The sequence below is a fragment of the Eptesicus fuscus genome, chromosome 2, assembly GCF_027574615.1.
Source record: "Eptesicus fuscus isolate TK198812 chromosome 2, DD_ASM_mEF_20220401, whole genome shotgun sequence".
NCBI classification, from domain to species: Eukaryota; Metazoa; Chordata; class Mammalia; order Chiroptera; family Vespertilionidae; genus Eptesicus; species Eptesicus fuscus.
Window position 1 is genome coordinate 47215888 of NC_072474.1, and position 144179 is coordinate 47360066.

Genomic DNA, 144179 nt, shown 5'->3' on the forward strand with positions numbered 1-144179 from the left:
AGGAAGGGCCGGCTTGGGCAGTGCTGGCTCAGTGAGTTTGCCACCACGCCACAGATTTCGCTTCCTTTTTCTCCTCTGGGTTTAAGAAGTGAGACAAAAAAGTAATTCCTGCTAGTGTCGGAGACAATGCAAGGGGCTCCAGACTCTATTCCAGGAAGCTGGTTTCAAGGTAACAAAGAGACCGCGGAGAGCAGAAAGCAAGCCTGGCAACACCGACACGGAGGTGTCATTAAGGTAACCTCGGGCGGGGAGACGGGGGAGCCGGCCGGGCCGAGGCTGGGGACCCGCAGAGCCCGAGGCCAGACCAGGGGCGCGGCGCCCTCGCGTGGTCGCGCGCGGGAGTTCGCCCCGGGGGGAGTGTGCCACCACGTGCTGCAGAGGCGGGGACAGGGTCATCCGCCTCTTATCTGAAAGGGTGCAGGGCGCGACAGCAACAAACAGGCGGTCAGGCGAGGCGAGAGGTTAGCAGGTTAACCCGGTCCTTCCTTAGCAGCTTGCCAAGGGCAGAGATCTGGGAGAGGGAGGGTCCCGCGTAGACGCTCAAACCCCGGGACGCCGAAAGGGACTGCGCGTCCCGTCCCTTTTGAGCTTGCTCCGAGGGACTTGGGCCGAAAGCCAGGAAGAGGAGGTGGGGTTCCCCAGCGAGTGCGGTTTTAGTTCTCCTTCAGAGCTGTCGGCGGTGTGGGCTTGGTCTGCGGGAGGAGCCTGAGTCCCCGCACTGTAAGCAAATCCCGGGACGTCTGCAAACCTGGCTACGGGGCAGCTGGCCCCGTGCCCGGCCGGGCGTCCGAGGGCTCCAGCCACACAGTCCTCCCGGGGCCGGCCGGCGGGTGGCCGGGGGCCTTTATCTCTGTTCCCCCTTTGTCCTCTTTATCTCAGGCTCTCCAGGAGGCCCGGGGCCCGCTCTGCCTATCGCTCCCCACCCCCCCCCCCCCCCGCCGCACCGCCGCTCGCCGCACCGCCACTTCAATGCCCCGCAGGTCGCCGGCTGCTCTTCTTCCGAAGGCGGCGGAGGACGAGGGGCGCCCCGTGCCACCGCTGACTCGGACCGGCGCCGACGCCTGACCCGCACGCCCTTGGGCATCGATGCCGGTGCGCCCCGCGAGTCCCCGTGCGCCCCCGCCCGCTTCGGGTCTGCGAGGAGCAGGGCCGTCCAGGATGGCCCCAGGCCGGGCGGTGGCCGGGCTCCTGCTCCTGGCCGCAGCGGGCCTCGGAGGGGCGGCGGCGGCGGCGGGGCCCGGGCTCGCCTTCAGCGAGGATGTGCTGAGCGTGTTCGGCGCGAACGGGAGTCTGTCGGCGGCGCAGCTCGGGCGGCTGCTGCAGCGGCTGGGAGCCGGCCCGGCGGAGGGCGCCCCGCAGCCCGCGCCGCTGCACTTCAACCAGGTAGGGCGCCGCCCGGCTCTCCGCGCGGTCCCTGGGCGTCCCCGGCCCCCCAGCCGTGCGGGTGGGAAAGTGCGGGAGGACGAGTTGCGGGACCTGTTTCACGTGGGAAGCGGCGACTGGTGGTACTTGATTTCCACCAGACCGGGCTCCTTAGCCAGGGTTCAAGGGCTGGCGGGGTGGAGGAGGGAGCCAGAAATTGCAGTCGATGAGCTGAGTAATCAGACGCTTGTGAATATAAAATTTTATAGAAAAGTTTATAAAGTAGTTTCAGGCGGGAAGCCCCTTAACAGATGCCTTTTCTTTCTTTCTATTTTTTTTTTTTAAAGCACAGAAACGGCGTATTTAAATCCTCCCAGCAAAAATAGGGGCTCACATGCCGCCCTCCTTAACCGTTGCTTGGCAGGTAACCACTGCCAACGGGACATAACGCAGTTCTGCTTTTTCTGTGTAGGTTTACACGGGGCGTTCAGTTTACCTGAGGAGACTCACTGTACAGAGAGCAATGAAGATGATGGCTGTGAATCAGTTTCAACACGATGATAGTATAGATTGTTAGTTATTTACAGAATGCATGTTCTGTGATTATTTCTTAACATTGTGAAGTAATAAGCACAGTGCGGTTTCTGCATCCTCCCCACTTTTTAAAAGTGTTAACTCTGTGCCTTTTTTTTTTTTTTCCTTCTCCGTCTGCTCTTGTTCCTGGGAGAATGGATGAGGAACAGTATAGTATGCAGTCTTTTCCATATTATTTCTCACTTCTAGCTCATGTGTGTGCTGCAAAAACGGTTGTGGTTCAAGATGTTTGGGGAATGCTGCACGCTATACTCCACTCTTGGAAATTTAACATTTCCTAATGTACCTGACCTTAGATCACCGTTAGGGAAACTTTAATCAGATGAGCTCCTTGCTAAGAACATTATAGATAGGAAGACGTTCTTTTTTTTTTTTTTTTTGGTTGGAAATACCTTGCTCCAATTAAAACACACGCTGCCCAAGAAGAACCTTGTGATGCCATGTGTACCAGAGGGTGACCTCCCTTTGAACTAGAAGGGTTTTGTGGTTCACTTATGCATGTTCTCCAATAAACTATAGTTCTGGCTCCGGCATGGTTTAATTAAACGTTTGCTTTAATGTCTAAGACATATGTTAGCAAAACTGAAATTCCCACATATTATATTAATATTTGGAAAAGAAAACAAAGCAAGCAACTTCCTAAGTATTTTCTGCCTCGTTGCAGTCTCTTCAAGTAGGGCAGACAACTGAGCTGACTAAAGGGTTTCTGGGTAGCAGTAAGGAGGGGTCATATGCTTGGAAAGAAGCTGGGGGACTTGCAACTGCCTATCTGTAGCCCACACATTGTTTTGACTTAAATTATCTCCTTATCTCGCAGTGTGTGGAGGTGTTGATGAATTTTAAAGAGACAAAAGAGCTCTGAGCCACCTCTTGGCAAAGACTGGAAAATATGTCTAATTTATTTTTAAAAATTGGTTAAGTTTATTAGTAGTATGATTTCCAGTTTGCGAGTTAGTAGGATTCCTCAATAGATACGTTATAAGCATGCTGACACCTTGTTTCTCCTTCTCACATTTGCACCTTTACCATCATTATGGCCTCTGAGGGCACCAACAAGGAACAGGAAGAAGCCTGTGATTTGGAAACAAAGGGAAGCCAAAGAAAATTTATCACTTACTCAGGCCTAACAAATAACAATGTGAAGTTCTAGAAAGGCCTGATGAAAACAACAATCATCAAACAAAATGCTGACAAATGAAATAGTTTCCAGAAGAATCTATTAATTTGTTCACATTCATATTTGTTCCCGCAGGAAACCATCCAATTTGGAGCAAAATTTAGACTCATTAGTACCTGCATACCTGAACTAATGCAACTCAAGTCTCCTCACCTGTAACAACGTAAAATAGATAATGTATGGGCCTATTGTGAGAAGCTTGATTTCCTGACTTTGAAAAAAGGTTGAAAAATTAGAATTTATTTCTATGGGTCAGGGATTTATTGACTCTTCTATGGGATCTGTTCACAAATGACCTTGTTCCTTCAGATGAGGGCTGTGATATTTCTTAGGTGAGCTTAACTCAGATTATAGACTCTTGTACTCTGGAGATTTGTTAGACATTTTGGAAGGGTTTCTAATATTTTTTTCAGTATTCCTAAGCACTATTAAAGTGACTTGTTGCTTTGGGACATCAAAGTGATTTAAGTTCAAACTGGTGACAATAGAACTATTGAGTTTATTGTTTTGCTTCATGGCCACTGAGGGTCCAAAGATCAGGTAGAAGAGAGGGCCCCAACAGTGAGAGGAGATAACTCTTAGTTCAGTGGGAGGGGATGGGGCATAAATCATCTAAGTCAGGGATTTCCTAGAATACACAGAGAAGCCCCAACTGAATGCATTCTTTGGGTGATGAATTTAGGGAATTAAAATGGCCCCACGGCTTGATTATGCAGATGTTCCTCTCACTCTCCAACTGTTCTTTTCTCTTCATTTCCTCTTCCAAACACCTCACCTCCAAGTTCTTGCTATAGACACTGATTAAATAGACTGATAAAAACGAAGATCCTCATTCTCCAAATTATCACACTAAACTGATTTTAATAAATCAGTCTCCCAGCGAGGGTTATTGGGGTGCTGGAGAAGTGGGACTGGGTGTGGTAGGTTGGCCTGTGAGGCAAACTGTTTCACACCTTCACTCAACCTCATCCTTCGCTTCTCTCTCTTAACTTTCTTTTTTCTTTTGATACATAATTTACAGCATATCTCCTGCATCTGTTCCCCCTTTTGACATTCCTGTCACCTGCTTGTCTGAACATTGTTTGTAAAAACTTCTTTCAATTCACGTTCCATCCTCCTAAGGCAATACTTGGAGTACGCCTATCTTCTTTCATCCTGAGCCTGGCATTCAAGGCCCTGCACCTCAAGGTTGACCCTGAAAAGTCTACCTGCCTCTCCAGACCCAGACCTCGCTAAAAACTATTCACTCTTCTGTGAGTTCACTTTATATTTTGCTCAACCACTTTCTAGCTTATTCTCTTCCTTATACCCTTTCTGTTTCCAGAGTATTAAAACCTTCCCAGGGTATAATAGCCAGCACTGATAGGCTGTTTTCTCTCTCTTTTTGAATAACTGAAATGTTTTTTATTATGATAATGACACTTAATTAGTCATGTGTTCAACAAATATTTTGAATGACTACTGTACTGTAATTAGAGTGGTCATTTTAAAGTACAAATCTGATCATATCACTCATCTTAATAAAACAATTACATTCCTTCAAGATAAACTTCAAACACTTTAATGTCGCTTAAGCCCTGATATGATCTAGTCTCTGCATCTTCCTCAAGCCTTATCCTTTGCCAGTACTGCAGTCTTAGTGGACTGCCTATAGCTCCTGGTTTCCCATATACATCTGCTTCTGCTTCAGGTATTGGTTTATACATTACTTTTTCTGAGAGGCCTTTCCTGGTCTAGTCAAGGGTTTAGCTGCAATTATATTATAGATATGTAAATAATTTAGTAAGTATTATAATTTTCTGTTTATATGTCTACACCCTTCCAAATTCCTTACCACCCCACAGTTTTAAACAAGTCGAACGGAATGACCTAACTTTTCTGTCTAGAGCAGTGATGGCGAACCTATGACACGCGTGTCAGCACTGACACACGTAGCCATTTCTGATGACACGTGGCCGCTGAGGCGGCCGCATGCCGAGGATGAAACAGTTGCTGCTCCTGAGGATGAAACATTTGCGAAATAATGTTTTTTTCCTCAAAGTGACACACTACCCGAGTTATGCTCATTTTTTTGGCGAAGTTTGACACACCAACCTCAAAAGGTTGCCCATCACTGGTCTAGAGGTTAGTGTAGTCCCTGGTACATAACATGTATTCATTATGTATTTTGTGAATGAACACGTGAAGATTGCTTAATATGAGTAAGATTATTTGGGCCCTCACATGACTTGACAGTTCACTGGGGGAGGTATGCTGTATGCACACTTAACTATAATGCATGATGGGATGATGTAATTAAAGAATTACAAAAGAAAGTGGAATGGGATCAGACTTGTGTTTTCAGAAGATTCATTTGCATGAGCGAGTGGAAAGTGCTGGAGTGGGTCAGGATGGGACTAAGGAGGAAACTGCAGTGGTTTGCATGAGATGCAATGATTGTTTGAACCTGGAGACAGCCAGTAGGAAGCATAAAGGCTCTGCCTTTTTCTGGAAGAGCCGGCATGGCTGAAGAGTAGGCAAAAGAGCCCCAAGATAAATACTTTCTGCTTCAGTCTTTTGCCTGCAATGGTCATTTAACTATTATTAGATCTTTTTCTTCATTAGCTTCTGGCTTGAGGACTTCAAGGGGGAGAGGCAGCGTTTCTTCCTTCTTGGTTCCTTCCTTCCTTCCTTCCTTCCTTCCTTCCTTCCTTCCTTCCTTCCTTCCTTCCTTTCTTCCTTTCTCTCTCTCTCTCTCTCTCTCTCTCTCTCTTCTTTTTCTTCTTTTTTTAATGATTTATTTATCAATGATTCAAAAGCTATTTTTGTATCTGTTAACATAATATTACAACTAACATAGTCTGGAAGCGAGAGTTTTAAATGTCATACAAATCATAGTGGCCTCAAACTATTTGAGGCTACTTTTTAAAGGCCTGCTATACACCTTTGGAGGAGTTCATCATTAAGGCTAGAGGTTGTAAAACCATACTTCAAGTGCTCTTCTTAATCACTGTTGCCTTTTTTGTTCATCTTTAAGCCAGCTGTGATTAGCTTATGGTGGCTTTTACCTTGTAATGTGGCTGATGAAGGGCTTGTGCTAGGTATGGGAGAAATGCAAGATGAGATATGTAGAGGGAACAGAAAGGAAGGGCATTTAGCTCTGCTGAGAGGGGTGGGGTAAGGGAAGGCTTTCTTTGAGAAGTGATGTATTCGAGGCAGAGGGAACAGCCTGGATCAGCATGAGCCATGATCCAGAGGCTTTAAACAGTAGGTAGCTTCAGAGAACTATTTGTTCAGTGTTGCTGAACGTAAAGATGGCAAAAATGGTCTTAAGAGCTTTTTTTAAAAGTGTGTGTGGGGAGGTGGCTGTTGAGTTGTTAAGGAAACAAACAAGCTAACCTGAGTTATGAGGCTCCTGTCCAGAAGAACACCTGTTCTTACACATGGATGTAGTAATCTTGGTCTCAGATCCTTGCTTTCCCTTCTGGCCGGTAGAGTTTCTGATGAGAAATCAGGTGTCAGCCTTATGGGAACTCTTTTGTAGGTAACAGTTTTCTTTTCTCTTGCTGCCTTTAAGATTCTCTCTTTGTCTTTAATTTTTGGCATTTAAATTATGATGTGTCTGGGTGTGGGCCTGTTTGGGTTCTTTTTGCTTGGGGTTCTCTGTGCCTCCTGAACTTGTATGACTTTTTCCTTTACCAGGTTAGGGAAGTTTTTTGCCATTATTTCTTCAAACTCATTCTCTATTCCTTTCTTTCTTTGTGCTTCTTCTGGCACACCTGCTAATCTAATATTGTTATGTTTCACCTTGTTCCACAGCTCCCTTAAGCTGTCCTCCTGTTTTTTAATTGCTGTTTCTTTTTGGTTCTTTGATTGAGTGATATTTTCAACTCTGTCTTCTGATTCACTGATTCGATCCTCAGCTTCCCCTAATCTGCTATGTATTCCTTCCAATGTGTTCTTTATTTGTGCTATGTCATTCTTTATCTCAGACTGTTCTTTTTTCATAGTTACTATGTCTTTTTTCATGCTGTTGAGCATCTTTACCATCATTACTCTGAACTCTGTTTCAGATAAATTTCTTATCTCTGCTTATTTATCTCTTCTTCTGGAGAATTCTCTAGTTCTTTCATTTGGGGGTTGTTTCTTTGTCTCCTCATTTTGACTGTCTGTTTGGGTTTGTGACTATGTATTAGGTAGATCCTCTACACCTCTTAATCTGTAGTGCAGGACAGTGGTAAAGGCTATTTATGACTAATTAGACCAGGCAAAGACTCAAAGCCTCCAGAGACCACCTCTGCCTACAGACTGATAGGCTTGCTTACAGACCCCAGGCAATCATCCTTAGGTGTGGCCAGAGTTTTTTTCAACAGGGTGGGACAGTTGCTTCTCCCTGGAGGCTAATTGTTATTTTTATTCTCTTAAGTGGCTTCAGGGCAAGGTGTTTTCCAATAGTATGTGCCAACTGTCTTCCCCCCAGGCAAGGCAGATGTCTATGTGGGAAAGATATCCTCTACTGCCTGAGGAAATGACTGAGCTTAGGAAACTTGGGATGTCTGCCTTCTGAGCTCTATCCCCTGGATCCCCAGTCCTGGCTTCTGCTCTCACAGCTCCAGTCCACTTCACTTTTACTCTGCCAGAGCACAAGGTGGGTGACTCCACAGGGAATTTTGTGCATTGGCCCTTTAAGAGGGTGCCTGAATTTTCAGTGGTCACTCCCTGGCAGATAGCACCCCACTGCTTTTCACAGCCAGATGTTATGTGGGTACCCTTCTCAGTTATGGAGCTCTCTGCTGGGGAGCCCAGCCTGGGGATTAGATCCCAGAGTTCTCAGTGGCAATTCCCCACAGCTGAGATATCTCTCTGAGACTTCAGTTGCCATCTGTGGGTGCCCAGCCAGCCCTTTCTCACCTCTGCTTCTCCTACCAGTCTCTAGGCAGTCTCCACTTTTGGTCCTTGGGTACCAGGGTTCTTTCCTGTGAGTTTTCTGTTGATTATTCAGGAAGCCTTTCTGTATTTTAGTTGTAATTTCATTTTGTTCCTGGGAGCATGTCCGTGCAGCATCCACTTACTCTGCTACCATTTTTAATCCTCCACTCTTGGTTTATTTCAATGGATGGCCAGGCTAATGGCATGTAGCAAACAGAGGTTGCCATCTACTGTGGATTTTCCTGGGGTGGGGTAATGGTGGGTTAGATGAAGGGGCTTCTGGGAAGCACTGACCATGGACAAAGCAGAGAAAGAGCATCTGGTCTTTTGTAGTCTGTATTCTGAGAAATGGTGGGGGTAAACCTTTTAGGGATGCCTTCCAGACCACTTGTTCAGATGAGGACCTGGAAGGGTGGGACAGAAAGGTGGGGCATGAGGGCAAGGTTACACTTGGGTCTCTGGCCATTTTTTCTTCAAGACAATGGACCTATTCTGATCTGTTAAATCCTGTCATTGAAATTGACTGTATATAGTGTAATCGTTGTTTTCAAGAGGTTTTGGGAAAATGAGGGATATTCATAAATCATTTGTCTATGATGCTGTCTGGTGGCAGGGCAAAGGTGTAATGGCCAATTGTAAGGAGACAGAATCTTTGGACCAAAAAAAAAAAAAAAATGAAGCAGGCATACTTGATAGAATCTAACAGAATTTATTAGACAGCAGTTTACTTAGGGGAAGATTGGGTTAGAATGGAAAAGATGACCCAACAGTCTGCACAGATTATTCTTCACCTACAGACCCCTGCTATAGTACTTTAGTTTTTATAGTATAACTCAGGTTCTAATGATTGACAAGATAAAGGGACAAAGAATGCTGTAGCTCCAGGGGGCATACCTCCTGGGGGGTCTTATGATAGATGATTTCATATAATCGATACTGTTACTGACTTGATACTTATCTCAGTTGTCATGCCAGTCCAGTTATACTAACAAAAATATTTATAGTTACATTTTAAGGAACATACAACATCAACTAGAAATCTTTGATGTACTTGCTAAGGATGGTGAGGTTGGTCAAAGGTCACAGCATGGAACTTAAAAATGAAATAAAATCGGGGACCCAGAGATGGAGCTGGTTTTGTTTCAGTCTACATCCATACAGATGTCAGGAGCTCAGTTTGCCTCCAGGTCAGGTATGATTGGAATCTGTATGGGAAAATGTCCTTCATTCTTTCCATACCTAACTCCCAAGCTTGCACCTTTGCCTAATACCGAGGAGTCCCATTGACTCTTCCTACATAACATAGCAAGGAATTACCAATCTTTTTCTATGTGACATAACCTTTTTAACCAGTTTATTTGTATTATTATATTTCATACTTACTGTATAACAATCTTATGACAAATGTACCATTATTATCTTCATTTTATACATGAGAAAAATGAGGTATAGAGAGGTTCAGTAACTGGACCAATGTTATACAACAAGTGGTAGAACCTCAGGCAATCCTAAACATGTGCTGTAGTGGATTTTTTGAATTATAGGCTAGACAATTACACCCTTTGTAGCTGGGACAACTGTGACCTCAGATTTTGAACTACGGGTAGAAGTTACTAATCATCAACCGCTTATCTAACTTGACTGCTCAGTCACATTAAGAGAACAGTGCTGACTACAGAAACGCCACTAATGATGATGGATCCTTGTGCTCAGAGAGCTTATTACTTAATTGAGAAATAAGATAGAAACTTGAAAAAAAGTATACCAGGCGAAACTGCAGTAGGTAAGTGGTGATCACTGAAACACATCAATGGATGGCCAGGCTGTATGGGATTTTAGTTTAGAAGGACAAGGGATCCTTTTGGGAGATGTCTCACGGAAGAGTTACAAATCAGTCAGTTTTCCTTTGGAGAATTCTGCTTATCTGGTTTGATTTGTAATATATTCATTTATTGAATATCCGCCTGTACCAAATATATTTCTACTATTAATCACAAGATGGATTTTCCTGCGAGTTACATGAACTCTTTTTTATAGAATGACATTTTCTTTTATTCTTTCTTATATGAGGAATTTTTTTTTTTCAGAGAAAATATATTGGCAGCAATAGTTTTCCTAATTCTGAGTTCCTCAAGTTTTCCTAGATAAAGCCATATTAACTAGATTTCATCTATGGATAGACTTCAGATATGAGAGAAACACTTATGTCTAGTGTTAAAGCATTCAGTCCTGCCCGCCGGTGTGGTTTAGCAGTGGAGTGTCGACCCAGGAACCAAGTGGTCACCGGTTTGATTCCCAGTCAGGACACATGCAGGGGTTGTGGGCTCGATCCCCAATGGGGGGCTTGCAGGAGGCAGCTGATAGATGATGTTCCTCTCTCATTGATGTTTCTATCTCTCTCCCTTCTTCTTTCTCTAAAAATCAATAAAACCATATTTTTAAAACAAAAAGCAAAGAAAAAAATGATTCAGTCCTGTTCTCACTCTTATTCTAGAAGGATTCTGCCAGTGAATTCACTCTCTCTTCTGCAGCATAGAGTGTAAAGCCTCCTTTATCATGTTGAGAAGCAACTGCATCGCTGACGGGGTAACACTGGAGAAAGTGGCCTGTGCCTGGGTGACAGGGAATGAGTGGTAGCAGTGAGGGAAGAGTAGGTGAGCAGAGGACTCTAATGGAGTTACTAACTAGCTGTAGGCAAGTCATTGCTGCTAGTCTGAGCTCTCTCACAATTACTGTAAAGGAAGAGGTAATTTTTTCTCCTTAATTGGGTTAGTTAGGTCTTTGTGTCTCTCTAGGGATGTTCAAAGTAGAGTAGCTGGGTGGGAGACTTGCAGTTTTTTTGCTTTCCACTGTTTACCCCCCTACTCCTATTTCCTGATGACACCCATTGGGAGATGGTGAGGGGCTGGGGCTTCATTCCCCTGTCCTAAAACCCATTACTCTTCAACTTTGCTGTAGTTTAAGGTATTTTTTTCTTTAAATTTAATGTACATTTAAATCCCCTGTTACCAATTTCTTATCAATATCAGTAGGAGTTGGGGGAGAAAAAACAGGGATATAGATGGGAACAGAAAATAAGGCTTGAAGTTGAGAAGGCCTGACATTCCTCAGGGAAAGGAACAGAAAAGCAGCCCCTAATGAAGGCAGCTTGATGTTGTTGGGAGTAAGAGTTTGTGAGTTACTTGTATACAAAGTGGCATTACCTCAAGGGACTGTCCATATTTCTTACTAAGTGCAAACAGTTAATATTAGGATCGTTTACAATGCAACTTATTAAAAAAAGAGAATGTTACTAAACTCTAGACAACCTCAGAAACTATGTTGTTTTCAGAGTTTTCCCATTTTAAATTCCAGATAATGGTAGAATCTTGTTTGTAATTGAAACTAATTTATTCTCAAACTATTCCCAGTTGTCTGTTTCTGGGAGCCAAATGGGTTCATTGATCTTGACATTTATTTCATCAAGAGATGAAACTATCATTGAATTACTTTTGTGATGATGGGATTTAGAAGCATAGAAAATCTTCAGAATGGAGCCTTGTGGAATTGGTTTCTGTCTCCTTCCAAAGATCCTCTGTTGTCTTTTTTTGGTCTGAAGTTTAAGGAGAACAAAAACAAAAATTTGTGAATCCAGATCAATGGTGTTAACCTAAAAAGTAGCATTATGTCTTCCAAGTCCAAATATTTAACATCTTGACTTCTTCATAACTGACTGAATAAAAGAAAACAACAAAAACACACATACAGTGAGCCCTAAGGGTTTAGTTCTATGAATCTAATTAAAAAACAACTTAGTTATCATCAATTTATTTGGTGAACTTTTTAGATCTCTAACTATAGAGAATACACCATAATGGTTAGCAAATTGGCTTCTGGAATCAAAGAGATCTGGGTAGAAATTCCAATCCTGTCACTTATAGCTGGGAAATCACAGGCAAGTGACAACCCCCTTGATCCTTAATTTTTACATCTGTGAATTGAAAAAATGAACCTTACTCATAGGATAGTTGCTTAAATTAAAAGTGAGAACAATAATAACATGCACTGAGTATTCACTATATTTTAGGCACTTATAAATTTAGTGCATTACATATAGTAACTCAAGCAAATAAGATATATATTTTTTCATTAACCATATTAATTCAAGTAATAAATTATAAATAAGAAAGACAATATATGTAAAGTACTTAGCTTCATGCCTGGCTCACGTTAGCATTTTCATTATCATTATAATACTGTGTTCCTTGATATAGCTATACTACCCTTAACAAAATTGTCTAAGATTTGAGCACTTTAGGGTCAGTCAACTTATAGAGGAAGCACTGCTATAGAAAGACAGCTGAGGTTAATGAAATAAAAAGTTCAGTGAGAAATATATCAGTTCAGTGACTTTGTTTTCAGTGTTAGTTTCCATGACGATTCTCACCTTGAGAAAGGTTTTTACGATTTGCCTCTACTTCCCTTTCATCAAATAATAATAATGAATTTTTGAAAATGTAAACCTCAGATTAGCAACCAATGAAATAATTTGAGTATTTCAATATGTGCTGAAATTATAAACATTCTCTCTCTTCCAACAGGACTTCGGAAGCTGCGTTTAGGAATTGGCTCCAAAGTTTATATCACTATTGAAATGTGAATGGCTGAGAGTCCATATTATAGTTCTAGAAATCGGTATCATTGTGGTTTTGAATTTAGATTTACACTAGGACCTCTGTATGGGTTTTGCAAGCTGAAAGAATCCAGAGCACTCCATGTTCAGCTGACCTTGTGAGTTGGTAAAGCAGATAAGAGAACAGGAGCCACTTTGGTCTCCCTGGGAGCAGTGAGATGCGTCTCCTCAGGGAAAGAGAAAATTAGCCCGTGTGTTAGATGAAAGGGGGCGGTAAAGTCAATAGGCCGATTCTGGGTGACAGATCCTGCCATATGTGTATATTGAACACATGTGCTAGAAAACACACAGATCTATTTGTGAATGGGTGCCTGTAAAGGATACCAGGCAACTGAGTTTGTATATCAAATCATGTTGCATTGCAGTTTTCTTTAGGAGTAGGCATCTCAGAATCTAGGTATATGCTACACCTATACATATTCATGAGAAAAGCTAGACACTGACTCTTTCTAATCTTGGGATGAATGGCATTTAAGTAAGTGTCTGGGTAGGGCCTTCAGGCTAGCAGAGGAAGCAGGTCCTGCCCTAACAGGTATGAATTCCGATTCCATTTCCTCACCTTCCAGTCACGCTTGAACATATTATGGTGTGGCTGTCCCCAACACTTCCTTGAAATTCTTCTACAGGACTTCCCTCTAAACCTTCTTATTGCTAAATTTCGATAGTGTTGAACACGCCTACTTGAAACACACCCTTTTCTTGTCTGTAACTGTGTCTACCTCATTTTTCTTACCTTTGCCCATCATTCAGATATTGGTGTGTTTTAGGGTTCTATCTCAAACCCTCTTGTACACTCTCTCTGAACAACCCTGGTCACCCCTGTGCCTACAGTTATCACCTCTCTGTAGATGTTTTCTAAATATGTTGGCTTGTTCAGATTTCTCTCATGAGGTTCACTTCGCACATCCTATTGACTATTGATGTCTAACGTTCTCTTTTCCCCAACTCAATGAGTCTAAACCTGCCCCAAATGGAACTCATCAGCTCCATGCTTTTTCCATCAAAACCTTCTGGTACTCTTGTCTGAGGCTTTGTTAAAGGTTCAGGAAGAAATAAAAAATGAATATGTCTATCCTCTCTAGATGTTCATGATCTTACCATTTTTATGAGCAGATGATAATGCATGAAAGCATAGAATAAGTGCTAAACAAATAAATATGTTGGTGTAGGAGTCTGGAGAGGGAGGGGTGAGCATAGCAATAGGAAGGAGAGGAGATGTGGGCCCATGTAGGGCAGATAGCAGCTGGAAACTTTGAGAGGAGGCATATCAGAACTCTAGGTGGGGGACATGGGCCGTGCAAAGTCACAATGACTGTAAAATACAAGACTTATTGGAACTGTTTGGTTAAGGTAGAGTTCAAGTATGCTTTGGAGGACAGTAAAGGGAGTGAAAGACTCAAGACAGATAGTTAAGGTTCTTCAGTGTTAAGACCTTATACTCTTGGTAGAAAGAAAGCTCTCTCTCTCTCTCTCTCTCTCTCTCTCTCTCTCTCTCTCTCTCTCTGTGTGTGTGTGTGTTGGGGATGCAATGTGAGAGAAGAGTGACAAAGGCAATGTTTCTGTAGAAACAATCTTGTAGGCATGTAGACTAAACTGGATGAGACGCGTATTAGATAAGATTGACTGGAAGCTCCTGACTCGCCAGTTAGGTGGTATATAAGGGGCTGTTTGTGTGTCATTCTTATGTGTCTTACCAAACCTTTGGGATTCAGGACGCTTGTGTACTTTTAAAAATTATTGAGGACACCAAACAACTTTATTATATGTGGTTTATATTTACTGATATTTACAATTATGGAAATTAATGTTGAGAAAATTTAAAAATATTTATTTATTAGAAATAGCATTAATAAACCCATACCATGTTAACATTTTATGAAAAATAAGTATTTTCCATGACATAATAATTAGTGAGAAGAATGGCATTGCTTTACATTTTTGCAAATCTCTAATATCTGGCTTAGTAGAAAACAGTCTCATATATGCTTCTGCATTCAATCTATTGTGACATATGTCATGTGGCCTTTGGAAAAAGGAAAATGCAATCTTAGTATTATTTTGAAAACAATTTTGACCTTGCATATTTTCTAGGGAACACACTTTGAGAACCACTGTGTTAAAGGATTGTTACATAGTTGGGCCTGTGATGGACAAGGCCTTTCCTTGCAGAGATGAGATGGCTCTAGAGGATGAGCTCACTCCTTGTGGCATCCGCCCCAGCCCTGAGTTGAAGAGGCATTCCTTCCACACCTTATCCCCAGAGGCACTGAGTGGGAGGCCCTTGGTGAGCGGCTAGGCCAGAAAGGCCTCTGGTGCATTACATATAGAATGCCTGTGGAGCTATATCACAGCTGACACTAAGTAGGGTGGCCCTTGCCCCGTGAGGCAGGGCAGGGGCAGGAAGTCAAGAATGCAGACTGAGGATCTGTGCTCTGACGCTAGGCCATGCTTTATGGTGAGGGGCCCTTGAGAAACTGACTGTGGAATGGAATAAGGCTGAGGAACTTGTCAATAGCTGTGGTAAACTCAGAAAACTTTGCAAACCTTTTTAAAAAGTGTGTAACAGCTTTTACAATTTTGTTTTCTTTGTAAAATTAAAAAATAATCCTAGCCTGTCTTAATTGTGTTTGGAGGAACACGATAAGAGTTTTAACCCTCCTCCCTCCATGCTTTAACTTAATTTTTCTAATTGAAATAAGGACACATGCATATTGTCTAAAACTTTGGCAAATCCAGAGGAGCAGAAAGGAAAAAATAAAAATCACCCATAGTTTCACCACCCAGAGATAAAACTGTTAACATTTTGAAGAATGTATCTCTAGATTTTAGTTAACCTTGTTTATAGTATGGTGTCATTCTATACATATTGTTTCAGAATAATTCTTTTTCCCTTAACAATGAATCCTAAAACACAACATCTTTCTCTTTTGAATAGTATATTTAGGAAAGGTACTTTTTGCTTCCTCATAAGGAAGAGTTTTGAGAGTGAATGTGAGTGTGCAAATGTGTGTGCATGTGTGTATATACTGTGGGTAAGAATGCACCCACACTATAGTGGCTTCAGTAAGCAGTGTTAGAAACCTGAAGGAAAAATGGAAAAATGCATCTTGGGAAACAGAGGTGGGATCCCTTGATTAAGAGGGAAAAAGTTCAAGAGAAGTTTGGTAGATGGTAATTCAGTTCGTAGATATGCTGAGCAATATCAAGGCGATTTGGGAGTGGTACTCTAGTTCCCTGTTACTGAGGTCAGGTGGTTTCATTTTGTATCAGCAACAAACCTAGAAGTGATGTCCTCAGTCACTCCTGCTTTGAGTACTCCTGTTGCCAGTGACTCAGAGAGGAAGGGAGAGTGAGAGAGAGATAGAAACATCAATGATGAGAGAGAATCATTGATCTCCTACCTCTTGCATACTCCCTACTGGAGATTGAGCCCACAACCTGGGGCATGTGCCCTTGACCAAAATCGAACCTGGGACCCTTCAGTCCACAGGCCAGCCCTCTATCTGCTGAGCCAAACCAGCTAGGGTCCAGTGGGAAGCATTTAAATCACCAGTTTCATGACATTATTCACTCACCTCTGAAGAGATAAAGGGACTGCTCACTTGTTTCAAGGTCAGAAGTGGCCTCCCAGTTGTTAAACTCAAATTGCCAGTTTAAAATGGGAATATTTAAATTGTTCTGTTGTGATCTTTGTCCAGTTCCATATTTAAATCACTCTTATGTGTAAGTAATTCACTTTTTGCGCTTAACTTCTTTGGCTTTTTCCTGGTTTTGTTTAAGTTACTACTATGAACTTAAACTGGTTTTGCAATTGATTTTGAAAAATACTTTCAAGACAAGTGAGGGATTCACTCATGCATTTACTCCTTCATTCATTTAACAAGTATTTACTGAGTTACTGTGTGCCAGGCACATGGTATTATTAGTATGAGCATTAGTAAATTCTTAGGTAGGTATGATCTCCAGGATTCTAGAGGTTTCTTCCACATTAAATAATTATTTTGGATCTTTACCTTTTTGTTCTCTTAATACATTCCTAGCAATCTATGGCTAGTCGTCGTACTGGTCTCATAGTCGTATGGTTATGTGATGGCTGCTCAGGTGAATGAATCAACAATCTGACTTTTCTGCTTAAGCAAAAATACTGGGTTTAAAACAGTAATAGGGAAGCAAAACATTCAAGATATGTCACACACCCTGACATTCTAGGTTTGATGATCCTGTTACAGGGGTACCTCACAGCAGTGTCAGCAGCCTTGGGCATGTGGCAGAGGGTGTTGTGCAAGGTTGTGCCAGGCTGTCTGCTGCTTGACTGTGGATATTGTGTCTGCCCAATATTCTGTTTGGGTGATGGACAGAAAGGCTTATTGGGGCAAAAAAATCAGAACCATCTTTCATTTCTTTAATTCTCACCATGATGAGAAAACTTGGCTGATAATTTGAATTGTTTGAGTTGCTGATTGATTGTTTTTGCAGTTTCTCTTTGGGTGGGATGCTAAATATGGTCTAAGAGTAATTTAACTGTATGACTCAAGTCACTATCAGGGGCAACAAATACATTCCTTGCCAGGGTCTAAATGGTTCTCTCTTTCACTATTTGTGTTCTTCTCATTGTTCAACCCATCAACATATGAGAGTACAGCAGCAAGAGTATTATTGGCTTAGAAGTCAGATGACATGTGAAGATACTGATTTGAATTCTGTCTTGAATAAGTTGTTGAATCTTTGAACAATTTATCTTTCTAACACATGATTTCTTCATCCCAGGTATTTCCTAAAATCTATTTTGGTAGTTGATATAGGGATTAAAAGGTATTTTATATGTTTAGCATATAATTTTTATGTGCTTCCCAGACTCTTACAATAACTATTGTTTCTTTTTTTAAAAAAAAAATCTATCTTATTGATTTTTTACAGAGAGGAAGGGAGAGGGATAGAGAGTTAGAAACATCGATGAGAGAGAAACATCGATCAGCTGTCTCCTGCACACTCCCTACTGGGGATGTCCCCGCAACCAAGGTACATGCCCTTGACCGGAATCGAACCTGGGACCCTTGAGTCCACAGGCTGACGCTCTATCCACTGAGCCAAACCGGTTAAGGCAATAACTATTGTTTCTAAACTTCATTTGTCAACTAATCGTATACTTATTGCATTACTGATTTCTGCCTTAGGTTTTTGTGGTTCATGTCTTCTCTCTCCAGCCATCAGAAGCACTGAACTAACATTTAAACTCAGCACACATATCTCCTCTCCCGGAAGCCTACCCTGACCTTTCCCTCTCACAGCACTTTGCACATCTTTTTACTATTTTACTTATCGTGTTGTATTATAGTGATCTGTTTTATGTCTTTATGTTTTATCTACTGACTGATGAGCCAATTGAAGATGGAACCATATCTTAGTCTCAGTACCTACCAGAGACTAATACCTCTCCCAGAGATTATGTGAGCAATCTGTGTTTGATGAATGAATAGATGAATGTGAGGGAGATACAAACTGGCTTCTATAACAGCAAAATAGATGAATATATTGGATGAATTATTCTTCAAAGAATGGAAGGCCCATCATTCATTGGGGTATGGAGAAGGATGACAAATTCCAGAAGGCAAGTTCCAGAAAGCAACAGCTGTGACAGAGCCAGGTAGAGAATTCAGTAAAGAAAAGAGGGTAGGTAGATGGGGCTCTTTCAGACTTGGATTCTAACACCATTTCTGCCTCTGGCTAGAAGCTTTGTAATACAATTTAAAGTGTGTGGTTCTGTTACTTTACAATCTAGAAAGCTGACTGGAGTTGGTGTTTTATTCCAATTTTGATTGCCTTATGATGTACATTCTCTTCTCACCTTTACCCCCACAAAGGAAAGCATAGCCACACCAGCAGGGTCCTTATTGGCAGAAGCACAGTACATGGCAAAACAAAATCGGAAACCACCTCTGGGGTGACTTTTGAATGGGGTGATATTTCATTTATGGTGTGAAGGAGTTGACATAATGGGCTCAGGATCAGAGAGCCCTATGGGTTTGTATTATTTAATGGGTGCTATTTGACAAGACAGCCAAGTAGAGAAAACAACCCATGTGTTGAGAAAAGGAAGACAAATGGAGAAGGTTTAAACATTAGAAAAACTTACCTTTTTGTTTTTCCATAGGTTCTGGATGTTGTATTCATCTGTTAGTTTTTAAACGTCTTTTAGCCCAGCCGGCATGGCTCAGTGGTTGAGCGTAGACCTATAAACCAGGAGGTTCCTGGTCAGGGCACATGCCAGGGTGGCGAGCTCAATCCCCAGTGTAGGGCGTGCAGGAGGCAGCCAACCAATGATTCTCTCTTATCATTTATGTTTCCATCTCTTTCTCCCTCTCCCTTCCTCTCTGAAATCATTAAAAAAATTTTTAAAGTACTTTAAATAATTACTTTATATATCATTCAGGACTCTTTCATTTGAATGTGAAACAACCTTAATTAGCGTGTCAAAAAGGGAATTCATTGTTTCAATAACTAACAGAAGACTTAAGGGCAGAATCAGCTTTAAGCACAACTGAATCCGGAGGATGAGTGATGGTATCGGAAACCTGTCTTTCCTGTACTTACAGTTCACCTTCTTTCACATGGTAGAAAAAAGTGGACTAAGGAGACCCCGGACTCATAGCAATCCTAGTGGAAAAAGGCTTCTTCACTAGCTCTACCAGAATAGATAGATCTGGGTCATTTGTTCCCTGGTCTGCCCCACTTAGATCACACAGGAGGCCCCACCCTACATATGTATTCCTAATGCTTCTCTCTTCTTTCTCTCTTGATGGCATCCTTCACTCCTACTCAGCTGTTGTCTGCTCACATCCTTATGTCTGGCCTCTACCTTTCTCAGAGAAAGCTCACTCATCATTTCCATCTGGTGTACCACTGGTATTGCAACTTAAAATGTCTAAAACCAAACTGACCACCATCCTTCATGTTTCTCTGACTGGGCTCCTTAAGCACACCAGTAACAACATCCTCTTGCCATTTCCTCAAGTTTTAACCTCAGAGTAGTTTTTGACTGTTTCCTCTGCGTGTTATTTCTTCTTTTTATGAGCCCTCATAGTTCTTTACCATTAGGCTTCTTGTGAATTTATCACCTTCTCTCCAGTTTTATAGTTATTGTTGTATATGATTTATTTCTGCCACAATTATTTAGGTTTCTTGATGACAAGTGTTATGACTCAATTACCTTTGTACTGTAGTAGTCCCCACCTTATCCACAGTGTCAGTTACCCATGGGCAACTACGGTCCAAAAATATTAAGTGGAAAAATCCAGAAATAAACAATTTGTAAGTTTTATATTGTGTACCATCTTGAGTAACATGGTGAAATCTCTGTCCCATCCAGGAAATGAATCATCCCATTTGTGAGGACTAAAATAAGTGCTTTTACTTCCACCTTCTAAGCTTGTCTTGCTGGGCTAATTCAAACAACATTAGCAGATTAACAGAAGAAAATAAATTTTTAATACATACACACGGGGAATTCATATAGCATAAAATTGCAAAGATAGTGAGGAAAAATTGAGTATATGTCATTTTGGACAAAAAGAAAAGTGAAAGTTATTGATTGACAGGTAATTGAGGAAGAATAGAACACACATGGTAGGCAAATTCCTGCCAGGCAACCCAGAAACAGTGGATACAGGGGCTGATCTGGCCATCAGGCCCTTACCCGAAGCCCTCCCAAGCTCCATACTCAACTCAAGTTAGGCTAAGGTGAACATCCTAAGATTTTCTTACCGGAGCAGGCCTTTCTATCTAAATCTCTTTGGTAGGAAAAGGGGAAGGTCAAAGATTCTTTCTAAGTCTTTTGTTTCTTAATAACCAGCTTAAAATCAATGTGCCAAAAGGCACAGTTTTTGGGGTGACAAACTTTGGTTTCCTTCATTTTGTCCGGCATATCTATGCTGTATATGCTCCTTGTCCAGTAGTTACCTAGAAGCCTTCTCAGTCATCAGATCAACTGCCCTGGTGTCAAAGTGCCTGTATTCACGGAACTTCTATTTTATTTAATGCCCCAGAAGTGCAAGAGTTGTGATGCTGGCAGGACAGATATGCTAAGAGAAGCTGCAAAGTGATTTGTTTAAATGAAAAAGTAAAAGTTTTCGACTTAGATAAGAACTGTATGCTGAGGTTGCTAACAAGTCTGGTAAGAATGAATCTTCTGTCTGTGAAATTGTGAAGAAGGAAAAAGAAATTGTGCTAGTTTGCTGAGAGAGACCACATTCTCATAACTTTTATTGCAGTGTACTGTTATAAATTATCCTATTTTATTATCAGCTGTTGTTAATCTCTTACTGTGCCTAATTTATAAATTAAGCTTTATCATAGGTGTGTATGTATGGAAAAATCATAGTATATCTGTAAGGTTCGTCAGTAACTGAGGTTCCAGGCATCCACTGGGGTCTTGGAATGTATCCCCTATGGAAAAGGGAGGGCCACTGTATTTCTTTCTTGGGGTCATCCTCCAGCTCCCCCCACTTCCCACTTCTCCCATCAATATTCTACCCGGACTTTCATGATTCAATAAATACTTGTTGAGAGAAGGGAAGAATTTATGTGATATGTAATATAATTACATGGTTATTATACTTGGTATTGTTGAGGAAAACCAGAGCCTAACAGTAGTGAGGGCCATAAAAACAAATTTTAAGAACTATTGCAGTAAGGGGAAAGGGGCCTCAGTATAGAGCTGCACTCAATTCTGAATACAACACAAAGCAGGGTGGGGGAGTGCATGGAACACTCCTGAGACAGGGCACCAGAGGTGGGGGAATTTGGTTAAACAGACCCAACAGGATATTTGCTGAAGGCAGGCCTGATCAGATATGAGAGATGGGGGATGCTCTCTAAACTGACTTAGCAGGATTCTTGCTAAAATTGGGCAATGCAGGCCCCACAGGGACAGACACGAGGTTGAAGCTTAGAAAGCCTGATTAAAGTTTAGTTAAGTAGAGAGTCTGTGTCATTATCTAAGCTATGTAATTTTAAATCTTGCCTAACGCCTTGGCATTTATTATGATAAGCAGATTTAAACTGTGTAAAAATGTTGAGTGAGGAACTTGCTGTAATCATTCAACTATCACCTTTCCCTCCCCTCCTTGTACCAGCCTCCTTCATTCCCACTAAAATATGTCTGGAAAGAAGAAAAACAAACAAAACCCCAACCCCCCAAACTGTTGACCAGTTAGAACCGGTGAGGAAGAAGGAGCAGGGAAAGCAGCAGAAGAAAGGTGTGGAGCTATTTGGGGAAATGATTTTGAATATAATTTGAGATCTCATTTATGATAGGCTTCTACTACTTTCCTTTGGTTTGTTGTTTATATAAGGCCCATTTGAGATCACCTTACTGTGACAAGAGACTAATGAATGTCTTTAGGAAAAAGTCAACCCACTGAACATTAGGGCATCAAGGGAGTTTGCCTCTGATAGCACAAAATTCAAGAGGCTGGAGCAAACATCAAGCACACTCTTGAGAATAGCAGTGTTGTAAAAACACACAGAAGAAAAGCTCAGTATGTAAATTGGAAGATGTTGAAAGCTTATGAAGTTTCTTTTAAGGCACATACTATTCTGGCTAATCACCCTGAGTTGTTTCCTGAGTATTGTGAATCCCACTAGTTTAAAAATATATTCATTGTTTGTTTTGGAGGTGAATGGGGTGTGTTTGAGAGGATGTTTGAACTTCCTTAGTAGTTATACTGGTTTTATTGCTCTCACAACTCTGGCTGTCATCCTGTTTGTACCTGCTCTGGGGAACACTGCCCCCATTTTTTTTTTTTTAAGTGAGAGAATGGAGGGGAAGGAGAAGGTGGGGAGAGAGAGAGATATATGGATTGATTACTTCCTGTTCACACCCTGACCGGGGCTGGGGGAGAAGCTTGCACCTGAAGTATGTACTCTTTTTTTTTTTTTTTTTTTAAATTTCTTTATTGATTAAGGTGTCACATATTTGTCCTCATCCCCCCATTCCCATCCCACCCCTCTCCCCACGCATGCCCCAATCCCCTGTTGAACTTAACCGTTGGATAGGCTTATATGCATGCATACAGGTCCTTTGGTTGAACTCTCCCCCTCCCCCCCACCCTCCCCCTACCCTCCCCTATCCTCCCTCTGAGGCCCGATAGTCCGATCGATGCCTCCTTGCTTCTGGTTCTGTTCTTGTTCCTCAGTCTATGTTGTTCATCATTTCCCCTAGATGAGCGAGATCATATGTCACTAGATATATACTAATAAGCACTGAATGTGAGACGAGCAATAATAGTTATGCTGACAGGCAAATGAATCAGTCTGTAGCGAGCTTCCCCCTGGACCAACAGTTCTTTTGAGACTCAATTTCAATGTCCAGTAGTTCCTTATGTGTACATGTCAGCACTGACCCCCCAGCTCTGGATGGTGGACAAATGGCGGTAACGGAGGTCCGACTCCCTCTGGTTTGGTCTCGGCCGAACCCAGGGGCACGGCGTCACCCGGACTAAGGGGCACGTGGCCTCACCCATACCCAAGGGGCGCGTGGTCTCACCCGGGCCTGGGACCCAGCCTCACCCGGATGGATCCAGGGGCACACGGCCTCACCCGGACCCAGGCTCTGGCTTCACCCGGACCCAGGGACACTTGGCCTCTCCCAGACCCAGGGCCACTTGGGCTCACCCGGGCCTAGGTGCACGAGGCCTCATCTGGATCCAGGGACACATGGTCGCACCCGGACCCAGGGACGCTTGGCCTCTCCCAGACCCAGGGCCACTTGGGCTCACCCGGACCTAGGTGCACGAGGCCTCATCTGGATCCAGGGACACATGGTCGCACCCGGACCCAGGGACACTTGGCCTCTCCCAGACCCAGGGCCACTTGGGCTCACCCGGACCTAGGTGCACGAGGCCTCACCCGGATCCAGGGACACATGGTCTCACCCGGACACAGGGACGCTTGGCCTCTCCCAGACCCAGGGCCACTTGGGCTCACCCGGGCCTAGGTGCACGAGGCCTCATCCGGATCCAGCGACACATGGTCGCACCCGGACCCATGGACGCTTGGCCTCTCCCAGACCCAGGGCCACTTGGGCTCACCCGGGCCTAGGTGCACGAGGCCTCATCTGGATCCAGGAACACATGGTCTCACCCGGACCCAGGGACGCTTGGCCTCTCCCAGACCCAGGGCCACTTGGGCTCACCCGGACCTAGGTGCACGAGGCCTCATCTGGATCCAGGGACACATGGTCGCACCCGGACCCAGGGACGCTTGGCCTCTCCCAGACCCAGGGCCACTTGGGCTCACCCGGACCTAGGTGCACGAGGCCTCATCTGGATCCAGGGACACATGGTCGCACCCGGACCCAGGGACGCTTGGCCTCTCCCAGACCCAGGGCCACTTGGGCTCACCCGGGCCTAGGTGCACGAGGCCTCACCCGGATCCAGGGACACATGGTCTCACTCGGACACAGGGACGCTTGGCCTCTCCCAGACCCAGGGCCACTTGGGCTCACCCGGACCTAGGTGCACGAGGCCTCATCTGGATCCAGGGACACATGGTCGCACCCGGACCCAGGGACGCTTGGCCTCTCCCAGACCCAGGGCCACTTGGGCTCACCCGGACCTAGGTGCACGAGGCCTCATCTGGATCCAGGGACACATGGTCGCACCCGGACCCAGGGACGCTTGGCCTCTCCCAGACCCAGGGCCACTTGGGCTCACCCGGACCTAGGTGCACGAGGCCTCATCCGGATCCAGGGACACATGGTCGCACCCGGACCCAGGGACGCTTGGCCTCTCCCAGACCCAGGGCCACTTGGGCTCACCCGGGCCTAGGTGCACGAGGCCTCATCTGGATCCAGGGACACATGGTCTCACCCGGACCCAGGGACGCTTGGCCTCTCCCAGACCCAGGGCCACTTGGGCTCACCCGGGCCTAGGTGCACGAGGCCTCACCCGGATCCAGGGACACATGGTCTCACCCGGACACAGGGACGCTTGGCCTCTCCTAGACCCAGGGCCACTTGGGCTCACCCGGGCCTAGGTGCACGAGGCCTCACCCGGATCCAGGGACGCATGGTCTCACCCGGACCCAGGGACACTTGGCCTCTCCCAGACCCAGGGCCACTTGGGCTCACCCGGGCCTAGGTGCACGAGGCCTCATCCGGATCCAGGGACGCATGGTCTCACCCGGACCCAGGGACGCTTGGCCTCTCCCAGACCCAGGGCCACTTGGGCTCACCCGGGCCTAGGTGCACGAGGCCTCACCCGGATCCAGGGACACATGGTCTCACCCGGACCCAGGGACGCTTGGCCTCTCCCAGACCCAGGGCCACTTGGGCTCACCCGGGCCTAGATGCGCGAGGCCTCACCTGGATCTATGGACCCCTGGCCTCACTCGGACCCAGGGGAGCGCGGCCTCCCCCAGACCCAGGGGCGCTTGGCACCTCCGCAAGAGTCCCGCCTCTCCCCGCAGGCATCTGGGTCTCCCACGGGTCCCCAGAAGCTGGATTTCAGTGTGATGGAGAGCTAATCTCCCCTAGGTTTGGAACAAAAGCCCCTTTCCCCCGCCACCAACCAGACCCACGCGCCTCCACACCTCATCCCCTCCGATTTCGCTGGTTTCCTCTTCCCTCTTAGCTATAAATTTACCATTCAGCCATCTCTCCTGTAGTTCTGGATGGCAGAGGCTCTGTCCTCCATTCGTGCCCCTGAAATTGCTGTGCGCGGTGGAGTTCGCAGTTCCTTTGTTTAACTTAGCCGCCTTCTTGATTCTCCTCTGTCAAAATGGCTTAAAGGGCTTGAATGTAAGATGAGAACTCCTAAGAATCCTCCAAATCGGTGTTGGCAGCCTCCGGGGCCTCGAGGATCTCACTGCGCAGTTCGGCCAGGTCGGTGGCGCGGATGCGCCCCTCCTGCAGAAAGATGGTCTCTTCCTTCACAGAGAGCCGCTGCGCCGAGTCCGCGGCCGCCGCCACAGCAGCTGCTGCGGCGCCCCCGAGCCCATGGCCCCGGCTGCGGGGCTGACTGAGAGGAGCAGCCGCCCGGTCTGGGGAGACGCGAGCAGCAGTCGCCACCCTCACTAGTCCATGTTCCAGTTGTATTTCCGAAACTGCCATGTGAGGCAACACATCAGCCTTCACCTCCGCCGTCATCTTTTTCGAATTCCCCAATTTGTTCTTCTTAATCCCTTGAATTCAGTCAACTCTACTGAGGTCTAGTGGCGCCGGGAGGTGCACGGAGAGGGCGCCCGGGCCTCCGTCCGGTGTGCGGGGCGCGCGGCCCGTGGAACCATGCGCGCGGGGGCCTCGCGGCGGGGATGGGCGCTGGGCGGCCGCCGGGCTCCGGGCGCCGCTGCCGCCGCGGCGTCCCCAGTGCCCCGGGCCGGGCGGCCTGCAGGGGCGGCGCAGTTGCGAAACTGAGTGAGTATCTACAGTTAAGTCTTGATTGTTGTTGGTGTCACTAGGAGGAATTGTCCTCCAGGCCAATTGTCCATGAGGACCCTCTTTGTCTATATAGGAAGAGTTGCTGTGCAGGAGACATGAGGCTCCTGTGTCTGTGTCCCTCTGTATTCCTTGCAAACACCTCTGAGAGAAACGCGCCCTGGAGTTTCGCCCGCTGCCTGGAACTGGGTTTCAATGTAGTTGGAACTGGGTCTCAGCGCAGTCTGGCGCCTTTGTCTCCTTCCCAGCAGGGCCATTCAGTGGCGCAGGCAACAGTCCCTCCTCTGCGCGCCCTCCCGTGTGCGCCTCTAGAGCCGCCGCTCCTCTGTGCCTCTGCCCCACAGGCCAAATTCATTCCCCCAGCATGTGCCTGGCTTCCCAGGGTTTCGCCCGGAACTGGGGTTCAGTGCAGTCGGAACTGGGGTTCAGCACGGTCCGGAGCCCTTGTCTCCTTCCCGCTAGGGCAGTTCAGTGGCGCAGGCAACAGTCCGTCCTTTGCGCCCTTTCCTGCGCGCGCCTCTGGAGCTCTGCCTTCCGCCGCTCCTCTGTGCCTGCGCCCCACAGCCCAGATTCATTCCCCCAGCCTGCGCCTGGCTTCCCAGGGTTTCGCCCGGAACGGGGTTCAGTGCAGTCGGAGCCGGCGCTCAGCGCAATCCGGAGCCTTTATCTCCTTCCTGCCAGTGAACGCCGGCCAGGCCGTCAGCCGCCCCTTCCTCTCCGGCTCCATCCTCCCCGCAGGCGCGCGTGCTCGTGTCTCCGTCCGTTTCTCCATACCTCAGGCTTTTGCGGCTCCCCCGACTGTCCCCGTGGCCTTCTCCTTCTCCCCAGCTGTGGGCATTTCAGTCCGCCAGCTTTCCTGTGGTTCTGGACGATGACCGTTCTGACCTCTAGTTGTATTTTTGAAATTGTTGTGCCCGGCTGCGGGTTAGGTGTTTAACCTATGGCGCCATCTTGGTTTCTCTGAAGTATGTACTCTTGACTAAGAATTGAACCAGTGACTCTTCGGACCACAGGCTGACCACTGAGCCAAACAGGTCAGGGCAACACTGCCCTTTCTTAGACAACTGCTTTCTTTGTTTCAAGTTCAACTTTGTTAAATCAAAGCATAATAAAAATCAATACACAAAATCTGTTGCATTTCTGCACACTAATAACAAACTATCAGAGAGAGAAATTAAGATAATAATTCTACTTACAATTGCATTAAAAAGAATAAAGTACCTAGGGATAAATTTAATAAAGGAGGGGGAAGACCTATATATTTAAAACTACAAGACATTAATAAAAGAAATTGAAGAAAACACAAATAAATGCAAGATATTCTTGCTTATGGATTGTAAGAATCAATATTGTTAAAATGTTCTTCCTACCCAAAGCAATCTATAGATTCAATACACTCCCTATTAAAATTTCAATGTCATTTTTACAGAAATATAAATCTAATCCTAAAATTTGTAGAAAACCACAAAACCCCTGAACAGCCAAAACAATTTTGAGAAAGAACAAAGTTAAAGGCATCACGTTCCTGTCTTTAGACTATATTACAAAGCTGTAGTAATTAAATACAGTGTGGCATTGGCATAAAGACAGACACAGAGGTCAATGGAACAGAATAGAAAGCCCAGAAATGAAACCCTGCATATATGGTCAATTAATTTATAATAAAGGAGCCAAGAATATACAACGGGGAAAGGACACTCTCTTAATAAATGGTGTTTGGAAAACTGCTCAGCTACATGCAAAAGAATGAAACTTGACCACTATCTTACACCATACCCCCAAATTAATTCAGAATGGATTAAATATTTGAATGTTAAGAGCGGAAACCATAAAATTCCTAGAAGAAAACCTAGGTAGTAAGCTCCTTGACGTAGGTCTTGGCAATAATTTTTGAATCTGACACTAAAAGCAAAAGTAACAATAGAAAAAAGGGGACACATCAAACCCAAAAGCTTCTGCACAGCAAAGGAAACCACTAAACAGTTCGATTAAAAAATGGGCAGAAGATGTGACTAGATATTTTCTGAAGAAGACACACAGATGGCTAACAGGCACATGAAAAGTTGTGCAAATCATTAATCATCAGGAAATGCAAATCAAAACCACAGTGAGATATCACCTCACACAGTGGCTATTATCAGAAAGACAAGAAATAACAAATGTTGGTGAGGATGTGGAGTAAAGGGAACCTAGGTAGGAATGTTGGTGGGAATGTAAATTGGTGCAGTCACTATGGAAAGAGTATGAAGTTTCCTCAAAAAATAAAAAATTAAACTACCAAGTAGTTTAATTTCTGGATATTTATCTGAAGAAAACAAAAACACTAACCCAAAAAGGTATATGCGCCCTCATGTTCATTATAGTATTACAATTGCCAAGATAGGGAAGCAACCTAAGTGTCCACTGATGGATGAATGGAGAAGAGGAGGTGGTACATATATACAGTGGAATATTACTCAGCCATAAAGAAGACAGAAATCATAGCATTTTTGATAACATGGGTAGATCTTGACTACATTATGCTAAGTGAAATAAGTCAGGAAAAGACAAATACCATATGATCTCTCTTATATGTAGAATATAAAACAAACAAAACAAAACCAAGCTCATAGATATAGAGAGCAGATTTGTGTTGCCAGAGGTGGGAGGTAGAGAGTGAGAGAAATAGGTGAAGGGAGTCAAAAGATAAAAATAAATAAAAATGAAATAAAATCAAAGTTATTTAAAGCCAAATTAGGCTGCTGTATAAAATTATTTGCATTTTACTTGCTGGCAGATAGCTATTTTAAATAAATCAGGGCTGCCATTATTTTTGTTTTGTCATACTGATAATATCCCTTAATATTCTATCCCCATTCTCATAACATAAGGCAAGATCTAAAGTTCTGTCATGTCTCCACCTACTTACTCTTTTTTGAGAACGGGCATTTGCCACTGTCAGTGTTATTATCCATGAGTGCCTGCCAACCAAAATCTCCACACAGATGCTGCACAGATCATCAAGACTCTAAGCTAACTTACAGTATTGATTATTTATTCCTTTGACTATCTTTTATTCTAACTGTATATAGGAGAGTGTGTTTAAGGATGTACAACAGGCAATTTGGGAATCCTTAAGGGAAGTGCTTTTCAAATATTTAACTGCCACTTATAGTAAAAAATGACTTTTTTGGAATTAAAAGAATTACAAAGATTTTCACTTACAGTTGACATTCAATAGTATATTAGTTTCAGGTGCACAGTAAAGTGGTTAGACATTTATATAACTTACAAAGTGATCCCCCTAATAAGTCTAGTACTCCCCTAACACAGTATGTAGCTATGACAAATTATTGACTATACTCCCTGTCTTATGACTATTTTGTAACTGCCAGTTTGTACTTCTTAATCCCTTTACCCTTTTCACACAGCTGGTAGAAAATAAATTTGGCATTGTGCTCCCATGTACGTGTGCATGGTATGTATAATGTGTAGCTGAAGTAAAATTTGATCCAGCAATACTTATCCTAGTTGTGTGTGGTACATTCTATAGTTTCTATTATGTTGTTTTTTACTCCTTACAAGATGCTGACTGTAAGTGAACTTCCTGAGCCACTAACAGGTCACAATAGGAGTCTGAAAAGAACTGCTTAACAATCATTAAGTTTTAGGACACCTTAGAATATTAATTCCAAGAAGGCTTTGGAAATTACCTATTGGCAGCCTCCCCCTTTCCTCTTGTTTTATATTTGAGGAACCTGACGTCCAGGTAGGGGAAGACTTCCTTGCAGGGACACAGTGCTGCTCTGTGTTTGTACTCCTGCACCTGTTCATTCCTGGAGTCATGCAGTGGGCAGTTGGAACTCAAGGACTCTGTAATTTTTGAGCCTAGCAATTACACTTCCGTGTAGTTTCATGGTAATGAATAGACTATACTCACTTTTTCTCCCCCAGTTGGCTAACAAGCTATTTTCTCCCTTCATTAGTTTATTATCCCCTATTCTCAGTGGAGGGAAGACTGTTAACAAAGCACTGAATGTACTGTCTCCTCTTCTAGGGATGTCACACAGCTGTCATTGTCATGAACCCAAAGGAGAGCATGAGTTGAATAAGGAACAGCTGTAGGCATCTGCTTACACATTAAAAAAAGAGCGGTCTAAATGTGTATTTTCTTTAAGGCAGTTGTACTCTTAGCTTTTGACAACTCCAAACATCTTGGTGTATTTGATGTTTTTTCATCTTTCCTTCAAAATCAGTAGTGAACTCCTTTCATAAAAATTTTACAGTTTTAGATTCACTGTTCCTTTTGTGAATAAAGTTACAGCACTTATGCAACAAAAACTTTTGAGTTCTCCATATCAATCATAGTGTATTAGTCAGCATAGGTTGCTATAACAAAATACTATCAACTGGGTGGCTTAAACCACAAGTTTATTTTCTCACAGTTCTGGAAACTGTTAGAGGTGACAGAGGTTTGGTTTCTGTGTAGAGCTCTCCTTGGATTGTAGATGACTACTTTCTTGCTACATCCTCTCTCTGTGACTTTATATACTAGTAAGTCTTCTAATCTGATTGGAGCAGGGCCTCACCCTCATGACTTTATCTAACCCTAATTACCTCCAAAAATCACCACATTGGAGGGTAGGGCTTCATTACATGAAATCTAGGAGGATTCAATCCAGTCTATTTTACAAAGTTAAGATCTCAGCAGGGTTTAAATATTGGCTGAAGTATGCAAAGAAATACTCTCAGCTGCACTTATTAAAAACAGACTTCTATTTGAGTGAATAGATGTTTTCACACTCTATTATTCTTATAACACTTATTAGCAATAGTAATACATTTAATTTCTTTTATATTCTTCTTAATAATGTGAGTATATGGAAAATGGTTTACAGTTAAATTTTGCCCAAGAGTAAAATGATACCTTTAAAAAGTTATTATTATTTTTTGCAGAGAATTCTTTTCTAATGAAGATTCTATTTCTCATTAATAGTTAATGAATTTCTAAACAGCACATTGCTATTTCAAAACTTTAACTAAAATGGGAAAGTTATCCACCATCATTGAATAAAATACATGTTTTAGCAAACAACCATTTGTGCTAAAGATGTATTTTAAAACAACTTTTATATGATGGGACTATTATTGCTGTTTAGGAAGATGGGTACATTTTTAAATTGTGAAACTGTAAGTGAGCCTGGTGTTTGTCTACAGGAAATGTTATAGAGAGCCACTCCAATAGCTCACACAAAATACTCATTCAAACTGAAGATAAACAGAGAGGGAACATTGAGAATATCGAATCACCTTAAAGCCCTTTTGTTTTAAAGTACTTGGAAACCTTCAAACCAGTTCTCACCTTTTAGGCTGCTATAGGTAGACTGTTGATCAAGAAGTTTTGGCTATTTTTATGGTTTCTAGGTTAAAAGAGGTGTGGGCTATTTTACAATTTTAGGGGTCTGTAACATTTCTGTAGTGGGCTTTTGTATAAAGAGTTAGTGCTGTGTGTCTAGAAGAAATATTCAGTGTCTCTTTGTAGTGTCTTTGCTTGAGTGCTTTTACTGTATTAACATGTATTTGTTTACTTTGTTTCTTCTATTTCAGTGTTTGTCAGCTGAAGAGATCTTTTCCCTTCATGGCTTTTCAAATGCTACCCAGATCACCAGCTCGAACTTCTCTGTCATCTGTCCAGCAGTCCTACAGCAACTGAACTTCCATCCCTGTGATGAGCGGCCCAAACACGATTCAAAACCAAGTCTTTCCGAAGGTATGTTGGAAGCTTGTCCTCCCATTTGTTTGAAAGGTTTATGGGGTTGTCTTAAATGACATTAAAATGCTTCCTTTTCTGCTTTTATTAATCTACATAGAATCCCCTGGTAAAGTATGTATATTCTGGAAGTATGTAGAACAAGAATAATTAGAGCTCGTTTAAACTTCATAAATTATACTCTTCTATTTGTGGAGTGAAAATTATACTTGATACCATGTAAAAACTTTATAAAATCCAATGCTTGATTTTAAACATATGTTTTATGCTGTACAGATTGGATTACATATTAACTACGTTGCTCAAAATTGATCAGTTAATTTCTATTGAATTGTGCTTTTAACTAGTATTAAAAACCCTGTCTATTTATCTGTGTCAGTACAGGAAATGTTATAGAGAGCCACTAGAGAACTGTGTCTCTAGATTAAATCTTAAAGTACTGAATTATTACCACTATGAGAGGCCTGGTGCACAGATTCGTGCACTGGTGGGGTCCCTTGACCTGGCTTGCACCCTCTTGTAATCTGGGACCCCTTGGGCAATTAGGGGGATGTCAGACTGCCAGTTTCAGCCCAGTACCCGCAGGCCCGGCCAAGGGACCCCCACTGGTGCACGAATCCATGCACTGGGCCTCTAGTATGCATATAAAATCTTTGGTTAATATTTTCCCGCCCTCCCCACTTCCCCCTTCCTTCTGAGATTCATCAGTCTGTTCCATGTTTCCATGCCTGTGCATTGAATATCTGCCCCCTGGTGGTCAGTGCGCGTCATAGCTACCGGTTGAATGGTTGAACAGTCGATCAGTCGCTTAGGCTTTTATATATAGAGAGACTAGAGGCCTGGTGCATGAAATTTGTGCATGGGGGGGGTGTCCCTCAGCCCAGCCTGCACCTCCTCCAATCTGGGACCCCTCAGACATTCCTCTCACAATCTGGGACCACTGGCTCCTAATTGCTCGCCTGCCTGTCTTCCTGATTGCCCCTAACCACTTTTGCCTGCCAGCCTGATCGCTCCCTAACTGCTCCCCTGCCAGCCTGATCACCCCCAACTGCCCTCCCCTGCTGGCCCAATCATCCCCAACTGCCTTCCCCTGCTGGCCTGATCACCTGCAACTGCCCTCCCCTGCAGTCCTGGTCACCCTCAACTGTCCTTCCCTGCTGGCCTGGTCACCCCTAACTGCCCTCCCCTGCTGGCCTGATGGCCCACAACTGCCCTCCCCTGCCGGCCATCTTGTGGTGGCCATCTTATGGTGGCCATCTTGTGATGACATCTGGGCTGCCATCTTGTGGTGGCCATCTTGTGGCGGCCACCTTGTGATGACGTGAGGGCATGCGTGAGGGTGCGAGGACCACCTAGGCTTTTATTAGTATAGATAATTTTCATAAATGAAAGAAAATACCAATGACTGTTTTTTAAGTGCCTATTGTCACAAAGAAAGTATTTTAAAGGAATAATCTGCTGCAAAGAAATTTTAAAATATAAGAAAATAAGTGCTTTTTTATTATATAATATAGTTCACATACTTAAATATGAAGGGTTCTTTCACAAATGAGATAAACCAATTGTTCAGGGGGTCTATTTACTAGCTGTGTGCCATTTCTTGGTATTCCCAAATTGTTGCCCTGCCCCACATGGTATTTTAATTCTCATTGTTTTGTTTATTTGTTCATTCAATAAGTGTTTATTGATTGACATGGCAGGCACTGTTCTGTGTATTGAGGATTCAGTCATAAGCAAGAAGAAAAAAATCCTGCCCTCTTAGGGCTTAAAATGTAGTAGAGAAGTAACATAATAAACATTTACACAAACAAGCAAATAAATGCTATGATTTCAGAGGGATAAATGCTTTGAAGAAAATAAAGTAGGTCACAGTAGAAAGAGATGGTGGGTGTGTGTGAATTTAGATGAAAAAAAGGGAGGCATTTTTGATGAGATTACATTTGAACTGAATCCTGACTAAGGATGGAGGAGAGGGCCATGGCAAGATCTTTGGGGAAAGAGCGTGCAAGGTCAAGAGAACAGTCAGCATAAGCTTGGGAATGTGCTTGGCATGTGAAAGGATCAGCAAGAATGTCTGTGCATCTGGAGCATAGTGATCAGGAGGGAGGACAGAAGGAGGAGGACCCAGGGGTCTTGTTGTGTACAGTAAGTTGGTTGGATTTTATTCTGAATGTGCTATGAAGACATTGTAGGGTTCTAAACAGGAGAGGGACATGATTTTATTTGGATTTGTAAAAGATGGTTCTACCTGCAGTTTGAGGGAGAGCTGGTCATGGGGGAAGAGTAGAAGCATGGAGATTGATTGGTCAGGAGGCTGTTGCCAGGGGTTGGTATTCAGGAAGATAGGGTCTGGAGCTAAGGTGGGAGAAGTAGGAGTGAGGAGAAGTGATGAGATTCAGGGTGGATTTGGATGTGGAGGAGGGAATGACAAATCAAAATTTAAGTCCTTGAAAGTGGATAGATAGTCCTTTTCCGGGATGAAGACTGGGGAGGAGTAGTTTGTTATAAAGGAAGCCAGCGGTGAGAATCAAGAGTATAGCTTTAGACATGGTCAGTTTGAGGCATTGATGTCGACCAACAAGGAGAGATATCCACTAGGCAGTGGCATACATACATTTAGTGCTCCGAGAATAAGTTGAGGCTGGAGATATGTCATTTTACTTATTTATTTATTTAAAAAATATTTTTTATTGATTTCAGAGAGGAAGGGAGAAGGAAAGAGAGATAGAAACATCAATGATGAGAGAAAATCATTGATCAGCTGCCTCCTGAACAAATCCTACTGGGGAGTGAACTCATAATCCGGGCATGTACCCTGACCAGGAATTGAACTGTGACCTTCTGGTTCATAGGTGATGCTCAATCACTGAATTACACGGGCTGGGTCCACATTGTCTTTTATATTCTATGTTTACATATATAAGGAATAGAAATCACTAAGTGTACTTTGTCAATACAATTATCATTTTTGTGAATAACAATGATTTTAGAGCTAATTGTTCAAACATATTTTTAATAGAATATATAAATGGGAGTATGTTTGTATTCCCATAAATCTGTTTGATTTCAGTACAGATTGTACAGCATAGTAAAGGCATAGATTCTGAAGTCAGCCCATCTGAGGTCAAATCCCAGCTCTATAATTTTCTAACTTAATATTGGCAAAGCATTTAGAATGCTTTCTGGCATGTCGTTAGGCACTATATATAAATGTCTGCTAAATAAAATATGTATAACAAACATAATTATGAGTACAGGAGGTGAGGCTTCAGTAAAAGCAAATCCTCTACTCTGTGAAGGTTAATTTCTGATGTTCAAACGTGTTTGTAACCCCAATTCTCAGGTTTACTCTATCTCAGGAACCAGGCGGTAGGAAGAGGCAGTGGGGACACGAAGTGAGAGAATTCTAGGGACAACACTTCAAAGCCATAAAATGGATGAGTGCAACAAATGGATGGTGAATTAAATTCTCTAGGTGGTATAAATTTTAACAATCATTTTTAATGGTCCATAATTGTCTGATTTTTTTGATGAAGTTATATAACGCTATTTAATTTAAATAATAGATAATAATAGAATTTTACTTGTAGCATCCCTGGAGATCACATAGTCCAGAACTCCATAGTACAACCTGATGACTTAAGTCTCAAGCTCCAGAGAGATTACAGGCTTTCTTGAGGTACAGTACCTGAGGAAGGATGCAAGTCCAGGGCTCCTAACTCCTAAGTCTGTTGTTCTTTCACTGTACAACAGTGAGCTAAAGGAACTAAAATTTATATGCTGGTCTACTTACTATTTTTTAAAAAAAGAATGATAACATTTATTGAAGATGACTGTATTCCAGGGGCTATGTGTAACTGGCTTTATGTTATTCCTGTAAAAAAAAATCTATGAAATAGAAAAATTAAAAAAATAGGTGAGGTTTTTAGAAGAATTTTCACACATATTGGCATTCGATAAGTGTTTGCTGCTGTTACTAATATTCCCTGGAAATGCATTAAAAATTTTCCACATTCACTAAGAATCAGAAAGTCTGAAACAGATCATTAGAGGGAGTCCTATTTGTATATGGAGAGGTCCAAAGAATATTTTTATACTAATTCACTCTTTGATGCCCTAGTTGAGTGGATGATGGATTTCCCTGTCCCCCCCAATAATGTCCTAACAATGAAAGGAGGGGAAACTAAGTAGAGTGCCTAGAAGAGTGGTGATTCACACTCCCAAAGTTCCCCAAGTGGTTCTGATAAACGTGCACAATATTAAGGAAAGTTAGAAAGATTGGATAAGCAGATCAATTGATATTTTTTGACAGAGTTCTGGGCTGCATTTTGAAGTATGGGCTTCATTAATTCATTTTTCAAGGAATGTGTGTTATTTGCTAAGCAACATTCTAGGCACTGATGGTGAATATAACATAGCCCCCTCCTTGAAAATCTCATAATTTATATGATATGTAAGTGATAAAATCACTATCACACACAAGAAATGGCAAGTGGCCCAATCACCTTCAAAAAGCTATAGGAAGCTTGACAAGCAAGGCACTGATGCCTGGAGGAGCTAGGGAAGCTTTATAGAGGAGGTCTTTGAGTTGGCTTGGAGAACCGTGTGTGAGTTTCTCAGGCAATGAAGATAGAAACATATTTCCAGACAGAGAACCACAAGTAAAGGTAATTCTGTATTTGGAAAACATTGTGTCTGCATAAAGGCCATGTTGAGAAGGGTGTGAATAGCACCAGTGAGGCTCTATGGGACTCAGTTAATGAAGGGCCGTGTCAAACAGGGGTATGAGGTGATCAGAGTTGTGTTTTAGAATAATGAGTCTGGGGGTCATGTCAAGTAGGGGAGGAAGGGCAGACAGAAAACTGTCATAATGCATTAGATGAAGGAGTTAGAGATGGTGAGGGCCTGAACTCAAGGTATCAGTAATGAAGCTGGAGTGAGAGATCTCAAGCAGAATTGATAGAGTTTGGTCACCAATCATGTATGGAATTGACTGGTAGAGAGTGAGCAATTGAAATTGATCCCAACATTTCTGCTATTTAAGGAGGTAGTGAACAAGGGTAGGGGAGCAGGATTTCTCAGGGGCAGGTGATGCTTTTGATATGTACATGTGGCTTTTCCTCTATTTGGTACTCAGAAACATCTTTGCATTCTAATTTTAGTTTCAACAGGTATGCATCTTGTCTGCCCAATGAGATGATAAATATTGATTGGATGCGTGAATGACTGTAGGCTAGTGATGAGATAGAAAGCTATTCATATGAAGGGAAACTACACATAGACATATCATGGAGAAGGATGTGAGATTGAGAACTTTCTCTATGTGGAAAGTCTGAGGAGAGTAGGTATTGCTGTTTGAGGTGATAAGATAATAAATGGGAATGAGGTGGACCTTTGTAGGTCCAATGAGATGGACATGGCCGGGAGTCCTGAACTGATAGGAAAGTGGAGACGATAAAGTCATGGTTAGTGCTGTGATGATTCTTGTGATGATGACATAGTAACATTTATTACCTGTTCTTTTCATTTGGTACTCAGCACAGGCTACCTTATATTGCTTTGTGCATGGGTGTTTCTTCACATTTCTCAGCTCCCCAAGCAGAAGATCCAAGCTGCTTGTTGGCAGGAATCATGGTTTGCATCCTAGGCTCCATAAACATTTGCTAAGATTGCTTATTTATAGATAGACTCGCTCGAACCAGAATAATGGTGAAAAGTCTTATAATCATAAAGCATATTATAAAATGTTTAGTTTTGTTGAGCCCCATGGGCTCCTTAAAAATTAAATTACCTCCACAGAAATAATGAAACGTATTGCAAAACAATGTGGGCTCTGGAGACAAACTGTTTGGGTTTGAAATCTGCAGGATTTTCTATCTGCATGACTTGGGCAGCTCATTTGAACTCCCTATGCTTTGGTTTCAACTGTATGAAAGAGATAATAGTAGTAACCTCATAGGGTTTTGTGAGGATCAAATGAATTAATACATGTTAGTCATTCAGCACAATGCTGACACATGGTGAACACGCACTAAGCATTAAGTGTTAGTATGCTACTCAACTGATAGTGTCCATGAGAAAAGTGGCCCACCATTTGAAAGTGTATTCTGGACAAAGAAGTGGCAATGTAGAGGCAGCTTTCTAATCTTTCACATTGTCTCTGTGCACAGTGTGTGTGGGCCACAGGCAAAGCTACCATACCTTTCCCCTGAAACTCACATGACCTCTATATTCCTCTGAAAGGCTGAGTTTTAACTAGGCCATGAACCAATAGATAAAAGTAGGTGGCTGGAAGCCTGCGGACCTCAGATTGTCACTATCCTAGGTCTTATGCAGATTCCCTGCAAGCTATACAATTCTTTGATCCCGTAATGATGACTTAAGAGTGATGAAAGCATAGGCAGTGTTTCTGTTAATATTTATTATGCTATGTGGTCTCAATTTTCTGTATAATTTTCATTGAGATGATTTTGTTCTTTACAAGAAGAAATTGGTGTAAAGCTTTTAAAGAAGAAATGTGTTTCAGGTTTAATGGAGAGTAAGACTTCATTTGGCTCCTTTTGCTCTGATTAATTTCTCCTCTTTCCCTCTTATTCACAGTATGGGGATATGGATTCCTGTCAGTGACAATCATTAATCTGGCATCTCTCCTCGGATTGGTTTTGACTCCGTTGATAAAGAAATCTTATTTCCCCAAGATTTTGACCTATTTTGTGGGGCTGGCTATTGGGACTCTATTTTCAAATGCAATTTTCCAACTTATTCCAGAGGTAAGGGTGTTAGCTACCTGTTTCTGTGAATAATTGTTTCTTTAAAATGTTTTAGCACTTTGTACATTTTAAACCTCCATGATTCTCACAGAATTTTATGGTCTGGTTTATGGTGTGTTTTGAATAAAAGAGCAGAATCACAGCAAATGAAAAAAGCTTGTCTCAAGCTTCAGGGAATGTCAGGGGCAGAGATAAAATTAATATTCCTGGAAAACAGCCATCAGGATGTGATCAGATAGGGCCTTAACATTTTATTCTATCCTGCATTTGGGACACCTCCAAGGGCCTTAACATTTTATTCTATCCTGCATTTGGAAAATTTAATTTCTCAATATACTTCCATTATTTATTTATTTATTTTCCTAAAGAGCATGCAATGCCAAATTTACTGAAGATATACCACAAAATTCTCTTATATATTTACTACAGCTACTGAAGCCCAGAGGATCAATAAGAGTGTGGTTGACAGACCTTTTAATTTTCTTTTGACTGTGGAAAAAATCAATTGAGGTCAATGAATAAGCAGCAGCTTATTTTTTCCTTTTCATAAGATGTATTATTGATCTGACATTGACAATAGTGCACTATTCAGTTAATCAACACATAACATATATGTTTTATTTTAGATCTATATTATGGCCAGCCAGTATAAGGAAGAAAGAGGAAGGAAAATAATTGAGAGGGAAGAGAGGGGAAAGAGAAAGAGACATTAGTAGGAAGAAAGGGAGCTAGGGAAATATATATACATTAGAGACCTGGTGCACGGATTTGTGCATCGGTGGGGTCCCTCAGCCTGGCCTGTGCCCTCTCACAATTCAGGATCTCTCAGGGGATGTTGGACTGCTGTTTTCAGCCCGTGGGGATCAGGCCAAACCCGACAGTCTGATATCCCCGAAGGGATAGTAGTGCGTGAAGCAGCAGGCGGCCAGGGAGGAGCCTGAGCCGGGGTTGGGTGCCCGCTGCTCCTGCTCAATCCTGCCCTGCTGCTGCCGCCAGGTGGCACTGCCACAGAGGCGAGAGAGGCTCTTGCCACCACAGCTGCACTCGCCAGCTGTGAGCCCAGCATTGCCCGTCAGTCAGCTGAGCGGCACTCCCACTGTGGGAGCGCACTGGCCACCAGGGGGCAGCTCCTGCATTGAGCATCTTTCCCCTGGTGGTCAATGCGTGTCATAGCAAGCAGTCAAATAGTTGACCAGTCAATGGTGGACTGGTTGCTTAGGGTTTTATATATATAGATGGAATGTATCTCCTCCACCCCCAATGCACACACAAAGATGGGTGGGCGAGTCCTGAGCAAAGAGAGCAATAGTAGTTCAGGGTATTATTCTCATCTCATAATTTTTAGAAAATTATAGCAAATGCTTCTTTTAATTTTCACAGCTATATATGAAATTGGGGATTTTCTTAGAGTCATAGACTTATGATTGTTGTTATTATTATCACTATATCTAGAAAGGAACTGGAAAGGTCCTCTCAACTAGATATACAATCAGATAGCAACAAAACTAGTATGACAATACAGATTTTCTAATTAATAATTTTATATGTAACATTATACATGCAATATATTTAATATAATATAATGTTATATGTGTATATATTAACTTATCTGAAATTTAGATCAAATTAAATTTAAAAACTGATATTGTGTATGGACTGGGGATTCCACATTTATGGTTTTTGAGGTTTTCTATTTTATTGAAAATATAGTAATACATAAGAAATGTCTTAGGAAAATAAGAAACTCCTTCAACAGCATTTGTTGGATGTCCTTTTGCCTGTAGGTGATAATTAAGTAATTATGGCTGTAAGAAGAAAATTATTTAAACATTAGATAATCTGTCTTTGTAATATCACCTCAAATTTCCATAGATAGTTATTTCTTCTTTTGGCAAAATTCTTACCCTTTTTTTACTTCATTTGATTTTTATAACCTCTGTGTTACATGTGTAGAGTAGGTGTCTTTGTGCCAGTTTTTGCACTGTATAAATAAGCACAGAGAAGTCAATCAAAGGAAGAGGTGGCTGTGAGCTCTTCCCAGAGGCGGGCCTAGAACAAGAACCAAGGCTTCCTCTATTCTGGCTGCTCTTCAAAGGGAAGATTTACAATGTCTGGAATGGTGTAAACCTTTCTCCTCTTATTTTAAGCTTGTGCTTCTTATCTGTTAGAAATATCTTTACTCTTTATAATTTCAAACTCCAATTCTTGTCCTATGTCCTTTAAACAACGAATTCTCATACTCATCCTTTCTGTGTGTGTGTGTGTGTGTGTGTGTGTGTGTGTGTGTGCTCGCAGGTGCACGTGCCTGCCTGGAATCTTAAATATTTTCTTCTTTATTCTTGGGCCCAGTTCTTAATTTATTGAATTTCATTAGGTCTTATTAGGATCCTGTGGGTTCAAGAGGATCTCCTGTGGGAAAGCAGTAATCCAAGTGGCTTGCCATATTGCTTTAAAAATTTGACTCTGGCCCTAGCTGATTTGGCTCAGCCTGCAGACTGAAGGGTCCCAGGTTCGATTCTGGTCAAGGGCACATGCCTGGGTTGTGGGCTTGATCCCCAGTGGTGGGGGGGGGGAGGGACATGCAGGAGGCAGCCAATCAAAGATTTCTCTCATCATTGATGTTTCTACCTCTCTCTCCCTCTCTCTTCCTCTCTGAAATCAATAAAAAAATATTTGACTGTGGATTTGCTAGACAAATATATTTCTTTTAGAGAAAGCAAATAATGTTTCACTTGCTGGTGTCTTTATTACCTAGATCTAATGCTATCTTACAGATGTGGGTTCAGTGCTGCTTCTTTACCACTAAAGTTTCCTCTTTCAAGGCACATATTGCTGCAGGTGTTGGAGCTCGGGTTTTGTTTACCGGAGCATCCTCTGGTCAGGAGATTTCTAAAACATCTCTTACAGTTTGCTTACTTGAACTTTTGTTTTGTGATTTTGGCAGGTAAGTTCTCAATATTGCCTGGATGTGGAGATGGACATAGAACTCCAGTGAAAATTGAAAACTGAGAAATTTTGGTATTATTTGCTAGAAATCAAGTAGTATTACTTGGTTTGACCTGAATTGCCTTTTCTTTTCCTCCCCAGGCATTTGGATTCAATCCTAAAACTGACAACTATGTTGAGAAGGCTGTTGCTGTATTTGGTGGCTTTTATTTACTTTTCTTTTTTGAAAGAATGCTTAAGATGTTATTAAAGACATATGGTCAGGTAAATGGACTTCATTTAAAACTTTTGCTGTTTTACCTGCCAAAGCTACTTTATAAAGGTCAATAAAGGAAGGAATTTTATTCTTAGAATTTCATGAACTGTTCATGTATTAGATTTGTGAATGTGAGGACAAAGAAAAGAGTCAATATATTGATAAGTATAAGAGACACACTTGGTTTATATTGTAGAATTTGGAGTTAGTACTAATAATTTAATGTTGAATAACAGATGTATTCTATTCATAGTCAACAGAATAAGAAGGCATATATACTCTAACATGAGAAAACAGACACAACAGACTCTAATAAATGAGGATACATTTAAAGGTAGAGAAATCTTAAAAATCTAAAAAGGTTAGGGTACACGCAGAATAGGCATAACAATGCTCTCTTGTGGATAAAAAGCTCTGACCTCTATTTTCTTGTTTATATGAGCCATCTTTTTTCTTCTTATAACCCCTTTTTACTTTTTAAATTTTTCCATGTAGAATGATCATGCCCACTTTAGAAATGATGACTTTGGCCCTTCTCCAGAAAAAAATCATCAACCTAAAACATTACCTGCCATCAATGGTGTGACATGCTATGCAAACCCAGCTGTCACAGAGCCTAATGGACACATCCATTTTGATAATGTCAGTGTGGTATCTCTACAGGTATGGTAATTCCATTTTCTTTTTACTCACTGATCCTTTACACGATGTGATGATTGTGGTGAATACAGCCATGTCAGTATTTTGTACATTTAAATGGGCCAGACTTACTCCTGTATATGTGGGATAAGTCAAAGGTAAGTCTGCATTATTTTCCCCTTTCCCTCCCTATGTTTACTCTAAGCAAGTAAGTTAAGCAAGACATTGTGGGTTACTGTATCTGAGGCTTCACTATTCTCTAAGGTTGTTTAACTATGTAAAAATAACTTAGATTTATACAATGATATGTAGCACCATGAATCAAAGCATTTCTCTTATTTTGTAATTCTTTCTGTATCTGAAACCAAATAATCCCTTTGAGAGATTTTGAAACTGTAAGAAGAAAGAAGATGTGTAAACTATTAAAATTATTTTCAGTAATTAAATTGACTTAGAATTTGTATTCCCATTTTCTAAATAACATCAATAGGTATCATTGCTTGAACAAATATTATATGCCAGGTTGCATGCTAGGCACTTAAATATATTTTATCTTATTTACTTTCTATAATACCTATTCAAAATAGGGTTTGTTTTCTTTATATTAGGAATATTTCAGTTTCAAGTGATGGGAATCAAATCCCAATTATGTATGCCAAAAAGAGAATTTATTGGAAAGATAGTGGGATGTCTAATGGAATAGCCCAACTAGAGGAAAAGCAAGAACCTAGGGACCATGAGAACCATTAGAACCCCCTCTTCTCCTCCTCTTTGCATGCTCTTCTTCATTATGTACCAACTCGTAAATAAGTGTGAAATGCAGACACTAGCAACTCCTGAGATTTATGCCTTATAATTTCAGCTACAAAAGGAAATTGACCTGACTCTTTCAGTCTTAGATACAGAATCCCTGGCAAGGGTCTTCTTGATCCATTTGAATTAGATGTCTACTTCTAGACTAATCCAAGTGCTTAGAGGGTTGGGCCCCTTATAATGTCCCCAGGGAATATGGATGCTGTAGGGGAGTGAGTATTAAAAAGGATGCTGGGGTGATAGTGTCATTGGTGTCCACAACAATTCTCATTTGACAGACTAAGAAAGTGGAGCTCTAGATGTTAAATAACCTCTCCAGAGTCATTCAGCTTGTAAATTACAGATTCACAAGCTACAAACTTAAAAGCAATACAAAAGATCACAATTGAAAAAAAAAAAAAAAAGATCAAAAGGAAAGCCAGCTAAGGGAGAAAAAGGTAGAAAAAAGGTATCTGAAAAGGTCATTATGGAAAATGACCTGAATTTCCTTCTGGAAAGAAAACATGGTTAGTCATATACTCCTCCAAAGGCTTATGGAAAATCTCAAGTGCATTTGAAGAGGCAGTTTGTGTTTGCACTAAGCTGAGAGAGAAAATAATTTCATGCAATGTAATGAAGGATGCTTTCAGCCAAGATTTTGCAAAGAATATGGAAATGTTTAAATAGATGATTTCATATATTACAACTAACATTTATTAAGTGATCAAGGACCACACCTGAATTTTAGGTGAATGATATCATTTGATCCTCATAATAGCCAAGGAGACAAGTAGTATTATAATTAGGAGACTGTTGCTTAGAGAGGTTAAATAACATATGCAAGGACACACAGACCCTAAATGGCCAAGTTTGGATTAGGACTGAGGTCCTCTGATGTTGAAGGCTGTACTCTTACATACCATGCTGAATTGTATTCCTCATGTCACTGCTCTACTGGAACCAAGATGACATTGACTCTTAATAAACATTAATTTTTTTGTAGGGTAAAGAAAATAATTGGGCTCCAGAGAATTGCTGTCTGAGGCCCAAAAATTGAATTGTTCAAAAGTTTGATTTTAATTTTTTAATCTTTTTTTTAATTCCCCCCCCCCCCAATTTTATTTTGTATTGGTTTCAGGTCTATTGCTTATGGTTAGACAACCATATACTTGATATAGTGTTCCCTTGATATTTCCAGTATGATTTAAGTTTTAAGTTTTAGGGCTCCAGGTTTATAATGCACTATGACCAGAAGACATATTTGCAGCAAATGTGACAAAGTTGGGGTCCTAGACATGATCCTGTTTTACATAGTTTAGGAATGTCAATCAAAAGGCCATTCTTACTCTACTTCTGTTTGTAGTGCTAGTTTACAGGCTTTCATTCATTGATTCAGTAAACATTTATTGATATCTTCTCACTATTCTAGGCATTGGGGATTCAGAAGTGAACAAATTCTTGTGGAGCTTATAGTTTACTCAGCTGCAAAAAAAAAAAAAGTATAGAAAAGTGCAAAACAAGAACATATCAGTTAGCAATAAATAATTGGATGAAAATAAAACTTGGTGATGTGGGAGCTTGTTTGATTGCCTGATCAGAAAGGTCTCTTGAGCCCAGCCAATGTGGCTCAGTGCTAGAGCATCGACCTATGAACCCGGCAATCAGTTCTATTCCAATCAGGGCATGTGCCCGGGTTGCAGGTTTGATTCCCAGTGTGGGGCATGCAGGAGGCAGCAAATCAATGATTCTCTCTCATTATTGATGTTTCTCCCTCTCCCTTCCTCTCTGAAATCAATAAAAACAAATTAAAAAAGAAAGAAAGGTCGCTTAAGAGGTCAGTGGAAAACTGGATAATGAAAAAGAGCCAGCCATGTAAATATCTGGGAAAAGAATGTTCTAAAAGTTTTGAGAATAATCAAACAGGTCACATATGAGGGGTCTGGAAGCTAAATTGTACTTCCTGACATCAATGCGAGAGGCCAGTGACACAATTTCTCTAATATTCCGAATAGAAACAACTGAGCAATTGTATACATAGGTAAACTAACAATCTAGTGAGAGGGTGGAATGAAGCTTGGGTTCTGGAAATATACTTCCAGGAATAAGAAGTCAAACTGAAGGCAGAGAAGGTGGGTACCAGAATGACAACCATGTACCAGGCCCTGAGATGAGCCATATAAACAGTCCTGATACTAATTTCCTATGGGGATTATTTTCTGGTCGTTTTGGTTGAAGATATAGTCTTAAATGAAGAGAGATTTAAACAAATTGAGCAAAATACAATTATTTTCAGTTTTCTCATTATATTGCATTAAAAAATTCAAAGAAATAGAACTTAAGAAATACCACAAGGGTCTAGATATAACTTTAAGAGACAGTAGGTATTGAGCTATAAGTGATTTTAATAAAAAATTAAAAGATTTTTTAATATTTTAGATTATATAAATAATTTAACCCAGGTGACCCCCATGACAATGATCAAACATGGGATGTAAAATTTATGGATCATTTCTGAGTCCATGTATTGCCTTAATATTTTCGTTGATGATTCCTGTAGCTACTGCTTCCACACAAGGAAGTTTTTTCCAAATTGCAAAGAGTGAGAACCTATCTAAGAGTGAGTTATGAAAAGTCATTTAATTTGACATTACTATCAATAGAACACAAATTGTGTGACAATCTAGATATCAGCACGATTCATGATTTTGCTAGAGTGTAGGAAGAACAATGAATTGTTACAGAATAAGTAAAATGCATGACTTAGGGATGTCTCTATTGATATTCATCCAAACAATTCTGGTCCTTCACAGAATACTCAGATGTGCAATAATATTGATGTTTAGTTGCTTGTGGAATTTTGTTTATATATGGTCATATAAAAATTACAGCTTTACACAAAGTTTTAAAAATTGTATTGCCATAGAAGCATATTTATCACACTAGGAGGGTAGAAGATATTTTACTTAACAGTTTGTTAGCTTGATTGTAATGTCTAAATATTTATACCAATGATGTGGAACTTCCTTAGTACCCTTGCTCCAGACCCAGTGCATGTGAGGCACTGCAGTCCCTGTGGGATATGGTGCGCACACACAGGAACATGTGCATTTTCAGGAAAAGTGGAGATTGTAGGGGGATCATAAGAAGGCAGTTATGAGGGAAGAAGGGAGCACAGGATTCCATTTCTCCAGTTCCTCAGTTATTGCCACTAGGTAATGTTTCACATCTCACCCTGCGACACTCGCTGCTTTGTTCTTTTCTCTCTAGTTACTGTATAGTCTTGTGGAGAAGTCATTTCAGCATCTGTGCAGCCAGGTGTGTTTTTCCCGGAATCTACAGCTTTGGAAGGACTGTGTTTACTAGTTGTTTAAAAAAAACATTTTTTTTTTCAATTGCAGTTGACATTCAATATTATTTTGTATTAGTTTCAGGTGTTCAGCATAGTGGTTAGATAGTTACATACTTTATAAAGTCCCTTAATATTTCAAGTACCCACCTGGCACCAAACATAGTTATTACAATATATTTTAAAAATATATATTTTATTGATTTTTTTACAGAAAGGAAGAGAGAAGGATAGAGAGTTAGAAACATAGATGAGAGAAAAACATTGATCAGCTGCCTCCTGCACACCCCCTACTGGGGATGTGCCCGCAACCAAGGTATATGCCCTTGACCAGAATCGAACCTGGGACCCTTCAGTCCGCAGGGCGATGCTCTATCCACTGAGGCAAACCAGTTAGGATAGTTAGTACAATATTATTGACTATGTTTCCTGTGCTGTACTTTACAACCCTGACTATTTTCTAATTACCAATCTGTACTTCTTAATCCCTTCTCCTTTTTCACCAAGCTCCCCAACTATATCTATGAGTTTGCTTGTATTTTGTTTGTTCATTAATTTTGTTCTTTATATTCCACATATAAGTATTTATTAATTGTGAATTGCTTAGGAATGCTAGGTATTTTGGAAAGTGTTAGCTCTTCAAGGCCACTAGAGGGCCCATCTAGTGCATTTCTCCTGGACTGTAATCAGTTTCATTTTCTAAATGAAAACCTCTTGTGCTTTCATTTAAGAATAGATGCTAATAAATATAAACTGACATGAACCACCTATTTTTCCCTTATAGAAGAACATTAATATCATCCATTTTTAGAAATTGACTATTGTAAATTTTATGTTTAAAATTGAGGTGCAATGAAGAGGACTTGAGCTGCAAAGTAAGGTGATGTTCGGGAGACATACTTTGTCCATACTGGCAGGAAGTGATACTGTACAAATATAAAGATAACCTATTTGATGTTCTTGGGTCTCTATGAGAGTCTAACAGATTTTAAAAACACTCAATTCATTCATCAAATATTTACTGAGTACCTAATGTGTACTTGGTGCTATTCTAAGAACTGGGAATGCATTAATGGGACAGAATAAACTTTCTGCCCTTCTATAATATAACTGAAATATTATATAATATTATACTGAAAAGGGGAAAGCACTTTTTTTTTTAAAGTATCAGATACAAAAACTGATTAGAAACCCTGGGTATATGTGTGAGGCTTGCCTGTGAGTCTTCTTTCCTGGGTGGGTGGTTTTCTTTCATTCTTGCCTGGAGATGGGAAGGGCTATAGATGTTCATGACCGCCCATGTGGGGATGAAGTGGGGGAAGAAAAGGGGTCCGGATTGCGGTGAATATCTGACTTAAGGACTTTACTTCACTCCAAGCTTCATTTGTGCTTTCTGTTCTTGAATTTACCCAAAGGATAAATCTCTAGTTATTTGGGGTGGCTGCCTTGCTGCATTGACTTGGGAGCAGGATCTGGGGTTCTAATTGCTTCCTAAGGGAACTTCCAGCTAATTCCCTTATTTTTAGTTTCACTCCTTACCTGCCATGTTCAGAGGTACTTGGCGCCTTCAGTCCCTCAATGTGTCTGAGGTTCTGAGCCTGGCTTCACTTTAGTTTTTGTTGAATTTTTCTCCTCTGTGAAATCAGTTAGAGCTCCCCTTCCTCTTTTTGGCTCCCAAAATAAGTATCTCAGTGCTATCATGTCATCTTTCATTCTTTCTGCCCCTGTGACTTTATGGCTTTCTTATTCTTTTATTTCAGGGAGTCTCAGGAGGGACTAGAGAAAAATGTGTATGTCCAGTTTGCCATATTTCACCAAAAACCTATTTTCTATTTTAAATCACATAGATTTTTGTTGTTGTTGTTAATCCTCACCTGTGGATATTTTCCCACTGATTTTTAGAGAGAGTAGAAGGGAGGGGGAGAGACAGAGAGAGAGAGAGAGAGAAATATCGATATGAGAGAGACACATTGACTGGTTGCCTCCCGCATGCACCCCAACCAAGGCCAGGGATCGAGCCTGCAACTGAGCGTGCTCTTGATAGGAACTGAACTCAGGACCCTTCAGTCCAGGGGCTGACGTTTATCCACTGAACCCAACTGGCTAGGGCCACATAGATTGTTCACGTCAAAAGATTTAAAAACAGAAATCAGTTACTTATTGTCTGTGCTTATATTAACAATTAGAATTGAAAACTATATAGGTAATAAAATTATATAAGAAGTGGTTTTCATTGCTTGCTGCTTACAGAAAAGTTGGTTTAATTAGAAGCGAATGATGTCCCTAGACAATCAGGAGGAGGAATTCTGGGTGCGCTTGGTTAGTGGTGAAATTTGCTCTCACCAGATCCATCTCTGTGCCTCGTTGCCTGCACCAGGCCATTTTACCTGGCGATAGTCTATGTGTTGCGAAAGTCATAAAAATTGGTGCCTGACTCACTTGAATTAGCCCACACTTCACTGATATTAACAGCGCTTTTATTAATCATTAGTGACTACCTTTTCATATTTTCAAGAATAATTTTTCTAAAAAAAATTTTTTTCATTACTCCCTAAAATTCTCACTTCTACCTTTTCCTCCTCTAGTGGAGAGACTGGGATCATTATTTGGACTTTGCATGTCATCTCATCTGTTACTTCCTGGAAAACTGCTGTCTCCTTATCTGTTCTCTACCTTCCCTTTTGTGTCAGAACTTGCATCCTTCCTCTTTATAAGGCCAGTTCTTCCCAATGTGCTCATCTTCCTGTTTTCATTCCTGAATCTCTCCTTCTCCCGTGTCTGCAAACATGCTCTCATCTTTTCTACCTTACTCTTTTTTTTTTTTGTTCTTGACTCTGTTACTGTCCAAGATTTCTCAAACTTTCTACCTCCTTACGCTGGTCACTGTTCAACTTCTTGAAAGACCAGCTAATCCTGAAATGACTATGTGTCAGACATTGTCTTCATTGCTTTACATATATTAACTCATTGACGCCTAACTAACAACCCTCTGAGATAAGTACAACTGTTACCTCCATCTTAAAGACATGGGAACTGATGTATAGAGAAGTTAAGTAACTGAGCCAGGGTCACACAGGCACCGAGTTAAGATTTAAACCCGGTCATCCTGGTTCCAAGGTCCATGTGGTTAACCATTACCCTGCAGTGCACTGCCTATTTCCACCTGCTGAGCAGTCTTTACATGCCCCCTCCTCCTCTTTATCATAGCCTCAAATATCGAATTGTGTACATTTAAAAAAAAAAATCTACCTATTCTCTAAAATTTTTATTTTGAATGATAACCAATGATTTTCCTAGGCAGCATGCTATAATCTTAACACTCATCCCCCCGCCCTTGCACCCGCTCCCCCCCAGGCATTCCTGTAGATACTTGAGTGTCTATTATTGTCTAAATACTATTGACTATAAAGGCAGATTTTTCACTGAAAGCCATTCCCTACCTTTTGGAACTGCTCATTAGTTAGTCGTTTTCTGTGATGTAGTACTATCCTTCCGCTGCTATTTTAGCTTTTGAATCTCTCTCTCTCTCTCTCTCTCTTATTTACTTATTTATTTATTTGCAGACCCAGTAGGTTTAGAGGAGAAAGCAAGGGGTTCGCATTTTGCATTTTAGCAATAAAACGTTTGTTGTGTGACTTGTGGAAATTTAACATCTGTGCACCTTTGTTTGCTCATCTGTTAAATAATAAGGAAACATCTTTAAATTAATGATTTTTTTTGTGAAAATTAAATAATTTATTATGGGTCAACTTTGTAACAATGTGTCTGATACATTGTATGCGTATGATAACTATACCTTTCTCTTCTTCTGTTCACCAACATTTTCTTCTCTTTTCTTTTTAATCATAGTAATCCATCAAATCCTGTCACTTTAACTTTCATTACTCTGGGAAAAACTTCTAAATCTATATACTTAATTACTTACAGATCATCATTTAGAAGAGGACTTTTTGTACCAAATCATAAAGGCTTTTGAATCTATTTGTATTTTTCTTCTGGAACAGAGAAACACAAGGAGAGGATAAAACGTACAGAATTCCATGCATTCTCATCTCTATTATTTATCTTTTTTTACAGTTTGAGTACTTTTCCTAGGTTTGAAGTTTAAAACGTGAAGGCCATTTGGTAATAAAGATAACCTTCTGAATGTAAATGCTTGTGGACCTGCCATTGACCTCTGTCAGACAGTCTAAGAGAACTTGAAACATTTACTCCCACTTAATGGAATAAAACTTTAAAGTCCAATTTAACCTGCCATTTGAATGATATCATCAGTTTTCGCCCCACAGATTCTCTATCAGAGTTGTTCAGCTATGCACTCCGTTACACTCGGATACATTCAGTGCATTTGAAAGGGCATTAAAATAATGACACTTTCATTATGTATGAAAGTTATTTGATTGTCATATTATTGAAATAATCGGTGTGCATAAAATCTCTTAAAATTGAATTAAGGGTTGTAGTTAGTGCTGTTAATTTTTAAATCTGGATATAAAAAATTTATATAGATTAATTACAAAGATGAAAAATTTAGTGATGCAAGGGTTAAAATCGTAATTTTTTAAAAGATGAGACAGAGCACTAGTGAGTAAAATCACACTGCTGGAGATAGTATTGTGATCTAAATTAAATTAGAACTCAAATGGAAAGGTTTGAAGTAGTCAGAGCAACTTGCCAAAGAGGGAAATCAGCCATTAAGAACTACTTTTGTTTTCTCAGATAAAACCATGTCCCAGGCATGTAAATTTGGCAAAAGTATTGTTGATACGCTAAGTGAGGAGGGACTTAGGGCCATCTGTTGTAACTCCTTTAATTAGCCAATCACTTGGCCAGCTAGGACATTTCTGATCTCACACAGGGAGGTTGGTTGCTTCACCATTGACAAGGAAATTTTATAAAGAAAGAATGTTTTTACTACCAACTACTAGGCTAGCTGGGAGAATGAAATAAGATAATGTCTATAAAAGTGCTTTGAAAGGTACCTAGATCTGTACTATTTAATCTATTAAGGGTTGTTTAAGGGTCATTCAGGGACTGCTATTATATGAACACTAGAGGCCTGGTGCATGAAAATTTGTGCACTTGGGGGGAGGGGGGTCCCTCAGCCCAGCCTGCACCCTCTCGCAGACCGGGAGCCTTGGGGGATGTCCCAGGGGGCGCAGGCCTAAGCTGCAGTCTGGCCTCCCTCTGTGGGAGGTGACCTTCGGGCTGATCGATTGGGGGACTGAGCCGGTAGGTGAGCAGCCGCCTTGCCTTCCATTGCCCCCACCGCCACTGCTGGTCTCCACTGTTTCCCCTTCCCCCCAATCTCCGTCCCCTCCTTTTGCCTGCTGGCACCCACCTTGGCTGGCCTGGTGCTGCCCGTTCACTGGCCCCGCCCTCCACCGACCTGTTGTTCCACCTTTTGGTTGGTTTGCATATTAGGCTTTTATTATATAGGATTTTAGTTAATTGTCTGATCAACATTTAAATGGTTAGTATTTTTGTGGAGTTTATCATTTAAATTTGTTGATATGTGCTTTCGGGTCCATGCAAACACTCATCCCCATCCCCATGTAATTAAAATGTTATTAAATTTGACTTTTGGCCATAACTTCTAGACTTTTGGGGATTTCTTTTCCCTCTGTATATAGTCCTCTCCCCCAGTCTAATTTCTGTTGAATAAAGAAATATTTTGAAGTAAAACTGAAAAGAAAGAAAAGGCGTTGAAATACAAGACTTTCCAAGAGACATGCTCTCAACTCCCTAGACATTGGAGAGAAATCTTGACTAATTCCTATCCTACACATTGCTTGCCAAGAACCTTTAAAAATCCACTCAGAGTCCTACTCACAGTGGACAGAAACCTTTTGTGAATTATCAGGATAAGATACCAAAACCTTCTTGGTTTCTAACTTGATTTGAGTACTAGTATTTTTATTTCATTTTATTCATTCATTCATTCATTCATTCATTCATTTCTGGCCATTAGCAATTTCTGTAATTTTATTATACTTTTAACACTTTAAAAGTGTTAAAATAAAAAAGTATACATTTTTATTTTCATTTTTTGTGTTATGTTGTCTTTATTTCATTTCATTTTTTCTGATATAACACTTACTTTGATTTTTATTTTATTTTTATTTCCATCACCATTTATCACCTCTATGGCCTCTTCTACCTTTCTCCTGTCTCCACAAACACCACACATTCATTTTAACTGTGTGATTTTACTACTACTTGTTTTCCATTTCCTCTGATAATGATAATTTTTTTCTTTCCCGCTTTTTGCTGTAGTAATGCTGCTATGTACCATTCTTACCCACATCTCATTGTGTCTGTGTATGAGAGCTTGTCTAAGGCTGAGGTGGGTGCTGAAGGCATTTCGAGTAAAACAATTTTTTGTGTGAAAATTTCCTGTACATTGTAGTCTGTTAAGCATTTCTGGTTCCCCGGGTACTATTTGTCAGTAGCAGCACTACAGTCATTAATGACAACCGAAAAATAGTCCCCATTACCTTCACATTTCTAAATGCCCTAGGGTGGCATTTAGGTAGTTTCAGATTCAGAACCATTGGTCTTTTCTCAACTGGGTTGTTGTGAGACAAGTAAGCCCCATAGAAAACAATTTGTGACTATTTTCTCTTTCCTTGTAAGGATGGCACAAAATGCATAGTGCATTCTACATGCACAAAAGATAAATTAATTTACTATGTATAATGGATACCTTAAGGCATTAAACTTAATTGTCCTGCAGAATCTCTGGGAGAAAGGTTGGGCTACAGAGCTAGGCCTGTAAGAAATGAGTCAGAGTCTGCACATCTGTGATTTTACTGAATAACAACAAATTGCTCTCCACCTGCTATGTTTAGTCACCCTTTCATCAACAGCAGAAGAGAATTCACATTTTCTCCACATCTTGGACAATACTCGAAAATTTCAGACTTTCAAGTATTTATTGCCAATTTAATGAGTTTGAAATGGTATCTTTTTGTGATTTGTCTTTGTATATTTCTGTTTACCAGCAAACCTGAACATCTCTTTAGGTGCTTAGTGGTCAAAAGTTTACTTTTGTGTTTCCTGTCATCCATTTCACATGTTTTTAGTTGTTTGTCTTTTTTACTTGATTTGTGTTAAAGAAACACTCGTGAACATGGTAAGGAAGACTTTCACCAAGACTGTAACAATACGGGGTGACTCTATAGAAGACAGAGATTGGACTCCATCAGAATACAGCGATGACTGTTGAGGACGTATAGCTAATAGGCGAGTGAGGAGGTCAGTGGATAGAAAATTACTAAGCGGAGACATCAAGGGCAGGGAGGACTCTTGCTAAGCCAACTTAATAGGATTATTGCTGCAGGCAGGCCAGGATGGTCAGATATCAAGGATAAGGAGATTCTTGTTAAGCTGCCTTAGCAGGATTCTTGCTATAACTGGACTCTGCAAAGATGGACAGAGCAGCCCACGCCTGAGACCTAGTGGAGAAGAGGGCTCAGAGGAGCCTGACTGAAGTCCAGTCAAGGAGGGTCTTAGTCATTGGTAAGAGTTTTACATGTACTCTAGATCCTAATCTTTACTTATTAAATGGATTAAAATATGTGCTTGGAGTCTGTGACTTCTCTTTTCACATAGTTTACAATATATATATTCTAAAAGTTTTAATTTTGACATAGGCAGCATATCAGTACTTTTCTTCTCTACTCTCAGAGAGCTGTTTAAGAAATCTTTCCTTTGCCAAAGAAAAGATAATATTCTTCCATTAAAAAAAATTTTAAAGTTTAATTTCCCAAGTGGAATTTTCTTTTGTGCTAGAGGCTTGGTACACGAATTTGTGCATGGCTGGGGTCCCTTGGGGTGGCCTGTGGAGATCGGGCCCCAGCTCACACCCCACAGCCCTGCAGCCCTGCCTGGCACCCTGCCTTGGCTGGTGCCGCCCCTCACCTGTTCTACCATCCCTCATGCGGGGCTATCGATTGGGGCTGCGGGGGGAGCCTGCCTGGCTCCCTCAGTGCCTGGGAGCCAGGCAGGCAGCCTCGCCCCCCACCACCGCCGCTGGTCGCTGTCTGCGGGGTGATTAGTGGGACAATCGGGCCCTTGCTCACACCCACCTTGGCCTGGTGCTGCCCACTCACCTGCTCCACCATCCCACCACGGTCCCACTCTCATTGGGCCCCATCAGGGCCAGCAGCACCTTCACTGCCACCTGCTGCCAGCACTGTGTCGCCGACACCTGCCATGTTCTGCGCTGCCCCCTTCTGGTCATCGCACAGCATAGCAAGCGGTCGAACTCCTGGTTGAACGACCACCCAAGGGGACAATTTGTATATTAGGTTTTTATTATATAGGATACGATATAAGAAAAAGATCCAGTGTTTTTTTTTTTTTCTGTATAGATAAGCAGTTATCCTAGTTTCTTTTATTAGATGGGCCATATATTAAGTTTCTATATATCAATGTGTCTACATTAGGACTTTTAAAAAATATATATATTTTTATTTATTTCAGAGAGGAAGGGAGAGGGAGAGATAGAAACATCATTGATAACAGAGAATCATTGATTGGCTGCCTCCTACTGGGAATTGAGCCATAACCAAGGCATGTACCCTTGACTGGAATCAAACCTAGAACCCTTCAGTCTGCAGGCTGATGCTCTATCCACTGAGCCAAACTGGGTAGGGCTGCATGAGGGCTTTTTATTCTCTTCTTGCCCTATACCACAAAAATTCTTGTTCTAAACAACACTACCTTTATTATCCTTTTAGTTAGCATTGAGCTCCTAAAACTAGGTTCCTAACTTTTTTTTTTAATTTAAAATTTGTCTTCGTTTTTTCATATCTGTATAATTTTGGGGACTTTTATTGAAATTATATTGAACTTACAGATCAATTGAGAGACAACTGGCATGTTTATAATATTTTAGATTTTCTTTGTTTTGTAATTTTCCATGTAAATTGTTCTGTTGGATTTATTCTTAATTACTTTGTAGCTTTGCAGGTATTCTAAATGATATATTTTTTTCCTATTATATTTTCTAATTAGTTATTACTGATATGTAGGAGTGCACACATTTTAGTATAATGATTTTGTATCCTGAGGTATTGCTGAACTCTCCTACTATTTCTTGTGTTTTATTTGCTTAGTCTTTGGATTTTCTATATAGACATTAAAGGACAAATCAACACATTTCTTCTCCTTCTCCAATTGTTATAACTCATATTTTTCCTGCCTCATTAAATTGACAAGGACTCATGAGATAATGCTGAGTAGAAGTAGTGATAGCTGGCAATTTGTCTTATTTCTGAGTTTAATGGGAATGCTTCTAAGCTCAGTAGGTTGCTTGCTTCAATTGTCTTTCTTAAAAAAAACAAAACCCTTAATTAGATTAAGAATGTTCCATCATTATTCAGAATTTACTGTTTTTCTCAGTTTTAAATTTTATTGGAAAATTTTTCTATACTCTTACCAATTATGGATAATCTATACAGAGTTAATTTGTCTACTTTTAGAATGGGGAGTCTTAGAGCAGGGTGAAAGATGAAATGAATAAATAAGTACATTTTCTCACAAAAATTGCATCATTTCTGAATGACAGTGTTATTTATTAGGTGTAGTAATTGGTTAGTAACATGAAAATTAGAGCAGCTTTGCTTTGTCAAAAGAACTTGAGTTATAGGTCTTAGCTTAAATTCTTACTCTGACAACTAATCAGTTGACTTCACTTTCCTAAAACTCATTTTTGCATTTATAAATGGGCAAAAATGTATAGCAGTCATGATTATTACTAGGATTAAATAAATTCTTTCAAAAGTAATGAACAAGCATAGGTATGCAGTAAATAGTAAATTAAATCTTATTCCTACTACCACCACACTACCGAGCATCACCATGGTCCTGAGGAGCAGTGGGGATCAAGTGAGAGTAACAGTGGCCAACACTGTTTGGACACAAAGCCACAAAGTTCCTTGTTTCAATGGCAGCACATTGAGGAGCTCATGCAAGAGTGGGGGGCTAATACCACGCTGTGGGATTACATGTCAAGTTTATAAGCACATGCCAACTAGAAGGAGGGAAGCATTTTATGCAGTGGGTTTTCTATGAAGATATGGTGGGGAATATTTTGAATATTCAAAAATAAATGGATTACGCAGACAATAGTGCAGTGAAGGCCTGGGGAGGGGGCGGGAATAGGGTGAAGGGAGTCAATGGGGGAAAAGGGGACATCTGTAATACTTTCAACAATAATGATATATTAAAAAATAGGTGGATTACTTCAGCGCAGTAGCAATTTATAGTCAAGCGTTATATTGATGAAGGTTTCCAGACTAGATGAGAACAGGGCTTTCATGGCAGTCTGCAGAGAACAAAACCAAACAGCAAGTTTGAATACAGGATATGAAGGCAGTTGGATTGAATTTTTATATTGATTTGCTTTCCCTTCAGAACAAATTTCCCAGTGTCAGGGGTCATTAGAAGAGATTTTTGGAGTCCAAGTCCCATGCAATGCCATCTTCAGGAGCGCTAGAGAGGAAAAGCAGAAGAAAATGACCAGGGAATGGGGTGGGATGGGGTGGTGCCATGTTTCGAGCTGTGAATAGAAGAAACCCAAAAGGAGCCCAGTATAGAGTGGACTCTCCTTGATTGGATGTCTTTGTTCGCATTGCCCCCACACAGAGGAATGAATGAGAATGATAGATCAGCTTATTAGAAAGGCAGATTTCTCAGCCCTAAGCCCAGGTCCATACTTCCAGGGCGGAGAGGTTGACCTTAGCAGCCTGGAGCCCATGAATTTGAGCACTGCTCTGCACAGATGTGAGGCACAGAGAGCAATAGTCCATCTGGGCAGAGTCCCACACTACTGCAGACAGGGAGGATGCCCTGCCTGCAAACCTGGGAGGGTTCAGGGAGCCAGGCGGTCATATATGGAAGGAGCCGGCTGCTGTGTACAAAGTTCCAGAAACATAATTTTGTGCTACACCTCCTGGAAGGCTGTCTCTGCACAGATTTTCTTTTCTCTGGTCTCTGAACCATACTCAGGGCCAGGTACAGGAACCCATTAATATGCATGTCAGATTTCTATTACCTGTCACTTCTGAATAATTAAGAGCCATGATAGTCATGGTGGTAGTTGGTGTTGTGATGGTGATGGTACCTGTCATGTGCAGGGAATATACTCAGTCCTTTTCAATATTATTAAAGTTCAACCTTGATTGTAGGTGTGATTATCTCCATTTCACAGATGAGAAAAGTGAGAGGTTAGGATTTATTTAAACTTAGATCAATCCACTCAAAGTTTTTTTTTTTTTTTTAATAAAGCTAAGTTGCTTCCTGATTTGTATGCTTCTCATCAATTCATATGGCAACTTTGAATGAAATCCAAACATAAATAGATTTTTTTGTGTGAGAAAAAAATCTTATCTACTTGACAGGCATCTACCAAGTACTGGGTATTCCTTAAAGGTACTTACAGAAAGGTAAAAGCAGTATAGTTCATGTGAGGAATACCTCTAGTGGAGGTAGGCCCAGTTGCTGGGTTGAGAAAGATGTGGCACACTCTAGGGTTGGAAGAGATGTCAGTGAAATGCACACGGATGCTCTCCTGGGAAGGTGACATCTTGAAGGATTGCTGGGTGAGTAGGACTGGATGAATGGTGACGAGGTGCGATTATTATTTATAAACATTGGGACGTTTCCCTGTAGAGCACTGGTTCTTCAACACTCTCCTTAGGAAGTTGTTTGATGAAGCTCATTAGCTTTTTCCAACAGAATGTACAGACCCACCAATTTTTGCATACAATTTAAAGGGAATGCCGAAACAGGTTTGGCTCAGTGGATAAAGCGTCAGCCTGCGACTGAAAGGTCCCAGGTTCGATTCTGGTCAAGGGCACGTACCTTGGTTGCGGGCACATCCCCAGTGGGAGGTGTGCAGGAGGCAGCTGATCGATGTTTCTCTCTCATCGATGTTTCTAACTCTCTATCCCTCTCAATTCCTCTCTGTAAAAAATCAATAAATAAAACAAACAAACAAACAAACAAATAAATAAATAAATAAAGGGATTCATGAACCCACTGAAGCACCTCTACAGTCTCCCAGCTAATGCTCTCTGATGTAGAGAGCATCCTGAAGAAAGAAAATAAACGCCCAGGGGCAAGAGTAGAGAGCTCTGCAGTAGGTGACTTACCAGTATTCCTATGTTTAATTCCTACAACAGCCTATGGCGTAGGCATTAAATCTATTTACAGACGAGTACATTAAGACTCCATTAAGTTGAGCAACTCACTCGAGTTCACACAGATGATAAATGGCAAAGCTATGATGAGATCCCTTCTGGGGTCTTGAGTTCCAAGCCCATGTTCCTTCCTGTACAGAACACTCGCTCCCTAATGGGAACATTGCTCTAATCAGTTCTGATTTCTAACAATTACATTACAAATGAATTTTTGAAATATAATTTGTACTGAGTTGAGGATTGCCTACATAATGAGACCTTGTTAATTTTGACTCTACTAATCAGTCATAACTGATAAATTTACAATTTTTTATATTTTGCTTAGAGGCCATAGAGTATCTTGGCAGCATCTATAAAATTTGCTTTTGAAGCAAATTGTGGTAAGATATGCCTAACGTTTTGAAGTCTTCCAAAGAAACACCAAGTTGCTATTATACAATTGATATAATCTTATCTATGGACTGTGGCAGGTTTTCATAAGGACCTTTGCCATAGCCTCAGCTGGCTGCAGGAGCCCTTTGTTAGTGTGGGTTCGGAAAAGCACTAACAGGGTATTTATCTAAACATGTTCTATGCTAAATTGCTTTCACTAATCAAGCAGGACTTATCTCCATTTAGAAGAATTAGTGAGATTTTACTCAATTAGGTTTGATGTCAAGTTAATTTACCCCCATTAATATAATGAAAAATTTCTGTGTTGCTCTGTCGTGCATACTGATGGATGGGGGGAAAGAAAGGATAATGAACGCCTACATATTTTTCTTTGATAAATGAGGAAAAATTTAAGAGGTTCAAGCAAATTATTCCGGGCATCAGAAAGAGTTGTTTAACTCTATTGTGTAGAAAGCCCAGTTGCAGATCAGCATAAGCAATAGTGAAGTTTAAATACATTTTCTATTGTTGGTGTGTCTTTAACATCAGTTTTTTTTTCAAAGTTTTTCCTTTAAGGTTGCATTATAAAGGATGACTATGTCATAAAGATTGGACTTGCCAAAATAAGCCTTTTTTATTTTGATCTCTGTCATTTGCTCATTTCAAAGTATTTATAATGTGCTATATTTTTTACATGCTACATCTTGCAGCTTTGGGATACTGGATCAAGGCCTGGTGAGTAATTTTTACTCAGTGTATTGCATGATGGAACATTGGCCAAAGGATGAAGTGTTTTATTATAATAAATGAATCGTATGTCCCCAAGAGAAGCCCTGGAGGAGACAGAATTTATAACATATTCTATTATTCCATGTTCTATTTATTCTATACATTTCAAAATAAGGATCCTAAATTAGAAAGATCACAAAGCTAAAGCATCTGGCAAATGAAGTATGGTCTTGCCAAATATTTTTTGAGTTTCACATTACTGTACTATGTAGTAGAGTTTTAACTGATTCACACACACACACACACACACACACACACACACACACACACACAGAGATACACATCCCTATCGCTGTTTCTATATTCATGTCTATTCAGTTTTATGTCTGATGCAAATGTCCAGATAAAAAATATCACTTTTATAATTATTTACACTTTACTGATAATCTTAGTGAATAAAAAAGAGTAGTTGAAGGTGTTTGAAGGCCCAATTAAGTGCTCACCCTTAGTAGATGTACTGTCAGGTTAGAGTCAGGTCATTGATTGCATGGTGAAATTGGATTTTACTATCTGCCTCCTCTCTAGATAGGGGATTTCAGACCCTTTCTCAGGATCTCAACCTAATTAAGTTGATGACACCTCATTTATTTTAATTAACTGTTGAGTTTTTCCTGTCTCAACTTTGTTCACCATGTTAATAAGTGGCCCAATTTATTCAAATGTATTGTAAGTTTTGAATTCTTACCAGAAAAGGGAGATCCCAATGTGTGAGCCCAATTATTTTTAAAGTGGTGGGATATTATTATTGTACTTTTTTTCTGTTATCAGCTATCAGAGCATTAAAAGTAAAAAAAAGAACAAATTTCATTTTATTGAATTTCTACTTAGTAATATCAAGTTTCTTAATGAACATGACTTTATTAAACCTTTATAGCAACGCAGTGAAGGTAGATTAAAGTAAAAAAAAATTCAATAGCTGAGAAGGCACCAATAAAAATTCAATAAACCATGCAGATATCTGGTCTGATGCTTTCTAATTCATCTACTTTTATTACTAGGTTATGAAATACATATTGGAAAAACTAAAGTGAGAGATCATTGTTTTCTAGGCTGCAAAACAAGCACCCAAATCTAGAGGTTGTTTTACATTTGGAAAATAAAATTGCAAAAATTCTTTACTGGGGAGGCACCACTTTTGCAGAAATACTTTATGTTATCTTTGGATTTTTTTGTAGCTTTTGTGACTTTGACCAACATTTCAAAGTCATGCAACTTTTATAGTAAAACAGTAATGGCAATCTTAAATTGAGCCTTCATTTGTGGTAACATTTCACGCTCTGAATGACGTTCTGGTCTATAGGTCCGATCAGTGAAGCTATATTAAAGGGCAGGAGGATGGTAGGCATTTCATCCTGTCATTCATTCACAGTTTTTCATCCTGTCATTCATTCACTTGTCATGCATCCTGTTCTATACCCTGGAGATATTGTGGCAAATTAGACAGAAGTTGTTTCTGCTCTCTGGAACTTTTTTCATTCCAGTGGGACACACAGTTCAACATTACAGGGTTACATGGCTGTGCAGGGAATGAAAATGTGATGGCATGATGTCTGGTTGGCTACTTTAGTTTGGGTGGTCAGGGACACATTTAACCTAAAATTTGAACTGGAAGAAGCAGCTATCCATGCAAAGATCAGACAGAAGAAGGTCACTGCTGAGGGAAGGGCCAGGGCAGAGTCTTGAGGGAGAGAAAGAGTACGGTGGGCTTTAGGGTAGAAGACATCGGTTAATAAAGTTACATAGGTTTCAGGTGTACAGTTCTATAATATATCATCTGTATATTGAATTATGTGTTCACCACCCCGAGTCAATTCTCCTTCCATCACCATTTATGCCCCTCTTTACTGTCTTCTACCATCCCCACCTCCTCTTCCCTCTGGCAATCACCATACTGTTGTCTGTGTCTATGAGTTTGTGTGTGTGTGGTTTTATTTTTTTCTCCTTAATCCTTTCAGCTTTTTCACCGAGCCCCTAACCCACTCCCCTCTGACAGCTGTCAGTTTGTTTTCTGCCTTTATGAGTCTGTTTCTGTTTTGCTTGTTAGTTCATGTTGTTCATTAGTTTTCACATATAAGTGAAATCATATGGTGCTCGTCTCTGTCTGACTGGCTTATTTCATTTAACATAATACTCTCCAGGTCCCTCCATGCTGTCACCAAGGGTAAGATTTCCTGCTTTTGGCAAACCTCAGAATATCAACTTCGTGTATTCTACTCAAAACAGGGGTGCTTCAATCACTGGCGCCTTCCGGGATGGAGGCTGGCAACAGCAATAAAGGAATCCATTATTATAGCAATAAACTTCTGAGCTCAGAATTCCTTACCTAAAACACTCAGTCCTTTTGTGCAGTCTCTCCGCTTTTTATTATTGCACAGGGCTTAGGAGGCACATTGTCTGGGTTCAAGTTCTGGCTTTCCCATTTCCAGCTGTGGTTTTGGTCAAGTCCTTACCTCTGGTGTCCTCATTACTTCGTCTGTGATTCTGACATTGGAAGTACTCATCTCATGGCATTTAGGAGAATAGTACAAACAGTAAGCACTCAACATTGCCTTTGTTGCTTCTATTCTTATGTTTATGCCCTCTTCCTCCAACAATCTTCTGAAAAATGTGTCAACCTCTTAAAGTTAGATGCAAGATGGCTGCTGACAAAAATCTTCTGCCCTCTAGTGGTCACTGGGGTGGATGCATCCTGAGGCCTATTGACTGGCATGTTATTTTGGCATTCCATTTCTCCATTCAGTTCAGCAAAAAAAGCGCTCCTCTCCTCATTACTCATTATAATTTATTTTATTTTATTGAACACCTACTAATGTTAAGCTCTGGGCTGAAATTAAAAAAAAATTCTTGTGTGCCAGGAACTTTTGATTTGGCTCCACAACTTTTAGTCACAAAGAATTGTCAAGAAAACAAAGAACAACAAAAACACTTCAGCACTTTTGGGGTGTTTTTAATGTAGAACAACCGATTTGGAATTGATCAATGATCACTTTTCTGTGCTCACCCCTATTCCATTGTGTGTAAATGCTCTTCGAAAGGATTAGAATAGATGCTTCATGCGGCAATAACTTGTGAACCTGTCATGAGAGAAAAATGTACTTTTACTATTACTACACACTCATTTATTCAGACAACAAATCTTCAGAGGGCCTGCAATGCTAGACACTGTGTGAACAGGAGTGAAGAAGAAAGAAAATTAAATTCCACATCTTCTAGAGATCATAGGCATAGTGTTTTTGGCATAGAGGTCCAAATCCTGGTTCTGCTGCTTTCTAGAGGTATGACTTTGGGCAAGTTACTTAAACTCTTTCTACCTCAGTTCCCTCATCTGTAAAATGGGGATAATAACCACATTGGGTTGTTGTGAAGATTAAATGACTTGTACAACTAATGAGTTGTACTCCTAATACTATCATCATTGTTGCTCTGTACTCAATGAGTGTACCTTATGTCTCTGACACTCAGTTCCTCACTATACACTGAGTGGCCAGATTATTATGATCTCTGAACACATAATAATCTGGCCACTCAGTGTATATCGTATATAATAAAAGGCTAATATGCAAATTGTCCCCTTGACCAGGAGTTCGACCAGCAGGCAGGCCGGTCAACAGCCCATGTCCCCTCCCCCTGGCCAGGCTGGCCGGACCCCACCCATTCACGAATTCATGCACTGGGCCTCTAATACACACACACACACACACACACACACACACACACACACACACACACTGAGTGGTCAGATTACTATGCGTTCAGAGATCATAATAATCTGGCCACTCACTGTAGAACTTCGTTTCTCAAGCTGGTCATCAAATATCCAGAGCATCATAGTGACATCTGTAAGAGGCAGTGAGGTCCTGGTGCCCTTATCCCCTATGAAGTTCCACCCCTAACCCTCCACATACAAAGTAGAGATGGCCTCTGCTTTTCTCAACCATTAAAATATAGATCAGGGTGCCCTCTTACAGAGAAGAGCTTTTTAATTTCTAACTCTCTGTTATTTATTTTCTTCTCTACTGGCAGACTGCCTATTTCTTAACATCCCACTATGATCCTAATCGCCTGTTCTGTCACCAGGACTGCAGTTAACACTTTATCTCATCCCTCTCGTCATCTATCATTCCTTGCTTTTATCACTTTTCCCAAGTTTTTTCCCCTAAGAGACTTGCATTTCTAGATCTTCTCTTGCAACCAGAGAGCACGCCGTCCCTTATCTCTTGCAAGGCTAGTTAACCAATTATTTGTAGTGCATTGGGTGGGAGCTTCTGTAGTTCTTGTCACATGGTAGGTACACAGCAGGCAGCTGCTGCCTGGGCCCTCTTTCACACCCTGCCCTACTCCTGTTTCCTCCTGTGAATCATCCTGGAAGCCTTCATGCTGAGCAATGTAGGCTGTATTTGGGGAACACTACTTTCCAGGAGCCTAGCCAAAAATTTCTGTAATTTACCTTAAAACTTAACCAAATTTCTGGTGCCTCCTGACTCCCTTTAAGACTTCTTTAACAATGAGAGTTGTATGGGTTGGGGAGAACATTATACAGGCTTCTCATAAGAAATGATACTTTACTTCCCAAATGTACCAGAACATTAATGCTATCCTCATCTGAAGTAACAATAGGCAATCTTTTATTTAGAGTGATATAAATAGTCCATTGAGATAACTACAAATAATTAGTATATACTTTAAATTCCATTGATGGAATAGGAGCATATTTCTTGAAACCCTTCAGATTTCTCCTAAATTATTTTTTTTATCGAGGCAGTGAAATGATAATGCTCCCAAACTGAAAATGAAAGGCAGTTATTCAAGTCCTAAGGAACAAAACAATTTACGTATAATCCACAGAAATTTCATGGTGACTAGAAGTTATTAGTTTCCTGTTAATGGCTTTCTCTTTATCAGTATATTTTAAGTTCAGCGTGAGTAAGATTGTGTAGCTGGCTGGTGCTGGCACAGTTACAGATCCACCCACAGATAAATGGCTGTAGGGAACCCCTCACGAAGCCTTGTTGTTTTCAGGGCAAGAGGTAAAGCATTAAATTTAGATATCATGAGAGTCTGAATCACCTGCCATTGCAGTTGGTGTCGCTAAGACTGGTGTGGCCCTAATCTTGTCTACACAATTTAACAATGGGATGCAGATGTGAAGGGTCGGTTTATGGCTTGCTGGGTCTGATACCTTCTAGTTTGCGTTGAACATGATCTCGTGGCCACTTAATGTCTCATGGACCCAAGGTAAGTCTCTACAAGGTCCCAGAAACAAGCGAGGGACTGCTTTCTAGAAAAATATCAGTTAGTGGCAACAGAGAACATGGCTTTACCCTAATGTGCGAGGGACCTGCCCTGTGAGTCTCTGTTTGAGGCTTGCACGAAGGCTCCTTCCAGCCACAGGTCCTTCCAATTCTACTGGGTCTGCTGGGCCATGAAGATCAAGAGGCAGGAAAGCTTGTGATGCAGCCTAGACCGTGCAGAGCCCTTTACAATTCCGAGCTTCACTGAAAAACTCAGCCTACCTATGGGTAACCCATTTCCTAGTTGTCTCTACTTTGAATATATGAAGAACTCAAATACCATTGGGAGCAGCGGGGAGGGGGAATCTGTTCCTTATGGCCATTTCCAGCACCAGTGAATGTATCTGTGAGCATCCTGATAGGGAACAGATGAGACTCTTAAATTAGAATAATTTCAGGAAGACTTATTTATGGGTGTGAGTGAGGTGTTAGAGGACCCAGGGTAGTGCATAAACCAGGCACCAGTAATGGAAAATTAGTGACCATGCCTGGACAACAAAGGGTGGAATAGAAGGAGCATTTACTAGAAACTGGGAAGGAAATTATCTTGAGAAGAGCCATGGCCTTCAATTGAGGGTCATGGACAGCTGAGGTGACCATACAAAGGGGTATCAGGAGAATACATGCCATGATTTCTCCCTTCTTTTTACCCCTGAACTCCCTCTCGGGCTCTCCAGGGGTCAATCTCAAATGGAAACCAGAGGACAAGGAGCCTGTAGCGGTGGCCCATTCAGGACAGTCTCAGGACAGAGAGCAGGGCTGGAGGAGGAGAGTCACGCTGGAAGGGCAGATGAAAGCTGCTTCTTGCAGGCTTGACATCTGAATCCTGGATGTTCCTTTCTGGACTGTGATATTCCTTTATTTATATTTCCAACAAGATATTCCTTTGTTTATATTTCTGTCCTCAGTTCTTCCCACAGTTCCTGCTTGCTGTAAAATAGGTGCTCAGTGAATAATCGAGTAGCCTAATCCCAACACCTTCTGTGTGACTTTGAGCAAATCATTTATATTCTTGGATTGTCATCTTTCTCTTCTCTAAAATTAGAACACCAGTATCTGTTCTGTTTTACTAGGAATATGTTGTAAAAGTCAAAAGAACACGAAGACACTAGCATGTGGAAGTGCTTTGTATACTGTGAAGTGCTGAGGGTGCACGATATTACTTAACATCTTTACATTTTTTATTCCTCCTATACCCAGTCAACTATATCATTCATATAAACCTATTAACTCAGATTTCATACTTTTTACTTGCTGGCTAATTAATCGCTTGACTCTTTCACACACCTTGAACTTCAGTAGTTGAAAATCAATAGCTTTCTTTAAGAGTAGATTTATACTCAAGATTAAGAGACCTTGTTAAAAATTGTCTTTTTCTTTTTAACAAGTCTTTGCACCCTCTTATTTTTCTAAAGCTATTTTTTTTTGCTGTAGATTTAATTTTCTCCAATAATCTTGATCAGCATGCTCTTGAATATATTCAAGGATCATACATGAGGAATGTTTTGTTTTGCACACTTTTCTCTTAGGCAATTTTGTTTTGTTTTTCTTCCTTGTAATAATCCTGTGTTCATCTGCATTTTGTTAGATAAAATGAGCTATATGATACAGTAATTATTCATGGAACTCTTAGTGGTTTATAAACATCTCATTTAATCATCACACCAATTCTTTGAAGTTGGTAGTATTATTTTCACCATTCTACAGATAAGAAATCTGAAGTCAGATTCCAAGCAACTTTTAAAAATATATATATTTTATTGATTTTTTACAGAGAGGAAGGGAGAGGGATAGAGAGTTAGAAACATTGAAGAGAGAGAAACATCGATCAGCTGCCTCCTGAACACCCCCTAATGGGGATGTGCCTGCAACCAAGGTACATGCCCTTGACCGGAATCGAACCTTGGGACCTTTCAGTCTGCAGGCCGACACTCTATCCACTGAGCCAAACCGGTCAGGGCCCAAGCAACTTTTTTTAAAGAACTTTAATTTTTTGAAGAGCAGTTTTAGGTTCACAGCAAAATTAAGAAGAAAGATTTCTCATATACCTCTGCTCTCACCCAGGTATAGCCTCCCCCATTATCAATGTCCCCTACCAGGTCAGTACATTTGTTACAATTGATAAACCTACAGTGACACATTATAAATTACCCCAAGTCCATAATTTATAGTTCACTCAGTGTTGTAAATTCGGTGGGTTTGGACAAATCTGTAATGATTTGTATACATCATTATAGTACAATATAGAGTATTTTAACTATTCTAAAAATTCTCTGTGCTCTACCTATCCATCCATTTTCCTACCCTAAGCCTGGCAACCAGTGATCTTTTTACTGTCTCCATAGTTTTGCCTTTTTCAGAATGTCTTGTGGTTGGAATCACTCAGTTTGTTGCCTTTTCCAATTGGTTTCTTTCATTTAGTAATATGCACTTAAGATTCCTCCATGTATTTTCATGGCTTGATAGCTCATTTTTTTTTGGGGGGGGTATTAATAATATTCCATTACCTGGCTGTACCACAATTTACTTACCCACTTACCTCATGAAGGGCATCTTAGTTGCTTCCAAGTTTTGGCAAACAAGAATAAAGCTACTGCAACATCTATGAGCATAAAAGTTTTCAACTTCGTTGGCTAAACACCAAAGAGCACAGTTGTTGAGTCATATGGCAAGAGTGCATTTAGTTTTGTAAGAAATTGCCAAACTGTCTTCCAAAGTGACTGTGCCATTTTGCATTTCCACCAGCAATGAATAAGAGCTCCTCTTGCTCTACCTCCTCACCAGTATTTGATGTTGTTGTTTCTGATTTTGGCCATTCTAACAGGTATATTGTGTTATAATGTTTTAATTTGCATTCCCTGATGACATATAAGGTGGAGAATATTTTCATATGTTTATTTGCCATCTGTATATCTTCTTTGGTGGGGTGCCTGTTAAAGTCTTTGGCCCATTTTTAAACCAGGCTGTTTGTTTTCTTATTGTTTAGCTTTATGAGCTCTTAGTATATTTTCTTTCACAGTCCTTTATCAGATGTGCATTTTGCAAATATTTTCTCTCAGTCTGTGGCTTGTCTTCTCATTCTACTGACACTGTATTTACAAAGCAGAAGTTTTTAATTTTAATGAAGTCCAGGTTATCAATTATTTATTTCATTGATTGTGCCTTTGGCATTGTATCTAAAAAGTTGTAGCCATACTCAAGGTCATCTAAGTTTGCTCCTGTGTTATCATCCAAGAGTTTTATGATTTTGCATTGCTTCTAGGTCTGTGATCCATTTTGAATTAATTTTTGTGAAGGGTGGAGGTCTGTCTAGATCAGTGATGGTGAACCTATGACACGTGTGTCAGCACTGACACGTGTAGCCATTTCTGATGACACAAGGCCGCTGAGGCGGCTGCATGCCGAGGATGAAACATTTGCTGCTCCTGAGGATGAAACATTTGCGAAATAATGTTTTTTCTCAAAGTGACACACTACCCGAGTTATGCTCAGTTTTTTGGCGAAGTTTGACACACCAAGCTCAAAAGGTTGCCCATCACTGGTCTAGATTGTGTGGTGTGTGTGTGTGTGTGTGTGTGTGTGTGTGTGTGTGTGTGTGTGTGTGTGTAGACATCCACTAGTTATAGCACTGGGATCTCTGTTTGGTTCTATTGACCTATTTGTCTATTCTTTCTCCAATACCACACTGTCTTGATTACTGTAGTTGTATAGTAAGTCGACATCAGGTAGTGTCAATTCTCTAACTTTGTTCCTTTCCCTCAATGTTGTGTTGGCTATTCTAGATTTTTTTTGTCTTTCCATATAAACTTTAGAATCACAAAATATCCACAAAATAACTTGCTAGGATTTTGATGGGGATTGCACTGAATTATAGATCAATTTGGGAAGAACTGACATGCTGACAATATCAAGTCTTCCAATCCATAAGAATGAAATATCTCTCCATTTATTAGTTTTTCTTTTATCATAGTTTTATGCTTTTCCTTATATAGATTTTGTACATATTTTGTTGGATTTACACCTACGTATTTTGTTTTTTGGGGAGCTAATATAAATGGTATTTTCCAAATTCCACTTGTTAATTGTTGGGATACAGGAAAGCAATTGACTTTAGTATATTTTGTATTCTACAACCTTGCTATAATGCTTATTAGTTCCAAGACCTTTTCTGTCAATTCTTTTGCACTTTCTATATAGGCAGTCATCTGCCAACAAAGGCAGTTGTATTTCTTCCTTCTCAATGTGTATATACCTTTTATTGCCTTTGCTTGTCTTAGTGCATTAGCTAGGACCCAAGTAACTTTTTGAAAGACACAGCACTATTAACTAGCAGGGCCACTACTCAAACTCACACCATTTGATACCAAGGCACATACATACCCTTTAATCATTAAGCTGTCTTGCATTCAGTGCTCCTTTCCTTAAATCTCACCTATCAATCTTTATTTGCAGATTCTTAAAATGATATTATATTATTTGTATTTATGTTTCATTAAGTTATCCTTTACAGGCATACATTTTTTGTGTTTGTTTTTTTGGCATATAACTTTCATCTTTTGTTGTCATTTATACTTCCTTTTGCCATCTTCATTGTGTTTTTTAGTGGGTTGCTACCTTCATTTTTGGCTCGTTTCTCTCTCTCTCTCTTTTTTTTTTTCCAGAGCTCTTACTCTGCAAAATTCTTTTAATATGGAATATGGAATATGGAATTTGGAATTTAATATTTACCTGTAATATTTGTTTGCTTTTATCTTCTTACTGATAAAACATATAGACAATAAATCATAAAAACATTTTCATTAATAATGACTCATCTTGCCTTCCCCAATGCAGATGAGGTCTGATTGTGATTGTGCTGAACTTGCAACCATTAACCTTACAAAAAAAGTTACATACAGTTACATAATATACCCTCTTTTCAATTCAGATCAGACCCATAGGCAGCCTGCTTCTCCAGCTTTACCTTGTTTGTTGCTGATAATAACTCCTGAGTCATCACAAATTCATTTTTCCTCTTGCTGATTCTCACCCCATGGCTTTAATGTTTTGTGTTCTGAGTATTAAAATAATACACAATAAGTGCAAAAAATAAATCCAGGACACCCATAAAATACAAAATCACACACAAACAAGGATTATTCACAGTACTATCTCCCAGGGAGAACCATGCTTAGCACTTTTGTATGCTTCATTCCAAATATATTTTCCCTGAGACCATTATAAAATTACTAGAGGCCTAGTGCATGACATTTGTGCACTGGGGGTAGGGGGGGGGAGGGGGTTCCCGCAGCCTGGCCTGTGCCCTTTTGCAGTCCATGAGCCCAGCTTCTGGCAGAGCAGCGCTTCCTCTGTGGGAGTGCACTGACCACCAGGGGGCAGCTCCTGCATTGAGTGTCTGCCCTCTGGTAGTCAGTGAGCATCATAGTGACCAGTCATTCTGCTGTTCAGTCGATTTGCATATTGGGGTTTTATTATATAGGATAATAATTATTATTTTTACAAAAAGGTGCCCAATAGACATGCTGTTTTATAATTTTATTTTAACTTGGCACTATGTTTTGGGCATTTTACATGTGAAAATATATAGATATTCATCATCTCTATTACTCTGCATACTATTTCACTGTTGGTATAAGTCATATTTTTATAATCTATACTAGAGGCTGGCGTGAGTAGCTTGCTTCTGCTTGCCTCAGCTGGCTGCCTCGCCTTCTGTCACTAGTAGCTCACGCTCCGTCCCGCCCCTCCCACCCACCGCGAGAGCCTCTGCGCCGTTTGGCCACTGCCATGGGCCTTTTCCTAATAGAGATTCTACTGGAAGGTAGCCACGTGCTTTCTTTTTCTTTCCTCATCTTTCTCCCCCTCCTTGACTCCTTCTCATTCTTCTCTACCTCCTTCTTTTTATTCTCATTTTCTTTATCCTTTCTATCTTTCTCCTCCTTCCATTTCTCTTCCTCCTCCTCCCCCTACCTCATGCCGCTCTTTCTTTTAGATCTTCCTCCTCCTTGCTTCAACTTTAACTGTTCTGCAGTAAGCCCACTTGTTTTCTTCATTTTGATTTCTTTGTAGTTTTTCTTTCTTTTACTTTTTGCTTCTTCCTCCATATTTATGTTGGGTTTCTACTTAGTCTCTCCTCTACTTTTATAATTTTGGTCCATGATATTATTTCCCTCACCATTCTGATTATTCTATAATTTGCCTTGACTTTCATTTCCATTAATAACTAGGGGATTTTAAGAGCTTTGCTGATGATTACACAGTAATTCTCACCAGAACCAAGCTAGAATTGAGTTCTGGATTTCAGATCTCTGTTTTTTTCCATTAGATTGAGTTGTCTCATCGTGGCTGAGGATAAACATAGCCTTACATTTAGTGTACAAGTTAAACAAAGAAGCAAGCAAGCGAACAGTAACAACCACAAACAGAAATAAAGAAGAAAGAGAAAGAGAAGAATAGACACTAACTTAATTAGAAGGACTGGAATTTAGTGTTCTCTCTGCTCAGTAACAGTATTAGGCAAATTAAAAAAGACTTTTTGTAAATGTTTGCCTACTTTTGTTTATTCCAAAGCTATTAAAAATGTATAACTGTTAACCTACCTAACAGTGCAATTGGAGACCTGAGCTTATAGAGCTAAAAGGGAGTATAATAAATAGATTCAATAATAACTGTACTTAGAGGTAAAATTATCATGTCTAATATATTAATTTAATTTCTTTTTCAGAATTAAAGGAGTTTGTACACAGAGATTGTATATATTATGTAATATCAGGCATTCAAGACTTGGTCTTGTATTCTTTTCCCTAAACCATTATAAGTAAATAAAGAAATTTAAAACTGTAATTGAAAAATAAGAAAAGAAAAAGAAATAAAATTTAAAAAAATCATAAATATTTGATTAGGTAAACCAAGCTGGAAGATTAAAACAACTGTTCTTAGCAAGTGTATCTTGGCAGTAAGGTTTTGCAAAGCCAAGGTGTCTTCCTCTATGGTTTTTCTCACGACCACCTTTGTTTCTCTGTTGGCAGTAATTGCTTCCCGCGCTAGGGCACTTATTCCAAGCCATGTACTAAATCATAATTGTGTATATTTTTGTGCATTTAGGATATACTAATTAATTAAACCAGGAGGCCATTTGACTGAGGTGGCTCTAATGCTATGATGGCCTCTGGAAGCAAACTCAAATCTAAGCCTGTAAATGCCTGAAAGGTACAAAATAGAAACCCAAGGGCTATCAGTCCCAAACAGCCAACTGGGGTGGAAGCTACAGCCAATCAACAGTGTCCTTGCTTTGCTTTGCCTCGTCTCCTGTCGGTGGATCGCTCCTCACCACTTCCTGTTTGGCGGGGCCATATTTGAATGGATTTTTGCTCAAAACAAACAAACAAACAAACAAACAAAAAACAACAACAACAAAACACACCTCTTTTTAACATTTTTAATTTGCTTCACTTTGTCTTTTAACACTATAAAGTAAAAAGAATATGTCTTAAGACCAGATGAAAATTTTTTATGCTGAGGAGATTTTGCTTTTTAAAATCAAAGGAGACTGAGCACTTATCCCAACACTGCTTCAGGTGTTTAGAAGAGGTGTTTGAGAGGAGGGGGTGTTCTCCGAGGAACTGCCTCCAGATCCTATTACGAACAAGAAGTCCCTGCCCCTCTGCCCACCAGGCCTTCGGAGTAGTGAAATAGTTACCAAAAAAATCCCACTTACTTCCTTTGTATCCCTGGGTAAGCTAACTAATCTTTCTGTGCTTTAGTTTCCTCAGCTATAAAATGATGATAACAGTTGTGCTTAATTCATAGAATTGTTCTAAATGAATTAAATATCTAAGTGCTTAGAATAGTACCTGACACATAATAAAAAACTATAGGGCTTTGCTATGACTATTTCCAATGCTGTTATGACTACTACTACTACTACTACTACTACTACCTCTACTATTACTAGTACTAACAATCCTCCCTCCTTCATATGAATGTAAGAATTTATAGGCTCCAGCCGAAACCGGTTTGGTTCAGTGGATAGAGCATCGGCCTGTGGACTGAAGGGTCCCAGGTTCGATTCTGGTCAAGGGCATGTACCTTGGTTGCAGGCACATCCCCAGTAGGGGGTGTGCGGGAGGCAGCCGGTCGATGTTTCTCTCTCATCGATGTTTCTAGCTCTCTGTCCCTCTCCCTTCCTCTCTGTGAAAACATCAATAAAATATATTTAAAAAAAAAAAGAATTTATAGGCTCCAAATGACTTTGGTTGTGTCTACAAACAAAAATCATCCTGCAAAGATGAATATTTGCCACTAAGCAAACAGTGAAAAGATATATTGCAAGATCTAAAGTCAATTCTGAAAACACAGTCCCTGAAGTGTTTTGTGTAATGAAGTGATGTTGGTGTAAATGTAAAATCTCTCAGATGATTGCTCTGAAGGAAGTCTCTCTCAGCCGGATATACAGTGAACATTTTAAAAAGAGCCAGTCAGCTACTTTACGTCGTGTTTCTCCAAGGTAAATACACTTGTTGAAGACAGAAGCTGAAGTTTATGCTTCCGTGCATTTCCTGTAGCATCCAGCACACTGTTTTCCAAATTGCAGATGTTCAATAAATATGTTGATTAGCTGCTGAAGTAGAGTTGAGGGGAGGGGAATTAGGAATAAAATGTTCTCGAGTTAATTGTAAATTGCTTTCCTACTTAAAAACGTATTTACATGTCATTATCTTTTTTTTTTTTAACAATTTCTGGAAAATGCTTTAGTTGGTATTTGGCATTTGATTTTATACATTTTTGTAAATTGCATGAAAATTTAAATTCTTAAAAAGCGTTCATTGTAAGATTTCTATTTTTATAATAATTTCAAAATGGAAAGAAGTGTTAGTGTAAAGGCAAGGCTGTTTCAATCACACTTTGTGAAATCACACAATCGCTGAAATTAGAGCTGGTAAAACCACGTTGTTATAGCCTAGACACCCAGCATGGCACCTAGAAGACTGTGGAAATTTAATAAGTCATGGAAAAATAAATGAATCATCTAATACATTCTCCTCACTTTACAGTTGGAGAAACTGAGGCCCAGATAACTCGCTCACAGTCACATAGTGGTGTAGGAGTGACTAGAACAAACGTTCTTTGAGGCCATCATGCTTTAAACATGGATTTCACATTTAAGTAGTAACATGCAAAAGACTTTAAATTTAGCCTTTAAAAATGTTTTTTTATTTCAAAGTATGTGAATAAATCAAATTCGTAGATTAAGAACTGTTACATTTCAGAAAGGCAGTGGTAGGAATTTGTTCATGTAAATCAAAGGATTGTTTTAAGGGGAAAGTAAAATAAAATGTCTTTTCAGTGGCTTGTTCAAGGCATGCCAATCTATTCATTTCCCTTTTCCCTACCATGCTTTCTTTTCTCTGTTACAAATGATGAGGGGTTCCCATCCACGATGAAAGACTTTCTGTTATAACCTTTTGTCTCCCTCAAGACATAACACATCCCCAACTTCTCTATATTTCTTACACTTTCAAGAAAATGTCTTTTCTGTGGATTGATTTTTCTGCCGTTTTCCAGGATGAGAAAAAGGAGGCAAGCTCATGTACCTGCTTGAAGGGGCCCAAACTGTCAGAGATAGGGACAATCGCCTGGATGGTGACGCTCAGTGATGCCCTCCACAATTTCATCGACGGCTTGGCGATTGGGGCTTCCTGCACCTTGTCCCTTCTCCAGGGACTCAGCACCTCTATAGCAATCCTGTGCGAGGAGTTTCCTCACGAGCTAGGTAAGGGCTCTGCTCACACTGTCAAAGTCAGTTACTTCCTGGTTTCTCAGTGGAATGAGACACTTCACATTGACACACTTAAACACCCTGCCGATGGCATCAAAGTAAAGAAGCCCTTGTTAGACATTATCTTTCATCTCATCCCCAAAATGAAAAAAACTCTTGATATGTTCTTCTTCTTCTAGGGGACTTTGTGATCCTCCTCAATGCAGGAATGAGCACTCGACAAGCCTTGTTATTCAATTTCCTTTCTGCGTGCTCCTGTTATGTGGGGCTAGCTTTTGGCATCTTGGTGGGCAACAACTTTGCTCCAAATATTATATTCGCACTTGCCGGAGGCATGTTCCTGTATATTTCTCTGGCAGACATGGTAAGAAATTTTAAATGTTTATCTTGTTTTAGTTTAAAATTTATGAATAAACATCTAGATTACAATTTGACTAAGGGCGAAAGGAAATTCTTTTTGTTGTAATTTAAGATATTCCTGGTTTAGCAGATAACTCTTTGAATAGTAATTTGAAAGGGATTCTCATTGATTCTTTTTAAAAAATATATTTTTATTGAATTCAGAGAGGAAGAGAGAGGGAGAGGGAGATAGAAACATCAATGATGAGAGAGAATCATTGATTGGCTGCCTCTTGCACGCCCCACACCAGGGATCTAGCCCACAACTCAGGCATGTGCCCTGACTGGGAATCGAACTGTGACCTCCTGGTTCATAGGTCGATGTATAACCATTGAGCAATGTTGGCAGGGTGATTCTTTAAGTTATGATCTTATTGATAGAAGAGGAAATGAATTATTTTTGCTGAAGTAGAGATATTTTCCCTAGCTTTTTGTCTTGGGGTAGATAAACCTTGTATTCTATTAGTGTATGTCCCTTAGGGTTTTTTTCTTCTCTGTTGTGAGGATCTCACATTGGAAGAGGACTAACTTGTTTTATAAATAGAATTTTGTTATTTCAAAGTTCTAAACAGTGAGAGCCTTTGGGTGAAACTAAAACTGGTAAATAAAATTAGACAATATGTACTTGGATCAGTCTATATTTATATCTATATTTATACCTATGGCTGTGTCTTGTGTATTTATATGCATGTGTATGTGTGTGTGTGTGTGTGTGTGTGTTTGTGTAAGAGAGAGCATATAAATAGTCCTGTGCATTTTTATATGAATCATGTACAGCTTTTTAGAAAATGAAGAGGTGCTAAGTGTATGCAAATCAAGGATTATTTCCTCTGCATTTAGAACTGAACATTTTAAATTACAGACATAATTTAATAATTTAAGTTCCTTCATCTGCATTCTTAGCTCCAAATGATCACTGCCAAGCTCTGTTGGTTGTGCTGTTCAGCCCCTTAAAAGAGCAAGGATTCCATCCTTTAGAGCCATCACTGCATTTATATTTTTCTTCAGAGAATTAGTGTTTCCTGCTCTATTTATGCTAGGTCATCACTTCTCCTTTCTCTGATATAGGAACAGACTCTATTAGAGCGTTTAGTTTGCAGAAATAAATGATGCTGTATATACTTACAGCAGTTTCATTCTTTTCAGAATGGTTTCGCCCATTGTATTCTCATACAAATTTTCTTAAATCAGGCACATGATTGACTGTGGGGACCTCTTGGAAGCTGGTACAATGCACCATTGCACACACAGCAAGCATTTTGGAATATGTTCTTAGGAGTGGCATTCGCTGATCTCCACATGGAGCCTTTTCAGTAGAAGCTACCTGCTGAGAAAGAGTAGATCTTAAGCACAGAACTTGGGGATTTAATTGCTTTCACTGTAATGAGAACGTTACAGTCTTCAATCCCAGAGCTGTGCATAATTTATTTAAAAACCTTGTAATTTTGTGAGGGACAGAGCAAGCAAAAGTACACAAATAGAAAAGAACAGAAATGAAATGAAATGTATAGTGTTACTAAAAAATGATTTATTCAGCCACCAGGCCTGGAAATTGATAAGCCACTGGGCATGCTGGTGTGGACAAGAGGCACTGTCCCCTCACTCATAGGGCTTTCTGTTTACAATGAGGAGAACCTACAGTTCAACAAAGAAACAAAAACCACACACATGACTAAGTGATTACAAATAAAAAATCTGTGAAATAGAAGGTAAAGCGATATATGAGAGAGGAAAGTAAAGGAACCTAATGTAAGTTAGAAGCGGCTAAGAGAAGCCTTTCTAAGAAAGTATGATTTAAGTTGAAACCTGAAGGATTTAGCTCATTGGAAAACTGGAGGTGGAAAAGTTCAGTAAAAATTTTAGCAGGTGTGAAGATCTGAGGGAGGAAAGAGGCTCCATGTATTTGAGGCTCTGAAAGAATGCTGTGCTGGGGGAGAGAGAGAGAGAGAGAGCACGTGCGCGAGAGAGAGAATAAAATGAGGTAAATCCAGTTTCACTGATTAACTGATTAATTCACTGGGTAACACTATTTTAGTACTTTTTTTTGGATATTTAATAGAGCTAGATATTCCTAAAACATCAAAACATCTGAAATAAATGGTTATTTCAGAAGACTGTAAATGACTAGTTTATATTTCACCACAAGATGGCGACAGTTATCTAACAATATATCTCTCTTCTAGTTTCCAGAGATGAACGACATGCTGAGAGAAAAGGTAACTGGCAGAAAGACCGACTTCACCTTCTTCATGATTCAGAACGCTGGAATGTTAACTGGGTTCACAGCCATCCTGCTCATTACTTTATATGCAGGAGAAATTGAATTGGGGTAACAGGAGATGAAAGATGGTGCTGTTAATGAAGGCATGTAATAAATAAAAACATCTCCAGAGGGATTTTAAGCTGATCCTGTTTAGTTCAAAGATAATTTTTTTTCAACTGTAGGTCAAGAAAACTAGTTATTGCTTTCAGATCTGTGAAATAGGCCATTATTTGTTATTAGAAATGTTTCAAAAGATTACAGTTCCAGTCTGAAAAGCGTTGTATGCAAGATCTTTGGTAAATACCTACTTTTTCATGTACATACAGATTAGAAAATCATCTCAAAGCAAGAAAGATGCAGTATATAGTCACTTAGACACCAAAAACCCAAAGGAGAATGCAAGCTAGGTGGTGGAAGCTTTTAAACCTCTGAGTAGGATCAACAGTTTAAGAAATTTCAGAGTGGTATTCTTTTAAATTAATTTGTTCTAGTACTTTCATGAGCAAGTACATAAAAATGTGGAAGGATATCAGAACGTATACAACACAGACACGAATGATTCCAAGGCCTTCATGAACCCAGGAATGAAGTATTGCTCTCAGCTTTTGTTGTGTCATACTTTAGTTAGGCATTCATAGGATTGTTTTGAAAACCATCCAATATAAATTATGAAATCAATAAAGCTTTGCTAGCCTTAGTAAATTTAGGCTGTATCTGATACTTATCTCTAAGTGTAAACTCTCCCAGATTTCACAAAAAGTAGGAATTGCTTTGTATGACTTAGGTTGTGGTTGCACCAAACAAAAAGAGTCTGCAAAGCTGGTAACTGGTGGCTCAATTTTCATGTATAATGTCCTGGTTTTAAGAAAAAAAGTTGAATGTAATTTTAAGTAATTTTATTTTAAAGATGAACACAATTATTTAGCAAAGGATATTTTAAATAAATGCAAAACAACAGTTGGACTGCTGTACGTCGAGGACTGATTACCTGGAAAACATACGTTCCTTATGGGATTGAGATCATTCAGAAAACACTTCTTTTGTGTTCAGTCTACATTTTTCCTGTATGGTATACATTGGAAAAAAAATTCTGCACATCATGGTTATTTTTCTACCTTTTGTAAAAGATAGAGCCTGTTTTCTCATTTAGTAGGCATAGAAAGTTGGTCTGAAATTGACTTCCTGACCCCAATTCACACTCCCAAGTCACTTAAGGAAAGATGATTTAACAGTGAAGAAGATGATCTATAAAAGCCAATAATGACCTCAGGAATTGCATTTCCCCACAGAGTATAAAATGGTGTCTCATAGCAATAATGCAGGTCTGATGGGTGTTTAACATGTTTGTGAATGTACATTTCACTTTACGACTGACAATTAAAAAATATTGTTGGACCAAATAGTAAACATCTTTGGAACCATGTATTGTGTCATTCATTATGAATTTTAGTATGCGTCTTTTTTGAGTGACTTTTACATACTGGGTATTATGCGAGAGATAGATAAGTAGGAAGTTGGTGATGTGTTTCTTTCAAGGACATTCAGCAAATAAAAATGATAAAGATTAGTAACTGTTCATTCAAACCAGTAAGCATAGAATCTATTTTTATCATGCCATCTGTTTACAAAATTTTAAGAAATAATCTTACCTTTTTAAAGCACAGATTGTATGTCTGGGTTAAGAAGCTATTTACAACATGATATTAAACAACTCTCATTTGGTATAGGTCATTGTGTATGTGGACTGTCTGGGTGCTTCCTGCATTTTCTCCATGTGTTGACCTTCTGGCCATTTTCCTCAACTATGAGTTGAACACAGGCAATACAGCATGAAGGGACAAAAAGCAAAAAGAAAATTGCTACTTATTGGAGACTATGTGTGTTGTCTGCAATAGGTAGGAAATGGATAGCCATGATTAAATTTGTATTATCCTAGATAACCATTTGACAAAGTATAACCCTATCAGTCAACATATCGTATACTGAAGCATTCAGTTGAACATTCTCTAATTTTTAGTCTTCAGTGATGCTATGACAAACTAAAAATGATTCCAGAGCATTATATACTGGGTAACATAGTTTTAGTTTTGTGTTGTTAAATTTTTAAAAATGCCCAGAAATCGCTGGCATTTTTTGAGTATTGTATCATATCCTGTCTTAGTCTGTTCAGGCTGCTATACAAAAATACCAGACTGAGTAGCTTATAAACAACAGATATTCATTTCTCACAGCTGTGAAGGGTGGAAGTTCAAGATCAAGGCACCATGGTGCACATTTGGAGTCTGGTGAGAGCCTGTTTTCTGATTCATAGATGGTGCCTTTTCAGTGTATCCTCATGTGGTGGAAGGGGCAAGGGGTCTCTCTGGAACCTTTTTATAAGAGCACCAATCCTACTCATGAGGGCACCACCTAATTACCTAAGCACTTCCCAAAGCCTCCACCTAATTCCATCCTCTTTGGGGTTAGGAGTTCAACGTATGGATTAGGGGGAACACAAACGTTCATAACAAAGAAGACCCCTTATTATCTGAAGAATTGGAGATCCACACCAGGCTATTCTCATGCTCACAGGTTTGTGGATTGGAGGTCAGCTGATCTAGCCTGAGCTATCGCTGGGTGGCTCAGCTCAGCTTCAGGCTGGGGGTCTTCTAGGCTGGGCTGCTGTAAAAAGAGATGCAAAGCCATGTGGCAAAGGGCATAGGTGCATAATTCTAGTACAGGAGGAGAGTGAGAACAAAAGGATTCAATCTACCTTCCCTGGTTTCTATAGGCTATTTAGTATTTCATTTTACCTGGTAGAAAATATATAATGTCAATAATAACGCATTAGAAGCTTCCAGAACCACTTCCTTGTTCTAATGCAAATATTTATTCAGATTCCCTTTTACTAGAACATTATTTCCTTTCCTTTACCAGCGTAAGTTATGTGTGGATAGCTAACATAGGCATTTTAACAGGGCTAATGACTGATGGTCTGTGCCAGCAGAACGTTACCTGCCCATCTCTTCTCCATCCTCTGATTGGAGTTGTCTGCCTTTGGGCCTTTCTTTGGTGTTTATCAGTAGGCTGATAGAAGCATGATTTCCAGATGCTTTGTTTGGTTAAGGTCCGTTACAGTGCAAGAGACTCTTAACCCAATAATATATCAATTCCCTGACACCGATGTTGCTATAGCTACTGTCTCACTGACATGCTGCCTTCCCCCAGCTGTGGGTGGCAACACCTGTGCTAGATCACATTTCCCTTAGCTTCCTTCCTGGGCTGAGTATGCACAAAGCGTCCTCTCATGGCCATATAACTTCCTATACTGGAGGTCCCCAGCTTCTACGTGTCTCATAATCAGTGAGGTTACTAGTAACATTTCAGGGAAGCTAAGGCGACACGATAAACCGAAAACTCCAAATACCTGCTCTATTCATTCTAAGACAGGCCTTTCTCCCAGGTTTTAACATTTCCAAGCGACATGTTACAATCACTAGCAACCAGGTGGCATCGTTGAGGTTGTTGTGTGAAAATGAAAAGAATTTGTTGGAATCTGGGAAGGCCAAGAAAACACCAGGATCACTGTGTTCGGGGTTTGAGGGTGTGTAACAGCAGGCACTTAAGACACGTCAGTTCACTTTCCTTCCTTAGAGGAAGTGTGGCAGAAACAGCGCAGGGCTGGAGGCACGGGGACCCGGACTCCTTTGATCTGTCACCTAGGGCTTCTGACTTCAAGATTGCTTCATGTTCTAAGCTGTTTGCTGGAGGGATCCAGTGGTAGAGTCCAAATTCTATGTAGTTAAGGAGGATCGCGTAGAAAAACAAAAAATTCACACCCAGTTCTTCACCCCTCTTAAAGGAGCTTTCTCAGAAATAATATACAGTAGTTCTAGCTCTACTCACCAACCAGAATTAGTCACATGGTCATACCAATTTGCAAAAGAAGCTGGGAAATGTTGCTTTGGTTTGGATACACTGCACCAATAAAATCAGGGTTCTGCTACTGAGAAGAAGCAAAGAATGGACATGGTGTAGACTAGTGGCCATCTCAGGTATAGACAGGTTTGTGTCTGGTTTACTGGGGGGAATGATTGTTCTAGATGGTTCTGACATAGTCAGTTCAGGAAACGGCTTCTTCTTTTAGGAATTCTCATGACTTCTTTTGGAGTAATTCCATGTCACCTTGACCATTTTAATTATATTGGCCCACATAACCAGTCTTACATACAAGTTGTACTCATCTTTGTACTTTCTGTCTCAGCCTGTTGTGAGTACTACGTGTATTTTCAGATATCCTGTGGTTTCCAGAAGATGGTCTACATTTTAAGAAAACAAATACAAAAACCCACCCAAAAACCCAAACCTCTTTTTTAATGGACTTTGATCTTTCTGTTTAAAATTCTTCATATGCAAAACTATAAAACTAGCAGCAAAAATTGGCAAAAAGAAAATTTAAAAATTATTTATTTACTAGAGGCCTGGTGCATGAAATTCGTGCATTCGGGGGTGGGGGGCAGGTGGTCCCTCAGCCTGGTCTGTACCCTCTCACAGTCTGGGAGGCCTTGGGAATGTCCTACTGATGGCTTAGGACCACTCCCTAAGCTGTCAGTTGGACATCCTTAGTGCTGCCGTGAAGGCAGGAGAGGCTCCTGCCACTGCTGCTGCACTCACTGGCTGTGAATCCGGCTTCTGGCTGAGCGGCGCTCCCCCTGTGGGAGTGCACTGACCACCAGGGGGCAGCTCCTGCATTGAGTGTCTGCCCCCTGGTGGTCAGTGCATGTCATAGCAACAGGTTGTTCTACCATCAGGCTGAAACTGGCTCTCTGACATCCCCCAAGGGGTCCTGGATTGGGAGAGGGCTCAGGCCAGGCCGAGGGACCCCACCAGTAAATGATCACAGTTGGGGAGGGATGCAGGAGGTTGGCCAGCCGGGAAGGGACCATAGGAGGGATCCAGGGCTTGTCTGGCCCATCTCACTCAGTCCTGATCAGCCAGATCCCAGCAGCAAGCTAACCTATTGGTTGGAGCATCTGCCCCCTGGTGGTCAGTGCACATCATAGCAAGTGGTTGAGCAGCCTTAGCATATCATTAGCATATTACCATTTGATTGGTTGAACAGACGACCAGATGACCAGACACTTAGCATATTAGGCTTTTATTATATAGGACACCCCCTCTGATATGTCATTACAGCTATTTAGCATAAGCAAAGTTGGATCAGAAATGTTATTTGTTATCTGGTTTTTGCATATAATTAAAATGGTGTCTACTGGTAACATAAAAATCTCAACATCCTTTTGTTTGGATGTACACAGCAAGATTGCCTAAGAATGATTTCAATTGGTAGGGCTTGCATGTTTTAAACATTATTGTTGAACATAATAGTTGAATTCCTATTAAGTGATTGTGCATGTTATCCCCACAACTATATGGAGCAATCTGTGGTAAAACCCCAGTAAGGTCACATGTGGATAATTTATGATCATGCTTGTGGGCACCAAAGGGATGTCTGATCAAGGGTTATGGGAAAGAAAAATAAAGACGTAAAATTATAAATTATAGGGGAGTCTCTCAGGGAGAATTGAAATCAGAAATGCTTCCCTCCCTCAAAAAGCTGAGCAAGTTCATAAAACCTGTCTCATTTTGATTTTGTGGTGTGCACTAGCGGACCTGCAGAGCGCTCAGTAGGGGCCTCACTAGAGTTAGGGTGGACACAGTGGAATGGTGTCTGACTCGCTTCCAGAAAAGTCTAGAGGGGCTGAGGGGATGCTGGCAGGTGGCTTTGGAAGGCGAATGAGGAGAGTTGTTGCTGCCTTTGGCTTGACCTTCAGTCCTAGATTTCTTGGGACAAAGACTACATGAATATTCTTTTGGCCTAGTGTGAGCCACTTGTGGGGGTGAGAGAGCTGGGCTGGAACAATTTAAAATCACGTGTAAGAGGGATACCATCTTGAAGACAGAGAAGGTCAGCACCGAGAGGGCTTCTGGGAAACCAAGGACTGAGTCAGGGGGATCCGTGGAGAACTAGAATATGCCCCTGGGGAGGAACCCCTCTGAAGAATCCTACAGGTGTTGGTAACAGAAAGGATTAGCTTTTTAAAAATAACTTACTTTCCAATTATAGTTGATATACAATATTATATTAGTTTCAGGTGTACAACATAGAGTGATTAGACATTTATATACCCTATGTAGAGAAAGAGTTTGCTTTCAGTACCTGTCAGTGCAGACAGCATGAAGCCATATTTTGACTAAAACAGCCATGGAAGAGCTTTTCTCTGCCTCCCTTACCTCCTCCCTGCCAGCACTCAACCCCGGAGGGTCCCATGGTCACAGTTAACAAACAGGGGGAGGAAAAGGGATGAAAGAGAAAGATTCCTTCCCAGAAGTCTTACATTTGAATAAAGATTGAAGTACTGATCTATATACTGGACTGGATACTTTCAATAATTGACCTGAGACTATGTTTTCTAGTGATTGTAAGACCTTAAGTCTCCCCCCATCCTCCAGCCCCCAGAGTCTGCATCAGAACAGTCATTGTGTCAGCCCAAGCTTTATCCAGGGGTGAAGGCCTAGCCGGTCCCCATGCCCCAAGCAGGTGAGGAGGCAACCAAAGTTGCTTTGGGCTCACCTTGTAAGAACTGCATGTCGATGTGCTGATTCCGTGTGCACTTTAAAATCAGTACTCACGTGACCTGTGCAGTGGGTTCTACCTTTAATACCAGGCTAGGCTGGAGCTGAGGGGCCCAACGGGCCACATACTCTGGGTGTGTGTCTGGGGCAGAGTGTGACGGAAGTCATCCCCGTGACACCGCTGACCCCAGCCAGCAGCTGTGAACAGCAGGAGAGCCCCTTCCTCCCTCAGTGTCCCCCAAAGCCCTCTACTGAGAAAGCTCAACAGGGTGCTTGCTGTACAGGAGAGATGCTTAAAGGACCTCTGTTCGTTAGGCAGAGCATGTGCTGAAGGGTGAATCTGGAGCCGAGAGGCAGTAAAGTGACAAGTGGCAGAGGGAGTAGGACCACCATGACATGGCTGTGGTGACGGGACTTGGTGCATTTTCGATGCTGGGAACATGAGCTTTTTCGGTTGTACAAAAGGGGACCCACTCTCCACCCTTCTGTTTCCTGCTCTTTGTCCCGGAGAACTGACCTGTGTGGATATCAAAGGGTTTATTTAGCTAATGGAGAACTTCAACTGGAGATTGGAGAGAGAGGAGGGGCTGTCTTCCCACGGGGCCCGGGGCTGCCTGCTGCCCAAGGGAAGGCAGCTCCTCTTCAGAAGCCTCTTCCGGGCAGAGCGCTGGCATTACCGCCAGTGAAGGGCCGCTTTGTCTTTCTGATTTCCAGTCTGTCGCTGGTTGGTGCTTTAGTAGATCGAAGGCACAGGAATTACTAGAAAAATGAAGTAAAAATTAAAATAAAGACATAGATAATCCAAACCATTTTTTATTATTAGATACAAGACACACACACGTGTTCTGTCCAATTGCTATTGAAATTTGTAAATGCTTCCTCTCACTTGCTGTACGGAGCTCATTTAACAAACACTAGACCAGGTCTGTGGATTCCTCACCTTTGCTTTTGGCAATGACTGTCTCTGACCCTCGGCATAGGGGTAGTGACCGTTCAGCTGCAGTCAGCCCTAGGCTCACGCTGTGTTTTCCCTACGTCCCGCTTGCACATCTGTAGTTACAGACACGCACCACTTAACCTCCAGGATGTGTTCAGAGAAATGCGACATGCTGTGATTGTGGTGTGAACATCACAGAATTCATTTACACAATCCTAGATGGGGTAACCTACTGCAGTAATTGTGTGCACTATCCTTTTATAGGACTAGCAGCACAGTATGTTTGTTTACACCAGGATCACCACAAACATATGAGTAATCCTAGTGTAACCCAGAACAGTTAGTTTTTTTTTTCCCTTCATTTTTTTTGGGAGGTGTGGGGGGGTGGGGGACGGGGGCAAGCGATACGGGGCTTGGCTTAAGCTTTGATTGCAATGGCATCCATTTCCGAGAGGCGTCCACTTTAAAGCTGGCTGTCTCAGATAAACACATTGCCAGCTACACACTAGATTAAGAGCCAGGCCCCTCCCCTCACTGAGGCTCCTTTTTTAAAGAGACTTTTGGTTGATCTTGATAATTGACCTTTTGGGCTGCTTGCATTTTACCACTCCCACACTTTAAATGCTCACTTGCATGTTCTCCACTCACCAAAAAAGAGGGACCCCATGAAACCCTAGGCCCCCACCCTCAACCCCAGTAAAAGCAGAACCCTGGGCCCTATACACCTGCTCTCTCTCTCTTTACCTGTGACCTTGCTGTGTGCCCCTGGTAGGGTCCAGGGTTTGAAAGAAATAAAATCTTTTTTTTTCCTTCAAAGTTCCTAATGGTTATTGCTAAAGGGCATCGTGTTCAATTGTAACCTTGGTTCAGAAAGGCAAGAGGTCTGTGGGAAGCTCACCTGGGCCCAGGTATTACTATCCATAGACTGATACCTTCACCAAACAGAAAGGCGGTGCACTACCACGTTACCATGGCTACGACATCACTTGGAGAAAGGAATTTTTCAGCTCCATTATAACCTTATGGGACCACTGGCATATATTCGGTCCATCATTGACCAAAACATTGTTATGCTGCACATGACTGTAGACCCTTTGTGAATAAATAAACCCGACCTATCTTATCCTAGTGTGAGTGGGAAGTTTATTTCTAGTTGTGACTGTGGCTGGTCAGCAGTAAATGTTTATCCTGGAAGAGAAGGTGACTATATGTGAATATTGGGGAGAGAGTTAGACACTAATGTGGGTAAAGGCAAGTGGAATTAGTGTGATTTGAAAGCAAAGTGAAAGTTGCCAGGGGCTAAAGATGATTAGAAGGTGTTCTTAAGATGGAAATCGGTTAGATCAGTGATTTTCAACCTGTGTGCCATGGCACACTGGTGTGCCGCAAGGATTTTTAAAACATGCAATACCTGACTATTTAGTCAGGGGCACGGACCTCTCTTCCCTTAGATTGTCAAATAGAAAATGACAACAGCTAATGCAACAATAGCTGTAGGTGTGAATGAATCAAAATTATACTTTTTTTTTTTTGCCAGAAAGGCAAAATATATATATTGTTGGTGTGCTGCAGAATTTTAGTAATTATTTTATGTGTGCCATGAGACGAAATAGGTTGAAAATCGCTGGGGTAGATTAATTTGTCTGAGTAACAATTCAAACAGAGAAGAATATCTAGGATGTTTTGAGAGACCACCTATCAAGTGTACTTATTATACTCTGGCAGATAAGCATCTTTGGAGCAGATAAAATATTCCAACTATCTGTGAGGCAGCACTTCTTAAACATCACACTTTTAAAATAAAGACATGGATCTCTAGGTGGGGCAGAGTGAATATATTTCTGTAAATGCTGCTGAATAAACAGTTTGTGTCTTATGATAGTTTTTCCACATAGAGGTCTCAGGGTCCTTCAATTACAATGCACTTTGCCTCACTGTGAGGCATCTCTGCATGAGGAAACCCGGGGCTCCAGCTTGTAGCTGCAGAGTGAGAGCCTGTTTGCAGTAGACACCTGTGGACAGACAAGGCTTTTCCTTTGGGGTTTTTACATTTGTTGGTCTTAATGTTGTTCTTGAATTAAATGAGGGATTGCTATGGACTGGGAAATGCTGATTGTAGAAATCTTAGAAACCTTTCTCCTCCTTTGCTTTCTGTCTTTTGACACACTGTCTTCTTTTAATTTGTAAACACTAAAGCTCAGAATCTTGCGTGAGCACCGTACAGAACACATGTGAGAATAATCCACTGTCATAGTAATCCCTTCGTGTTTCAAGGTGAGAAAAGTTTTTGCAATAAAACTTTCTAACTAATACAGTAGTTAAGTATTGACATATTTATTTCAAACACAATTTCTAGCTTTGGGCAGATAGAGCAAAATCTCTATTACATTCCACTAATGGCGAACAAGTCTTTTAAAACCTGCAGATAACCTCAGTTCACTTTCTATTTCACTCTGGAACACAGAAACATTATATATATATATATATGTTTATATTTTTTTTTTAATTTAGCTCTGTTAGTACATCATGAGTGATGGTTGTTTCTAACTGGTGACTTAAGGAGAGGGTAACATTCAACACCACTGAAATACTATGGAGCTAAAGGAGCCTCAGTCTGTAATCTAAACAACCTGGGGTTCAGAACAGATAATGGTGTTGGGATAATATTCTATGTATAGACCCCTGGTTTAAAAAAAATATTTTTGTTGATTTCAGAGAGGAAGGGAGAGGGAGCAAGAGATAGAAACATCAATGATGAGAGAGAATCATTGATCGGCTGCCTCCTGCACGCCCCCTACTGAGGATCAAGCCCCTAACCCAGGCATGTGCCCTGACCGGAAATTGAACCCAGGACCCTTCAGTCCGCAGGCTGACAAGCCACTGAGTCAAACCTGCTAGGGCAGTGGTCGGCAAACCGCGGCTCGCAAGCCACATGCGGCTCTTTGGCCCCTTGAGTGTTCTAACGCCACTTCTTCAAAATAGACTCGCCCAGGCCGAAAACCGACTTCTGCGCATGGGCCACGAAGTTTCAATCGCACTGTACTTGTGCGCCCGCACGTGGTATTTTGTGGAAGAGCCACCCTCAAGGGGCCAAAGAGCTGCATGTGGCTCGCGAGCCGCGGTTTGCCGACCACTGTGCTAGGGCAAGACTGGTGATTTTTAATAGCAGGAGCAAGGTACCGAAGGGAGTAACTTATATGACTTGACAAACCATACAAAGTCAGACTTTTTAGATAACTTCAAGGAAGATGTTTTATGTGGGATAGGAATCTAGGCCATACTTCATACACCATGTGTTTGCAGAAAAATTCAGTCTCTTAGCAACTATCATCTGGTTGTCAAGTTATTATTTGATTTTTATAGACACCTGGCTTTTTTAGGCACATACTCACTAATGCTTAAGCATAATATTCAGGTTAGTATTGGAATAATTACATTTCACTTTCTTTCAAATGACACTTTAAAAATTAACCATTAAAAATTTACCTATTTAAAAAAATAAGATAAACCTTTGCAGGGAATCATTGCATGGGATGAGAAAAAAAAAATCTGAGCTTGTTGTCCTGTGAATGCATGAATTCATTAATTAGCTCAGTAAAATACATATTTGATGTCTACTGAAGCCAGGCCCAGAGGATACAAAACAAATCAGAGTCCTTGTCTGCCTTCAGGAAGCTCATGGGGATCTAGTCATGTGAAAACCAATGATACCACTAACCCAGGTGTTAGAGGACAGGGGCAGGCAGGAAGTCAGTCAGTCAGATAGATAGACAGACACACAGACCAATAGCAATTGGGCACAAGTAGGAGAATTCTCTGTAGGTTGGAGTGAGAGCCAGTCAAGTAGTACTTCACAGAGAAGGTAGCATCTGACTATTAACATTGGTGTTAGTGAATAATTTTTAATTCCTTTCTGACAAGACCTTTTCTCCTTCCCATGGATGCAAATAAGAGCTCACTCTGTGACTTAACTGAGATGGAACACTTTTACAACTAATGATAACATTGTTACTTTTGGTATCATTACACTGGTATAACGTATTCTGTATCTATTTGATGAATATCCATTGATACCAAATGTATACCTTTTGGTATCATTTACGCTGTAGAGTGTGACTATAATTGAGGTGAGGTGTTCCAGATAATATGATTACTATTAGTATTACAACATTAAAGGAAATGTAATCAGTTAAATTAATATTAACTGAAAAAAGCAGGGATGCACCGCTGTAAAAAAGAAGGATGCACTCTGTAACTCCATTTTTTTGGTGGGATTATGAATTGTTTCAAATTGGTTCTGTGTAAAATATTAACTTTTTTCTTAATTTTCTTCAATAAACATGTCTTTATCCATGGTTTAAAAGAAGAAATTGCAGTTGGTGGGATTTAAATCATTCAATATATATATATATATATATATATATATATATATATATATATATTTATTTATTTTCTCCATTTTCTTCAGTGAACATTTATCCTAAAAAAGCTAATTAATGCTATTGGAAAAAAAGGAGACAACTTAAAGGACTGAAGGATTTGGGGGAGTGCAGTAACTGACATGCATACTATCTTGATATGTTCCTTCCCCTTATCCATCAGTGTAGGTAGTAATTGCATTCTCTGAAACATTTCACCTCCAAATCTGTGTAATTCCAACTCCTTCACACACATAGTCCTCTTATATTTCTGTCATTGTATTTTGTAAGAGACTCTGTAATGTTACATTCCTATGTATAGTTTAAGAACTTTATTTCCCACACATTTTTTTGGTAAAGTGTCCTGTTACTGTTTTAAATCTTTGAAACATGCTAAATATCTTTTCCTAATTATTTTGTCAATGATATTGCCTCTAGATGTATGTGTGTAATATATACAGATGGGAAATATATTTTATTTGGTTAGGAGTAGACATATGACACAATTCTGACCACTAAGTCAAGACAGTCTGTGTGCCAAGAAATTTCTTAGCAGGAGTGAGGAAGAGATACCCTCTACTTCCTGGAGCCATTGTATCTAGATGTGATGTCGGCACCAGCTGTTTGCTACTCCTCTGGGTCAAATTGTATTCCACCCGCAAAGGATATGTTGGAGTCCTAAGCCCTAGTACCTCAGACTGTGACCTTATTTGGAAATAGGATCATTGCAGTTACATAATCAGTTAAAATGAGGCTATACTGGAGTAGAGTGGGTTCATTTTCCAGTATAATTGGTGTTCTTATAAAAAGGAGAAGTTTGGGCACAGATCTACCCACAGGAGGAATGCCATGAAAAGTTAAAGGCAGAGATTGGGGGGATGCTTCTATAAGCCAAGGGATGCCAAAGATTACCAGGAAGCTACCAGAAGTTAGGCGAGAGGCACGGAGCAGATTCTATTTCACCATAAGCACAACTTGTTATTGGACTTCTAGCCTCAAGAACTGTGAGACAATACATTTCTGCGTTTTTTTAAAAAGTCCCCAGTCCCTAGCCATTGGTACTTTGCTATGGCAGCCCAAGCAAATTAAAATAGTACATTGAGAGGAGCTAACATGAGAACAAAGATAATGTGCTGAGAATGCAAAGGAGAAAGTGGAAATGAGCTCCCGCTTGCTATCCTTAGCAGCGGAGTTAACAAGCCTTCTCCTTAGAGTCCCAATTCCTTGGGACTTCTTGATGCGTGTAATAATCACTTTTCTTAGTTGTGAAAACCCTTTTGAATTGCTTTAGATGGCCAGAAATTAAAGCAAACTGATTCAGCCTTCCTCCCTGTTCTCTTCTGTAATCCAAATTCTGGTGTCCAACTCGGCCCACCTGGCCACCTCACCCACTCGTCTCCCAGAAGCTTCTCTATATGTCTAAACTCAAGAGAAATCACACAGTATTTGTCTTTCAGTGAAGGAATTATTTCACTTAGCAAAATGTCCTCCAGGATCATCCATGTTGCTACATATTTCAGGATTTCCTTCATTTTTTAACTCCGAATAATATTCCATTGTATGTATGTAGCACATTTTCTTTATCCATTCAACCATCAATGGATATTTACTTTTTTTTTTTTTCATGTCTTGGCTATTGAATAGATGCTACTATGACTAAATGCTGCTATGAACATGAGAATGCTAATATTTTTTTAAGACCCCGATTTCAATTCTTTTGGGTAAACACCTAAAAGTGTTTACTGAAAAGAATTGCTGCTGGACCAGCTAGTAGTTCTATTTAGAATTTCTTGAGGACAGGCCGTACTTTTTTTCATAGTGGCTGCACCATTTGCCTTCCCACCAGCAGGGACCGGGGATCCAAATTTCTCCACATTCTCTCCCCGCAGGTCTTTTGTTTCTGCATGATGCCATTCATCTAAAACCATCTTATTTAGAAGTATCTAAAGTAGTCACAATCATATCAGACAGTGGAAAGGCAGTTGGGGAAGGGTAGGAGAGGGGGAAAATGGAAGTTGCTAATCCACGAGCATAAAGTTTCAACTAAGCAAGATACGTTTTAGAGGTCTGCTGCACACATTGTGCACTGAAATAGTTTGCAGGCGTCCTCAAGCTACAGCCCGCGGGCCACATGCGGGTGTTTTTGCCATTTTGTTTTTTTACTTCAAAATAAGATATGTGCTGTGTGCATAGGAATTTGTTCATAGTTTTTTTTTAAACTATAGTCCGGCCCTCCAACGGTCTGAGGGACAGTGAACTGGCCCCCTGTTTAAAAAGTTTGAGGACCCCTGGTTTAGAGGGTAGATCTCACGGTAACTGTTCTTACCACCACAACAACAAAAATAAATAAATAAATAAATAAATCACAGCCCAAGAGGCAAAGGAGGATAAATTATTCCCCCCCTTTCCCTCTTCCCCTCCCCCCCCCCCCCCCCTCCGCCCAAAGATTCCCTGCTTCTGTGAAAACCAGAAGGAAGGTGCTAACTCACCACCAGTGTGAGGTCCACCCAGCCAGGGCCCGTTAGAGCGTTCAGAGAACCGTCTTTTCTGAGATCAGCCCCAGCAGACGTTTGTGTTAGGGTTTCCTTAGTCCGCGTTCTTTGCTTACCTGTGCTTTAGGGAGCGGCTGGCGGTTGCAGGGCAGAAGGAAAAGCAGCAGCTTCAGGCCCAGGCTCTGACTCCTCACGCTTGAGGGTCGGCTTTGGGCTTGGAATCTCTAGGACCCAGGAAAGGTGGTCATTTCCATACTCCCCGCTTCGGGGGAGAGACGCTTCGGGGTGGTCGGGAAGTTGGATGTGATCTCCAAGAGACAGGTGCTTCAGGACAGGAGGCCTGGGAAAGCGCAGAGGGTGACGTCCCAGGCTTGGAGGGGGGCAGTGCGGCTGGACGCTGGCCCCGTGGCGCTCCCTGCTCCTGTGCAGCCAGGAGCCGGTACCGGCTGTCCCCACACAGGCACAGAGACCAGCGGGACACTGCGCACCCTCTGCCTTTGGCTGACAGGGTTAAGATTCCTACCACCTCCTCATCTTCTACGGGCTTCCGCGTGTCTTTAAGCTGCTACACTCGCAGTTTCACAGGGGAATGGGGTAGGGATTTGGAGGGAAAAGATGATTCTTTATCCTTCATCCTGGAACTCAGCCCCTGACTTCCAGGTGGAAGTCCTAATGGGCTGTCTTTGCTCCCATATGTATTGTGGGTCATGGCTTGAGTGATCTGAAAAAACTGTGGGGTTTCTATCCAGGGATGCTGGTATGGGCTCTCATTTTATGTCGTTGTTTATTGAAGGATTAGTGGTGAATGGATATTCAGGGAAAGGTGTTTTTGAAGATGATTGTTGTTGTTGTTGATGAATAAACAATGGGAAGTATCTTCCTTGAATGCCCTGTTTATGAGCTAAAATGAATGCTTTGTGAGGTGTCCTCACAGAAATTGTGAAGGCAAGAAACTTTCTTAAAAAGGGCTCAGAGGGTGCAAAGAAACTAGATCATCCTTCAACCTGGTTTTAAAACACAGAACTTGCCATTGCTATTTCAAGATCAGTATAAAAATAGGAAATATTGAGCAGGGAACATTTTATTAAATATAACACTTGTATTTTTTTAGTGCTGGTCTATTGTCAATCCATCAATAAGTATTAACCATTAAAAACTTCTCCTATTTTTAATTATGCTATGTTATTTCTTTCATTTACCACTTACACTGCCACTTGCTAAGTATTACTTCTGTTACCAGTAATGTTTCTTTTGAAATATCTCCTATAGATGTAATTATAAAAATAAGTTTCTGGGATAACTCTAGAAGTATTTTCTGATTAAAATTTTACCGTATAAGCTTATTTCAGGTACCTAAAATTTTATGTATGGACTCGTATCACCAAAAACATTTCTCTGCAGTTGTTTTTAGTTTATTAACTTTTCACTATTTAGTGTTTTTTAAAATTTTTTATTATAGAAACAACAGCTGTATTTGAAGGGAAAGAATTTTGGAATCAGAGACCAGACTTTAATCCTACCTCTGACATCTACTTGCTATGTGAATTTGGGTACATCTCTCTGGTCCTCAGTTTCCTTATCAATAAATCAGGGGTAATAATTTCTATCTTCCAAGTCGAAATGTGACCATGCCTAAAACATGTCTGGTAAGTGGTAGACACTCAATTCATTTTATTTTGCAAGTCTCTTTATTCTCTGCATAGCTCTTAGGGAAACTAAACCCCAAAGAAACTGATTTGTCTGACATTTTAAGGAGGATCTGGAATTCAGTGTTAATATAACTTTGTAAAGGTTATTTTTACTGTGTAGAGTACAATTGGTTCTTAAACTTTTTTGGATCTTGGTTTCTTTTAATCTCTGATTAACATAATGGTGCCTCTCTCTGTATACAGCAGTAATAATCATGCGTACACACATTTCTGCAGTTCCTCTCCCCTCTCCGACTCCACTTTATTTTTTAATCTTCACCCAAGGATATATTTTTATTGATTTTACTGAGAGAGGAAGGGAGAAAGAGAGGGAAACAGCAACGTGAGAGAAACATCGATTGGTTGCCTTTTGTATATGCCCCAACTGGGGATTGAATCTGTAACCTAGGTATGTGCTCTGATTAGGAATTGAACCTGCAACCCTTTGGTTTACAGGATAACGCTCCAACTTCTTGAGCCACTCAGCCAAGGCAAGTGGACCTCTGCTTTTAATAGTCCTGCATTTGAGTCACAGCAATGAACCTGATAGAGCGGCCTGTTTTTGCTGATTTATGAGACTATTTTACATGTAAGTGTATGTGGATGAGAACACCTGAGACACACAGCACAAATCCCTCCCCTAGCAATGCACTCTGACATTTTTACCACAAAGAAAGAATAAAGGTTGATTAATTCATTCAAACCGTGTTTCATAGAAAGTGGGTAATCTACAAAATGTTAACATCTTTTTCCAAGAAAAAAATGCTGTGTTCAAAAAAGCTTAGGAAATGTGGCATACTAGAGTTGGTTCGTGGAGATTCACATTAGTTTAGCAAGATTCTAAGTCTTGCAGTAAAGAAACATGTGTCACCTAGCTTTTCTCCTCATATTATCAAACCACATAGCATTTTTCTTTATATTTGGACTAGAGGCCTGGTGCATGACATTTGTGCACTGGGGGGGGAGTCCCTCAGCCTGACCTGTGCCCTCTCGCACTCTGGGACCCCTCGAGGGATGTCCGCCTGCTGGCTTAGACCTGCTCCCTTCCACCGCCACTGCGCTTGCCAGCTGTGAGCCTGGCTTCTGGCTGAGTGGTGCTCCCCCTGTGGGAGCACACTGACCACCAGGGGACAGCTTCTGCATTGAGCATCTGCCCCCTGGTGGTCAGTGTGTGCCATAGCGGCTGGTCATTCCGCCATTTGGTTGATTTGCATATTAGGGTTTTATTATAGAGGACTAGTGGCCCAGTGCACGAAATTCGTGCACGGTGGGGGGTGTCCCTCAGCCCGGCCTGCATCCTCTCCAATCTGGGACATCCCTCTCGTAATCGGGGACTGCTGGCTCCTAACTGCTCACCTGCCTGCCTGCCAGATTGCCCTTAACCACTCTGCCTGCCAGCCTGCTCGCTCCCAACTGTCCCCCCCACCAGCCTTCTCACCCCCTACTGCCCCCCCTTGCTGGCCTAATTACCCCCAACTGCCCTCCCTTGCTGGCCTGATCATCCCCAACTGTCCCCCCCCACTGGCCTGATCACCCCAATTGCCCCCCTGCCAGCCTGCTTGCCCCCAACTGCCCCCCCCCTTGCTGGCCTGCTCACCCCCAACTGCCCTCACTGCCAGCCTGCTTGCCCCCAACTGTCCCCCCTGCTGGCCTGCTCGCTCCCAACTGCTCCCCACTGCTGGCCTGCTTGCCCCCAACTGCCCTCCCCTCCTGCCGGCCTGATCACCCCCAGCTACCCTCCCCTCCTGGCCTGATTGCCCCTAACCGACTCTGCCTCAGCCCTGCCACCATGGCTTTGTCCGGAAGGATGTCTAAAGGTCTCCCAGAAGGTCTCCCGGTCTAATTAGCATATTACCCTTTTATTAGTATAGATAATTCTTATCAGCATTACCTAGAATACACTTTGGAAATGGTGGCTACTTTTTTTTGTGGGGGGGGCGAGGGGGCTAGGGTGAGGATAGAGGGAGGTTTTTTAAAAATTTTTATTTGTTTAATACAGTTTACATTCAGTATTATTTTGTGCTAGTTTCAGATATATAGCATAGTGGTTATACAATCATATACTTTACAAAGTGTTCACCCCAATATTTCCAGAATAACCACCTAGCACTGTACACGGTTATTACAATATTATTGGCTGTATCCCCCCTAAGTATTTTGTGACTAACAATTTGTACTTCTTAATTCCTTCAGGAAATGGTGACTATTCTACTCTCATTCAATTTTTGTGATTCCTATAACAACTACCACTTAGCCTGGTACCCATCAACAATGTTGTGATCGCATCAGCATTTATTAGGTCCCCACGTGTTTGCCCTTCTTGTGGTATCGCTTTCCCCTGGGCAAGATTTGAGGCCCATGCCTTTGTCAGCCTAAAATGGTCTAATGCCGTGGTCGGCAAACTGCGGCTCGTGAGCCACATGCGGCTCTTTGGCCCCTTGAGTGTGGCTCTTCCACAAAATACCACGGCCTGGGCGAGTCTATTTTGAAGAAGTCGCGTTAGAAGAAGTTTAAGTATAAAAAATTTGGCTCTCAAAAGGAATTTCAATCGTTGTACTGTTGATATTTGGCTCTGTTGACTAATGAGTTTGCCGACCACTGGTCTAATGGATTGTGATTGGTTTGGAGCTCATTTTTTTCTGGTCTTTATTTTGAAAGTTTTGATGATAATTGGGGTTAAATGCACCTTTGTAGTAGTTCCCTCCTTGTTCATTCTCAGCAGTTTATAATCCTTTCAAAAGAGAACAGAACTGCTCTATTCCATATTTCAGTGGCGGTTTAGTCTAGAGCTTATCCTATTATAATCTCCTCACCTTCCATCAGCAGGCGGATGGAGAGGCAGCAGGATGTCATGGGTGAGCGCCCTCATGGGTAGCTCTGGGATCAGGAGGCCTGGGCTCCAATTCCAGGCCCAGTGTGTGCCAGCACTGTGAGCAGGCAAACCTGCCGAGCCACAGGTGTAACATGGCAGCAGTAACGGTGCCTGCCTCACTAGTGCTGTTGCCTTCAAGCAGTTCATACACTTAATGGACTTAGGACAGGGCTGGTCATCATAAGTGTGTGTTGGCTATTACCTTAAAGGTCAATTGAATCTGGTTCTTGTGAACTGATTATGGCCTGCTACACAGAAAGCACCCAAACGTTGGGTATTATTGCCATCATTACTGTTACTCTTTTGATAATTCTGTTGACTATGTTCTCATGGTCTTACTTATCTGAGTCCAGAATGGACATAACTCTGATATAAACTCTATAGAAATTTTAATGCTAGTGCCCATTGCTCCTGTCATAGAATTGATATTTATTTTGTTGTTGATTTTTAATAGCATATGCCCTGTAAAAAACAGACTATTTTCTTTCTTGCTTATTTGAAAGAATTTCCCTGCCAAACTGAACCCGAGGGTAGAAGAGCTATATGTGTGGGAATGTGTCACGACGTATCTAAACAAGCTTCAGGAAGGGAGAAGAGGCACTTAGTTAAACCTTCTGGAAATGCACAGTCATCAAGAAAGTCACAGTTAATGGATAAACAACCCAGACTTATTCCTGTGCTTGTATTTTCTGCTCCTAACCATTTCTTTACAGTTTGCCACAAAGTGAAGTTATAGCTTCAGTGTAAGTTTACTCTCACTGCTTAAATCAATGGCTCAGAAAAATAAAGAAAAGGTAGGCCTGCGTTTTCTGTTCTATGCTTATTTTTTCCTCTTACATTCTCTCTTGCCTCCCTTACTGTGCAAAGAGTGGCTCCACCGTTGTAAATGTGAAAGAGTTTGTATGCATTAAGATTGGTTTCCTCTCCAAATGAGAAAAAGTTACAAAGACCAATTCAGATTTATTTGTATTGGCCATTTTCATCAATCAGAGTCATAACCTTTTAAGAAGGGAGCCAGTTGGATTTGAAAGCAGGTGGCCTGGGGCCCCACGGGAATAACTGTCCACTGTCAACCGTCACTGCAAGAAGGTAGAACAAAAGCCTCTGGCTTGAAGGAATCCCTGTTCCATATTAGGAAGCAGTTTTTAGACACATTTTTATAGTGGAATTGTTTATGTGGAATCTTATTTGGGACCAATATATGAAATAAGAGGCAATAAAAATGGTTGAAGTACAAAGACTTGCTGGCTTTTCTTTGTCCTCATTTCTCTCCTAAGATTATCTCTGGGAAACTTGAGAACTCCAAGTTTGAAAATCACTGATGTGCAGAATAAACCAATATCCCTGTTAAATTTGTCACTCTATTATGTTAGGTGAAATACTTAAAAATATATTTAAACTTTTATAATAATTTTAATGGACACTCTGGAAGAGGGGTTGGCAGGCTTTTTCTATAAACAGCCAGATAGTGAATCTTTTAGGCAATGTGGGCCAAGGAGCAAAAGTGAGGATAGTATGTAGACACTTACATAACAGGAGAGAAAGCACATTTCTCCAAAACTTATGACAAAATTCAAAATATAATAATAAAGATAGAGTGTGTTTTTTGTAATATTGGCTGCCTAATGAGAAGAATTGAATTAAAAAAAACTATTTTGCTTAATTGGAGTTCAAGTCTTTGTTCCCTATTAACAAAGCAATTGCAAATGTTCATCTGTAAAAAACAATTCTTAGCTTGTGGGATGTACCAAAATAGACAGCAGGTGAAATTTGGTGTGTGGGCCATAGTTTGTCGACTCCTCTAGAATAAACTTCAACTGGAAGATCGCAATCAGGAAATTTCAATTAGCCATTAAAGTGCTTCTATTTTGTAGTGACAGCAACAAAACACCTCTCACTGCTATTACATTGGCAATGTTTTTCTCTTTTGAAGGTGAAATGACACATCCCAGTGTTGTGGATAGTTTCAGAAAAAGAGAACCTCACATATTCTCAGTGGGAGCCTTATCTAGAAGGGACTTTGTCAAAATATGCCAAAAACCTAAAAAAGTGCACATGCACTTTGTTTGACCCAGTGACTTCACTGCTAGGAATTTAACCCCAGGAGGAAATATTTAGGTACAAGGTAATTTATCACAGCATTGTTTATCACAGTGAAAATTTGGAATCATCTCCCAAGTGCTTAGCCATAAGGGGATCAGTGAAATAAATTATTGTAGAGAGATAAAAAGAGATTATTGTACAGCCGTTGCAAATTATATTGTGAACTTTCTTGACATGGAAAGACTTATTTAATAAAGCAAGCTACAGACATTATGCATACAGACATTATGATCCCATTATTGTATAAAAACTGTGAAGCATACATATAGAAAACAAAATGAAAGACTACATGCTAAAGTGTTAGCAGTGCTTATATGTGCTTATACGTAAGCCAAAAGATGGCTCATTCATTATTAGTAGCAGCATGACACTAAGTACAATGTCTTGAGTGCTGAGCAACTACAGGCACTCTGGGAAATGCTTTGCGTAAATAATCTTATGTAATCTTTAAGTCAATGCTATGAAATAAGCATGCTTATCTCCTCTAATATCTGGGGACATGGAGGCTTAGAAAAGTACAGTAGCTTCCCCAGTTGATGCAGCTAGAAATGGGGGGTGGGGGCTGAAATTTATACTCAAAAGTCTCTGATTCCAGGATTTGTATTGCCATCCCACATTCCATACTGACTCTATTGTTTTCTTCATGCTAATTTGCAATTCTAATCTTGCTCTGCTGTATTAGTGGGTATTTTAAGAAAGTTGAAAATGAAATTATTTGGTATAATTACATTAGAAACACTCAATTGCCATTTAGAAAGTTTAACTCTTTCTTGTTCCATTACTGCTGATTCTGGAGACTCCCATCTGCGTGTCCCTTCTACTGGCCCAGGGGTCTTCCATGAAGACTTGGAAGGGCCGAAGTCATGACTCTAGTCTACTACAAAGAATGGGGGCCTGTAAGTCAAGAAATATTTTTCTCAAAGTTTAAGAAAAATCTTCCGTATTTTTAAGGTAAATTCCTTTGTTCTAAGAGACTATCTGGCTTTAAGAGCTTTTTAGAATAAGTGCAAGAAATGTGAGCAGTTGTCAATAGGTAATCAAGAAACTTCCTCTCACTTCCTCCCTATACCCCTTTTCCTTACCAAATTCTCTCAAAAGATAGTATTAGTCCAGGAAAGGAGAATTAACTTATTCCAATTAAAATCTTATTAAGTGTTTACTTAATAATGTGTCTACCAGAAATAAATTATCACCTGGATTCAGACTTCATGACTTTTCCCCTGTATGTTAGGATACAGATGCTGTAAAAATGATGGCCATTGAACTCTGACATGTTCCATTCACTGGACAAGATGAAGTCTTCTTTCCTGCTAAATTGTTCTTTAAGGCAATCAGAGCTGTCACCAAAGGTCTGTGATCATCTGGCCTCTTTGGTTTGTATGATTACTGGGCTACAGAGCTCAGTGAACATGGCCAATTTTTTTCCTAACTGTTGTGTCACATCTTTTGTTCCCAATTTCTTGAAAACAGAATGACGGGCAAATTTATCTTTCTTAGCTGTGAAGAACCATAGTTTTATTTACTGAATGCAGTTAAAATGGCCATTTGTGAAATGATACCAGATCACAGATACACAGGTAGGGTTATGTAAAGATGTTACGGGAGTCACATGAAAAACCATGAAGCACTGTTAAGTTAAAAGTGATTATAAGTATACATCTGGTATTGAATTGGGAATTTAATGATCATTACTGACTAAACCATTTTGGAGTAGACAAAAGTCAGGTTGTGCAGTAAAGGTTAATAAATAGTTAAGTATAGTAATTGGGAATGAGGTGGGGATAAAGGAAACTAGTATATAATGGTGGCTCTGATATCCTTTGATTTCCAATTCAATCATCCATTCATGTAACAAGTATTTATTGAGCTCTCTAACCAACGAAGACATGGAACTTAGAGGGACAAACCCATTTTCTCTTTTCAGAGAGCTGAGAGTTTCCCAGATGGATGCTAAGTATCTTGTAGCTCATATGACTTAGAATCTTTAGTAAGTCATGAGGATATATCACTCTCCCACCCTGAACCTACACAGACACATAATATGGTGACCTTGCAAATGAAAGGGAGAGGGCAGTGGGAAGAGTTTCCTAGCTGTATGGAATTTAGATTGCTTCATGTTTAAAAATACTCCAGTGTTCCTGGTTCAAACCAGAGGGGTAAGACCACTCTGAAAATTGTTGCCTTTTTATAATATTTTTGAACTGGAGTTTTAGTTCTAAGAAGTGGTACTAAATGATGGCAGGTGTTGTTGACAGCAGAGGGCTACCCTTTCTCCTGGTTTTGCCAGGGATCACAGATAGTGGCTTTCTACTGGAGTTCTCTTTGTTTAAGCAGAGAATTTTAAAAAGTCAGTGTATTTATTTTATTATAAAATAGCAGTAAACAGAAGAATACTTTTCAAAGATAATGCTTTTAAAATTAAAAATTAAGAACATTTTTTTCCAATATTTTTTATCTTTGTTACCTTTCCCACTAATAACATTTCTTTTAAAAACCACTTTTTAAAACTTATAATTCCTGGCCTGGAATTATAAATTTTCCCCAGTAATTTGTTCTTGATCTTTTTCTAGCTGAGTGTCAAAGTGACCCATTTTGTTTGCCTTTTAGCAGTTCTTTTAAATTAATTTTTGTATTAAGAACAATTAATCTTTGATTTCAGAGACTTTGTTATCTTATTTTGTGCATGGCGTCAGAGGAAACAGAAAAAACCCCCACATTATTCTGGAGAACAAGACGGCTGCAGAAGCTCCAAAAAAGCATATCCTCACAAAACTTTAAAAAAAAATTAAATTCTTTATTGTTTAAAGTATTACATATGTCTCCTTTTTACCCCATTGACCTCTCCCTGGCCGCGCCCATCCCCCAGCACATGCCCTTATCCCAGCAGTGATGGGCAACCTTTTGAGCTTGGTGTGTCAAACTTCGCCAAAAAACTGAGCATAACTTGGGTAGTGTGTCACTTTGAGGAAAAAACTTACTCCAAGACTCTAGTCGCAAATGTTTCATCCTCAGGAGCAGCAAATGTTTCATCCTCGGCATGTGGCCGCGTGTCATCAGAGATGGCTACGCATGTCAGTGCTGACACGCGTGTCATAGGTTCGCCATCACTGGCCTAAGGTGACCAGACGTCCCGCTTTTGGCGGGACAGTCCTGATTTTTAACAATTTGTCCCGCGTCCCGCGCCGTTTTAAAGAAGTCCCGATTTTTGGAAAGAATGCATGACAAGCTAGGGAACGGCGGGAGAACGGGAAGGGAATATAAGGTTTTCGGCGACCATGTAGCTATTTAGCCAGGATATGAGTTTTACATTATTTTTGTTAATTTTATAATGTTAAACTTTAATAATAACAAATAATTGTTGAGAACTGATTATCGAGAACTGCTTATCAAAGTTCGCATTGTTGATCAGTTGTTAGAATTCGACCACCATTGTTTGGACTTAATGAACAATGGCATTTTTGGGGATTGGCAGCGACGAAAACATTTTGTAACTGTCTCTCAGACGATACACATCGTACTGCGTGCTAGTAAGCTAGTTAAACAAGTGATGTCATTACAAATCAGCTATTCAGATAATTTAGGTAAGTAATTTATTTCTTTATTTCATAAATACATAAATTTTCTTGAATTTAGCAGACAGTACTCGTATTATTTATATTTTATAGTGGCGGCAAAAAGTCTAGCGCCGGCCTTGAAAGTGACACTTACGACTTACGTTACGGCAAATTCAGAGGAAAAATAATACAAGTTAGTATTGTTATTATTTAGAAAGAAATATAGGATTAAAATTAAAATAATTTTTAAAATATAGTTACTTTATAACAAATTAATTTAATTTATAAACTAACAATAAAATATGTTCATGTAATTATGTACCTACTTACTGTGTTTTTAAGCAATATGTATATAATAATTTATAATAAATTTAAAATTAATTTTTTTAGATTTTTAACATAATAAGTAAGAAAAGAGGATGCAAATTCAACGATGATCTAAGAAGTGAATTTCCTTTTATTAAAAAAACCAAAAGCAATTACAATATAGACCAAATTTTTAATCAAGAATCCCCCCTCCCCCCCGCCCCCAGTCAATGGTGTCCCGCTTTACCAATGTTAAAATCTGGTCACCTTACCTTATCCCCCTACTGTCTGTGTCCATTGAGTATGCTCATATGCATGCATACAAGTCCTTTGGTTGATCTCTTACCCCTCCAGAAACTCCCCCCCTCCCCCATTCCCTCTGAGGTTTGATGGTCTGTTCGATGCTTCTATGTCTCTGGATGTACTCCTTTCCTATAGTCCATTTTCCAGAATCCTCTCAGGTTGATTGGCTTAAGGTAGGCCAATCCCTGCAAATGGTGGAATGACTGACTGGCTTGTAGGCCAATCATGGTTCATCCCAGGGGTTTGGAGAGTTCTGCTTCCCCTGTGGCAATGGCTTCTTGAAAAGAATGGACACAATTTGGTTTCAATTGGCACAAAGAGAGTGAATGACTATTGGGTAGGCACGTTATGGTGTTTGCCAAAGTTGTTTTTATCAGGTTAATGTTGTCAATTTTGTTTTTAAAAAAAGTTTTTCCTCTTATATCTGTTAAAAAGTTTTCTCACTTCACAGTATTCTGCTTTTTCACGTTATCGTTTTGCTTATCGGTCACTGTTTACAGATAAAAGAAAAATATTTTTAAAACAATAAATGACTCAAATACAATGTTTTGTTATAATACATTTTATTAAAGTGGGTGCATTTTTAGAATTACTGCCTAATATTTCAAAACCTAGAAATGAAGCAGGGGAAGAGGAAAATGTTTGCAGTTAAATGAAAGGAAAATACAGTTATTATATACAAACTTCTCTATATCTTGTGGTGTCTGGAACATTGAAATCCCTATTTCTTTCAGTGTATCTATCAAGGTAGTTAGATTATGTGAGGAGAACAGGGATGAGAAAGCTGAGGGGATCATGTTATACCTGAATTGTATCCCCTCATCCCTAATTCATATATTGAAGCCCTAACCTCTAGTACTTCACAGTGGGGCTGTATTTGGAGATAGAGCCTTTAAAGAGGTAATTAAGTTAAAATGAGGCCATTAAGGTGGGTCCTTATCCCACCTAACTAGTGTGTTTATCAGAAGAGATTAGAACACAAATTAGGGACATCAGGAACGGCAATGCACAGAAGAAAGGCCATGTGAGGGCACAGTGAGAAGGCAGCCATCAGCCATCTGCAAGCCAAGGAGAGAGGCCTCAGAAGAAAGTAAACCTGCTGACATCTTGATCCTGGACTTCTAACTTACGGAACTGTGAGAAAATAAATTTCTCTAGTTTAAGCCACCCAGTCTGTAGTATTTTGTTACGGATGCCCAGCAAACTAATATAGATAGAAGTTAATTCCACCTTAAAAGTTAAAAAAATTTTTAAAATCTACAATTGACATATAATATTAGTTTCAGGTGTACATCACAGTGATTAGACATTTATATAACTTATGAAGTGATCACTCTGATGACCTAGTACCCATCTGACACCGAACAGTTATTGCAAAATTATTGACTGTAGTTCTACCTTTTAATGAATATCTACTAAGTGTTAGGAACTGTATTGGGAGTCCTATATGAACACCCACTTGAGGTTTAGAACTATTCCATTTTAACAATTAAGAAATTGAGTCTCAGAGAGTTTAAATAACTTATAACTGAAAGAATTGGGATTCAACCCACTCTAAATACTTCCTATATACTACGCAGCCTGAATAAAGTAATTTTAAAATACATTATAAACTTAGTACAAACTAACCTTATTGAATTCTGCCAGGCTTTGTGTGTTAAGCATGCTACATGAATTAGGATGTTTAATCCTCACCATTATATTATGACAAATATACTATTACTATAGGCCTGGTGCATGAAAATTCATGCACTGGAGGGGGGAATCCCTCAGCCCTGCCTGCCCCCTCTCACAGTCTGGGAGCCCTTAGGGCTGGGAGGCGACCGGCGATCGAGGGAAGTCGATGCCCCATCACAACTCTGCTGTTGCCACTGCCAGCAGTGCAAGCCTCGGCCGGCCCTGGTTACCTGAGCCTTGGGTGGCCAGGCAGCCACCATCTGAGGCTTATCTGCACCTCAGGCTGGCTCTGGGTGGTTGAGCAGCCGCCATCTGAAGCTTGCCTGTGCCTTGGGCCAGCCCTGGGTGGCTGGGGGGCTGAGGGGACTGAGGGACTCTGGAGGCAGGTGTGTGGAGTAGCAGGACCCACCTGGTTGGCACGCCTGCCACCCCAGCAGGGCTGAGGGGACTGGGCGCCGCCATCTTGTGGCTGTGGATGCCACCATTTTGAGGGTGTGGCAGTCAATTAGCATATTCCCTCCTTATTAGATAGGATTATTCCATATTACAGATAAGGCTCACAAATTAAATCAATTTCTCAAGATCACACTGGAACCAAATGCTGGAATCAGCATGTAGTTTGGATTATGTGACTCTAAAGCATATTCTGTTATCCATCATCTAAACTACTTTCTATTCTGAATGGCTCATCAGAAGGAAAGACTTATGAGTATAAAGATTAGGTCAAAATGACACAGAGCATCCATAGTAGAGAACAAATGTAAATTTAATATGTTAATTGGTGAATGGAACTTTGAAGAGATTTTTAAAAAGCAAATATGAAATAATATTTCTTATGAAACTAGGATATGCTTGAAAATGTTTATTTACCATTATAATGCATAGACCAGTCTTTTAATCAGTCAATCAAAGAATGAACAAGAGACGCAGGCATCATATTATGAGTAGCAAGGTGAATTCTACTTTTCCATAGGAACATGCTATAATTAGGCTCTAACAACAACTACCCATTATCAAATAACTCACACATGTGACCAAATGTGCCACAAACAGAGGCATATTTGCTTGAATATAAACATGTAAGATATCTTAAAATGAAAAAAAAAACACATATATCCAAGTACCATAAAATGGGCATCCCCTCTCTTACCTACTTTAAGGCATTCTGAAGTTGTAAAAGAGTGATAACAGGACTCTGATGTGTAACTATGAAAAAGATGAGGGAGAATCAGTCGTCCCTGCTGAGAGCAAGTGGTGTCAATGAAATCACAATGCAGCTGTAAGTCTTGATTGTTTTTCCTAAATGCCAGTTATACCTCTCTCACACAACTTACTTGAGTCACTACCCAGAAACCAATGGATGTAGCAAGACATGAAGCAGGGTGTTAATTAGTAGCAGTCAATGAAAACTCATGATTTTCGAAGAACTCAGAAGCAGGACTGACTGTAGGAATTCTGTCATTTATATAAAATATCCTAAAATTTTGAGCTGCAAAATCCCCACCTGTTTTTGTTGTTAAATTGAGCATTACCTCTCTTGAAATTAGTAAATTATATTAATATGCCACATAGTGTTGAGGAATTTTGTATTATCTTTTGGTATAAATAATCTAAGGCTTCAAAAGCTCAGATTGAGAATGACTTCCTTTGAGTTGCATTTAGCATAGTATTGGTAGGAATAAACTTAGAAATTATGTCACACTGAATCATGGCATAGAAAGTTTTGAGCCATAGCGTAAAAGATGGGGATTGGAACAAGTGGGATATTTAAAAAATATACTTCACTTTCTTATAAATTGAAAGACCAAATGATTCAACAACTAACCTTCCAAAATTTATCTCTTAGCAGGCAGGGGTAATAACCATGACCCAGCGCTTCTAAGGAAGAATGAGAAATTCTCAAATTTAATATTTGACACGATCCAATATGTATATATTTAATTTTTATTGTTGAAAGTATTACATAGGTTCTCCTCTTTTCCCCATTAACCTCTTCCAACCCACTCCCGTTCCTCTCCCTCATCCTGCCTCAAGGCCCTCACCACCTTATTTGTCTGTGTCCACGAATTATGCATATATGCATACAAGTTCTATGGTTGATCAAAAGGAGCTATTTTTAAAATTTTATGGAAAACTTGTTATGATCATTAATTCAGATTTTTCTATTTGACTCTAGACATTTAGATTAGAATGGCTGACTAGTCTCACTTTACATTCATCAAGATGATCCTTTAGACTGCTTAGTCATACCACATTTCCCAAGTCATTTGTTCCCAGCCTCCTGAAGCCCAGCACAGTTCTCTTCCTTACCTTTCTCCTCAAACCTCCAAAACTTTTCATCTCCCCTTCTTAGAGATGAACTTGTTTCCTGTTTCACTGAGGGAAAAAAAGCAAACAGCAGAGGACTTCCATAAGTTGGCACAAACACTTCCACATGGCCATATGTATCTGCTTTCTCTGTTGCTATTATACTAGTAGATGAACAATTTGTTACTAAAGAAAAAAAACAACACTCCATTTGCCTACTCGATTTTATCCTCTCTCATCTATTCAAGGACATTGATCAGCAATTCTTCCCTTCTGTCCTTTGTAATTCAATTGGCCTTTTCTGCTTGAATATTCTTTTAGATTAGAAATATTCTTTAAATATTTATGTGGATTTTTTAAAAGAAAGGATGGGAAAAAAAGAAAAAGTTGGTTCTTTTGACCTCACATTTCTCACCTCCTCTCTGAGCTAAGGTCTTGAAATAAAATTTTTATACTGGTTCTCTCCCATTTCTCTTGAATTTAATAAAATCAGGATTTGCACCACAGAAGTACTAGTATATCTAACACACTAGTGAAGATCATAATTCACCTCTGAGTTGGTAAATCTAATGGTCATTCCTAGACCTCTGTTACTAACCTCAAAGCATTAGACATCTTTGATCATTCCCGCCTCTTTGAAATGTGTTCATCTGTTGGCTTCAAGGATACTCCACTTTTCTGTCCTTTTCAACTAGCTCACTAGTCATTCTTTCTCAGTTCTTTTGATGGTTTCTACTCATCTCTCTGATCTTTAAATGTTGAAGTGTCTCGGTATTTTGACATTGAACTTGTCTTTTCTATTTACGCTCACTTCCTTAGAAATAGCATTCAGGCTGGTTATTTACACATTGATACCTCCAGTCCAAATGATCTCTTCTAAACTTCAGACTTTTTAATCCAACTGTCTACTTGCTATTGCTACCTGGATGTCTAATAGATATTAACATGTCCCAAAACCTCCTTCTCCCAATCTTGCACATCTAGTAAAGGCACCTCCATTTTTCAATTCCATATATATATATATATATATATATATCTTCTCTTTCTTGAATTACATCTGATTCTTCCACAAATCCTTTTGGCTCTGTTTGCCTTCAATTTTTTTTTTCCCAGAAGCTTATCAATCTTTACTACCATCACAACTTCCAGTCTAATCTTATTCAACATTTTTTTACCCCCGAAGTGCTGGAATACCTTCTCCTTGTCTCTCTTTTTCTGTCCTTGTCCCTCCTACAGTCTCTTCTCTATTCAGATGCCAGGATGATCTATTTAAACATGTCAATTGATATAATTTATCTGTTCAAAACATTCCTATAGCTTCTTCAAGACTCATTTGGAATAGAAGTCAAGGTCATGATATGGGCCTCCTGTGCCGAAAATATCATGTCTCACTTCAACTTTCCCCCAATCACAACCTTCCAGCTACACTCTGGGGATGTTCCTCTGACAGGCCAAGTGTGCTTCTGTCTCAGGGCTTTTGCACTTGCTGTTTTCTCTGCCTTGAACATTCTCCCCCCACTATTTGTAAGGCTTGGTCCCTCATCATGTTTGGGTTTTTACTCAAATGTCATCTTCATTCTTAAGGCCTTTTCATATCAGTTATTAAAAACTACAAACACCGCTCTCCTTGCTTTATATTTTTCTGTAGCACTTTTTAGGGGTTTTCGACTTTATAACTCCAGCATATAGAGCATTGCCTTACAGTGACTAGGCCCTTAGTAAATATTTGAATATGTGAATGTATGAATAAAATCAGATAGGCATCTAAATGCAACTTGTACAACTTTTAGGAGGTATGAAATACATTAGTGATTTATTATATTAGGTTTCTCTCTTTTAACATAAAATTGCTATCTTAGAAAAAGTAAAGGGTACGCTTTATGCTAATTAGATGGACCTTATTATAACTAGAGAGACAATATAGGGAATTACGTGAAATTAGTCAAGCCTAGATTTCACTTTTTATTATTAATTTACAGCTATTTTTCAAAAAATAAATTGTTCCTTTTTACATAAGTGGTTTTGAATGTTTCCCCATGTTTTTTGATTCAAAAAAATGGATTATCTCTGTAGGTCATCTGTAGAAAATCGAGATCAGTCATATTTATATAAAATGATCTTTTGAATGCCAACACAAACAGAGAAGAAAGTTAACTAAAGTTAGATTTTTCAGTAACTCACAGGCTCTAAATGAGTGGTTTCAAATGGTAGGGTGCAGAAGAACCCTCTGGAAATGCTTGTTCAGTACACCTGCCCTGGCTCCCCTCCAGGCTGCTCTGCGGGATGTCCCATGGTTTCACCTGGGAATCTGTGCTTTAACGAGGCCCCCAGGATTCTGCTATAGGAGCTCCACGGACCTGGCTTTGAGATATGTGGCTCTGATCATTCAAAATATGTTCAGTATTTTTCCTAGAAATCAAGCAATAAAAGCTTATGCTAAGAAGAAAAGTATCATACATTTCATTCCTGTGGAGACCAATTATCTGGCTACCCATTGTAGCCTGGCTGCAAATTGTCTCCTCTTCCCAGGGTGCCATCTTGCATGTGTGCTGTGGCTTACAGCTGGGGAGGGGGGTAGGGGAGGAACCAGTAATGTCAATTAAACTCTGATTGATTAATATTAACCTATCCTTCCTGAAAAAATAATTCTAAGAAAATGTCACATAGCTGTAGGTGGTTATAATCTCCCCATGGCCATGTTTGTAGACTTATCACCAGCCTCTCCCCAAATGGATATTTTTGTTGGTTTGTTTTAGGGTCTTTGTCTTCTTGCTCCTTGCTTGATCTTAAGGGGATCAAGTGATTAAAGAGGTCAGAATATGACACACGGTTGCCATGGAGACCAGAAGCTACTCAGCTCCTGGGCAGGTTTTCTCCCCTGCTCTAACCAACTGCTATTCCATCAGAGTAGAGGATTTCTACCAAGTGGAAATAGGAGCTTTTGAAACCTTTCCCTTTAGCTCTAGCTTCTGTGAGGGAGGAATGCCATGAAACACTTTTCATTATTCTGAGACAAAGTGCCAAGAAAATGTTGGGTTTGGGGTGGTGAAATTTCCTGTCACCATGGTGTTTGGTGTCTGGAATAGTAGTTATTTTGTTTAAAGCTTTTGATTAGCATATTATAAACATGAGTGGGAAGACCTGGAGTGCTTTTAATGCACTTGCCTCCTGCTAGGAGAGAAGGAAATTGATAGGTTGGTAATTGCAAATTATTTGATGAAATCCTAGCCACTCCTTTGAGTACTTACTATATCCAGGCACCCTGCTAAGTACTTTACATGTATTTTTTCATTTAACCCCCCATCAAACTATGAGGTAGATTCTAGCATGCCCATTTTAGCAGTGAGCAAACAGAAACACATTGAGTTTAAGTGACTTGTGCATCCAGACTTCTAGTGACAAAACTAGGAGTAGAGCTGGCCATCCACAGCCTGCACTTGGACTATGATGACCCTCCAGAGAAGCTACTGCTGACTCCATTGTGGGCGTTGCGACAGTGCTGTTCTATAACTACAATTAAGGTGACGTCCATGCCAAATGTGAAGTGTGCAAATCATAGGCTTATATGTTTTAATAGTTACTTCAGCAAGTTGCAAAATATCTTAGAATTAGGGGGCAGCTGACAGCCCTGGTCCCCACAACACAGGGTCAAGCTCCACTTTCAGTAGCACCCATCCTAGGCAGTTCTCTGATAGTTCAGTCTCAGCTAACACAGCCAACCCCACCTGGAGCCTGTATGGGTCTTTCCATGCTTTACCTCAGGTCTTTTCTGATGCCCTGGGAGCTCCTTATTCCATGCATAAAAGCAGCCAGGAAGTGAGGGGGGAGTTAACATGCATAGGGAAACTCTCAGCCAATGTGGGTGGGAGTAGGGGGCTAGTGCATACATATTCAAACTCCCATTGTCAGCTGGATGGTTCTAGAAGGCATTCTTTATTCTTCTCAGAGGTTCTGGTAGAATTAGGAATCTATCCTAGAAGAATCCATCTATGACCCACCAGAAAGACAACTCATAGTGGTTTTTCCTCTCTCCTCTCTTCTTCTCCCTACTTACTTGTTCCTGCTTCCTGGGATTAGTTCCTAAGTAAACTGCCTGCACCCAAGTCTTTTTCTAAGGTTCTGATTTCTGGGGGAATCCAAACTAAGAGCCAGAGTCATTGATCAACATTAAAAATTGTGATATTTATACTGCACTGAAAGAACAATAACCAAGGTGTGATCAAGACACACTTGCCCTGTGTGTTTGGATCCTGGCTCTGTCACTTATATACTTACATACAACACTTATTACAACACTGCCAGCTAATCAAACATTCTGAGCCTCAATAACCTCAAATAAAAAAATGGGGAAAATACTTCTGCCTTCCAGGATTGTTGTGAATTTACTCAAAACCCTGACATATCAGTCTTGATGTGGCTGTGATCTCTGCCCCCTCCCCACCATAGCCAGAGGAGTGTGAGATAGTCATGAAAATGTATATGTGTCAAACAAGAACTTAGAACCTGCATTTTTTTCTTCTGCAAGAATAAGGTAAACTACATGCCGGTTAGAGATCTCTGTTCATAAAATATAGCAGAGGATTGTGGGGCAATGTTTTCTCAATATGCTTGCAAGGAATTTTATAAACAGTGTCTGCTTTTCTCCGTACACTTTAGAGGAAATAACTATGAGTCTATTGCAACATATAGAGAACTATGAGGACTCAAAAAATGTCAAAAGCTTCTATTTAAATTATACCTCTATTTATTAAAATGCTTCTACATTATTAAACTTTCTGTCTCTTGCTGTTAAAGAGATGTTACAGTGAATGGGAACAGAAAGTGGGTGAGTGTGGAATGGATCTAGAGTTGCCATGGAAACAGGAGGTACAACCAATCAGTGAGGAGATAGATGTTCATCCAAGAAGTCTTCAAATTGCCCCCAAAGGCCATCTGGCTGAATAAGTGAACTGCATAATCACAGCTGGTGCTCTGTGCCCACTGTGTAACCCAACATCTAGGTAAGGGTAAAAGAAAGCTTATTTTGTACACAAAGCTATACAACACTGAAGATGATAGAAATCATTTATACTGCAGCTCCCTCATCTGCTGTTATGAATAGCAGGAAAGACAGTGGAAGTGGCAATAATAATGACTTAACATGTGTATAGTTCTTCCCACATTTTTAAGGGACTTTATGTTCATTCATTCACTTGATCCTGTAAGACAGGCAGCCTTGATCTTACTATCCTAGTATCACAGAGAAGAACACTAAGGAGCAGGCACATTTGGTCAGGGTCATACAAATAACAATTAAAATGGGACTCCTGGACTCTTGTTTTTGCAACGTTTTCCTTTCTGCTAAGGCATGGCCTAGAGACATGCTGGAGGAGAATAAATGACTTGGGTGTCAATTTCTCTGGAACCTGCAAGAAATCCTGATGGTGTCATTGGGAGCTCAGGCTGAAGTGCTTGCCCTGTCCTCCTTATTTGACCTTACCTAAACTTCCAATTCTTTTTCTTCCAGGTAACATTTCTGAAGTTAACATATACCTACATATATCTATCTTTTTTTGGATCCCCACACCATTTATTCTCAGAATTACCCTAATGGTGCTTAACCATTTTTTTGGGGTACTATTTCATGTATGAGAATCTTGCTTCATTAACTAGCTTATACCTTCAGTTAAGGCAAAAGTTGTAAAATTATGTTGTAAGCCCTTTGTGTCTCCCCAGTTAATGGAAGTGTTGAACACAAGTGATTAGATGTATGATGCCTTGCAACACCCACTACCCTAGAGTTGTGATTGTTACTGTTGTTGTTTGCTTGGTTTTGGTGTGTTCAGGATGTTTAGGAGCAAGGAAACATATTGTTAGTGGTACCAGAAGCCCCCTGGCTTGCTGTGGTCTCGCTGAGTTTCTGTGCTTAGTAAATTCAGGAACCAGTTTGACTCCTGGAAGGCTCTGCCTCCTTTAAGGAGTAGCTTTCAAGTTCACTCTGAGGGTATCTTTGCTTCATTGAGCCAGAAGAGAAGAGCGGAGAAAGTCCTGGCTGGTTTTGCTTGGCCAGGCTTGAATCACATGCATTCACCTTCAGTGGTCTCACCTAACTGGGAGATGGTGGGGAATCTAGTCTGTATGTCTTGGAAGAAGAGACCATGGATTTTGGAGTCTGTAACAACCTATGACATGTCTCTGCTCCATCACCTCAATCACCTACGCTGCATAAGAAATACTCAGACTCAGAGCGTTAGCTGGAGATACCTAGAAGAGCAAAGAAAAGCAAACTTATGAATTCTTCCTTCATTCCCCAATCAAAGTTTATCTCTGGAGGTAGCAATCACTGATGATAGTCTCTTAACCCCTCTCAGCTCAGATGAAAGAGATTCTAAAATGTCCTTGGAGAACAAATGAACTGTAACAGAAGCTCTGCTTGAAGCCAAACAAAAGAGAACAGGGGTACTGGCTGGCCAAGGAACTTTGTAATAGTCAAGGTTTTCAGACTGGATGCCTAGGACAGCTCATCTCAAATTTGGGTGTTCATTCCCCTGTTAAAATCTCACACACCAAACTATCTCCTTTGTGGGGAAGACAGTAAGGGAGAAGGCTGAGGAATTTGTGATTGAGGTGGGAGGACCGGGGCTATGGTGGGGCTGTGGGAAAGGAGACAAGCACAGGGCCTGGCTTTGAGTGGGGGTTTTACCCATCACCTGCAGATTTCTGCGGAGTCACTAAGGCCAGGCAGCCCCACCACTTCCTTGCACCTCTTCATGAGGTTGAAGGCTACCACTGCGTTCTTTGCCCACTGTGTAGGGTCTGGTTTTAATTTTTACTTCTGTTGCACAAATGAACTTCTTATAAAAGCAGCTCTTGATTGGTTTCCCCTTTTCATGACCCATCTCCCAGGAATGCCCTTTACTACGTTCTGCAGAATGTCGTATGTATAATTTTCTTGTGTTAGAAAACTATAAGCTGAAAGGTAAATGGCAAATATTATCAGTATAAAAACATAAACACAGGTAACTAAGTTAAAATTGTTCTTGGAGAAGTGTAGCAAATCTTGAATCATTTAGTAGGATAAAATTATTGCACATATTATTTCTTTTATATTTACAACAAGGCTTTGAAGCAGATATTTCCCCCTTTTTTAATAGACGAGAAAATTAGGACAGAAGTGCTAATTAGTCATCTTTCTCAGGTCAGATAGCTGGTGCTATGGGAAGGGTTTGAACTCAATTTTAACTCCAAATCCTATGGATTTGGTCATTAGACAAGATGACTTCATCCTTGGGATTCATACTTTAAATATTTACCATTTTTCTGACCCACTACTTGAAAGTATCAATTAGGAAGTGGGATTATTTAATCAAAATGATAAAAAAATTTTATCCTCAAAGTAATTTCTTAAGTTCATATTTGTGTATAGTATTGGGATAGTTGAGAGAAAAATAATCCTGTCTGTATGAGCTTATGCTTGGAAACACCGACGTGTCTTAGGCTTACTACTTTTTGTAACCTCTGTGTGTCAGACCTGTGTTTTATTTGGATGTCAGGGTTCACACAATAGACTGCTAAAGTTTGGCTTATCTTTTAAGATTCATTTTCAATACTACCAATTCCAAGAATCTTTTATAGATCTCAAAAGAAAATTTTTTTCTTTCTTATACTCATAATATTTTGTCAACATTTTGCATATTCAATGGAGATTTTATATCTGACTTATTTCTCTCACACAAGGATTTCTGGAAGCAATATCATACATCACACATATTTTTACTCCTAGTCTAGTGATGCCTGGAGTCTTACACATAAGTGTACTATAGGTATTTGTTGAAATACTTCCTTTAGCTTGAATATGACCTTTTTTTTTTGGTTTTGGCTTCTAACGGAGAAAACTATTAATGAACTATTAATGATTAAGCCAAAACAATAGGCTTAAACAGTCCCAGGCAAACCAGAATACACCATCCTTACAAACGAATCACGTTGTTTCTCTTTGTAATGTCATTCCATGCCTGGGTCACAAACCCTCTACTTCTTCCCCAGATTTGTCACTAAGGGAGAGCTAAGTAGACCATGTAATACTTAGTATTGCTTGCTACATTTCCTTGTGGCTTTTCTCATCATAATGCCATTGTAAGAAGTTTGGGTTTCCAGTTGTTAAACAAGTAGAAGTGGAGTCTGTAGAATGCAGTCTTGACTGAGACCATCAACTGCACTTGGTCAGACTCCTCCTGTGTTCTTGTCTTTTCTCATTCGCAGTGTTAAATGCACACGGACGTACAAACCCTTGCACAGTTCTACAGGTTCTCTCTCCATTGTGATCCTCTCCCAGTCCAAATTATGGCTGGCCAGCGTGGCTCCCCTGACTTTGCTAACTTACCTTATTCTGTTCCTTCTAGGTAAAGTTGATACCTTCCCTCTTTCCTTATAATGAGGTTTCTCTTTCTGATTAATTTATTATTATTATTTATTTATTTAATATATTTTATTGATTTTTTTACAGAGAGGAAGGGAGAGGGATAGCGAGTCAGAAACATCGATGAGAGAGAAACATCGATCAGCTGCCTCCTGCACACCTCCTACTGGGGATGTGCCTGCAACCAAGGTACATGCCCTTGACCGGAATCGAACCTGGGACCTTTCAGTCCGCAAGCCAAAGCTCTATCCACTGAGCCAAACCAGTTAGGGCTCTGATTAATTTATTACTCTATCTTATTTTTAAAGAATATTGGATATTAGTTCTTTGCTTTGTTTGTAGTTTTCTGTTTCATGTATTAAAAATGAAAATTCATCTGACTTTTTTCTTTTATAGTCTGCTTACTTTTATGTGTATAAAATATTTTAACAATTGAATAAAACTTGGACTCAGACAAATATAGTAAATACTAATAAAGTACCTCTATTTTGTAATATTTTAGAAAAGCTCCATAAATTTTAGAAGAAAAGTAGAGTTTTTTTTTAATATATATGTTACTAAGTATGTAGGATCTAATATAAAATTTCTTTTTGCCTCAGGATGTGATACTTTTAAATAAAATATGAATAATTCTAAAATCACTTGTATATAGTAAAACCAAAGTGAAAGGTCTAAGAAAACAAAAATCAAAAGATGGCTACTGCACTCTAGATTAGGCAATATTTATGTGGTTTTTCTTGTTTGCTTTCCTTTTATGCTTACTACTGAATATAGTTTATTTCATCTTACTATTTTTGAATCATGAAGCTAATACTTACATGAAGACAATGAGGTAAAAGAAGTCTGCTGAGGATTTCTGGGAAAGTCTTTGTTTGCCCGATAAAGGTATGGCTTCTTCTCTTCTTTCTTCTCCTTGCTCTCATTTCTTATTGCACCTGCTGCAAGATGCCTAGGAGGTAAGACCATGGGAAAGAGAAACCTTGACTCTAACACTTGAAACTGCCAGCATCCATTTACAACCAAGCCTCTTATTTGTGAAAAGTGAACAGTTTAATTTGTGTAAGCCACTACTTAATCAGATTTTCTGTTACTCATGGGTATAAGTACTTCCCAACTGATGCAGATACGAAGTTGGATATATGAAGCAGAAAACAGTCATTTAAACAATTCAATGAGAAATACTTAGCATGAAAATTGTGATAGGTTAAATAAAGAACTCAACAGAGGGTCTAAGTAGCTAAATGGATACAATGGAAGCTAAATTATAAAGGTGAAAGATGAAGTCCAGATTCTTTCTAAGAAGGCATTGGAAAGAGATTAAGAGGAGGATCATATAACACAGATTATGAGTTATAAAAAAATAGCATTAATCCTAATAATAAAAGCCCAGGGTTGTAACGACTGATCACGACGGAAGGCTGACCAACTGGAGGTCAGTGCTGGGTTGCCCTGGCGCCCTTCACAGCTGCTGCCACATGCTGTGGTATAAAACACATTGTGCAAGTGATCAGAAGTGCAGGTACCACCTCCATGCCACCCTCCCACTTCCATCAGTCCCACCAGGCCTGAGGCACCCTCCCTATTTCTCTCCAGGCCTCCACTGGGGCTGCTGATCAGCCCTGCCTTTCTGATCAGGCCCCGTTGATAGGCCCAGAGACACTGACTGGCATAGAAACTGACCAATCAGAACCAAATCTGGGTGAATGTAAGGAGCCAATGACTGCCTAGGAGGCAGAGCTTTTGATGCTGACTGGCATAGAAACTGACCAATCAAAACCAAATTGGCTGGCAGGGGAGAGCAGTTAGGGGCAAGATCAGGCAGGCAGGCAGAGGCAGTTAGGGGCAATCAGGCAGGCAGGCAGGTGAGTGGTTAGGAGCCAGTGGTGTCTGATGGTTGGACATCCCCTGAGGGGTTCCTGATTGGAGTGGGTGCAGGCTGGGCTGAGGGAACCTCCCCTCCATGCACGAATTTTGTGCACTGGGCCTCTAGTATCTAAATAAGAGATATTTCAGATGGAAAGATAAACATAGAGAGAGGGAAATAACTAAAAAAATAATGAGTAAATTTCCCTCAAACTAAGGAAAGATATTTATGCAATTAATTGACATATTTTATGCAGTATATAACAGAACAGATCAATGATTACTTATACTTAGGTATGGTGAAATGTAGGAAGATCTTAGAAGAGAAATATTCCAATAGCTTCCAGGGATTAAAAGCAAATCTTAATCGAACAAGAATTTTCTTGCTATTAGATTGCAATAGCAATGGTGGAAAGCAGAATATAATTTTTAGAGTTTTGAATAAAAAGATATTTGAATCTAGAGTGTTTCCCAGCTGGATCATCATTTTTATGCATGAAAAAAATTGCCACATGTACAATGCTCCTGAAGATTTCCCACACAATGATCCTTTTTGAAAACACCCCATGACAAGAGTCAGAAATCTATGGGCCCTGTGCCAAAACCACTTATCACACATTTTTGTAAATAATGTCTTATTGGAACACAGTTCCAGTCATTTGCTTATTGTCTATGGCAGTGATGGGCAACCTTTTGAGCTTGGTGTGTCAAACTTCGCCAAAAAAACTGAGCATAACTCAGGTAGTGTGTCACTTTGAGGAAAAAACATTATTTTGCAAATGTTTCATCCTCAGGAGCAGCAAATGTTTCATCCTCGGCATGCGGCTGCCTCAGCGGCCACGTGTCATCAGAAATGGCTACGCGTGTCAGTGCTGACACGCGTGTCATAGGTTCGCCATCACTGGTCTATGGCCTTCCCTGCTATAATGACAGAGTTGGATAGTTGTGACAGAAACTGTTTGGTACACAAACATAAAATATTTACTGTTAGGTCCCTCACAGAAAAAGTTTGCCAACTCCTGCTCTAGGACAAAGTACTCAAGCAAGAAGAAAAACAAATTGGGGGTACTTGGAGATTAGGGAAGTGAGGATGAGTAACTAACTTGGTAAGGTTTACTGTTTAAATAATAAAGGACAAAAACAAGCTAAAATATATCCAACGCAACCCAGAACTTAAGTGTTCTAAGTGATGACCACATGAGTCAGAGAAGGGCCATTTGGAGATATGTTTATGCTAAAGTATTTGGCTTTTCAGGCAGCCCTGTGGAATAGGGGTCTTCAGGTTTGCCCCTACTAAAGACATCATATCTAAGGAGGTATCATTTACATTATAGAACATCTTAGAGAGATAATTAGATCCTGAGTTCTGACCTTTACGTCACTGCCTTACTTGTAAAGGGTGGGGTGGAGGTGAGGCCTGAAGGTGTGTGTGCTGCCCAAATTTGATGCCTGGGCTTCTAAAGGGATAGCACATGTGGGCATCTAGCTGGGTAGGGCTACTGCCTCCCAGGGCTCTGGAAAAACACCCAGACTAGTTTAAAATGACTTTCTTGTGGAGGAAAGGTTGCCTTTCTCTAGTTCACAAACATTTTTCTCTCTGAGCTAGCAGCTGATGTTTTCAGAGGAGAAAATTTAGCTATCTATGGACAGGCTTAAAATGACTGGGGAAAGCAAACACCTGTGTGCTATCAAAAAAATTAGTAGTAACCACCAGAAGTATAGAAATAGACCAGCAGATTAGTCTATCCATTCAATGGAAAACAGAAAAGGAGGGGATATAGGAAAACATGATGAATAGAAATGTAAAGTTGTCTGCCAGAAATAAATCCAAATGTAACAGCAATTATCTATAACTAGAGGCCCAGTTCATGAAAATTCATGCACTAGAGGGGGGATCCCTCAGCCTCGCCTGCACCCTCTCACAGTCAGGGAGCCCTCAGGGGCAGGAGGCGACCTGGTGATCAGGGGAAGGCGACGCCCCATCACACCTCTGCTGCTGCCACTGCCAGCAGTGCAAGCCTTGGCCGGCCCTGGTTACCTGAGCCTTGGGCAGGCCCTGGGCAGCTGGGGGATTGAGGGGACTGGGGGACTCTGGAGGCAGGCACATGGAGCAGCTGGGCCTGCCTGGGGATGGGCCCGACCTTGCCGCACACCTGCCGCCCTGGTTGGGCTGAGGGGACTGGGCACTGCCATCTTGTGGCTGTGGGCGCTGCCATCTTTGAGGGTGGGGCAGTCAATTAGCATATTCCTTCCTTATTGGCTGTGGGTGCCACCATTTTTGAGGGTGTGACAGTCAATTAGCATATTCACTCCTTATTGGCTGTGGGCGCTGCCATCTTTGAGGACGGGACAGTCAATTAGCATATTCCTTCCTTATTGGCTGTGGGCATCACCATATTTTGCGATGGTGTGAGGGTCAATTAGCATATTCTCTCTTTATTAGATAGGATAATAAAAGGGTAATATGCTAATTAGACCAGACGTTATTCTGGACATAATTCTGGATGTCCTTCCAGATAAAGCCAGGGCTGGAGGGAAGCCTGGGTCCCGGGTGCCAGAGGGAAGCCGGTGCCAGCAGTCGGGGGAAGGAAGGCCTACTCTTGCATGAATTGTGTGCATCAGGCCTCTAGTAATAAGTATGAATGCATACACTGATTGCTCCAAAAGACATAGATGCTCAGATTATATTTTAAAATGGCAATTGTTAGGCAAGAGAACCCAATGTCTGTATGTCCATGGCAATGTAGACACTACATGATAGTTGTCAAGTGATACTTAATACTGTGTGGTTTTTTTTTTTGCCTGCATTGAATTAATTATTCAGAATCCAAGCAATATCTCAGATCCTGCCATCAAAGCTGGGCAACCTAAGGTTCTACCTTCCAATTAAGGGTCTGTTCCAACAGTGACTCTGTGTAACAAGGTCTTAATCTGACTTAGTGATAAGAAAAACAACAAAAAAAACCTCTTAACATAATTTTCAGGAGTCTTTTACATGGAAAAATTTCTTCCTTACTCAGAACAGAACTTAATGAAACAAAACTAAATATCATATTTTGGAAATGCAATTTTGATTAACTTGCTGAGAATCAAATTTTACAAGCATGATTAAAATGTGTGAAATTCACAGTCTCACATCTTTTGCATAAAAGTTGACTAGTTCATTATGAAGAACAGAGAAACTATATAATTCAATGAGTCCTTTATTACATGACTGCTTATTGAAAGTACTGGTCTATTTCTTCTACGAACTTGATTCTGTTCTACTTAACGTTTTGTCATTAGGTTACATACTACTGAATATAATGTAGTTTTGCTTCAGAGAGCAGGAACTGAAAACTTCTCTGTTTTTATGATTAAAATCACATAAGAAAGGATGAGAACACACAATGGGCACTACATGATTGGAGAATAATTATTAATTTGCAGTAACAAAACGCACCTAGTTCCAAAAATGTATATGATTGCTAAAATGTAAAGCCATACAGAGGGCACATTCTGTTTTTTGGAGCTGGTGAAACAAAAGCCATTCTAAAGAGTACTGACTGAGGTTGATCATCACCCTGGTTCTTCACAATGTTGTCTGATATCTAAGAATGTTTACCCAGAGAAGCTGCAAAATTTCCACTGCTTTGCTGCACCTGTACTGCACAAATTCAGAAATGCCCTGGATATGTTTCTGGTCAAGGTAGATGCTTATATGTTTGGATTTACATTATGCTTACTTCAGGTATGTTAACCTTTATGTCTAGTGGTTTGAATAAGAAACTTAGAGTACTAGATCCTGATTATATCAGCAGGCCAGCATCAACCCACAATATTTTATGTACTCCTTTATACACCTCCTTAATATATGGATACTTCCTGATCAGAGTATGTAATAGCATTTGACTAAATTTAATACACTGAAATAATTTTTAATTACAGAGAAGACTGCTTTAGATTTCATTATTAATTTAATGTCCCAGGAGGATAAAGGAGAAAAGTGAAATTTGCAGCCCAGCTGGAGATTACTAGTATGTCAAACTTCTTGCTTCAATTAATTTGATGATTTGAATAATAAAGAAATTTTTTTCTAGAATATTTATCTCAAACAAACATCCCCAGAAGGGTGCAGTAAGGGGGAAGAAATTAATCAGAACCAGCAACTAGAAATACAAACGTATTTAGTAGTAAAGAAACACTCAAAATACAGTTTAATGTAAAATCATCAAATTAATTGAAGCAAGAAGTTTCTTTATTATTCTTTAGCTATCTTTTACAAAGCTTTCTGTATGGTGTTTACTTAAACAAATATTTGAAAATAATTGCTTTGGAAGCTCAAACACTGGAACTTTCCATATCAACCCTAATGTTTCTCAAAATAATTGATAAGAATGCACTGTTTGTCCCCAATGATGTTGCTAAACTATTTTTTTCACAAAAAGATCCATCATAGCAGAGAAAGAAGATGTCTCCAGCCCTCTGAAATAGGATGCTGCTAAGAAAACTTTTAGGATCAGAAACAACAATAAACAAATAAAACTTAAGTACAGATGGTCCTGATATATAGGAAGATGAATTTGAAAGGACAATTGGAAGAAGAAGTAAAAAATAACTCTTTTTAGGCACATTAATTACTATTCCTCCATTTAGGATACTCTAGACATTAAGCAATATAGGTCTGCTGGGCCCACGTGAAAAGCAGGAATTATGATCTCTGCTCTTAAGTGTATGTATCCCAGTGCTATCCTGCTTACGCAGCACAGGTTGCAATATCCCCTTTTCATTTGGGATCTAATTTTCTAACTCAAGAGCATCTTTGGAGACCTACTTGGAATAAAAAACAAAGCAAATGCTCAGACAGATTTAACATCTTCATAAAATAGGTGACAATAATTTCCTAGATACCTGAGTAAAGTGGCAGGTAGCATTTCTAAAAGAGTCTCTCAACCCATCTTTAAAGTACCAAAGGGGCAATTTTTAATTGGTCTCTGGCACACATCACTCCAGTAGTTGATGCTGGGGTTGATATAAACATTAAGTGTGCTATCTCTGGAGCTAAATTATCTGGCTCTATCTGCAGGCTCACCAATTACTGGTTGTGTAACCTTGGACATATTATAGCTTCCCTGCTTTTCAGTTTCCTTAGGTATAACATGGGAATAATAATAGTAATAACACATGCCTTATAAGATTGTTGAAAGAATTAAATTAGTACCCTCAAATAATGTTGGCCAATATCATTGGAATAAGGGGATCAAATTTTAGCAATGCAAATTTTAAATAGAGGTTTAAGTCAGATTATCTACTCTAAATAAGAATAATACATTTTGAGGGAAGTGACCTCTATTAATCTCCTGAGTTCCAAAGAATACTGGATTGCTAAATTTTTTTTACCAATATTGAAATTGTGTGGTGAGATGGAACTCTGATCATCAGAAATAGATGACTAAGACTTTGGCAGGGTAATCACAGTATTTTTTACCTGGAAGAGTAAGTTCTGAAGTCCAAAACTAACTCCAAAATTTGTTTTGAATAAGTCTATTTTGTAATATTGATGTTTAAGAGCTTAGAGATTTTAATTGCTAGGAACGAACCAAAATGCAAATAATGTTATTTTGAATTTGTGCTCCTGTTACTAACTTGGATAACTTATGTGCTTGTTATAAAATATAATGCTGTTGACAGCCATACAAATCAGGTATAGCGCATTCAGGATTGAATTTATCCAATGTTGGGGTCTTGTCAGGCATAAACAAAGAAATGTGAGAGGACAAGAGAGTGTGGCTTATACAGAAGAGTGATTATAATGATGGGCCATGAAATTTAAGATGGGAATGGAACTTAGTGAGGATATGAGGAGGTGAGTTTATTTATTTATTTTTTTATATAAATTTTACCTAATTCTCTTTTTTATTGTTGAAATGTCCCCATTTCCCCCCACTCTTTGCCCATCTGCACCCAGCCGTGCCCTCCTCCCCCTTCCTTCTGACCATCACCACACTGTTGTCTGTGTCTATGGGTTATGCCTAAATGTTCTTTGGATAATCTCTTCACCTTCTTTCATTCAGTGCCCCGCCCCTCCCCCTGATAGCTGTCAGTCTGTTCCAGGTATCCATGTCTCTGTTTCTCTTTTGTTCATCAATTTATTTTATTAGATTCCACATATAAGTGAGATCATATAGTATTTGTCTTTCTCTGACTGGCTGATTTCACTTAGCACAATAATCTTCAGGTCCATCCATGCTGTCACAAAAGGGAAGATTTTCTCCTTTTTTTATGGCCGTGTGGTATTCCATTGTGTAAATGAACCACAGTTTTTTTATCTGCTCATCTACTGGTGGGCGGTTGAGCTACTTCCAAGTATTGGCTATTGTAAATAATGCTGCTATGAACATAGGGGTGCATATCTTCTTTTGAACTGGTGTTTCGGGATTATTAAGGTATCTTACCAACAGTGAGATTGCTTGGTCTAAAGGCAGTTCCACTTTTCATTATTTAAGGAAACTCCATACTGTTCTCCACAGTGGCTGCACCAGTCTGCATTCCCAACAACATTGCACTAAGGTTCCCTTTTATCCACATCCTCCCCAGCACTTGTTGATTGATTTATTGATGGTAGCCATTCTGAAAGGTGTGAGCTGACATCTCATTGTGGTTTTAATTCACATCTCTCTGATGATTAGTGATGTTGAATGTTTTTTTCATATGCCTACCGACCACCTGTATGCCCTCTTTGGAGAAGTGTCTATTCAGGTCGTTGGACCATTTTTAAATTGGATTGTTTGTCTTCCTGATGTTGAGTTGTATAAGTTCTTGATATTTTTTTTGGAGATTAACCCTTTATCTGACGTATCATTGTTCTCCCATACTGTGGGTTCCCTTTTCATTTTGTTGATGGGTTGTTTTGCTGTGCAGAAGCTTTTTATTTGATGTAGAGAAATGAAAAAAAAAAAGAAACAAATGGACGAGTTTCAGTTTAAATGTGGCTGATAGAGTGAAGTTCAAAGTGGGCTCAGAGAATATTTGAAAAAAAGGAATAGTAAAGAGAGTAGCATGCTTAACATTGACATTATGGAGGACTGAAGATACTGGTAAGTTCTATTGAATAACCACGGGAATGGGAGGGTGAAGTGAGGTGGAGGACATGATATTTGGAAGAGGGCAGATTAAGAATAGAGACTCCAGTGTAGAGAGGATTGTCTACTTTAGCAATTATCAGTCCTCAGTGCACATTAAAATCGCCTGGAGAGCTTTAAAAAATAGAAAAGTCTGCACTCCATCTCAGCACAATTAAACGAGAATTTCTGCGAGTGGGACCTATGCACTCATGCTTTTTAAAAGTTCCTCATGCAATTTAAGAAACCACTGATAGATTTGGATAAAAATAATGATAGAGAAAGAGAATATGAGCTAGGAGATAAAATCTTTTGAGTATGGGGAAGTGGAGGTGATGATCAGCATGTCTGGAAATAAAACCATAACACGTTTGTAAAATAGTAGTAGTACATAGATGTGTCCTAACTCAGAGCATCTTTCTGGTACTTTGTTATTTCCTGGTACCTTGATGTTTCTTTAGCAACTGTAGTCATCCTTAAATCTGTAACTGTGGTAAGTAGAATAAAACTGGCTTCCAACATCAACATTTTCTATAAAATGCAGAATGAAGAAAAGAACAGTGAAATTGAATTAAGAATATATATCTAATGCAGGATATAAATGTTATGAAAGGTCCCTGCTTCCTGAACAAACTAGATTTATTTACATTAGAAAACTAATCTAGTAGTCAATGCTCACCTTGAGTGCCCTCCTTTAATTATTCAGGAAACTTTGCTGGTGTTATGGTCTGCTGCAGCAGGTTCTCCCACAAGTTTATGTTAAAAGATGTCAAATCAGATCATACTGTCTTGAAATTTAAATTTTCTCTTGCCCTTACCATTTCTCTTGATTCAATTTTGCAATTCTCTGCAAAAGCTAGTGTAGCTGCCAGACTTTTGCACAAATTATTGTCATAGGTGCATTTTTCAGGCATGATTTTCCATTATATGTTGAAAAAGGAGAGCATAAACTTATCTCCACTCTCTTTATGATTGTGCATTGTTGTTATTGTATGTACAGTTTTAAGGATTTTGAATAAAATCATGGATCTTTAAAAATGATCATGGAAATAGACTTTTCAATATGTACAGGAAACACTGTGGTTGTCAGGAATTATTGCATTGGAGAGCATAGAGAAGGCAGTGATGGTCCTATTTTACCTTCAAACTCTGGGAAAATTAGGTACTGGATACTCTGTTATGTTCTACTATTCCCCTAGAATCAGTGGTCAGCAAACTCATTAGTCAACAGAGCCAAATATCAACAGTACAACGAATGAAATTTCTTTTGAGAGCCAAATTTTTTAAACTTAAACTTCTTCTAACGCTGCTTCTTCAAAATAGACTCGCCCAGGCCGTGGTATTTTGTGGAAGAGCCACACTCAAGGGGCCAAAGAGCTGCATGTGGCTTGTGAGCCGCTGTTTGCCGACCACGGCCCTAGATAATCAGACAAGTCAGAACAGACTGATGGTTGTTAGATGGGAGGGTGCGTGGGGACTGGGTGAAAAAGGTGAAGGGATTGAGAAGTACAGATTAGTAGTTAAAGAATAGTCATGGGGCCCTGGCCGGTGGGGCTCAGAGGGTTGAGCATTGTCCCATGCACCAGAGGGTTGCCAGTTTGATTCCCGGGTCAGGATACATTCCCCAGGTTGTGGGCTCGATCCCCAGTAAGAGGCATGCAGAAGGCAGCCCATCGATGTTTCTCTTTCACATCAATGTTAGTCTCTCTTTCCTTCTCCTTTCCTCTCTCTCTAGAAATTAATAAAAAATAATTATGGGGATGTAAAATACAGCATAGGAAATATAGCCAACAATAGTGTAATAAGCCCTAGCCAGTGTAGCTCAGTTGATTGAACATAGTCCTGTGCACAGAAAGGTCGTCGATTCAATTCAGTGGGGGCACATAACCAGGTTTCTGGTTTGATCCCCGATGGGATGGGTGAAGTAGGTGACTGATGTTTCTTTCTCTCTTTCTCTTCCTCTCTTTCTAAAATCAATAAAAAAAGAATAGAGTCATAACTATGTACGATGCCAGGTGGGTACTGGAAATATCAGGGAAACACTTTGTAAAATATATGATCCTCTAACCACTATGCTGAACACCTGAAACTAATCTATATATATGAAAGCCTAAGCGACTGGCCAACTGGCCAGTAGTTATGACATGCATTGACCACCAGGGGGCAGATGCTCAATGCAGGAGCAGAAACCACAGGCATGGAAACATGGAACAGACTGATGAATCTCAGAGGGAAGTGGGGAGGGGGGAGGGACCCCTCAGGGAATGTCGGAGATCCGGTTTTGGCCCTATCCCCACAGGCCAGGCTGAGGGACCCCACTGGTGCATGAATCTGTACACTGGCCAGGTGGGTTTTATTATTCTTTAAGAGCTTGTAACACTGGGAATTTATATTTTATAACATTAGAATGCTGAGTACCTAATTTAACTGACTACAGAGGTATAAAAAAAGATGATCTAATATCTTTCTTGTAGGAAGTCAGAATGGGTGGGCAATGCAGGAGGAGAAGACAGGAGAAAATCAACTAGGGTCACAGAAGAGGAGTGGTCTGAGTACTATAATTGTACTAGAGTTACACCTTTTGTCAGACTTACCCATAGGCCCAGTGGGAGTATGTTGAGAGTGAGGGTCAAGGAGACCATACTTATTTACTAAATTTTTTGCATGTGCTTGGGTGTGGGTGGTGGTGTGGGGCCATGAGTTTATATAATAAGTAAATTCCTATCAAGGAATGTTTGATATGAGGAACTCAGTGAATCGTCAAGAAGTGAAATGGTTTATTTTCCTTTTTCCATTTTAAATAATTTTCAATTACAGTTGACATACATTATCATATTAGTATCAGGTGTGCATCCCAGTGATTGGATATCACATAACTTACTAAGTGATCATCCCAATAAATCTCACACCCATTTGACATCCTACATAGTTATTAGAATATTATTGACTATATTCCCTATGCTGTACTTTACATCCCCATGACTAGTCTGTAACAACCAGTTTATTAATTCCTTCATCTTTTTCACTCATCCCCTCAACCCCCCTCCCCTCTGGCAACCCTCACAATACCTTGGACTTTAAGGCATAATGACAGATTCTGCAATGGTGAAATAGGTGACATAGAATGTTGAATAGGACACTTTCTGTTGTTTTAGAATTTCAACTCAGGTTGTAAACCTGAGTAAGGTAAGTACACTCATATTTTAAAGAGAGCTATGAAACACATCCATAACTTAATTACTAAAAGATAGCAAAACCTCTCTAGAAACTATCAATCCAACTACCGATTTCTATTAGAGAAGAACGGGAACTTCAAAGAGTGATTGAGGAAAGAGTAATCAAAATAGGTGTGTCACTGAATTAATTAAGAGGATTATGACATTTTCTCTTTCTTCCCAAGGAAGTGGGATTCTGGCACTTACCTCAAGCCCATTAATGAGTCTCTAAGAGAATGCATCATTGAGATCGGAGGTTCCAAGAAGTAGGAGAGAGAATCTTATTTCTTGGCTAGATACATATATAACTGCAGAGATTTTAAGAAAAAGAGAGGACTTTGGGATGAATCCAGGATTTTTGTCTGAGGAACTGGAAGTATGCAGGTGCTCTTCACTGAAATGGGGCAGGCAGTGGGAGAGGCAGGTTAAAAGGAAGTTCTGTTCGAATCTGTAAAGTTTAAGTCTATTGGACATTCATGTGGATCTGTCCAGTAGGCAATTATACTATATGAAAAGCGAGATCTTGGTTATTAATATAGGTTTGGGAACAAGAAATATATATAACCTATAAAGTGAGCATAGATAAATATAGAATCCTAAGGGACTCCAATGTTTAGATTTGAGGAGTGTGCGTACACTGGGAAAGATAAGAAGTGGCCAGTGAAGTTGGAGGGAAATCAGAGAGTGTTTTATTCTAGAAAACAAAGGATAGAAGTTTTCCAACGGAGCTGATTGGTTCAGGACTAGACAAATGATTTAGTCAAAAGGAGTTTGTTGGTGTCTTTGATAAGAGGAACTTTGAGTGGAGTGGTGGTAGAGGGTAAAAGCCTTATTATATTATAGTGGGCTCAAGAAAAATGAGAATAAAGTGGAGGTTGCAGGTATAGGAATATTTTAAAAGAACTTTGTAATAAAGAGGAGCACATGCATGGGGAACAACTGGAGGGGGATATGAAATCAAGGAAAGATTCTGTTCATGGTTTTTAGATGGTAGAAATTACAGTGTTGTTTGTACACTAGTGGGAATGCCACAGTGGAAAGTAAAAAACTGAGACAGAAGAAAGAGAAATAGAGGAATTGCCGAACTGAGGGCGTGGACAATGGGATCTCGGGCACAAGCGGGATTGCCTTTAGCCAAAGCAGGGCTATTCCATCTGAAGTAATGGGTGGGAAGGCAGACCATGTAGGTGCAGATGGGATAGCCATGTACATTAAAGTCTTTTCTTGTAAAACATAGCTTAGTTAAATAAAAGTGAACACACTGTGGAATAGAGATTAAATGAATCCCAAACTAGCATGTGTGGGACCACCACTTACTTAGATCAAAAACCACAAAAATTCAGAGAATCCCCTCTGTGCTCCCTCCTACTTACTACTTGTTCTCTCTGTTCCAAAGTTAAAAACTCTCCTGATGATTATGGTTATCACGTCCCTGCTTTTATTTATGCTTTACCACCTATGCATGTATTTTGACACACTGCAGTTTAGTCTTTCCTGTTTGTGACCTGTTTAAGGAATCTTTTTCTATTTTGAGGTCATAAAGATATTCTCTCTTATTATTTTTTACAGATTTGACTGTCTTGTCTTTCAAATTTAGCTATAAAATCTACCTGTAATTGACTTTTGTGTTTGACATGAGGTAAGGGTCTAGTTTCATTTTTGTACCTATATTTATCCATATAGCTATCTCATTGTTCTAGCACCATTTTGTAGAAAACTATTCTTTCTCCACTGTTCTTCAGTGCCTTATTTGCAGTAAATAATATGCTCATTTGTGCATGAATTGGCTTCTAGAATTTCTATTATTTTTTGAGTTACTGTTTATATTCTTATGCCAATACCTACTATCTTAATTACCATACCTTTATAGTAACACATAATACTTAATATTCAAATCCTCCCACCCATTTCTTCTTCTTAAGAATGTCTTGGCTAAACTTAGCCCTTTATATTTTTATATTCCCATATATATTTTAATACTGGCTTGTCAAGTTGCACACACACACACACACACACACACACACAACACTGGGATTTTTATTGGGATTGTATTAAATCTATAGATAAAATTGGGGAGATTTGACATCTTTATGATCTTGAGCCTTTAATTTATATCCATGATATCTTTTCCCAGGTATTGAGCCCTTCTTTGATTTTTTTCAATAACCTTTTATAGTTTTCTGTATTGAGAGCTCTCATAAGTTTTGTAGATTTATGATGTTAATGCATACATTATCTGTGCTGGGTGCCATGATACACCACCCAGATCCTCCTTCCTGGGACCAGATCACTTTGCTTCCTTCACTGCTGGTGCAGGGAGGGTTCGAGGTTGGCAGTGCTCAGCTGAGTCTCCCTGGAACTTGCCCTCAGCTGAAGACAGCTGCCTGGCCTAAGGTCACTCCCCCTTCCAGGGGCAACTTTCATTCTGATTGCTTGGTATATGGGATTGAAAGCCTGGTAGGCCCCCAAATAAAATCGCTGATGTTTCTCTCTGTATTAGTCGCCTATTACTATGTACCAAGTAAGCCCCCAAACACAGTGTTTTAAAACAACGCCATGTATTATCTCACAGGTTCTGTGGATCACGAGAGGCTTAGGCGGGGCTTTCACAAGTCTGCTGCCATCTCAAGCCACGACTGGGAAAGGTCCATGGCAGCTCACACACAAGGTTGTTGGCAGGTTCAATTCCTTGCTGGTTGTTGGGCAAAGTCTTCGGTTTCTCATAGCTGTTGGCCCAAGGCCACTCTCAGTTCCTTGCTATGTGAGCCTCTCCATAAACCAGTTCATAAGACAGCTGGCTTCATCAGAGCGAGTAAGGAGAGAGAGAGTGCCAGCAAGAGAAAACTTGCTAGCAAGACAGAAGTTCATCTAATCTCGGAAGCTAATCTCGGAAGCGATGTCCCATCATTTTACTATATTTTGTTCATTAGAAGCAAGTCACTTGGTCCAATCCACACTGCAGGGGAGGAGATTACCTAAGGCCTGGATACCAGAAGGCAGTGCTAGTTGAGAGTCATTTCAGAAGCCTCCTAACACAATATCCTTCTCTATTCTCCGGAAAACTTTGTGTAAGATTTGTGATATGTATTTCAAGTTATCTGGTTCAAGAGAATTTAATTTAAAAATGTTTTTTTTTGTGAGAAGATTTGTGAATTCAACTTTAAAATAGTTAATAGTACATTTTTAAATTGTTTTTGCCAGCTTTGGTAAGCTCTACTTTTCAAGAGACTTGACCTTTCTATCTGCATATTTAAGTTTATGAGCCTAAAGCTATTTACAACATCCTCTTTTGTATGGATTACAGGAACTGTGGCAATAACTACTTTTTCATTTCTGACACTAGATGCTTGTGCCTTCTTTCATTTTTCCTTGATAAGCCTCAGAAGAAGTTAATGAGTTTTATGCTCCTTTTCCAAGAATCAGTTATCAGCTATACTAACCTATTTTATTTTATTTTTAAATTTGTGATCTTTTCAGTGTTTACATGATATATACATATTTCCATCCTTTTACTTTCAAGCCCCTTATAGGATTATGTTTTTAGCTATGTCTTTCGTAAACATCATATAACTAAGATTTTTTTAAACAAAAATTTGGGTTTCAATCCACTACTTAATAATTTCTTATCTCTCATACTTCTTTTACTTGCCTTCTTTTGGTATGAGCTTTTTTAAAAAGTCAGGTTTATAGAGACATAAGTTGTATGTACAAAACCATACAATTTAAATGTAGAGTTTGGTGCTTTTTGACAAATGAATACACTCATGCAAATACCACAATTAAGACATAGAGCATTTCCATCATACTCAACAGATGCCTTGTGCCTCACTGTAGTCAATCCCTTCCCCAATCCCTCAGACTGTGTCAGCTCTTACTTGGCTTCTGTCCTCATGACTTTGCACTTTTCTGAATGTCATACAGTACATAGCTTTTTGCCTATGGCCTCCTTCATTTATCATAATGCTTTCAAGATTTATCCGTTATTTTATATTGCTGAATGGTATTGCCTTGTATGAATACACCAAAATATTTTATACTTTCTCCAAATGATGGGCTATTGATGGGCTATTATGAATAAAGCTGCTGTAAACATTAGCACACAGGTCATGTGTTGACATATATTTTATGTAATATTATTAAAATACCAATAAACAGAATTTGTGCATCATACAGTAAGAGTAAGTTGAGAATTCCAGTTGCTCGGCATTCTTGGTATCACTTTGTACTGTCAGTTTAATTTTTACCGATCTAGTAGGTATGAAGTGGTATCTCATTGCGGTTTTAGTTTGCATTCCCCTAGTGACTAAGAGCCCTTTGCACCTAACTCCCTGGAAGAGGGAGCTGCACCTGGTCAGTGCCATTAACCTTCGTTGCTTCACCACCAGCTATGCCATGAGGTTAATCACCACAGAGCCCCCAAGTATGCCTAGCTGGGGGCTGAAAGGAGCTCCCCAAGTTGGGATAATGGGGGATGGATGATACTGTCACACCTACATTATTTTATTTTTCTCCATTGAGATAGGTATTTCCATTTTACAGATGAGAAAGTTGAGGCTCATCAACTTTATTTACTTTATCCAAACCCATGGAGCTGGTAAGCAGAGGTACCAGAATATAATTTCAGGTTTTTATGGTCCCAAAGCTCAAGCTTGGAATTACTGTGAAAATTATAGCTGATAAATATCACCTCAGGGCTCTTTTCTTCAAACGGAATAACATCTCTTTATAAATCCTTATTTTCCCAACCTTTCATAAAATTCAAGCTGTTACTAAATCTTATTCCTTCCCAAACTCTGTATTACACTTCTTATTTCTATGCTACAGTGTCACATAAATAAATCCAAATTCGCTCCTTAGTGACAGTTACTGTCACCATATGTTACACTATTCTGATTGGGCCTACTCACTCCGAATAAACGGAACAGGGGACCGATGCAGGGGCTGGCACAAGCTGTTATGATGTAGCTTAATGCGCCCTGAGGGTTCATGGGTGGTTAAGCTGCACCTAAGTAGGCCAACTGCACTTTATGGCCTGTATCTTCCGTAAGTGATGCTGGTCGTGCTTTACTGCAATAATGTGCACTCTGTAATCATTTCACATTTAGCACTCACAAGCTACTGTTCAACCTCTAGTGTTCTAAATGACCATAATTCAGGGAGCAGTGGTTACATATGGTCAACCATAATACTGTGAATTATCGTGGTGGTCGCTATGTGGTCACGTTGTCCACCCAGTGCTATTTTACTCTTGAGTTTTGAGATATATTAAGGTTTGGAGGATTTCGTTTACTGCTTTCCTTCTATTTAATATCACGAGTAATTAGCCTTACTACTTTTAGAAAAAATTAGTCATATTATATAATATTTATTAAGATCTTTTGCTATTCTTTGATAATTTGTCCAGAATAGATAACTGTTAATGAAACTTATTTAATCATACAGAGACAATATCTTGGGGGAAAAAGTAAGAGATGGTTTATAAAATATGCATATTTTGACATTTGGAAACAGATGAAGTTGCATTTATTGAATTTTAAACTGGAGGGTATGTTATGCAAATGTTAAACTGGGTAGAACAGAAACATTTGAACATGATCTTAATTATTTGGTCAACTCTTAAGGTGCAGAGGGCAAGACTAGAAATATAAATGAGAGAGAGTAACATTTTAAGTTTCTAATGTACTGCTTTCTTTTCTTTCCCAAGACCTCTGACCTAATTTGCCTGGGCGTCTAACTATGTAGAGAATGGGAGAGGAGAAGCGGACAGAGATTGTACTTTGTTAGGGAAAAAATGCCGAAAGAGAGCAAGAACATGCTTATCCTCCATTATTCCATCATAAGATGCTGCTGCAGAATCAAGGGCTAACCTTTTACCTCTAGAGAGACTTTTCCAGTTTTCTTCATCTCCTCCGCCAGCATATCCACATCCAAGCGTGAAGCTCGCTAGCGGCATTGAAGAGGTGTGTTGGCTGAAGTCCAGAAGAGGATATCACTAAAGAAGGAAATAAAAACCTCCCTCCTTTTCTATCCCAAGACATTTGTGAGAAGGAAAAGTGTTATCGTGTTGAGTACTTTCTATGCATTCGTCTCTGTTATGACTATATAACAGTGCAGCTCTGGGCTGTCTGGCCTCCAAACCAGCCCCAAAGGAGATGCTTAGGCAGGATAACGTGGGAGCAAAGAGGGTAGGCAGCTTTGCTCCCTGCTACCTACCAGGACTAGGAAATCACCTCTGAGCCTCATCTTGCATCAACCTCAGGAATGGCCATAGCAATGCAGCTGCACAGTGTGGACAGAAGGAGATCTCACAGTATGGCCTTCTTGAGCTGCCTTCAGGGGTGTACAGTGAGAAGCTAAACTGAGCGCCAGTGGGCCCCCCAGGTGATTCTGCATGTGGAGTGAGGGGTGGTATAGATCAGGCCAAAGACTGGAAGGAGACTGTGGCTGTAAGGCAGAGATCTGTGGCCAGGGGGAGGAGGGGAGGAGGCAGAATTACCAGCATATAGTACTAGGTGCTGACAAAGCCAGGAGAGATGGAACCAGAATCCCACTGACACAGAGTGAAACTGTGCTGCATAGCAGCAGGGAACACAGCACCCAGGAGCCAGGGGTGTTGCCATGGAGACCCAGGGAAGCAAAGTACATGGCACTGAAGACTCTGACTCTGTACTTTTCCAAGAGGCCTTCAAAGCCTTAATTCCCACACCCATCATCGTGTATCTTTTGTCATGCAAGGATCGAGGCTAGCTCAGCCATCATGAGAAGTGCAGAGAGTGGAAGTAGCTCAGGGACGAAGTGTTTTTTGTTTGTTTGTTTTTAACTGAATATTTCTGTAGGAGAAGCCAGCACTATTGGATGAAATTAGGTTTTAGTTTACTCAGTTTCTTTTCTGGATAACCAATGGGGAGGGGGGGTTAAATCAGAAAGTCCGATTAAGTAGAGAGCTACATATGAAGAACTTTTACTTTTTCTTTACATCTGAGTTATAGTGGGTGTTAAATTTTATAAACCTGGTTATAAAATATGACCAATAAAAATAAAAGTAAAGAAAAAGAAAAAAAATACATTGTTGTCAACTGTATATAGGCAATGGAAAAGGCACATGTAAAATAACCAGAAAAATTAAAGGGAGAGAAGAAATTACTGTTTGAGGACAACAGGATACTAATAACCTGATTGGTGGTAGCCAATTGCATTATAACCTAATCTAACAAAGAAGAATTTGCAAAGCATTTAATGTCAATGTTCCCTCACTGCTAAAAAATGTATGTAATTATACACCTCCTCCCTCCAAAACCAAATACCTAAATACTGTGAGTAGGATGAAAACATATAAATTATAGGGAGAGAATCACAATTTTAGTGTCTCAATAGGTTGTTCTGGGCCTCCCACACCTTTATTTGTCAGACTGCAGCGATTTTCCTCCCCATTGCACTTCTGGGCCGGAGGGCAGTGGGTGGAGGCAGAATAGTCGATTTTCACCCTCCTCCACAGCTCTCAGCTGCCTCTCATTTTATCGTTGCCTGTCTGCGCCCACTGTCTCACTTTGTTCAGTCCCTCATTTGTGCTTACTTAAACCATCGTGAAGGCTTCCTAATTAATTTCACCTTCTACAGTCTCTGCCTCCTCTAACCCCCCTATACAACTTTGCCAGATTCATCTTATTAAAGCATGGTTTTCATTGCATCACTCTCCTGCACAAAATCTATGGAAATCTCTTAAAATGGCTCTTATTTGGCCACTGAGCTGAGTAAAAACTCTCCTGTCCAGCATGCAAAATGCTTCACAAGACCATAGCAACTCTGTTTCCAGAAGTCCCGCTGTTCCTTTCGTGGGACGTGTTACAGTTACTGGGGGTCCTTCTCCTTTGCTCCTAGAGGATCTCTCATTTTGATCATTCAGTAATCATAGGCATATAGATAACCAAATAAACTGGTTGAGGAAGAAAAACACTGAAGAATGTAACCATGTGATCAGGTAAGGTGGAAACAAGTGTGACCTAAGAAGAAGAATCATATTATTAGAGAGGAGGTCTCTTGGGGTTCTTAGAGGTCCCAGTCAAGAATTCTAGCTCATTTGAAAGGCCACAGAAACACACAAAGGGCTAGAGAAATGGAGAATATTCTGTTCAGTCTCCACTTCTAGTAATACAGATGGGAATATTGGCTTGTGAGTAGAGAAGTGCAAAGTTACCCCCCATACTGCTGATAGACTTGACTATCATTTTTTTTTTTTTTGGCTATGCCAAAGATGGATCTATCTATCATCTATCTATCTATCATCTATCTATCTATCTATCTATCTATCTATCTATCTATCTATCTGTCATCTATCTATCTACCTACCTACCTACCTATCATATATCTATCATGTGTCTATCATCTTTTAATGATCTATTTCTTGTCTAACATCTCTATTTATTGTCAGTTTTATTAAAGTATGATTTATATATAATAAAGTGATCAATATTAGGTATATAGTTCAATAAGTTTTAATAAATGAACTCAACCAACTATCAGCCAATCATTTCCATTATCCCCCAAACTGTCCTCCTCCTTTTTTGAAGATAATCCCCTTCCTAATCCGTTCTCCCACAATCAGTGATTTGTATTCAATCACTCTAGTTTTGCCTTTTTTAAGAACTATAAGTAGAAACATGTTATATAGATTCTTTAATGTTGGGCTTCTTTTTTGCATAATGCATTTGAGATCAGAGAACCTATCTATAATAATAAAAGCATAATATGCTAATTAGACTGGACAGCCAAACAACCCTCCGGACATCCTTCCAGTTGACTTTCCAGACAAAGCTGGGGCTGCGTGGGCTGAGGCAAGCCACTGCTGCTGGGAGGGCTGAACCCCTTGCACAAATTTCGTGCATCAGGCCTCTAGTTTTTACATAAACCCGTAGCAGCTGGGACTAGGGCTGTGCAAGAACAGGGGCTCTGGACTCAGAAAGCTAATTCCTAGATTCGACACTTGCTATCTATGTAGCTATAGGCAAGTTAACTAATCGGCATTGATCTCTTAACCATCAAAATAGGGGCAAATTTATTTAATTCTTAGGGTTGCTGAGGATTAATAAGATATCAATGTAAGCATTTAATAAATAAGTAAAAAGCTAAGTGACTACTACATGTCTGATACATATTTTGGTCTTCAAAAATGGTAGCCAGTATTATTTACAATAACAGAGACTGTTGGCTGTTCCCCAAGATCTGATCACCCTAGGGATGTCCTTGTTATTGTGTCCTGTCCTGGTAAAATTATTAATGGTGTCCTTTTGCAACTCATTTGGGCTTCAGTTTGGAAGATAAGCTTCATGGTCACCCTAGATTTCCCCTTCTTTCTCAGAAATGTAATTACCAAATTTTGATTGGACCAGAATGAAAACTATTTTTAAAGTTTCCTTTGTATCCAGGTGGTCATTTGACTGAATTTTGGCCAATGAGATGTAAGTGGAACTTTTGGGATGTGTCCTTGTGGGTGAGAGTATGCCTTTATTTTTCTTTTATTTGCTCCATTTACTGGAACAGGGACATGCTGGCTGGAGGTGGAATAGTTATCTTGGACTATGAGATGCATTTGATAATGGAAACTATGACAAATGGGCCACAAAATAGAAGGATCTTATTGAATTTTACTTGAAAAAAAAAAAAAACACACAAACCACACTTCTTTTGCTTTTAAACCTAATACTATTTTGTATTTTTTTGTCAATCACAGACAAACCCATTTTAATTAATACATTAATCTCTTCTCACATGCCATCCTCAAGCCTTGAAATCCCAATGCACCTAGGGCAACATGCCTCAAAACCAAGTGGCACTAGAAGATAATTTCCTCCTTTGCTGTCTGTGAAATAGAACAAAAGATAAATATTCTTTACCATCTTTTTGCTCTTCAATTAATTTATTTGCCAGTTTGTGGCAATTTTATTTATGTCTGTGGGACACATTTGGTTGAATTAATATGCATGTGGATTCCAAACACCCTTTTATTATTCTTATTATGGTTTGGAGCAAGACTCAGAGAAATCATCTGAAGCAGAGATTAGGACTGAATAGTGGTCTCCCACAAAGGAAGCCCCAGAGTCTCTTTATTTATCTTCTTTTATTTGCACATTTGCTTTCTCTAATCTTTAGCTGGCCAGACACTCAGTTTCGCAGCCTGGGTATTGTCTCTCAGACATACAGTTATTTTCCCTCTTTACTTGCTCTCTATGCCAGTTACCAAAGGCTGCCCTGCAAGAATCAATATGTTTATTTAGATGCCACTGGGCCTTAGACTTGACAGCCAGAATGTATGTTAGTAATTACCTGGTTTAAAGACTTCTTGCATGTTTTGATTGTTTTACTTTTTTAATATTTGTTACAACCAAGGACTCTTTCATCTCTGTGATAACTGGTCAATTTGGTACAAGTTAACTGCATGAAAAAAATTTTAATTTGTCCAAACTATAGTTCACAAGATGTAAATAGTAAGTATAAAAATAATTAAAAGCATTATGAAAGGAGAATTTTAATTCAGAAGATATTTTATCAAATGCTTATCTAAAGTTTATGATGAGTTAAATATGGCCTGATCACTGGGGAGGTACAGAGATTGAATACTTGGCTTGTACTTAATTACAGAGGGAACATTAATCTTCATCAAATAAGTAGTTAAGATTCATAAAAATGCAGAGAAAGAAACTCCTGTTCAATGGCCCTTGACTATTATCTTAAATATGGATGCCTATTTTCTTCTATGCAGGCAGGTCATCACTCTTTATAAAACATAAGTGGCCCTAGCCGGTTTGGTTCAGTGGATAGAGTGTTGGCCTGTGGACCAAAGGGTCTGGGTTCGATACTGGTCAAGGGCACATACCTTAGTTGAGGCAACCAATCGATGTGTCTCTCTGACATCAATGTTTCTCTCTCTCTCTCCCCCTCCCTTCCACTCTTTCTAAAAAATCAATGGAAATGTATTCTCAGGTGAGGATTAACAACAACAACAAAACAAAACAAAACAAAAAACTTAAGCAGTATAATTAAAACAGTACAACTGTATAACAGAGACACAATTGCCTCATCAACATTCATATGTACACAGAGAACTATAGTTTTATTCAAGTCAATTCATTCATTCATTTACTCATGCATTCAAATATTGTTCATAAGGATATTGAATTTACTATCATTTCTTAGACCAAATGATTCTGTCCTCTTTTTCTCAACTGTCTGAGACTGAGGTTGAGAATAAATCATGGATAAGATTTTAAAGCAGTTGGAATTTCATACTCAAAGAGTATTCTTTTGTATAGTTTTGAGAGAGTAATAGGCCTCTGTATTAGTTTCAATTGGTTCAGAGGGGTTGATAAATTAAAGATGAAGGGAAGGAATAAATACTCATGCACATGAACAGGAAGTACTGACTCTATTGTAAGAATTTGTGTCTTTTTAAATTAGAGGGCCTTTTGAAGAGCATTTCTATTATCCTCAGGGGTTTATTTATCCTGCCTCTCAGAGTTAATGTTTGTCTTTAGGAGGTGTGTGTGTATGCGCATGCGTGTGTGTACTTAAGTTCAGAATTTATTGGTGAAAAATCAAGAGAAAAGTAATCCCTACGATTGGTGCTGCTGGAAGATCTGGAACGAAAATAGATATAGAAGGTACATACCTGCCTTGGAGCAACATTTTGTAGGATTTGGAGTGTCAAAAGGAAAAATTCTCCATCCTGCTGATGCATCCTGCATCCACTCCCTTGGTGTCAATCTAGGCTGTAGTTCTTAAACTTGAGTATGCATCAGAATCACCTGGAAATCTTGTTATGTCTGGTCCCACTACGGAGAAGTTCCCAGGTAATACTGACTCTGCTCATCTGGGAATTAACTTAGACATGAAGAAATGACTTCCTGGAGAGAGAAGGCTGGATCATAAGGAAAAAAACAACAACTCTATTGATGGGGGTGGGAGTGGGTGTGGAGGACACTTTCTGAAAGAGAGTTGGTGTTTTTATAAATGTTATATATATAAGAAGCAGTTGCATTCTATAGCTGATGTTTCAGAGGAGTGGCATTACTTTCTGGACAATCCTAAATAACTACACAGAAGAAGCTCTTCTTTCTTGAAAAAACTGACTTTTATATAAGTCTAGATTTTTATACTTGAATGTAATGACCGAGGTCATGAAGTGTTGATCTGTTTCTCTGGTGTTAGAGATCCAAACACTGATTTGACCACCACTATCAGATATACCCTAGTGAGATAAATAAACAAACAAACAAAAAAACAGACTCCCCCCCGCCCACACACACACCCACCCCAGGTTTTATTCCCAGTTATTATAGCTTCATATGTTTGGGATGGGGCCAGGAGTATCTGTTGTTGTTTTTTAAGAATTCCCAGATAATTCTGATGGACAGAACTGTAGAGTACTGAATAAGGTAATCTCCCCCTTAGTGTATCCAGGCTCACCCTGATGTCTGCATGGGGAGAAAATGTATTCTCTCTAGAATCACCAACTTTATTACTGGAATAGTTGTATTGCTCAAAATATCATAGTTGTATTGAGTCAAATTTTAACCTTCTTAAACCTGATACTTTGCTTTCTATATATTAAAGTAAAACAAATTCATATATTCTTCTACATGGCAATTTTGTTTTTGTTTTTCCTATACTTCTTTATTGAAGATTACCTATCCATAATTTCATCAAATGTTCTTTTAAACATGATTTATATACCTTCTACATCTATGTCATATTCCAATTTGTCAATACTCCTTTTTAATATCTGGAATTTAGGGTAGAAAGTAGTGATCCATTTCACCTTAGAAAACTGGCCATTAGACATTTTTTAGTGCAACTGTAGATTTTATTTGCTTAAAAAAATAACACTGTTGGATTATATAAAACTTTTAATCACCTAATTTTCTTAAATATTTTGCATATTTTTCTTTCTGATAGTTCATTATTGTATAAAAATGAACTAATTTCTGAATATTATTTTTGTATCCTGGTACATTAGTGAATTTATCAGATTTAATAGTTTTTTATGGATTCTGTCTGATTTTCTTTATATAATATCAGTTTATCTGCAAATAGGGACAGTTTTACTTCTTTTGCACTTTGAATGCCTTTTGTTCCTTTTTCTTGTCTGATTGCTATGGTGCTGAACAAAAGTGGTGACAGTGAGCTTCCTTGCTTTGTTCCTAATCGTAAACAAAAAGCTTTCACTTTTAATTTTTACTGTTGAGTATGTGATTAGATGTGGTTTGCCATATACGTATGGCCTTTAATACGTTGTGGTATGTTGCCTCCATCCCCACCTTGCTGAGGGTTTATACCATAAGTGGATGTAGGATTTGTCAAATATTTTTTCCTCTATGTATTGATATGAACATATGATTTTTATTGTTTATTTTGTTGATGTGGTATCTCACACTAATTAATTTGTGGCTATTAAAACAACCTTGCATTCTTCATTCTGGGAATAAATTTCACTTGATTATGTGTATGATCTTTTTAATCTATTGCTGAATTCAGTTTGCTAATATATATATATATATATATATATATATATATATATATATATATATATATATATACACACACACTAGAGGCCCAGTGCAGGAATTCGTGCATGGGTGGAATCCCTAGGCCTGGCCCGCAATCAGGTCTCTAGGCCTGGCCAGCGATCAGGGCTGATCAGAGCCATCTCACCCAGGCCAATCAGGGCTGGGTAGATCAGGGCCTGCCAGCTGGGGGGACAGCAAGGGGGAGGGACTGTGGGAGTTTGACTGGCTGGTCAGGGGGAGGGACTGAGGGAGGTTGGCCAGCCACGAGAGTTTGGCTGTGGGAGTGCACTGATCACCAGGGGGCAGCTCCTGCATTGAACGTCTGCCCCTTGGTGGTCAGTGTGCATCATAGTGAGTAGTCAACTGGTCGTTCCAGTCATTCTGGTCATTTGGTCATAATGGTTGCTTAGGCATATATATATATATATATATATGTATGTATGTATGTATGTATGTATATCTTACCTAATAATAGACAAACATGTAGATTGACCATATCTCCACTAGGCCCACAGCCAATCAGAGTGAGTATGCAAATTAACCCAACAAAAATAGTGGTTAATTTGCATATGTACCTGGGTCCCAGGAACATCCTCAGCACACAGGTCACTCAGAGCTGGCCATCGGAGGGATGGGGGCCCCCTGCCCAAACCTAAAGCCTCTGGCCAAGGCTTTAGGCTTGGGCAGGGGCTGAACCAGCGATTGGAGGGGCGGGGAGGGGGCAGGGACCAAGCCAGCAATCTGAGGGGCAGGAGGGGGGTGGGGTGGGCGGGGGAGCCCCTGCCCAAGCATAAAGCCTCAGGCCTAGGCTTTAGGTTTGGGCAGAGGCTGCGCTGGTGATCGGGAGGGGGGGGGGGTGGCAGGGGCCGAGCCAGCCATCGGAGGGCCAGGGGGCCCCCTGCTCAAGCCTAAAGCCTCCCGCCAAGCCAACAATTGGAGGGGCGGGGGGTACCCCCTGCAGCGTCGGGGGTGGGGCAGCATGGGCCTCCACGTGTCTGTGCTGGGGGAAGGCTTGATCAGCAGTGGCCGTGGCTGCTTCAAGGATGGGAAAGGGAGGCAGGGCCAGACCGAGGGTGGGCAGCGCTGTGCAATTTTGAATCATGCGCTGGGCTCCTAGTATATATATATTTTTAGAGAGAGAAGAGAGATAGAAACATCAATCAGCTTCTTCCTGCATGCCCTCTACTGGGGATCGATGCCACAACCGGGGCATGTGCCCTGAACAGGAATTGAACCAGTGACTTCTTGATGCATGGGACAGTGCTCAATCCACTGAGTCACACTGGCTGGGCTAGTTTGCTAATATTTTTTGAGGATTTTTACATCTGTGTTTATCAGGGATATTGGCCTATAATTTTCTTTTTTTGTAATAGGTTAATGCTGGCCTTATAAAATGAGCCTTCCTTCCTATTCAATTTTTTGCAATAGTTAGAGAAGGATAGATGTTCATTCTTCTTTGAATGTTTGGTAAAATTCACCTGTGAAGCCATCCAGGGCTTTTGATTTTGGGAGTTGTTTTTTATTATTGATTCAACTTTTTTAGTTATCCAGTCTGTTCAGGTTTTCTGTTTCTTCCTGATTCAGCCTGGAAAAACTGTATATTTCTAGGAGTTTATTTCTTCCAGGTTGTTCAATTTTTGGCATATAATTGTCATATTTCTTAATAATCCTTTGTGTTTCTGTGATATTGGTTATCACTTCTCTGCTTTTATTTCTGGTTTTATTTTTTATTTATATTCTTTCTTAATGCCATTGTTTCTCAACTGGCTGTTATTATCACTGTCAAATATAGTATTAAAATATTTCTGAGTAAATTGTTATTAAGTCCCTCACTCTTATTAACTTTTAATCTCTTTTGATCTTAACTTTTACCTTTAGGGTCTAAAATGTAATTTTCAAGCTTATTACACTATTAAATCCTTCACTGGAAAGTAAAACTTTTGGGGCTGGTTATAGCAACCATGGCTTTACAATTTTTTTTTTTTTACAAAGCCATTATTATTTTTTTTACCAAAAATGCTTCTGAAAGCTTTTTCCTCTACATTTCTGATTTATTAATTACAATTCCATATTCCTGCTTAAGATTTCCTCAAGTGCTCTTATTTGATCAGGTTTTCTGTCACTGAATACTACAGGCACTCCAAATATTTTGCAAAGAAATCTGGGGCAGCCGTAATTCAGGAGAAATAAGACAGGATGTTTCCAATCAGAGGAAGTACAGAGCTTAAATTAGTAGAGCTGTTGATGCACTTTCTAATCTCAGTTGTGGCAGTAATTGCAGCAAGGCAGCCTTTGATTGAAAGCATAGCCCTAATTCAAAGCTTTCTCTTCTTTACCTGCATCTGCAGGAGCGTATTTATTTTTGTTGTTACCTGCTGCCAAGGATTTGGGACTACATAGAGTTTGATGAAATCTGGTTTTAAAACCTTAGAAAAACAAGCTGAACACAACCTTATGATGTTGTGTGTGAGAAGCCAGCAGAATAGCTTCCTGTGGAGCTTTTTTACTCACTAATCAGCATAGTATTGGGAGCATTATAAAGAGCTTTCAAAACTACCTATTCCCTAAGCCTCTTTGAACACTTAAAAAAAAGGCACAGTTACCTCAATTACTTGTGTTTGCTGCAGTCAAGAACAAATTGTAATAATTTAAGTCTATTGTGGAGCATCTTTCATCCTGGAATATTAGATCATGAAGTGAAAACTAAAGGGCGTTGTGTGGGGTGGTTTGCCTATAAGACATCAACAATTAATTTTGATTGAAATTGGAAAAGGAGTACTAGAAAATTCATTCTTATTCATACCACTTAATCTATATGAAAATCTGTGATTAATATCTCTTGAGAATGCTATAATAATTTTAATGTCATTTTGTTTAAAGAAACCCAAAAGGGTAGGAATTTATCTAGAAGCTTTAAGATAAGCTGTTTGATTTAGTTGGTTACATTGCCTGGGAGTATATTGTAGGGAAAGGGAGGTGACTAGTTGTAATCTAGTCTCAATTTTATCATTGCCCAGCCAAGTGATTT

At 40.1% G+C, this 144179-nt stretch overlaps 1 protein-coding gene and 1 long non-coding RNA gene across 3 annotated transcripts; one reads left to right on the forward strand and one right to left on the reverse strand.

The window, feature by feature from the left end:
• Window positions 1–634: 634 nt before the first annotated feature.
• SLC39A8 (solute carrier family 39 member 8) lies at window positions 635–79165 on the forward strand. 2 transcript variants are annotated; one of them, XM_054727000.1, is made up of 9 exons: window positions 635–720; window positions 880–1383; window positions 31732–31894; window positions 38495–38664; window positions 41752–41874; window positions 42362–42529; window positions 74869–75076; window positions 75262–75446; window positions 77665–79165. In XM_054727000.1, exons 2-9 carry the CDS (start codon window positions 1087–1089, stop codon window positions 77812–77814), a joined length of 1464 nt encoding a protein of 487 aa, XP_054582975.1. In that variant the 5' UTR covers window positions 635–720; window positions 880–1086; the 3' UTR covers window positions 77815–79165. The 2 variants fall into 2 exon arrangements, with proteins under 2 accessions (XP_054582975.1, XP_008154867.3); XM_008156645.3 differs by having other exon boundaries at window positions 635–1383.
• On the reverse strand, window positions 62978–76781 carry LOC129151609 (uncharacterized). Its single transcript, XR_008558249.1, has 3 exons — window positions 76608–76781; window positions 70268–70357; window positions 62978–63087 (listed from the first exon to the last, which is right to left on the reverse strand). It is a non-coding gene; the product is annotated as an uncharacterized LOC129151609 (long non-coding RNA).
• Window positions 79166–144179: the final 65014 nt, after the last annotated feature.

Bases quoted from the DNA above. Each gene is read 5' to 3' on its own strand.
- SLC39A8 (XM_008156645.3), top strand. From the start codon at position 1,087: ATGCCGGTGCGCCCCGCGAGTCCCCGTGCGCCCCCGCCCGCTTCGGGT. The intron at 41,875-42,361 runs GTAAATGGACTT...TTTTCCATGTAG, and splicing joins TATTAAAGACATATGGTCAG to AATGATCATGCCCACTTTAG. The intron at 75,447-77,664 runs GTAAGAAATTTT...TCTCTCTTCTAG, and splicing joins ATATTTCTCTGGCAGACATG to TTTCCAGAGATGAACGACAT.